The sequence below is a fragment of the Carya illinoinensis genome, chromosome 4 (genome assembly GCF_018687715.1).
Source record: "Carya illinoinensis cultivar Pawnee chromosome 4, C.illinoinensisPawnee_v1, whole genome shotgun sequence".
NCBI lineage: Eukaryota > Viridiplantae > Streptophyta > Magnoliopsida > Fagales > Juglandaceae > Carya > Carya illinoinensis.
Genome location: NC_056755.1, coordinates 8,291,780 through 8,433,961, shown reverse-complemented (window position 1 = coordinate 8,433,961; position 142,182 = coordinate 8,291,780). Strand labels below are relative to the sequence as shown.

The following is a 142,182-nucleotide window of genomic DNA, read 5'->3' as shown; positions in this document are numbered from 1 at the left end:
CATTGCTTTGCTTTAATTTTTTTAGTTGCATTAAAGATGGTAAATAAATCATGAGCTTGAAAGCCTATCAATTAGGATTTATAATGGGGCTTAGGATACTCCACCGTTTTTTTGGGTTGGAATAGTTTTTACAATTCGAAAAGAGATAATTACATACGATGTGGATTTTATTGTATTTAATATTGAAATTCAAATTATTTACATATGATATATAATATTTTAGAGTTTATAGACTCTATCTTATCTCTCCGATTTGTAGAAAGTATTTAAATTTAAAAATTTATAAAAATATTTGGACTATTTTACATCTTGTTTGAAGGGTTATTTTGAGTAAGCTTCAAGTTACAATGATATTGCTTCTAGTAGGGTAGACGTATCGTACCAAAGTTCTAAGACTTTCTCCAACTAATTCCACACCACACACTCGAAAACGACTCCCATTTCCTCACACTCACTCCCATCTTCCAAACTGCTGAAATTGTCACACGCACACCCATTTATCAGAATCAACAGTTGCAGGGAAACAAGCTTTGAATAATGTATTTTGTTCTATTTTTTTAATGCTTTTGTCTCTTTCTGGAGAGTCAAAATCTTTCTTGGCATCCTCCACCCCATCTCCCCTTTGGTTTCTGTCTATATAACAGCTATCTATAGGTTGTTTCATCTCCTCCTTGTTCACTACCCCTGTTTTCTGGTTTTCTTCCCAGGAAACCACCCAAAAGAGCATATTCTGGGAAAATGGGTTTGTTCGGGGAGGAAAAAGTTGTCTACAAGCCGGTGGAGGAGTTTGATGTTGGTCCTAAGAGTGATCATGTCTATGTCCGAGCCAATGTTAAAGGTTCTACTTCAAATCTCTAATCCTTGGATCGACCATCTTTCTTTAGTTTCTCACAGTTTCTTCCTTTCTTCCTCATCTCATCTATTTTCGCATGATTCTTAAAATAAATTTAGATTTTGGTTGATTTCCTAAGTTTATTCTATTCAAAAGCATAAATCTAAATAAAGATAAGCACATTTTATTGCTCATCCAATAAGGAGTTGCAGATGATCAAAGTCAAAACTACAGTTCTTTGATAGTGTTTCCCCTGTTTTACCAGTAATTATTGCCTTTGTTGAATTCCGGAGCCTGAATTGCACTGTAATTGAAGGCAGAGTTTGGCTTCCAAACTCAAAAGAACAGAAAGATGATGCTCTAAATTACCATATGTCCACATATATTCATAATTGCTGTTGAATTCTGATACTCTGTTTTGGTGCATAAGCTCCTAGAATGGCTGGACTTGTGGTGAAGATTTTCGTCTGGTTTCTTGAGTCAAGGATCTTCGGGACGTTGTTGCTGTTCATGTTGAAGAGAAACAATCTAATTCACAAGGTACTTGCTTTCTCTTTTACACTTTCCACCTTCAAGTTTTGATCTTCCTCTCCCTATCAAATCAAAATAATAGAGTGCATAAGTGGCTTTAAAAATATAAAAAAAATACTATTAAAATATTAATATTTTTTTTATATAAATCTATATGAATTAATTACATTTTAATCCCTCTAACTATCATTCAATTCACGATGTATCTCCAAAACTATTAGTTGCATTAAAATGAATCCTTTCTATCTATCATAAACATTAAATCGAACTAAAATATTATCTACGTATTTTTCACATACATCTCCTTTGATACAAAGACGAAACTACAATAAACGGAAAGATCCTTTATTAAATCCATTCTAAATTGATTATGCATTTATATCTGAACTGCCGGGATCGGCTTTTTTTCTTTTATATTTTGTTTTTCTTTTTCAAACAACTACAGAAATTTCCATTTTAATCGCCACGGGCCCACAACAAAAAGAGTTGCTTTCGGGCCCCTCCTACACGTGATGATTATTAGTAATACCCTTGTAGGTTTCGGGCTTGGTATGGGCCCAAAATTATTTGCTTTAAAATAAAACATAGAGTACACGTGGCAATACCTTAGAGAGATGTGGCCCTGTTTGTTAAAAGATAAGATAAAATAAAAAATTTATAAATAATAATAAAAATTTTATCAACAATAATAAAATAATTTAAGTTAAAATTTTTATAGAATTTTGAGAAATAAAAAAAGTTAAAAAGTTAAAAGAAATTTAGAATATAATTTTTTAATATAATTTTTATTTTAAGATTTAAAAAACATGAATTATTTTTTGTATTTTATTTGAAAATTTGAAAAATATGTAATAATTAGATGAAAAAGTTAAAAATTTGAAAATTTGAAATTAAAAAATTTTGTGTTTAAATGGTGATTGGATGATAAGATTTGATGAAATGAGATGATTTGAAAAGTTTGTAAAACAAAACTAAACCGAATTTTGAAGGTTATAATATTATCTTATTTGGCAATACAGTATTTTCAATTTTTTTTTTAAATTTTTTAATTTTTCTCATACTTTCATTTCTAACATTATTCAAAAGTGAAAAAGTTTTTACTTTTAATTATTAATTTTTCAATCTTATCATTACTTAAACTCAAAAAAGGAAAACACTACTCCTGCCGAGGATGGCCACCGACATTTTGTACCTTTTTATTTTTATTTTTGACGGTTAACTTCGCTTTTATTGAATTTGTGATTTTTTTTTAAATGTTTAGAGAGTTTTAAAAAAATACGTTTACAATATATTTGCACTCGTCGGTAAAACTTCTCGAGACCACCTCTCAGTGGTCCTAACTGTCCCTGAAAAAGAAAACACTACTCCTACTGATAATGGCTAATCAAACCATATTTGGATCAGACTTTGATTTCAAGATATCTATTTTAATAAATTATTTTGAAAAAACTAACAAAAAAATATTTTCACTTATTATTTAATAAGTAATACTACTATATTTTCTAATTTATACTATTCATTTTTGCCCCTTAACGTGGCACCACAATATTGTATGATGCGGCTTATTAAAATATATATATATATATTAAAAACAAATTGACGCCCTTAAACACAAAAGGTGAAAGACTAAAACTCTAGATTTTCTCTGCTTTTTTATGTTTGTATGTTTGATATTTTTTGATATGGCACGTACCATATCAAAGGGTAAAATGAGTAGTATAAATTAAGAGGTATAGTATCATTTATTTTATTTAATATCTAAGAATTTTGCAAATTTTGGTTAAACATCCCTATAAAGAGTGTACTTCTCCCAGATTATGGCCGTAAAATTTTGTATTGAAATGCTTAAAAAAAGTGTATTTCAACTTTTGCAGTTCATAACGAATGCAGAGCTAGGGGAGCCACCTCTCTATGTTCCCCTACATCCTTTTGAAGGTAATGCTCTTATCGTTCAGCTTTCGTTTTCATTTCAGCTCTAGTTTTTGGACCTTAACTGGGTTGGGATTCAAGTATAAAAGACAATGTACCACAAATTATGGCTTAAACTAACATTAGCTAGTTCTAATATTCAAAAACAGTTGATATAGTTTCACACTATAATGTTTTTTGCAATTTTATCACTGTGAATTTCATTTCATTAATTACAAATTTCTGGAAGTGGGAGAGGAACAACAAGGTCCACCTATTTTCCTCCATTTAGTTATTATTTCCATCAAACAAGATGTGTGTATGGCCAGTTGGGCTCACTACACAATGGATTGAGCTGATGTCTTGAGATTGACATTTATGTTTAAACATTTACACTTTTGATAGTAACTATAAATAGATTTTTTTTCTCTAGCAAACTAAGATTTTTTTGCTAATATCAGTTTATGATCGCAGATGTGAAAGAACAGGAAGTCAAATGCATAGATTCTGATTTATCTCCACCTGAAAAAGTTCAGCAGGCAATTAATTGTTTGCCTAATTCTTCGGGAAAAATACTAAATGGTTCAAAATCTTCTTTCCATCCCTGGACAATATTGGACTATTCAAGAGCCTATATATCTGGAGAAGTAACTCCTCGGATGGTATGCCAACTTTAGCTAATTGTTTTATGGTGTATGTTCTTCTTTCCCTACTCAAAATATGTACTCGTCAAGTTGAAATCCTGAAAATCAATTTTAAAATGCTTTTGTAAATTTGCTTATGCTTTTTGCATGTGTGCTTGTTGTAGCTACTGTATTCTGCTATACTCAATGGGCTTGACTTTTCCATTTGTACAGGTTGCAGAGAGATTTATAGCTGCTGTACATGAATCTTCTAATCCTCCACTGCAGATGTCATTCTTCATCAACTATAATGTTGATGATATCGTAAAGCAAGCAACTGAATCTACTCTTCGGTATAAACGAGGTGCTCATCCCTAACAGATTGAAAAAGGATTATAAGTCTTTCTAATGAATACACTAATCCTATCATTCTCATTATGATCTTCTCCAGGACAACAAATATCAGTTCTAGATGGAGTCCTGATTGCTATAAAGGATGAAATAGATTGTGCTCCATATCCTACAACAGGTAATGAAAACATTGACTAGATCAGTACTTTTTGGGTAAGACCAGGTCTATGTCTTTCAATCCAATCCTAATTTTCTTAAGCAGTCAATTTTTTTGTTCTCAAATAATGATAGCCTAAACTAATAGTTGGTTCTTCTAGGAGGAACAAAGTGGCTACACAAAGTAAGATCCTGTATAGATGATGCATGTTGTGTTAAGCGCCTCAGATTATGTGGTGCCATACTTGTTGGGAAAACCAATATGCATGAACTTGGGGCTGGAACAAGTGGCATAAATCCTCACTATGGGTAAGAACACTGGCTTTGGAGCTTTTTTTTAACAACTCTATAATTAGGGATTGATTCTATATATTTGGATCTTAGTCTCCATTTACTATTTTGCTTCATATGGAACCATAAAGATTGAATTCATAGGCCAACAATCCACCTTCCCCTTTTCAACTGAAGATTAAGATGATTTCTTTTCGGTATCATATTCCATAATCTATTCATTTCCAAATATTGATGCTGCAATGAATATGAAAAAGATGTCCACTTATGACTTCTGTAGGGCTACTAGAAATCCATATGATATCAACAAGATCTCTGGAGGTTCTTCTAGCGGATCTGCTGCAGTAGTGGCTGCAGGATTGTGCCCTGTTGCCCTCGGTGTTGATGGTGGAGGTAAACTAGTTCTATGCTGAGAAAACTTTCAAATAAATCTATAAGCAAAAATCTGTCATATTTGCTTAGCTGTTCGTTGTTTTATCTTGCAGAATTTTGCAAGAACTGTTCTAGAAAAAGCTTTTATGAAGTTGTTACTGTATAATATTATGAAATTATGCATATCATTTGTATAATATTAATTAACGGGAGGCTTCATCTTTATCAACGTCCAGGATCTGTGCGAATGCCTGCAGCTCTCTGTGGTGTTGTTGGCTTGAAACCAACTTTTGGGCGCATACCTCACTCTGGGTGAATATTCATTATCACACAATCTATCTTCTAGTAATAATTTTTTCTCCATATAATTTGGAAGGTATATGAGGATTTAAAGAATAACAAGCTGTTTTTCAGTGTTCTTCCACTGAACTGGACAGTTGGGATGGTTGGAATCTTAGCAGGCACGATTGAGGATGCGTTTATTGTGTCAGTGTTCCTTATTTAGTTGTTCTCTTGACTCTGGATTATCATTTTTCCCTCTTTTAGTTCCTCAAATGGATTTCATAGTATAATGGTCACCATTTTAATATTTACAGTTATGCAGCTATGAGTGGACAGCTTCCATGCGATCAATCCAACTGCTCTATACTTGTAAGAACTTGTTGCAATTGTTTGAAAACGAGTGTATTATTGTTAGAAATATATCTTCTTTTGTATTGGCTCTGACCTATTCTATGCGTTCATCCATACATGCATAAAATGCTTTCTTTCTACATAGAGGCAGACACACGCACACTAATCTGGAATAGATACAAATGGGACATCTAAACTTAAAGACATCTGATTGAGCTTCCATTTCCCAGATATTTGGGACAATGCGATGGCTATTTTCTTTCCTATTTTTTTAGCGATTAAAACTCTGACATTGAGGCAGTTCAAGTATGATTGGCCAACACACAAACACACACACACACACACACACACACACACAAGCTGTAGACAGCACTTCTAGATGCCATCTTTCCCATATGGGCTTTGCTATCTATGTTTTATCTAGAATGCTCTACGCCATTCCTCAAATTGTTAAATTATGGATAGTCTCACCAACAAATCTGATTCTTGGGCCTTTTCCTTTTTGGACAACCTTCCAGCCCAAATTGCATTTTCCTCTGCTGAACTCATCTAAGCCTATCGCTGACATCAAATTGGCAAAGTATGCAGAGGTTAGAAATCTTTTTCTCAACCTTACAATAAAACAATCAACAATACTAACTTCCAATAAACATCCATGCTTCATTAATTCATATCACATCATTGTCTTCTGATAATATTTCATTCAAACCACTAATTGGGTCAATTAGTGGTTTAATGATTGCAGTGATGAAATCAGAGTATCCTGTTCTCAATCTCTAGACAAGCTTAAGCAGCACTACGGTTGGAAGGTATTGGCAATCAAATGCTCCCTATCTTTGATTATTATCTATATGTTGGTATCTATATGTTGGTATAATATATTTTGCCAGAAATAGCTTTTGGTAGTAGTGCAAGAAAGTTGAAATTCATTTAGTCAATAAATTTTATTTAATTTGAAAATTATATTTCTGGTAAATTAATACTTTTTTCCTATAAAATTAGTAGTCTTTTAATTATCCTAGCATGTATCGTTTTTGTTTTCTCAAATTTTTTTATTTTTAGTTTTGTGATCAATGAATTTGTAGATGTTATTGGATTTTAAAAGTGAAAGTGCCTATCCATTATGACTATTAATGACTAGAGTAACTTTGGCACACTATATAAATAGTCTTGATCTATTTCCTTTTTCAAGTGAAATTTGTGAGGTTTCTCATTACTAATATCGAAATAAAGTAGAATAAGGGGATAGAAGATCAAGTAACTTTGGCACACTACATAATAATGACTAAGTTGTATGCTAACTTAGTCACATAAATTCTTTTTTATTTGATAAATTTAACTATTTCTGCACAATAGTCATTCCTTGCTCCTGCCATGCTCTGTCTGTAAGATTGTAGAGGTGACTATACCAGAGATAGAAGCAATGCGCCTGGCACATTACTCAACAATTGGATCTGAGTGCAGTACTGCCCTTAGTTCTCATCTAGAAAAGCTGTATGTTGTCTTCCAGGATTTCATTTTCTTCATCTTTATCTTTTAATAAAAAAACTAACATTATGAACTCATTACAGGAATCCTGCAGAATTAGGATGGGATGCAAGGGTAGCACTTAGCGTATATGGTTCTTTCAGCAGCAAGGAGTATATACAGGCACAAAAAATGAGGTAGTGTTTTTGCCTAGTTTTGATTGCTTAAATTGAAATATAACTACGAGGAAGGCTTAGGAGAGTTTATCATGTACTCTAAGTGAGAACCTTGTTTGGCTTCACACAAAATCAGCCCAAGTCAGCTTACTAATGGGATGCCAGATCACGAATCCATTTAATTTTCTAGCCTGCTTAACTTTTCTGATTCTCAAATCATCATCTCTACTTATAGATTATATCTGATGACGAAGATGTCATTTTGCAGTCTATATCCTGTCTCATATCTACTACGCATATACATTACCATCAAGCTTATTCATTTTTCAAATAAATGCCACAAGGGATGAAAATTAATTGGCCAAGCTTTCCAAATGCACATTAAAAGGCATACAGCTCATAGTAATCATGGAGTAGATTAGGGTTCCAATTCTTGCTATTTTCCAAGATCCTGAATCCAGATTGGCATGGTTTTCAGGCCTCTAAGTTATGGCTGAACTTTAGCCACTTTGGTTGACTCGTTTCAATTTGAAATTAAGCCACTTTCAAATTAAGAAGCTTTATGATTTAGGAAATAAAGAATAACCAGGTTCAAACGCTAGAGCGTATCATTAATGGTAGTCTTTACAAAAACTTCTATGTTTCGAGCACTGATGTCAAAGTTTCAAATGTAACTCCAGTTTAAAAGGCTACCAGGAGTTGTGACTCTAGCACATACTGTCAGAAAAATTCGTATATGCTTGAGATCATATTTAAAATTAACCTTCTGCTTGAATCTGGCATTAGATGATCATAGTTTGATTCGCTAATTTTCCAGCATTTTCATTTTGCTAAAAAAGCTTCCAGATGGTATTGTTTGCTCCTATTTAGGAAAAATTATACTTAAACAGATGATATTATATGTACGATTAGTGCAGATAAACATCTTTTTGGTTCATATGCTAATATCCTAGCATGTTAGGTAGTAACACTTATTTTTGGTTAATATGCTAATATCCTAGCATGTTTTCAATGCTCTTGGAATTGGTCTTATTCCATTCCAGTTTTCAAAAACTTTCCTTGGTCAAACAAATTTGATCAGCACGTTATAGTGTATACCATCTTAGAAAGCAGAAAAATGTAATAGAAAGTGCATCTAATTAAGCAGGAATGCTTTGAAACATTTTAGTTCATTATCTGCACTTCATAGGCATGAATCCACATGATTAGAGCTACAGAATTTATAGATTTGGTTCTAACATCATTCCCACTGTGACACTAGCCTGTTTGACCATCCACAGGAGCCGCCAGATGCAGATTCATATGAAAATATTTGCCCAGGCTGATGTCATTGTTTCACCAACGATAGGGTATTCTTTGCTGCTTAAGTCAGATCTCTTTCTTTATTTAAGTTACCTGTCCTCTAAAAATTTGAAGTTCCCTACCTGATTGCTTTTGTGCATTTTAAGCACTTGCCTTCAATTGAATCGAGATGTTGATCTAATCCCAGTATACGTGACTAAGATGATATTTGGAAGGAAAAAACAAAGAAACAAAAAGAAGACACTATATAGTTTGGTTTTCCCGTGTTCCTCCAGTAATATCTAATCGTTAATGTGTATAATCAATGGGACAGTGTTACTGCATACCCAATAAAGGATGATGCTCTAGAGACTGGTGAACTCGACTATGTAAACGGAGGTATTCAATGCCTAATAATTCTCAAATTTTTCCTTTCTGCCAAGGTTGTCCATTGGAGAGAAGCTTAATGCATGATTAACTTCATTATGAAAGACAAAAGAAGAAATTGAATTGATAAGTTTGCCCCTATTGCAGCTGCACTAGTTCGATTTTCGATAGCAGGGAATTTCTTAGGATTGCCGGCGGTGACTGTTCCGGTCTGATCTTATCATGCTTTTGATCTTTCATTCATATGTTACGGCATGCTATTCCTTTGTAGGAATCTTGATTAATTCTTTTTAACATAAATTTTCTTGATAGGTTGGATATGACAAACTGGGTTTGCCAATTGGCCTTCAGTTTATTGGGCGGCCATGGTCTGAACCAACATTAATCCACATAGCATCAGCTATGCAGGTAGATTAGAAGTTTTCTAATTTCTTTCTGTTTCTTTTCTATTTACTTCTTTCCTTTGTTTGTGAGGTTCAGATCATTTAGAAATTTGAATGACAACCGATCAAAGTATTTACATGCATGCTGCTAACGACTAACGTCTGGAGCTAATTTCATCACAGGCCCTCTGCAAGTCAAACTACAGAAAGCCAGAGGTTTTCTATAATCTTCTCAACAGGGATTAATGCACGAGGAACGTCCACAACATCACAGATGGTTACTGAAGTTTGCAAGTTTTCTTCCCTGGATATATTGCTTTTGAACTCGATAGTAGTATGTAAAATTATTCACAAAATTGACTGCTCGTTGGTGTATAAGGGCATCCAGGCAGGTTGAATAGCTTGCACTTGTATGACTTCTGAATGATTTGAATTTAATAAATATCTATGTATTGCTGTTCAGTTCCTTACTCTTGGACTAACAAAAGCTATTCTGTTGTCGATACGTGGAACTTCTGAATATTTTTTCTTCTCCTACCAGTCGGTCTAACCCTACATAAAATTACTTACAAATTGTCTCGTATATCTGACATAAAGGACATGTTCACTAGACATGGAAAGAAAAATCTTTTGGGTTTTCATGAGCATATTACCTTTTGAACAAAAATCACAGCTTTAAAGAGGCCTGCTAATAAGAAAAATTGCCCATCTATCATCTGTTGGGTGTTCACAACCAGTCAAGATATCACACCGTTCAAAAGCAGAGTCGAAAATTCGAAAATGCACATATTCTCTTCTTTGTTGCTTATATTCCTCTGTGCAGTAAGGATTTTCTGGTTTAAGAAATAAACAAAAATAGAAACTTTCGAAGAAGAGAGAATAAAAACAAAAGGGCTGAGTTTGAAAGGTCCTACCGGGAGTCGAACCCAGGTCGCTGGATTCAAAGTCCAGAGTGCTAACCACTACACCATAGAACCCTTCTTGTTGACTTCAGTTCGTTTTATTTTATTAACTTTTGACAGGTTGTTCAACATGCACTAGAAGTGGAAATCGAATCCATGACCTTTATAAAACACAGCTCTAGTCCCACTCTTGGGGAACCCAGGATGAGAACTCCATTTTCATTTCTTTAAAAATTTTAAAATTATAGCATTGCTAGTTAGAGGTCTAGGCAACTTAGGTGGTTGAAACTTGAAATTATAATTGTTTTTGAGAGGAGGGTGACCCAAAATTGCAATGGTCCTTACAACTCACAAGCACCACTCTTGGGCAAATTTTACAAGCCTAACCCAAGTTTCAAGACAAGGCTTTAGGGAACTATAGGATAGAGGATATATTATTAGAAGTATTTTTCTTATCAGAAGTGAAATTACATATAAATGTCATCTGTTCTGTTCACAAATTAGAAGAAATAAATTAAGAAATTAAAAAAAAAAACTATATATATCATGATTTGAGATGAATTGATTCGGGATTTTATTAAAACCAGATGCTTACCCTAATCCTAATATTCTCATCTAACTTGAGTTGGCACTTGACTTTTTCCATATTGCAACTTAAGATTTAAGTCCATAAACAGCTTTCAAGACTAAGATGTGAAATTTGAATTGACAACAAATTATCCACAAATTTCAATCGGTTGGGGCATTAACCAACAAGAAGTAGACGGCTCAACCACTGATTAAGTTGTGCTGTTCGTAATCGGAGTAAATTAAAAATCATGATTAAATAAAATAAATAAGAATGGAAAGTCAACCAATGGGGTGGTGGCGCAGTTGGCTAGCGCGTAGGTCTCATAGCTTTCTGAGTAATCCTGAGGTCGAGAGTTCGAGCCTCTCTCACCCCAGTTATATGTTTTCTTTGTTATTTTAACCTTGCAACGAACAAGTTTCTGAAGAGTAATCCTGAGGTCGAGAGTTCGAGCCTCTCTCACCCCAGTTATATGTTTTCTTTGTTATTTTAACCTTGCAATGAACAAGTTTCTGAACTAGTTCTAAGGTTCAGAAATATTGCCATTTCCCAACTTGCCAACCAAAGGCAATGCACATTAAGCTCCAATTTTCAATTTCCCCCTCTTCTCTTTTTCCTGGGTTGCAAATGGTAGGATTTGAACCGAGATCATTCACCATACATACATAAATTTGGACAGAAAAGGTTCATACATGCACAGGTAACTTGGTCAGCCACCAGAATCTATCATGCAGGACACCAGCCATTATTCACATTCATGCTAGTTTATGATCTGACTAACTGAAACCGAGAGCAGAAAGGCAGTCGAAAGCGATCGAACTTATGTATTATTATATCTCCCTCAAAAAATTTTGTTCCCCAATATGCAGCATCTGAGTGAATAAATCAGTTGATTCCCAAGCATTTTGCTGAAGTGTTGGTAATAAGAACAAATAAAGGCAGCTTTACAATGAAAAATTGAAGCCTGTCAGTTTTCTTACAATTTCCTATATCTTTCTCACTGATTTTCATTCCGACTCACACTCTTACTTCTAGGGAAAAACTTCCCAAAGCCATTTTGGGTCTTTTCGAAAGCAATGGTTGGGTTCAGTGAGAATGATGACTCCCTTTCGGTACCACCCTTTGAAAGTCTTGTACCATCACCCCTTTCACTAAATTGCAATTTCAGTGGTTCCCTACTATTTTTGAGACCCTGAGTTCCCTCACCAATGAGTTCCAGTGGCGTCTCAGAGTCAGTCAGGAAGTCTTCCAGTGTCGCAAGAGACTTCAACTGCTGGCCTAGCGATGCAATTGTTTTCTGGCACTCAGCAAATTTACTTGCTGCCACTGCAAGCTCCTCCTGTCAAAAACATCAAGACATCAAAACCAGTATATTGAAGAAAGCAGTTAACATTAAAAGATTAATTGTTTGTTACACCAACAAACAACTGCATTTAGCTGGACATGTCATCAGATGCAACTCTATCAGACATCTAAAAATCCAGATTTGATAGGGATCAATGCGCTCTCATAGCCCTAATTCATTGTAGTCGTCCCTTCAGATATGACTTTTGAAAACTTGTTTAATTATCTTTCAGAAGTACTTACTATCTCTGAAGGCACATTTGCAAGCAGCATCCTGCAAAGCCGACTCAACTAAAATGGGGCAGCAAATCAGCACTTTTCTAATTTACAAAGCATAATTGCTTTGATTTGGTTGGGGAGACATCTCAAATCTTCTAACAAAAAACTACTTACACTTTACTCTGCAGAAAGTAGCTTAGCAGAAAAGGCAAAGTTCATATTGGAAGTCAGAACTGAACTTGAAATTAACTGATAGTTCTGGAAGCAGGGCCATGCAAAGTCTACTAATTAAAATGAGTTGATCATTAACAGTCATACCAGATCTTAGAAAGTAATAACAGTTTCAATTAAATATTGCAAGGTAGCACATGCCATCTTTAAGGAATAGTTAGATTGCTCTTCAATCGAGATATAATCAAAGCTGCTGCTTGCACTTTCTTTCCCTTTAACAACTTGAGAGAGGTCATAACTAGCCATGTGAAGTCAGAGGTCATTCCAATCATGGACTATCAAATTTCATTCATGGACATTAGACAGCCAATGTGTCATTAACGTTAGTGGTCATGTTTCCCAAGAGGAAAATAACGGGATTTGCTGCATCTGAAGTATATGAAAATTGCAAACTTGGATTTGCTTAATTTCAGATATATCTTTTTATTATTCTTCATTCCAAATAAGGATATATTGTTTATCTTTTTCGTAGAAAACTGACCTGTTTTATCATCACTTCATCGCTATTGCTTGCCAGTCGCTGTAGCTCTGCTTCACGGTGGATCTCAGCTTCTCTTTTCGTTCTTAAAAATTCATCCTCCAATTTCTGATACTTGGCCACATTTTCAACAGACAAAGCATGCTCCTTCTCAACCTCCTCCTCTAATGAACCAACTTTAAAAAGCAAGGTTTTGACCTCAGCTTCAATGATTCTGAATTGTGACTCCGCCGTTTCCTGCTTTGTTTGGCTGGCCTTTACTTCTTGATCTGCAGCCCGCTTTAATTTGTCTAGAAGAGCTAACTGAGTCTGCAGCTCTACCAATTTCACCTCTGCTTCCTCTAGCTGACTCTGTGATGTCTCAAACTGCTTTTGGGATTCAGTTAAAGCCATCTTGAATTCCTCTTTTTCCTCCTCTAGCTTCTCCAACTTTTCCTCCAGTTCCGCAGTCCTGTGAATCATGGCCTCAAGTTCAGCTTTTATATGGATTTCACTAGCATTAGCTTGATCCAAAGCAGGCGCTGTCTCAAGGCAACAGATTCCGCTTTCTGTATCCGGCATTGCCACAAGCCTTTCCATTTCAAGAAAATCATCCATGAGATTGATTTCTACTGAAGGGACCATAAGGTTTCTTCTGACAACTTTCTCGTTCTTAAATGGATTAGGTTCTGAGATTAGAGTGGATACCCATGAGTCAGAACAGCTTGGTTCACATTCGTTAGGCTCCAAGCCACTAATTTTGCGCATATCAACTTCAACTGCCAGTAGCCTTTCCCCACAGTCTGACTGGCTATCTGCAAAAGATTCTACACAAACAGAGGAAGTAAGGGACTTGTGATCATTACCAGGGAAAGCTTTACGAGCCATGGCTTTTAGCCTGCGGCACTCAGCTTCAAGTTTAGCCACCTTCTTAATGCTCTCTAAATGTTGTTTGCTGGCTGTTTCAGCAGCTTGCGTGCTCAAGTCTCTCTCCATAATCCTGATTTCTATCTCCTCCAGTCGAGAAAGGAGCTCAAGTTTGAGGGCAGAATTCTCTTTTTTTGCAGCCTCAAGCTTTAGCTGAAAATCAGGATTTTCTGAGGCAGTAGTTGCAGATTTAGCAGCCTGAAGTTGTACCTGAAGTTCAACAAGCTGCCTCTCAAGCTCAGACTTTGTAGATTCCCATTCACGAGTTTTCTTTCCAACAATTTCAGTGATATTCAGCTCTTGTTCCTCTCTGGCCTGTCTAAGCTGCCTCACACATTCCTTCAGTGCTCCGTCAAGGTGATATGCACGATCTTCAAGTCCTAAGTTCTTCTTCTTGGCAGCCTCAAGTTGCTGCTTTAAAGCCAGTAATTCATTTTCAGACTTCTCCCAGCCTAGCATTTGAAAACATAATTTAAGAAACCAGTATGTTATGTTACGCACACTAATTTAACAAGAGAGATGGAATTGTAAATCAAGGCTAAGATAGACTTGGTACCTAAATTTGGACTAAGTTTTTTCTCATACCCAAAAGTGTCAAAACGCTTTTCTTTATTCTCTGAAAAACTTTAAAAGGTAACAATGTTGTCCTCCTGTCCATTGGTCAAGAATCACAGTGCACAGTGGCCAAAGGAGGGGCGATGTAGCACAATTATAATCTGACACGTATGAATGTCTGATGAACAGAATAACAACATTGCTGCCTTTTACGTTGCTACAGACAAAATTGGAACATTTAAAATTTCATGGATAGAAATCAAACCAGAGCCACATTCCAGAGATAAAGAGAGTATTTCAGTCCAAAACCTATGAGTGAAAACCTCTGATAAAGAGCATCTTAGAAACGCCCAAAAAAAGGGGAACAAAATTGACTCCCAAAACAGTATTAACCCCTAAAACAGATTCCCCACAATCTTGAACTTAGAATACCAATTTAAATAAAAATCTCATTCCTACAATTTTGTAGTCTAGGAAAATTTAACGTTATTACCACTTAAATATTCATAAAAACTTGATTGATATGATTTTATGAGAAAGACACGACGAAAATACTGTTTTGAAATAAACATAATAAAACGGCATCTAGAAGATCTCTTAGTATTTGAACATAAGGGAGAAATTACTTGTACAATACTCTCACACTTCCCTCAATATTGTCTAATGCAAACTCTGTCGGAAATCTAATTTTGGGCTTTTAGAAATGGTCTGACCCTAATTGTACATTTTCGCACAACAAGTTCAAATTTGTCCACCATAAAAAATTTGCTAACATGTTTAAGAGAAGTTTCATGAAAAATGGAGCCCAATAATGAAGACCTGAGACAGCTTCTTCTGCAACTTTGGCATGCTGCTTTACCAAGTCTTCTTTGGCGCTAATGTTTAGAAGAGCAGCAGATAATTTTTCCGTTAAGGTCTTCAGGCTATCATTAACTTCTTCATCATTGCTTGCAGCTATAGAAGTGACTTCAGGCGATTGAGTACTTTGGGTTGGATATGCCTTTCATGACAATTTAAATTAAAAAAGAAAATAAGATTTTCCCTTCCTTATCATTCAAAGACCAAACCAATCTAAAACATATAAAAGGAATTTAACAATGCAACAGTTCAAGATCACAAAGTTCATTATCTTTTAAAGAAAGAAAAATTGAATAAAGGATGCACACAACTCTGCAAATTTCATATAAATAAAATCTGGACCACTCAAAACTAACGAACTGTATATAATAGTTAAATGACTACTATTGTCAAAGAAAAAGAGAAAATAAAGGCACACTGGATTCAGATCACTTTCCTACCAACGGTGGGAGGAGGAGAACCTACATGTAATTTAGCCATCTATTCACCTCTGCTACCAGTGGCACTCCCAGAGCACTTTATTTGCACCATACCATGTGAATCAAGTGATCTACGAATTCTTTACTCCAACAGGTAAAACTGAAATTCGGGATCTCTATTCACTGTTCTCTTCTTGCAAATCAAATTGTTTCAGGAGGCCCATTGTTTCATGGTCTTGTATCTTTGTTAAGATTGGTTGAAGTAATTACAAAAGGAGGGACAAAAGATAATCGAAGTACTGAGGAAAGAAGACTTCACAGCGGAAGGAAGAAATAATGATTGAATTTAATATGAAGAATGACAAGAAAAAAAAAAATTAAACGACATCGAATGAGGATGATGAAAGAAGAAGTAAATACATGAAAAAATGGACCAAGAATACAGAAGGAATAACTTGCAGTTACAAAAGAAATCAATGAGGGAAAAAGTTACAACGTTCAGAAATCATCACAAAGGGAAGTTTATATGAACTAGGGAAGGGTCCAAATATAAAATGCATGCTAAAGATGTAGCCTGAATACCTGACTAATCTTGCCCATCTGCATAATTATTAAAAGATTTGTTATATTTTTCTTGCTTATGGGAACAAGGCCATCAAACTATATATATAGTAACAAATTAGAAGTCAGGGGACAAGATAGCTTGAGTTTTCCAATATTGTTTCCCTCCTTGCTTCTGTATGAAAATTCCTATTCCATGGGTATTACACTTGAAACCAGAAAAGGTACGGTAATGGGTTGATATGCCAACTAAGAACTTTTGTCGACAATGATGTTGTTTTCGAGTCCATGTCAAACAGTGCACTGAATATTATGAGAGCTAATCACATAGAACAGATTAATCAGAGAGAAATTCATTGCAGACTCGTAGATACTTGACCGACACCCCCCCCCCCCCCCAACAAAAACAAAAAAAAAACCAGAAAAAAAAAAGGTCTCCCAGCTGCTGATCACAGTTTTTCCTTGCCTTGGTTTGTACTTTAACTACTAAACAACCATGCAAATTGCTGGTTTAGGAAATATTTTTACTACATAAATTTGTATATTCTCAAGCAAGAGTAGGCTGCAGGTTATGATGAGTTCAAAAGGTTTCTTCATATCTAACTGGCTTCAGCTGGCCTCAGAAAGAGAAAAAGATGCAATCAATAAAGAGACAGGTGGGATCAATCGCCATTTACTGCTGAAGATTATTTGGGCCTAAGGAAAAAAGTCCCATGTGGCTCACAAGTTACATCAACTTTCCAGAGTTACTAATGAATTAGAAAAATGCAAAACGAAAAAACGAAAATTGAAAGAAAGTATAAAAGGAATGCCAATACCATCAAAAAAGCCTTTTTTGCACAGAAACCTCAATGAACTACTTTAATAGCAGTGAGGATTTGAAGAACGAAGTGGTTTCAGATTATGATATGATGGGACATTTGTATAAGAAGAAACCATGAAGCATTTGAACAGAAACTGTAGTCATTACCAAACAAGTGAAAGAGAGAGACTTAATTGGAAAATAAATGAGCACTTTCCATACAATGGACGGACTATAATCGTATAATCCAGTTCGACAAAAGCATAAGAACATCCCGATTGTCCATAAAACTCAGCAATCCAGTTCACCAAAAGCGATGGCATGGATGCATCCCCAACACAGTGCTAATATCACGTACCTGCTCATCAGAGAATCTTTCAGAATGAGAAGATATCGATCCTGAGCTCTCAATCTCTCCGGAACTCTTCTCTGAAGACTTTCTTCGCCATAGCCAGCTCCGCCGGTCCATTTTGAGTCCCAGCAAAGCAGCAACTCAGCAGCCTGTCACAAAGTCTTCATCTACAATTTCATAGAAACCACCAACCATAAGTTCCACATTCAGAAACGACACCACAACAAAAATATCAGTGCTAACTAAATCCGAATCTCTCTGCTTGAAATCTTAACGAAAACCGAAAAAATAAAATATAGGAACCTTCATATCATCCAAAACTACAAACACAGGCGTGTCTCGCAAGTGGGTTTGGTTAGCATGGGAAATTCACATCTTCCAAACATTGTAAGCAAAACAAAAGGAGCAAAGAGATGAATCTATAGTGTTCAACCAAAAAAGGTTGGAGATTCTGGTAAATATAAGCTTTGCTTACAATTCACTCCCCTATCCAATTCAACCTCCATAAAATTAACAAACTTAAACCTTTTTAAACCAATCCAGAAAAAAATGGGTATTTTGAATAGAAAAGCAAACTCTAAAATTGAATACAGAATGCATTTGAGATTTTATTTGAAGATTAATTATGACGATAATTACTTGAAACACAATATTCTAACAGACCGTCAATAGGCACCCACCGAGTTCTCTAAATTTTACTCCATACGATGTGTGCGTGCGAGCTTCTTTGCGAGCGTGACAGAGAGAAAAAGTGGGGAAGGACCACAGGGGACTATAAAATAGACAACACCAATATCAAAATATCCGAAAGAAAACTGAGAAACAGCAACTACCCACTTCAATATTGCTCAAAAATAGACTCCCATCAGAACCAAACGACAAAAAAAAAAAATTCCTCCACAAAAATCAGGCCTTGAGATCAGAGGGGATGGCAAAAGAAATATTAAAAAAAAAAAAAGAGTTGGAATGCAGAGAACAAGAAGAACGTGCAGAGATGAGGAATGTCATGTCAGAGGCCACGTATGAAATGAAGGAGCAGGAAATTTGGAGAACACTCGGACTGTCGGACATAACTCCGCATTTGTTTTTTAGCTTACTTCTTTTAGGTTACTCCTGTTACTCTGTAATTGTATCGTCATACAAAACAAGTCGAAGAAAGTGGAAGTATAGGGCCATTGCGAAGATGTAGTTAGGACAATGGCTGCGTAAAACTCTACAGCCCCTACTCTTTATAATTGCATTGGGCTTCTCTTTTACAGGCTCTTCCTGCCTTTTCAAACGGAGAATCCATTATTCCCGCCCATGAACATGGGACTTTGGCTGCTTCAGCAACTGTTTCTGTAACGTAGTCTCACTAGAGCTATATGAATAATAAAAAATATATGTCTGCATAAAATATCAAACTCTTACGTATTCTGGCCCCGACTTTATGTTCTTTTCTAATAATTGCATCTGCTAAAAGTCAAGAATGAATCTTAAATGAAATTTCATATTTTTGTAATTATTCAAAACGTTCCACTCAATATTTTGTTTGCATCGCTTTTAAAAAAAACCAATATTTTTACAGTCTACTCAATATATTATCGATATGGAAAATTATTGGGTCACTCTCAAATGTTCCTCTTCACGTTTTTTTTATTTATTTTTAATAGTTAATTAAGTAATTATTAGTGAATTTGTGAATTTTTCTTTTTTTTTTTAATGGCTAGAGGGTTTAAAACATGTTTGAAAGGACAAAAAAAAAAAACTGCAATTGCACTAGGGCCATATTTGGGGCACACATATGAGAGCCATCCTAGCATTGTCCTATAGTCCACTTGAAAAGCCATCCTTTATTATATATTAAGAAATACTCTAATTATAAAAAAATTTTATAAAATTAAATTCTCTAACTGTTATAATTTGATATAGTGCGACAAATTTTAAAATTATTTTTATTGTGACGTGAATATAAGATATCATATGAAGTCACGTTAGTTTATAAATTTATTTTAATGAAATTTCTATATATCAGCAGCATTTCTTTTATTTTTTATTCTTTTTATGTTATTTTAGAAGAAAGAATGTTGAATAAAAGTAAGATATTTTTTAAGGTGTTGGTTAGTGATATTGATGTAAAAATACACTCTAAATTTACATACTATAACATCAAGTAAAAATAGCCTCTAAATTTAAAGAGCTGGAACAATGGTCACATTCATTGATGATTTTACCAATGAGGTTATAAAATCAAAACTTTTCCTTTAAGGTATAGATAACTTGTTTGACTTCAATAATTATACCACCCACAGGATCTTCAACCTAATTATTTCTTCAATGAAGCCAATGATCTGATCGTATTATCTCTCGATACAACATACATGATATAGATATGCCAAGTTATTTACATTTTACACGTTACACATAATACAGCTAAGTCTCTTTTATTTGATGGAACTACATCTAGCCTCCATTACATTACTGCATAATTATTTTGAGTTCACTGTAAGAAAATGTTTATTCTTGTAAAAGAAAATGACTATTTACAATAAGAATAGACTTATTCTCGTTGTAAATAGTTATTTTTGTCATAAGTATTATAATTTTTTTAAATTTTTATACAAATATAATAAATAATTCAATTTTTTCTAAATTCAAAAATAGAACTAATATTAAAAAATTATAATATAATATTATTTTATTCAAGTTTAAATAAAAAAATTTTATCTCATTTTATTTAAATTGTATAATTATGCTAGACTTAGTGAGAAGATTTTTTTATGTATAAAAGTAAAAAATTAATTGTTACATTGATTTACGTGTTTTGTCGATCATAAAAAAGGACTTGAGATATCCTTAAAAGGCATGATTTTTTTAAAAAAGAAAATTTGGTAGGAGTCTAATCTGGTTTTGTTTTTATCTTGATTTCTTATGTGACATCTGACCAACACATCGAGTTTGTTGGGATGTGAAAGTTGATTAGCTTTTACTTTCTTACCACCCAAAACCAACTCCTTTTGTTTCCTCAATTGTAATGATAATGATGTCGGAAGCGTGTGTTTGGGTTTTTTTTTTTTTTCTCCTCATCGTTTGGAAAGAAAGAGTTTCTCAAGATTTTCTTACCCCATGTCTCAAACATTTTTACACAAATAAACTCAATCATGAAGACATCTTATCTCAATGTCTCTAACAAGCAAAAACTAAAGAACAATGACACCAATATAACATTTTTTTACAATTTCATTTTAAATAGAAGTTTATTATGTAAAATTTTAAATTTAAATAAAAGTTTTAGTATTCTAAATGATGTAATAATGGTACGTTAGCTATTGAATAATAATACACGTATAATCATTTTTACATTTTTTTATATAACCATGTTTTAAATTGAGAGTATTTTTGTAAAACGATGTCATTTTTATAACTTATTTTACAAAAATATCCTCATTTAAAACAGGGTCGTGTAAAATATTGTGAAAATAGTTGTTTGTATATAATTTTCTTTAGCTATCCCTAGTTTGGTACTAAAGATGTTTTGACGCCATTTTGTACCTAGCAGCTCAAAAGTGGGGGGTGTTAAAGATTAGGTTCCTAAGATGAGTTCAAAACAAAAATATCAATTTATACCTATTATTGGCCTTTTTTGCCTTAAAATAATTGCATTTTGCTAGCCTGCCAGGGTTCAAAATATGCATGCATTTGACCCTTACAACTAATCAGTAGATTGAAGGAATGCTGCAAATTGCTAAACAATGCAAAATCAATAGAAATAACCATGAAATCAATCATTAGATACAGCTGATATGTGTCTCAACTGTGAAAATTTCGCATGGAAGTTATTCATCATTACTCGGGATGAATGCATGTATAGAAAGATCTGATGTAACCGTGCAACAAATTCTTACCACCACCAAACCATAGAAAAGCCTCTTTGAGATTATCTAGGATCAGAAAATAGGGGAGATCCAACTCAAGCCTTACAACTCTCCATAACCGCACGAGCTTGAGTATAACAGAATGAGGACCTCTACAGATATTTTCGTCCAAGGCCACGAACTTTTGTATCAAAGTGCGATGATGTAATGCGAGAACCAGGCAAGTATAGGGGATTAAGAAGAGTCTGCAAAATTGCCAGACACCATATTAGCCAATAAACAATTTCTAATAGCCATTGATCTAGCATTACTAGCCATAAATATTGTAAGAGAATGCTGAAACATCAGAAACATCAATACTGTACAATATGATGAATTGAGAAACCAAAGACCTTTAAAAACTCTGATTGTCATTGATCAGTCTAGATTCAGCATGAAGCATGCATTAAAGCATAAAATGGTTTAAACTTGCATCTTCAATATAACCCTTTTAAAGAAGGGAATTGAGATAGAACACACAATCAAAATGGTTGTATACAGCATATATGTTGTTATTTCTGGTAGGTTATCTAATGGTGCTAACAGCATTCACCCAAAGTTATACTCTTCAGAACAAGTTGAATTGAAAAATAAAAATAAAAATAAGAGTGAAAAATAAAAAAACATAAGTGGATAAAGGGGAAAAAAAAACGTAAACCAACCCCATGGTGGTGAGACACACTTACAAATTGAACAGCAAAGCAGATAAAAGATTTATTTTAAGGTGTTTGCAAGAAAGATACCAATCAAGATTGACATTTTGCAATTTTTTGGTAGAAGTTACCCTTTCTCATTAAGTTTGGGGGTTTTACGTTTCTGTTTATATTAAGATACTCTTTGTTGGTTTTGAGCAATTATAAACTTCCTAATCTTCACTTATCAAATAAATAAACTTCCTAATCTTCAAAACAACATTAGCACGGAGCCACCAGAACAAGTACGCATTTTCCTACAAGAGCTTCCTGATTAAAAGAAGAAGCTCTACCAGTGGTGGCCTTTCCAAGCACAGGAAAGTGGGTAATTATCTGAATTTCACTACTGATCTACATACTGTAATTATTATTTTTTTTATAGGTACTGGTCTACATACTGTAATTATTATTATTATTTTTTATAGGTACTGATCTTCATACTGTAATTATGGAATGTGCAATAGCTGCATATCGTTGGGAGTTCATCTCATAGCATTCAAAGGCTTCATGAAAAGGACAAGAATAGCTGCTCAGCCAGATAACCATCATTGTTAAAGAGATCCATTCTACCGAAAGAACATGTAGCATGCTAATAGAACCAGTATGAGAGGAAAAAAATGAATTTAATAGAAGTTGAAACCCATAATTTACCTTAATATAAAGCTCATGAACCTCTTGGAAAAAGCTCTTAATTCCATCATCGCTACGAGAGTCGTGAAGCAGCATAAATCGTGTATGTAATATTGGTCAAAGAAAAATTCAAATTTCCACTCATATACAGCAGAAAATAAAAGACTTTTCACTCTCACAGCTCTGTAGCATGGTGAAACAAAATCACAGCAACACCAGTGATGGATTGGGTCTTGATGTGATAAAGAAGACAGACGGGTGTCAATTAGTTTTTCATGTCATTGTCAAGTTTTTAATAACTACCTTTCTTAAACAAGGCAAAAGTGGGTTAGATAATTGTACAAGGCCAACATAGTCCAGCTTCAACAGAATACACATACCGCAGACAACTAAGCAATGACCCGGGGGGTTTAACTTTGCTCAAAGTTAACATTATTTCGAGGGTGGTGACTGCCTTAACAATACATAATGCCAACATCAAATATATTAGATTATTTTCAATTAACTTTATATCATGACAAAAATAGAAAGAAAATATAAAGTTGTATGCCATCTATGAACTAGTCCACAAGTAGAGAGGATATGACCAGCTGTAACATATACCGAAACCACCAAATCATTAAATCTGTCGATTGCTTTTAAGAACCTGCATCAAGAACATGAGGACGGAGATTGTTAGGAGGTCCAATGAGTATAATGGAGCAAAGTATGCATGTTATTCGGGAACACATTGACATATAGATTATCTTGTGTAACATAACTCACATGGCACTTGTAGTCCATGCAAGGTCCTGAACAACATCCAAAGCTGCATGTAATACGAACTGATGCAGCTGAGCAGCATCTTCTCTCTGTTATGAGGTGATACAATGCCGATGTTAAATAGCTGGTAAAAAGACCATAACATACAAACATTTAATAAGTTCAAAAAAGATCAAAATAAAGACAAAAGAATCATGATAATTACATAAGGCAGCAAGGTAGGTAAGATAACTCTAGCATGAAAAATATATAACAAATTCAAATGCAAACTATCTTCAATCAAGATTACATTAATCCAAAAAATGCTTATAGCATTGGACAATGCTAGGGTGACTACTAAATGTGTCCACTAAATGTGCACACTAGTACAAATGAGTTTTTTTTTTTTTAATTTTTCTTTAATCATTTTTTAAACATCGTTAACCATTAAGAAAAAAATATATAAAAATATAAATGCACTAATAATCACTTCCTTAACCATTAAGAAAAAATTAAAAATTAAAAAAAGATGAGTGGGCACATTTGGTGAGCATATTTAGTAGTCATACTATCATTTTCCTATAGCATTATATTCTTTTTCCTTTTCCAGGTATCTGAGATGATGGAACAGAATTTAGATTCCACGTTGAGGTGAATTTTAAAAAGAATTCAAGCTAAAACAGAAAACTTTTTTTTTCCCAGGAAGTAATCAGCCTTCAAACTACGATTACTTTAGCAGTGCTTATAAGACTAAAGAAGAGAAAAACCTAAAAGTCACAAGAAACCATATGCCTTCCCAATTTGTGCCTTTCTCTTCATGGTAAGCCATAGACAACGTATACCAGAGAGATCGAGAGAATACATTTACAAGGCACGAAGAACTTATATTTAAAAACAAAAAAACAAAAGCGAGATACAAATATGAATGAAGAATGGCATACTTTAGCAGCTGATCCGAGTTCAGTTTCATATATAGGGATGTCATTTCTGCTCACAATGATAAAACAAGCCGTGGTTGCCATCGGTACCTGAAAATATCAATAGAACATCTAAGTTTTATTACCACGAATTATGTACTTGTGTCTAAAATTTCAATGGAGTCAGAGCATAACATCGTCTAAACTATGAGTCGACCACCACAAGAAAAGGACAATCAGCATAAAATTCAATGAAGTACAGCTTGGTGCATTATAACTAATACAAAAAACTGAGCATGACATCGTATCAGGATGCGAAACAGAGAGTAAAAAAAGTGGAGATGGAAATAAAAGAAGAAAACAAAATATGCGTGCAAATGGCTGCCATATATAATCCCCACGAATATAATATGTCTTGGGCATTTCTTCGAACAACATTCCATCACCTCCGATTCCTCCGCTTGAAAATGCATTTACTCGTCCCAAATCTACGAAGCATGGCCGGAGCAAACCCGAAGTGCCCCCAAATCCCAGATATCATCTCCAAAGATCGAATTTTTTAATCTCTCATGCTCAGATCTGATAATAAAGCAGGGGTAAGAGAGAGTGTACCTAATCCAAGGGCAGTTTGTGCCGAATGAAATGAACTCTTGCAGCTAATTCCTTGACGACGAAGACTGACCAAGAGAGAGCTCGACTATGGCGCTACGAAATTCTTTCGTTGGCTGGGCTTGGGCTCAATGGGATGATCACGTCGTTGAGGCCCATTGAGCAACAAATTAAATTGGTTAGTTGGTTACAACTTACAAGGTCCGAATTTCACAAAATAATCTCACATCTTAATTTCTTTTCTTAGATCCACCCGTACTTCACTTCAAAGTATTTTTTTTTTTTTAAATTGAACTATTTTTGAAAATTAAATCCATTAATATAAGTCGTGAAATGTACTTCCATTACGATTTTTAAAAAAATAATTTTATTTATCATCTCAACACAGCACACTAATGTTTTTAAAATCGTATCGTATTAGGCCAATATTTCAGCCTGTACCAGCCGGTACCAACCGATATTTCGGCCTCAATTTTTCTTTTTTTTAAACTACAAACTCATTTTTTGACCCCTAATTTAGACTAGACAATTTATAATTTTTATATATATGTATTTATGTATAATTTATTCATATATAGACTATTATTTTAGAATATAATTAATATATATTTATATATATAATTTTTTCATATATCGACTATCTCGAAACAGTATCGGTACCGAAATATTTCGTTCTAGTGTCTTGACCGGTATTAAGTTCTTACAGAAAGATCCTGATGAGGCCATAGAATACTTCAATGAGCTTGCTGAAAAAGCTCACACTTGAACTGGACCTAATGCTACTGAGAGCACAAATAGGTCACGACCTGCAGGAAACCTAAATAGTGGTGGAATTTACCATCTCGGGGAAAAAGATAACCTAAAGGCTAAGGTTGAAATGCTCACTAGGGAGCTAGAGGTGTTAAAGAATAAAGACTTAAAGTCAACACACGTGGCTAATTATGCAGAGTCTTTTGGACCATATTTTGTGTGTGGCGGGGTAGATCACCTTGTCCAAGAGTGTCCCACATTTGTTGAGATGAGAGGGATGTATGAGGAACAATGTAATGCCTTAGGTATGTACATGAAGCATGTTGCACCTTTCTCTAATACCTACAATCCTGGGTGGCGTAATCACCCCAATTTTAGTTGGAAATCTGAAAACCAGCCACCTGCACAGCCCCCTAGATCATATCCTGCACCATATCATGCACATTCATCTTCTAGAAGCCCCTTAGAAGATACTTTACATGCTTTTATTGAGGCACAGAGTAAAACTAATCAAAAGTTTGAATCTTTGATTATGCAGGTTGTCGAAGAAAACAAAAAGATAAAGAGTTATATATCCAAGATAATGAGCTCCTTGAGTGTGAATGAGCGTGGCAAGTTTCCTTCTCAATCTCAATCCGCACCCCAAGGTCATCATATGACACAAAAAATTTGAAAGAGGTCAATGCCATTATGACAAGAAGTGGTAAGTCCTTACACATCCAAACAACTGATAAATCAAAAGATGTTGAAGAGGAACAAAACAATAATAGTACCGAGTTGGTACTTCAACTGGACTCTTGATTACCTCGGCATCCTCAGGAAAGTCGGTACTATCATTGTTTTGTTCCTCTTCAACATCCTTTGATTTATCATTTGTTTGGATGTGTAAGGACTTACCACTTCTTGTCACAATGACATTGACCTCTTTCAAATTTTTTTGTGTCATATGATGACCTTGGGGTGCGGATTGAGTTTGAGAAAGAAACTTGCCACGCTTATTCACACTCAAGGAGCTGATTATCTTGGATATATGACTCTTTATTTCTTTATTTTTTTCGACAACCTGCATAATCAAAGATTCAAATTTTTGATTAGTTTTATTCTGTGCCTCAATAAAAGCATGTAAAGTATCTTCTAAGGGGCTCCTAGAAGATGAAGGTGCATGATATGGTGCATGATATGATCTAGGGGGCTGCACAAGTAGCTGGTTTTCAAATTTTCAACTAAAATTGAGGTAATTACGTCACCCAGGATTATAGGTATCAGAGAAATGTGCAACAGGCTTCATGTACATACCTAAGGCATTATATTGTTCTTCATACATCTCTCTCATCTCAACAAATGTGGGATACTCTTGGGCAAGGTGATCTACCCCGCCACTTACAAAATATGGTCCAAAATACTCTGCATAATTAGTCACGTGTGTTGGCTTTAAGTCTTTATTTTTTAACACATCTAGCTCCCTAGTGAGCATCTCAACCTTAGCCTTTAAGTTATCTTCTTCCCTGAGATGGTAAATGTTGAACCCAAAGTTTCAAGTTTCATGTGATTATAAATCTACACATGGAGTTTGATGATAACAAATGAATTCAAAGAATAAAAGAGTTTCAAGTTCAAGTTGTCCACACAATGGAGTCAAGCACATCAAAGAGCCAAGCATGAGCAAGAAGGAAATAAGTTCACATTAGAGTCATAGAATAATATTGTAAATCTCTTAAAATTTGAAATTAGGATTAATGTTCAAAATTAATATTTTATCATAAAGCATTAAAATACATTTTCTACATGTGCATGAATATTTTTGAAAATTAAATTTGAAAATTTTGAAAGATGATTGATTGTCATCTTTTACATGTGCATGCCTTGATTAAATGGTTGAACTTTGAAAATATTAAAGATGATTGATTGTCATTTTTCACATGTGCATGTTTTATTTGAATATTTTCAAAAGTGATTGATACTTTTTTAGACTTATACAAAAGGTAGATGATTTTGTTTGAAAAATTTGAAAAGTAAAGTGTGCTCCTTTTGTCATATACAAAAAGTAAAAGATTAGGTTTGAATTTTTTGAAAAAGAAAGTGTGCTCCTTTTGGCATATGGAAAAAGTAAAAGATTAGGTTTGAATTTTTTGAAAATGAAAGTGTGCTCCTTTTGTCATATGCCAAAAGTAAAAGATTACGTTTGATTTTTTTGAAAAAGTGAATGATGTTATCTTTGACATGTGAATCTTTTTAAATTTGAATATGAAATCTCATATGCCTATAAATAGATCATTTGAGAGCTTCACATTCATAACATCCAGAGCATACAACATTCATTCAAATCTTTCATTTTCTCTTCTCTAAGCATTGGGCTTTAATCCTTGTTCATTTTGAGAGATATAATTTGCGTTGTATTGTTCTTATTTCACTCATTGAGGAGTGTTTTCTGATAACCTACCCATTATCAGTTTTTGTATCAGAAAAATGGTGTGCATAACCCTTGTGCGTGTAGAAAGTATTTTACACGGGGAATAGTTAAATCACCACGTGTAAGGTGATTGCAAGTGTAGAGAGTGTTCTACACGGATCCTTTGTAGCGGTGTTGTTCAAAGGTGTAATAGGTTTCTATCTCCACATGAAGGAGGTTGAATAGTAAATTTGGGAATCATCAAGGAGTAGCTTGAGGCGAGAACGTAGGCAGTGGGGCCGAACCTCGTTAACATACTGAGTTTGCTTCTCTCTTACCTTTACTCTTTATATTTATTGTTATTTCATAGTTTGTTTATATTTTATATTATATATTTGATTTATAATTGTTATTTTTTTAATACAACTCAATTCAACCCCCCTCTTGTGTTAGTCATCTAGGCAACAATAAATTCCACCACCATTTAGGTTTCTTGCAGGTCGTGACCTATTTGTGCTCTCAGTAGCACTAGGTCCAGTCCAAGTGTGAGCTTTTTCAGCAAGCTCATTGAGGTATTCTATGGCCTCATCAGGATCTTTCTGTAAAAACTCATCATTACACATCATCTCCACAAATTGACGCTCTCTAGGTGTAAATTCCTTATAAAAATAGCTCACTAAGCGCCAATTCTCATACCCATGGTGATAACACATACTCATAGCTCCTTAAATCTCTTCCAAGACCGATACAAAATCTCACTGTCCTTTTGTACAAAGGTGGAGATTTACATTTTTAAAGCATTGGTCTTATATTGGGGAAAATATTTATTAAAGAAAACCTGAGTCATCTCATTCCATGACCCAATATATCGTGGTCTCAATGAGTATAGCCAACTCTTAGCTCTAACTTTCAATGAGAAAGGAAAGAATTTAAGTTTCACAATGTCATCAGTTGCATTTTGACTATGAAAAGTCTCAACTACTTCCTCAAACTCCCTAATGTACACATATGAATTTTCATTTTCCAAGCCATGAAAAGTAGAGAGTAACTGTATCATCCCTGTTTTAAAATCCAATTGGCAAATATTAGCTGGAAACATGATGCATGATGGTGTGGTTGTGCCTGTAAGGTGGAGGTAATCCTGAAGGGTCCTAGTGGGTTGATCTTCATGTTTACTCATTTTCTTAGAATTAGAAGAATTTTCAAATAAATGATCAGAAAAATTAAACTCAGACTCTAACATAGGTCTACAAGCAAACCGACCCAAAGCGTCTCTATACCTGTGCATGCAAGGTAGAGAAAAATGCAACACTAAAAAAAACTACAAAAAGAAATAGAAAATAAAATAAAGATGCAGCAAGCTAAAGGAGGGAACGAAGTTACCGCATTTACAAATTGTTGAAAAGAAAAACTATCTCACAATTCTTCTACCGTCTCTCCGGCAACGGCGCCAAAATTTGATTACGCCCAAAGAATAACACGGTAGTTGTAGCACAGTTTTGGGGTGTCAATTCCACAAAGAGACAAATTAAAAGAATAGCAAGATGAAAAAAGAAACTAAAGAAAAATATTAAATAAATAATAGAGAATAAAGATTAATTTTAAATGTAAATTAAAGTGAAGCAAAGTGATTAATAGAAAAAGTACTCAAATTTGACAAACAGTAGAGCGGCAGGAATCCCTTGCATAAATCCGGTATTTTAATTATTTTTAATTTATTGGATAATTCAATTAGGAACGCAATTTATGAAATTCTCAATCAGAATGTATAGATTTATAAACCAAAATTAAATCAAATTTAACTCTTTGAAAAAAAATTCATCACTTTTAAGATACGTAAATTACTACCCCTATTAAGAAAATTCAATGACGACAATATACTCAGGGAGCGATATTGTAGCAAACAACTAAATCAATATAGATAAATAATTGATCCAAACATAATCAAAGAACTAATCCATTCAATAGAAAAAGCATGACTGAATCCATAAACAGAATAAATTATATGATTATTCGGAAAAGAAAATATCAACGATGAATTGAGAATAATAAAACAAAAGAGTTTTAGCAATTGAAGATCAAATATATGAATTAAAAATAAATTAAAAATACCATCTAATGTGCAAGTTCATCCCTAATCCTACTTGAGAATTTAGTTACCCATAAATATAATGGACAACAAAAATATCCAGAAAAAACTGAAGCGAATGGTGGCCATGGAAGTGATTTTCTCCTCTTTTCAGATTTGCCTCTTGTGCCTCTTCCTCCTCTCCATTTCGTGCTAATGATATACTTATATAAGGTAGAAAAAAAAGCTCTAATGTCCTTTTAATTTTCACATAAAAAAATCGTCTAATTTTAAGATTTATCTTGGCAGCCACGTACACCCTTCAGAAGTTCGAATTTGGAAATTCTTATTATAGACAAAGTTATAACCCTTTAAGATAGCTTTCTAATGTATTAAAAATCACATCAATCCGATATATGAGTAAAAAGATACAGTCAAAAGACTAAAATATGTCCAGACTGTCTCCTAGCTAATTTCGGACTTAGACTTCTTGTAGTTTCATTTTGTGATTTTATTTCTTTTTCTTTTCTTCCAAATTGCTCTCAAACTCCATGAATGTTCTCCTTTGAATTTGACTGGGCTTGACTTGCTCTTTTATAAACTCTGAAATTAGACATAAAAAAACTGCTTAGGAGTATCCCAACGTAAATAGAAATTCAATTTAAGAATACACATTAATTCCTATGATTTCTATTTACATTTTAGTATTTTAGTCTAATAATAGAATATTTAGAGTGCACTTTCGCACATTCATTAGGTACGGTATTCAAAACATTGCACTACACACCACACTTATCTTTTTTTTTTCTTATAACAAGTATGTGGTGTACAGATAATAAGTAAAACAACTTAATTAGTTTAACAATAATAAAATAATTAAAATTAATAAATACAAAAAATAATTTAAAAATATGAAAAGTGTATGGTGTAAAATGATGAGAATAACCATCTCCTAAATAGATTTTAAACTCTTTGGTTCTATACTCCAACAACATTTATTCTATAGTCCAATAACATCTATTTCTTTCTTCATAGAGATGATGAGAGAACAAGTATCCATATACTCCATCCCTTGCACACCATGTCCACGTGCTCACCACTCTTGTATTTTCTCATCATCTTCCTGTATACGTGATTGGAGCTCTCTAAATATGTTTAAACGGTTCTCTAGTTTCACTCTCTAATAAACATCAAACGTGACACTTAACATCTCAATGCATCGATATCATAATTCTTTAGTCCATGACACGAGAGCTACTGATGACATAGACGTCACAAAATACATGGTGTGAATATGTAATAAAAGTAATATATGAAACTAAGAAAGAAGACAAAAGGTAAGCATCCACCAATGACAAGAAGTTTTGTTAAATTTTTATAGCCTAACATCTATTACTGGTTCAAAACTAAAAACATTTAATGAAGAAGAGATTAAAAAAATAATAATAAAAGAATTGTTGTAACTATAAAATGATTTTATGAAAATAAATTCATAGATTAATATGACCTCTGGAGAGGACATTATAATCGGAGAGATACAAATAGGTCTGGGCCATTAGTTAAGCCCACAGCCCACCTCGCTGTATGAGCTTAGATTGATTTTGGAGAATATGACCTATCTTTAATACTGATAGAATAACCATTTGAAAATAACATTAGATAAAAGCAATTATCATTTAAATTAAGTATGAGATAAGTTGCCTATCTCCAAATTTGAGTTTCAAATAGTTAATTAGTCCGTTATCACATAATAACAGAATATTTCATAGGCTCCATATAAAAGAAGAACCCAAGTATGTAAAGGGTGTTGATTAATTGGTATTCAATTGCGCTTATTCACGATGACTATTGACTTTGGCATTGGAGGAGTTACCACAAACCCCTAAACTATTCCATTCTTTGGTTGCATATGGTTATACATTGGTAGCCGTGATACACATCCATAACAATCTCATATGATACATTTAGCCAAAGTATTATAGAAAAAACCGAAAAAAGAAAAACGACAACCATATAAAACACCCGATCAAACAACTTTATAATAAGAAGATGATCTAACTCCCAACAAATGACAAGTTCTTTTTAAAATTTTTATAGCCCAACATCAATGATTGATTCAAATTTGAAAACAGTTCAAATATTGATTGATCACCGGAAGCAATTAATATAAACAATTTAGGTGTTGGAAAACACAAGACATGCACCAAGAAAAACGATACCAACTACTTCAAAGTCTTCGACTCTTCGTCAATTAAAGGCATAGAAAGATGGATGCATGGAATAAGCGAGGGGAGACGTAGAATAAATCTGGACAAAGACTTCGAAAGCTAGCGAACTTGAGCCACCATGACAGCTAGACCACCTGAGTAGCACCACTAGATGCCCGGTGGCCGGGCAATTTATCACCAGAATAATTAGGATTATGCCTGGAAGGATCATAATCGCCATCACCCCACAACGCGTACGCTTCCTCGCCATGAACGGCATCATCCCCTATCTGTAATTCTTCCTCCGACATGCGCAGAGGGGTCACCAAATTTATCACGTTGCAGATTATAGTGGTGACCACTAGGTTCCATCCAATGATGAATAAGCCACCCACGATCTGTTTGAGGACCTGCTTTCCTCCGGATCCTCCATAGACGCCTCCCCTGGAGCTTATGATGATGGGCAGAAAGAGCTTGCATAGCTGGGGCTCTGCAAAGATCCCGGTGAGGATTCCGCCGAGCAACCCAGCCACGGCATGGGTGTGGAAAACGCCGAGCGTGTCGTCAATATTCTGGAGAAGTTTCGACCTCTTGTGTACAATCATCATCGTGAACCATGGAACACTGCCTGACAAAATTCCCATGATTATTGCTGCCCATCCTTGAACAAGGCCTGAAATGCACGATGCATGTTAATCCAAAACTATTGCAAGCTCCCAAAAATAAATAAAAAATAAAAAATAAAAAATAAAAAAGAAATAAAAAAGAAAAAAGAAAACGAAAAACCCAGACAAAATCCCAACTTTCTAAGGAGTTCCGATGATGATAAGGAATCATAGAGGTACGTAATACTAATCATTATATAAGCTGTTATGTCACCTGCACCAGGTGTGATGCAAACGAGCCCGGTAATCATGCCCTGAACTGCTCCGATGACAGAGGGTTTATTGAAAAAGACAACGTCAAGCCCCGTCCAGACCAAGAGGCTGGTAGCGGCGCAAATGTTGGTGTTAAGGACGGCCATGGAGGAATCAATATTGGCTGCATAAGGATCTCCACCGTTGAACCCCGCCCATCCCATCCACAATAGCCCTGCTCCTGCCAACATTAACAATACGTTGTTTGGAGGAAATCTCTCTCTGTCTTTTCTTGATCTTGGTCCTACCTGCATTATCAAACGGCAAACTACCGCTCAGAATCTCAGATCATGATATTGACTTCCTCACACGGGTGTTCATACTAGCAAATACTACAATCCAAACCAGGAACACATATTTTTGTCATTTTTCTCCAAAATTAAAAAAATAGAAATTTTAGGGACCTTTTTTTGCTTTGTTTTAATCCACGATTATGGATGCCCCAAAAAAAAAAAGTTAAGCCCCATTTGTATAGTGGGTTGAGTTGAGATGAGATGTGATAGAAATTTAATTAAAATATTATTTTTTAATATTATTCTCATTTTGAGAATTTAAAAAATATGAATTGAGATTTGAAAAAGTTGAATGGTTAATTATATTTTATGTTAAAAGTTAAAAAAATTATAATAATTAAATGAGATGTATTTGATTAGGTTGAGTAACCAAAGGTTACTGAGTCTAACCCGATCTAAATGGCATAAGTACTCCTTTAATATAATATTCATCATATCAAATAAAAAATTATCTAAAAATTTCGAAATTAAAACAAGTGGGATTATTGAAGTACAAGGTGAACACTGCAAAGATCAGCTCTCATCCTAGAACCGTGCATCTAATTTTTTATTTTTATTTTTCGATGGAAGTGCATCTATTTTCTTAGAGAAGCTTTTCGAAATCAATATATATGATCTACAAAGATTCTACGTGCACAGAAGAAGAACCATGGCCTGGTTTATGAAGTAGAGATTCATGTTATGGTTATTGGATAACTGTAGTAGTAGGGAGACAAGTTCTTAAATGAAAAGAGGACCCTACTTACACAGAGCAAGCAAGCATTTATGTTTGGGAAAAGTCATAGTAGTACTGAAAAAAAGAACTGACTGACCCAGTAAGCAGCTGTGAATCCGGCAATTCCTGAAGAGAGATGGATGACATAACCACCGGAATAATCCATGACACCCCAATGAAACAAGAACCCTCCACCCCACAAGCTGAAGGCTCCAACAGTGTAAGAGAAAGTAAGCCAAAGTGGCACAAACATCATCCAAGCCTTAATGTTCATCCTGGCCAGCAGCGATCCCCCCAAAAGTATGATCGTGATCGCCGCAAAAACACACTGAAACCACACCATCGTTGCCATGGGGTAGTATGGCTGAATCATGGCCGTCTCCAGCTCGCCGTTATTGTAGTACTGCGTAGTTTCAGGCAGCGAAGCCCATTCGAGTAGAAACTTTTGTCCGAGAGCGGGGCCGGCTTTTCCCCAGAAGGGAAGGAGCTTGTGTCCGAAGGACATCTTGTATCCCCACGTTACCCAACAGATTATAACGGCAGCAAAAGCGTATAAAGCCATGAAAGCAGAATTCACGGCCCACTTCTTCTTGACAATGCTACCGTAGAGTATGACAAGCCCCGGCACGCTCTGCAGGCCGACGAGGGTCGCCGCTATCATCTGCCACCCGTTATCACCTTTGTTCAACCATGGTGGCACCGCCGAAGACGTGCCGGCCGTCTGGTATGCCACAGGCACCGGGTTTGGCGGAGGAGCAGCCATCTATCTTCAACTTCGCGTTGAAAGGACTGGATCGAGCTTGGGACTTTTATGTAATAATTTAAATGGAGGGAGGAAAATGGTGCAAGTCAAGAGGGGATTTTGTCGTATTGGCCAGCTTGATTCATAAAAACGACAACTGTAAGGGGGAGGAAAAAGGCAATATCCTAGGTCCTTCTCAAACGGGAATCTTACCTTAAAGGCTTAAGAAGTATTCTCGCACGGGGGAATCCTTGACCAATTGCGCGATTACAGCGTAAGTTTTTTTTTTTTTTAAATGAAAAACCTTAATTTCCGTTAATTTTTTTTATAATTCCAGGATCAAATTCAAACTTAATATTTTGAGATGAAATATAATAGTAAAAATAATAATAATAATTAATAATAAAATATTTATAAATAATAATAAAATAATACGAGGTTCGGTAGTAAACGAGAATACTCACTTACCAAACAGCAAACACAGCAATACTCTCACTTATGGACCAATGATGGTCCAATGTAGAATGTATAAGCTTGTAGGAGATAATCTTATTCTCATCAAAAATTTTGAAAATGGATATTTAGGTCTGGCTTTGTTATCTCATCTAATTTTATTATTATATATTTTTTAAAATTTTCACACAAAATATAATAAATAATTTAATTTTTTTAAATTATAAAATAAAATTAATATTAAAAAATTATATTTTAACAATATTTTATTTAAAAATTATCTCATCTAATTTCATTATTATATTTTTTTAAAATTTTTACACGAAATATAATAAATAATTTAATTTTTTAAAATTATAAAATAAAATTAATATTAAAAAATTATATTTTAATAATATTTTATTTAACTTTTAACAAAACATCTCATCTTATTTCATCTGAATTGTTATATATATACAACTTTATGCATAATATTATACATTGAGCAATACTACATATAGTCGTGGAATTGCAAACGTCGCGCAATTGCTTTGAAAAAGAGTGGGGTCTACGATTAAAAAGTTAGTTTTTTTTTCATGTGAGTCTCATATTAATTCATTTTTTTCAAAACGACTGCATGTCGCTTGCACAATCACGACTGCAAATATCATTTCTCTTATACATTTAGATATCTGTCCCATTTTATCAATTTTTTTAATTTGAATTTCAAATTTTAAAATTTTTACAATTTTAATAATCGACATGTCAATACATATAGTTATCTGCAATTATAAGTATAGATAACATTTTTCTTTAATTAAAAGAGGAAGTAAACTACCGCCATTTAAAGGAGATATTAGGATACTTTGACAACACATTGAAAATAATTTTGTAAGTATAGAAATTCATGAAAATGAATATTTAGTTAAAGGGCCAAGTAATTTATTTCCATTTAAAAGATATCCTATGATACAATAACAGCGCATTGCACAATAACGATCCGCATGTGTGAATGAATCTTGGTCCATTTTGGTTTCGTCTTATCTTATGTCATTATTATAATTTTTTTAAATTTTTACTCAAAATATAATAAATAATTTTTTTTAATTTGAAAATAAAAATAATATTAAAAAAATTAAATTATAACAATATTTCATTCAATTTTTAACTCTCATATTTTCTCATTTGTACAACCAAATGAGACCTTTGACGCAAAGAAAATTATAGAAATGAATGTTTAGTTAAAGTTCAAAGGTAATTAACTATTTAAAAGGTTATCCTTCATTATGGTGACAACATATGGTATCTTTAAAATGAAAATTTATATTTGTATTTATAATTTTTATTCACGTAACAATATGTGCTGACGTATCAGTTATTAATATACCGAATATTATGAAGTTTGAGATTCAAAATTTGAATTTTAAAAGAAAACTTAAAAAATAGATTTTGAACTTAAAATTATAAATAAAATTATAAGTAAATGTAGTACTACTGCTTTTAATAAGCAATGTTACTCAAAATTTATTTTACCATAATTCTCTTATCATCTCACTTTATGATATTAAATGATTGAAAATTATTTATTATATTTCACGCCTATTATTTAATGTCATATTAAATAATGTTGAGAAGATAAAAATGATGATGAGTAAATTTTTCTATTTTCAAATTATGATTGCTTTGGATTGTTGAGGAGACTTGATGACTACTTGAAGCAAGTCACACTCAAAGGATATTTAGTAAAATTACGATAATTAAATAATATAAGGCACAACTTGCTTTATAAAATTCAAGCAAATCATTCTAAATATATATATATTTGGAATTGGAAGAGGTTTGAACAGTAGAGATGATTTTCTTGGGTCGTTGTGCTATCATATTCTTCTTTCTTCTTCAGCATTTATAAAATAGAAAACAGTTCAAAAGTCTGTTTCCGTTGGTCTACTTCCTCTATAAAAGTACAACTCCTTCACGTTTCTCAAATGGAAGGACAGAATGATGCGATCGTCCACAGTAAAACGCCATGATCTGATCATTACAAGTGGCAGTGACGAGTGTTAAGTTTTCTTTCTTTCTTTACACTCAATGAAATTATATATTTTTAAATCAATGAAATTATATATTTTAAGTGACTTCCTATCTTAATCTTTTAAACACGATCCGAAGATTACATCATCTAAAAAACAATATTTTTCAAATCATAACGATTCGGAGTTTGATTAAATAAAAAAGGTATCAAAATGTTACTCCTACGAAAAGATTTTATAAAAATAAATTTATAAATTAACGTAATTTAATACGATATGTTGTATCTCATTTACAATCTAATTTATCATATTAAATTTCATCAGTTTGTAAATTTATTTTTATAAAATTTCTTTATAACTATAGTATTAATCTAAAAAAATAAATGATTGTCCATAGTGTTTTCATACCATTTTTTCCATTCAGAACTATAAAAGAAACAGCCAGCATTTACAGAAACTGGCAACAACAGTCATGTTATAAGCCGTTTAACAGTTTATTCTGATCTAATGCCCATCACAACAGCCTAACAGCAATCAACACTAAACAAAATATGGGGAATAAATCAAGCAATTGTTATTGTTTTCAATGCAATTTAAATAATTATGATTACATTTGGCTTACAAAGGACTGATTCATTCCTAAAGTCTGCACGCCAAGAAACAGACAAAGAAATTTAATGTAGCTTGCTAAAAGCCACAAGAGGTAAGAAGGAGAAATCACCGAGTAAGCTGGGGTACTGATACATAACTACTTCACAAGATGGCACTCAAAAGACTTCGTTTTGACATGCCAAAACAGGTAAAATGATTTCAAAAATTTCTGCCAAAAAATGACTACACTTAAAAGAAAAAAATGGGTCTGCACAAGCATATATGAATCTCGACCTAGACGGCTGGGAACTAATGCCAGATTCAAAATTGGTGTCCAAAGGACATTCTGTTAATATTGCTTGAGAATTGCACTGGAACAAGGATGATAATTCATACCGAATCAGAAGATGAGATGTATCAAAAGACTCAAAGTCCAAGCCCTGCCTTGAATGTTATATTACTTGAAATAGTCTGGCCGCAAAATTGTGATAAAACTGGGGGGTGATCCATCGTCATCCTTCTGCTTCCAGAGTTCCCCGTTGCCTCCAATGTACCATGATACTCTTGGAGATAATGGTGTATACAAATCTACATGTTTAGAACCGTCAGACATGAAAATAGTTATCCAGGAGAATTTTTTTAAACAATATAATCTAATAAAATTTAAATATAGCATAATTCAGAGCTTTCTTATAGAGACTTATGTTACAGCTCTAATCCAATGCTTTTGATGTGTAAAAAAGGCCATCACATTTTTTCTTGTAAGAACTCGAGTGTAAAATATTTTTGTTTGTAAAGCATTGTGCTTTTGGCAAAGCACATTCAAGCACTCAAAATTTGAAGTATCATTGTATTGCATGAAAGGGCTACTACAATCTCAAGGCTCAAACCCATCACGGCATGGTTTCCTCATTTGAATCTAGAACAAAAGAAGCTGCCTCATATACTTCCTCCACATTAGAATCAATGGTAGCAAAGAGGTTCAAGTCCCATGAAGAGCTTGTTAATCAGCCCAGAAAAAAAAGGCTCTTGGCTATTTAGACTGTTGATGGTAAGAAAATTCTAGAATATGACATTGTATAAACCTTGAAAAGGCATCTCCTACCTAATAAAGAGAGTTACATAGTGAAGTTGTGAACTCAATCCTACATGGATCCGTCAGTTGCAAATATAAGCAACTCAATTTCATAAAAACATGAGCATAAGTACTAAGGCGAGGATCTATTACATTCAATCACAATTTTTGTTTAAGTTCATTGGAGAAAGGGTAGACAGAACACCAATTAAATCCTGTTCATTATTCGAATAGCCAACAAAAGTTCAGATCCAATCTTATGCTAAAGAATTGGAATGCATTATAAATCTAGGTCTTTAGTAACCTATTAGGTCAACCCTACTCCAGTAGAGTGGTAGTTGTAGATTATTTCTCTTAAATGAATAAGAGGAACACAAGAAACCAATTTTTTTTCCTTTGTAGGTGGGTCCAATCTATTGCTCTTTCCTTGTGCCTGTTAGGCAAAAGGGCATTTGTTTACAGGCACAATGCTGGTAATTATGGTATATAAATAGACCGAGAAATTCCCAGGAGGCAGTAACTTCTAAATTGCAGCAGTTTCTACTCTTGCTAACAGTTAAGTGCACACGTTGTTACAAGTTCCAGACGCTCTATACCTGTTTTTTATTGCTGATTTTTTCCAAGACACTCTTTTAGAAGTTTCACCTTATTACAATCGTCTGATCACAACACATTCTTTGACAATAATCAAACAAACCAGTTCAAGATATATATAACACAGCAAAACTTCTGAAGGTTGTGCAAGGTTTGCCCACTGATATAGATAAGAGACATGCCTGTAATGATTGGTGGATCTGGCTCTCTTGTACTATGCAATATAACTGTCCCAGATAACACAGTTATGAACCCACAAAGCTCTGATGCTATGCTACTTGCACTTTGACCAGAATAGTCCTGAAAAGTATACAAAAGATAAAAGTTCAGAAAATAGTAGGTATATTGGGCACTCACTCCCCCTCTCTGTGGGCATTTCTGAATGAGGATACCTTAAACATTATTGCACTGGCAAGTATTGTAAAAGATGTGAACAAGGCATAATAGATTGGAGAAACAACTGCAGTGTTGAAAGTATCTAATGCCTGGAACAATGCCAGAGTCAGTAGATATAAGCATTTAATGCAACGTCACAACAAACACACAAGATTAAAAAATGTAATATAAAATAAAAAAAAATAATTGAAAGAATACCAGACATTAGATAAACTTCACAGGCATATTTGCACTCTAATTCCAGTAAAATTTCATGTAGCCTAAATTTAAACCATAAATTTTCGCTTCTAATTAACACAGCCATCCACTCAGCTAGATTAAATCCTCTCAGAGCCCTATTATGATATACTAGAATGAACCTCCTCGAAAGCTCTTTAACCAGAAAAGCCAGCATACATCCTCTTGGTAGTGTTTCACTGGGAAAGATTTTTGTCTATAAAAAAACGATTAGAGGCAAAAATGAAACCTCCCTTTCATAAAACAATACAAACCAATATATTAAGAACGTAAATGAATTTACACAACAGCACTAGAATTTTATTCAATGGGACCAAGGGTGTAGACTTGTTTTTTCTAATTTTTATGAGCCGCTGGAAATAATAAACCATTGGATTTGCATTGCCGGTTGTTCTAATCTTTTTTAGTAATGCTAAATATAATCACGGGATGTGCAAACACCGCACACTCTTTTTGAAAAAGAGTCGGGTCTATTATTAAAAAAATTAATTTTTTCTTGTGGATCCTAGATTTACTCACTCTTTTCAAAAGGAGTGTGTGGCGCTTGCGCACTCTATGACTGCAAATATTATTATTATTTTTTTAGTTGGCATGGGGTATCATTGCCATGTTGGACACAAAGTCTTACTTTAGATTGCTCACACCAAGAGAAGGATAGGAACAAAGAAATAAATCAGAAAATAATTATCTCTGAAAAGCTGAAATGGGAAGAAATGAAGGGCCTGCAGCTCTCTCTACATATGTGTGTGTGTGGTTATCTCCAAGCCCCCTCTTAGTTCAAGGACTAATAAACCAAGAAAACGAAGCTCATGAAGGGAGTTATACCAATAGTTGGCTGTTCTTGTCAAATAAACAAAATTTCCTGCACTCACTACCAAAATAGCGCACCAAACCAGATCTTACAGGAGGTGCCTAGCAACTTCAGTGTTCAATATAACCAATATAAAGCACAATAACTTCAATAAAAACAAAAAGATAAACAAACTGTTTTAAGTTCTCCAATCACACATATAGCATTTTGAGACATAATTGTGCAGAAATGACTTCTACTGACCATGTTTAGATAATTTAATTGGGTGACGATACAGGTAACTGCAACCGTCCCAAAAATCCATGTCTGAAAGTATTCAAGCTGGTTTGTCCCCTCTAATGTGAGTTTGATTGCAATGCCAATGGCTTTTATACTCATTACCTGCAAAAGCTAAAACTCAGTTACATATTCGAAACCACGAATGTCACTTTGAAGAATAGAATGATAGTTAGGGCACGTAGCCTGAACAAGAAAACAAAAAAGAAGTAATTTATTAGAGATCAGTAAGCTACAGAGCCAAAAATAACTCACTGTCAACGATCCGATTATGGAGCATATTCCTATATAAATCATTATATTGGTTTGGCCATAACGAGGTGCACTATGCAGGATCAGTACCAATGCTATAGCTACAGCAGATGCCGTATACAAAAGAAATGCTGGACATAAGAGCAAATCAGTCAGGAAATAAGCGGGAGAAAGACATTAGCATTCCATTTCAATATATATATGAGATGCACAATCAATTATTGACAAGAACCTTGCAGCATACCTGGTTGGGTTGCTAATGCCCAGATTTCTTCCACAGAATTAATAGATTGCTCTTCAGGTGCATGGAGTACAATCACTGTGGACCCCACTATACATAGAAGACACCCCAACATACCCATTTTCTGGAGTTTCTCCTTCAACAAGAAATGTGCTAAAACAGCGCTACATCATTTCCATGCACACACAGTTTCAATTTCATCAGAGATTATAAACTAAGATAGTTTGAAGGTCTGCAAAGAAATATTAAAGAAAATGCAACTAGCTAGAAATCAAATATACCTAACTATAATACTCAATGCACCAAGGGGCGTCACCATCACAGCAGGTGCAAATATGTACGCTACAAAATTTGCTATCTCCCCAACAATCACTGTAAGTTTTGCAAAAATATGATATCAACAATAGGCACATAAATCTTGCCCTGGAGACTAATAGACTAGGAAAGGAAAAAATCAACGGTCTAACTGACAACAAGAAAATGGAGAAGCAAGAAACGACAGAACGGGAATTTCTGAGCCCTCAATTCACAATTATGTCATAGGAGGTGAGCAAAACAAAAATATCGCCCAATTGAGCATCGTACAATTACTTGGCCCAATTGAGCAACCCAAAAAAGAATGACTTGATCGAACTTAGGTACCACTACTAGGCTAAATCGAGAAACCAAAGATGGTTAGCCAAATGCAGAAGCGGAAGAAAACAGTAGCTTACTTGTTATCATCCCGATCCACCATAAAGGCTCCAAAAGATAGCCATATCCTCCAACACCTAAGACGCCATAAAGCAAATCAAAGAAGGACCACTAACATAAAAAAAGGAAAAAGAAAAGAAAGAATACAAATTAGCGTGCGGGAGGTGAAAATGTGGGAGCTTACTAGCGCGAGGGCCGTTGACCCCGGCCCGGCGGAGACCCTTCTTCTTGATGATGAAGCTCGCTCCTATGAAGGCGCTCGAAACCACCGCCAGAACGAACCCTTTCAAAGTACTCGAGTACATCTAAATCAACCTATCTATATACAAATACGAGAATTATTCGCATGAACAATAGTATTGATGAGAAGACCGGTGCATAACAATCACTGCGACCGAACCAGAGGATTCAGAAACCCTAAGACTGCACAACCGGACCAGTTATGCTTGCAACAACATTGAATCTTCGAAAAGCTTGACGGCCCTTCTCTTTTCCCTGTTCTTTTTTTTTTTTTTTTCCTTTCAATTTTGCGCTGTTTGGGTCCCGGGAAAATAGAAAGAGAGCGCCGTTAAAAGTGGAGGTAAAAAAATCTGTAACCTGCCAGTCGTATCGACGCCAACTGTCCGTACCTCGTGCGTGCCAGGTGGGAAGTTAATTTGGAGATTCCCGCTTTTTTTTTTTTCTTTTTTTCCTTCTCTTTTCTTCATGGTTAAGAGAAAATTATTTAATATTAAGATATTATTATAAATTTTTTATTTTTTTAATATTTAAAAACATGAAAAAATGATGTAAAAAAAACTTAACGGAAACCCAGCGATACCTCTAGCAGTCCCTAATTAATTTTTTAGATGAATAAAATTTATCTTATTTTATTATTATAATTTTTAAAATTTTTTTATATAAAATATAATAAATAATTTAATTTTTTAAAATTTTAAAATAATAATAATATTTTATTTAATTTTTAATTTTCATCAAAAACTATTTCATCTCACTATCCAAACTATACTTAAATTAACATGATTCGATTTTATACGATATATTTTGATGTAAAATTAATTTTATTATAAAATATATTTAAGAGAAATTATATTTTTAGTTACGGAATGTGCAAACGTTACCACGTGAAAAATAACCAATTTTTTAATAATAAACGTTACTGCTTTTTAAAAAGATTATGCAGTATTTATGTATTTTATGATTATATATAATATTAATATGTATTTATGTACAGTATAAATTATGTCAATTTATAGATTGTTTTTTTATAAAATTTGTTTGTAGTTATAATACTTTTCTTTTATACTCAAATTATGAATTAATATTTTAAATACAAAAATATAAAGATACTATTGTTACAAAATGTTTATACAATCACCTAATAAAATATAAAGATATATTTTTATAATTTCTTTGAGTTAGGCTCTATTTGCTAACACAATTTTTTTTATAAATATTTTTACATATTCTCATATATTTCATCTTCAAATATCACTCATAAAAACTTTTTTTAATTTTTAATTTTTAATTTAATTATTATCTAATCATTACAATTTTTTTAAATTTATAACTAAAACATACAAAATTAGACTACTTTTTTAAATCTCAAAATGAAAATAATATTAAAAAAAACTTATTTGTGCATGTAACTAAAATAGATGGATAATTAAATAATAAATTTTAGTGTTTGCTTTTCGTTTTTAATTTAAACTAAAAAAGTTATAGTAATATTATTATTTGTCTTGTAATCCCAAAATGATAAAAGAGAGATTCTTGAGAATCTGCAACTTTAGACTCCATGAAATGAAGAATCAATCCCTTTTATTTTCCTCAGAAACAAACAGATCAAGTTAGAGGTGGGCGTATTAGTTAGAGCTCACTGGAAGCTTGTTTGACTTTACATGGTGGGTTTCTCTAACATGGGTGTTTTTTCTTTTCTTTTTTGCTAAGATCGAGAAATAAATTTGGTTGAATTCGGCTCGAGATGATAAGAAGCTGAACCAGAAGTTGGAAACTAACGTAAGATGGCCAAGAAATACAAAAAGATTATTTAAAAGGGAAATCTAGTTGCAAGTATAATCTTACTAATATATGTATTAATCTAATGTAATTGATTAAAAAGTAAATTTTATTAAAAATATTACTAATTTAAATTTTGAATATGAATGATTTAGTATTGGTACGCAAATTAGTACGCGACTTTGTTTGTATGTAGTAAAACTTTTATTTAAAATAAAAAATTTTATATACAATACTACTATTTCACTTTCATCATATTAAATAAGATATGACATATTTATTATAACTGAATGATCATTTATTACATATTTTTTTATTATTTAATGATGATAAATATGCTACATCTTATATAATAAAATAAAAATAAAATGAGAGTAATGAATAATATTATTTTTTAAAATATTAAAATTTTATATATAATTATTTTTATTTTATGTACTCTATTAATTTGATTAATTGTGTATTAATTATATCAGTAAAATATATTAAAAATAGTTATAACTTATTTATATAACATTACTCTTAAAATATTCTGTATGTGGAAGTACAGGAACAGGAAGGGTCCCACATTAGAATATGTCGAATTCTGAATCAGAAGCACATGTTGTCATGTGAAACTATGTAATGTGCGCCCCATATCGTATATTTTCTCTCAATGATGCTGCTTGTTTTCTGATTTTGTCACCAGGCGCTGGCTGGCTCTCTCTGAAGTCGGATCCCATCGGTGTCGTCACTAGTAGAGGGAGACCGAAGAGTCGAGGACCCAACTTTTCACACCAGAAGAAGGGTACACTACATCCCCGGTCTCTTTTTCTTTTGTATGTTCTGCTTTTTTTTTTTTTTTTTTTTTTTTTTCCCTGGGTGAACCAAACTTATGTGAATGGCGGTATCTATTTTTCAGGGAGTCGATAAAAATAATGGTAGTGGAGGAGAGATGGTGCGTGGTGACGGGAGGGAGAGGATTTGCTGCTCGGCATTTGGTGGAAAAGCTTATCGCCTACGATATGTTTTCCGTGCGAATTGCCGACTTGGGTCCCACGATTGACCTTGAACCAACCGAGGAGAAGGGCCCCCTCGGCGAAGCCTTACGCTCTGGACGCGCCGTGTATGTTCAGACCGATCTCCGAAAGAAGGCCCATGTGGTGAAAGGTCACAACTACCGTTGCTCTTCAACCGTTTGATAAAATTACAAGCTGAAAAAGTCTCTCTAAAGATCTTTCCCCCTTTTTAAACAGCATGTGAAGGAGCGGAGGTCGTATTCCACATGGCTGCGCCAAATTCATCGATTAACAATTATCAGCTGCATCATTCGGTGAATGTGGAAGGTACAGCGTGTTGGGTGTTGAGCTATATTGCTTTTGATTTGATTTCAGACTTTTTACAGTCTTTGTTTGTGGATGCACTTGCTTGTTTTATGTTTTGAATCAACTGTGGTCTGCAGGGACAAAAAATGTTATTGATGCTTGCACTGAGCTAAAAGTAAAGAGATTGATTTATACTAGCTCTCCTAGTGTGGTCTTTGATGGGATTCATGGGATTTTCAATGGGGATGAGTCATTGTCATATCCGGCTAAGGTACTGACTTCACGGAGTCTCAAGTTTATTATTTCTTGAGTGTGTGGTTTGTTATTGCTGCGTACTGCCAGTTATGAAGCAAAATTGCGAGCCAGAGTTTATTCTATTTTTATGTATTGTAACAGATTTTTTTCACTACTCCTTGTTTCTTCCTTTTCTTTGGCGTGGAGAGATGTAAGCTGAAGTAAATTTAGTTTTATTTTTATCACTTAAACTGTTGAGCAGCATCTTTGAATGGATACTTTTTTTTTTTTTTTTTCTGTGTGTGTTCATCATGCACAGGTAGTCACGTGTATCCTCAAATAATAATGTCCTTGTTACTGCTTAGCATGTGTAATCGATGCCCATGTTGTCTTCATAATGTTTCAGCACAACGACTCGTATTCAGCAACTAAAGCTGAAGGAGAGGCATTGGTAATCAAATCAAATGGGACTAATGGACTTTTAACATGCTGTATACGTCCTAGCAGCATTTTTGGCCCTGGAGATAAGTTGTTGGTTCCATCTTTAGTTGCTGCTGGAAGGGCGGGGAAATCTAAGGCAAGGATGTTTATTGCTCTGCATTATTTTGACTTTGTCTTCTTTTTATCTTCTAGTTATGAAAACGAACTCCATGTTTTGGATAGAGTTCAATAATCTGTTTCTGTATTATGATACACAAATGACATAAATTTGTATATTGTATCAATTTTTAAGGCTTAGATTTAGGTCAGTGTGGTCCATGATCTGGTTTTTATTGGGCTGGGATTTAACAATCAAGCTGAGGAAAGCATGTTCTTGTTTTCAAGGAATAAAGTCCATATATTTTTATGAAATGATTACCCATAAAAAAAAATATTTTATGAAATGACATTAATCTTTGGGACCATCAAATTTTAATTTCTCTTCGCTTTATTGAGCCCAACTGCCAAATGGGTGATGCCGAGAAGAGTACTTGACCTCCTAGCTTCTTGGAGAGGCATTAGGGGCAACTCTCAAATTGCATCCATATGGAAGATGATACCAATATGTCTATGGTGGTGCATTTGGAGGAAGAGGAATGCAAGAAGCTTTGAATACTTAAGAGCGGTCAATGGATGAGCTTAGAACCCTTTTTTTCAATACTTTACTCCATTGGTCGATTGTAATTGATTTTCATGGCATGACCTTTCATGAATTTCTTGTATCACTAAACTAGCATGCCTAGGCATTGCTCTTTTATGTCCTGTATACTTGGGCTTTTGCCAACTCTTTTGATCTATAAAAATTTGTTTACCAATAAAAAAAAATTGCCAAATACTATCTTTGTTGTATGAACATTTTATTAAGATTTGTGATAAGATGTATATGCATGCAAAATGCTTGTGGCAGTGCCTTTGTGAACCTAGTCCCATCACAGGTAGCTTCTGTCACAAGTTTCATGTTAAGGCTCTTGACTACTTGAAACATTGATTAGAAAGTTCTAATAATTTAGTATGGTCTCTGTTCTGATAGCATCCATTAGGGTCTAACCAGATAAAAGATGTGTGTTTGCACGGTCTCTGGGATTTCTCATAATCAAAAAGCATCAATCAGGGTCTACCACAAAATTCTTGTTAATCATATAAAATTGTGCCTGCTTTCGTGAATAAAAACTAATGTGATTTTTATTTGTTTCTTTTTCATATGTTCAGTTCATTATTGGTGATGGAAACAACATTTATGACTTTACTTATGTTGAAAATGTGGCACATGCCCATATATGTGCTGAGCGAGCTCTTGCATCGGAAGGGATGGTTGCAGAAAAAGCTGCAGGGCAGGTGCTTTTATTGTTGCAGTATCAGTATTCAAACAAGAATAACACACAAACACAATATATATAGAGAGAGAGATTGATTTTTCTAGAATCTCCGCCACCTTTCAAATCCAGTAGTCATTTGTGGAATATTTGGAAAAGGTTAAAGTCAGGGAGAGGTTCTCCTATAAAAAAAAAAACACTGATAAAAATGTGGACATCTCAAGCGAGGATATCATAAGTGGGTTTTGAATTTCTTTGCTCAACAAACATGGCTTTTGCAGGCATATTTTGTCACCAACATGGAACCTATAAAATTTTGGGAGTTTGTTTCTCTTATTTTGGAAGGGCTTGGCTATGAGGGGTATGTCATATCCTTGGTACTTTATTTATTTATTTATTTTCCCCGACTAGATGTATCCAGCACTCTGCATATTGATCTTTTTCTTCTTCTTTGATCTTCATCTTTTCTGGGGTCCACTTAGCCAGTTCTTTGTTAGTTATATTACATCTTTGAATATCTTCTTACTTGGGCTATGCCTCTTTCAATATTAATAAGATATCTTCTTTCTTATCAATAGGAAAAAATATATATTTCTCACTCATAAGCAACTCCATCATTAATCTAGGCATCATATTGAACCACCAATGGCATGGATGCCAATGAATACACTGTGCTTTTAAACCATGTTGTAGCATGTGGCACCAACCATGATTATAATTTTTCACATCAGAAAGCTTTTTGCTAAACTATGGTTCTCATTGTAGTCCATAGAAAGTAAACAACTTCCAATTTTTCCCTCTCCATGTGTACCTTCTTTTGCGGTTAATAAAAATGATCTTAATTATCAAAAAAGAAACTTCCAAGTTGTTCCTCAATTTAATTGAGCAGTTTTTTCCCTTTGCAAAGTAGTGAAGGAAATTATGGTGTAAGTTGTTGCCATACCATTTGGTATGTGGAAGGTTAGCATGACATATACTCAAATCAAGAATTATGGGAAATTTATAATGTTTTAAAGGCTCTTTTTTTTTTTTTTTTTCTTTTAATGAAGAAGAGTATCTCTCTCTCTCTCTCTCTACTCATACTACCTGTCCTCTATGCCACCAGCCCAAATTTGAGCACCAAGACCAGTGCCAAGTTCAAACCACCACCTCCATATCCTGTTGTAATTACAGCAGCCCCACCATCTTGGTACCTGCACCACCCTCATTGTTTGAAACCTTTCCATCCCCCTATTTCGTGCCTCCTGTCACTGTCACCACCGGTGAGTTTTGTGGTGCAGAAACCCTTCCATAATAAAACCCAGAGCTTTCTCTCCATTGTCCTCTTCCAGCTCCTATTTACCTATCCAAGCTGTCAAGTTCATAATCCACACAGAGGAACAACTATTCATTTCACTTTTATTTTAGGCAATACTGATCGTGTATGTCCAATATCTGACACAATCCTTACCGGGGAAAATATTCATTACTATTTGATAATTACTGAAAGACCCCACCTCAAAATCCAAAGAACCCACCTTATGATTGGTTCTAAACATGGGGATGTGAACTCCAGGACACTCACTGGGAATTTATGAGCATTTTGGGTTGGGATATGGTGGTGGTGGATTTGGTCATGCATCAGGGTACTGTTGACACAATACGCATAGCTTCATAACTTAGATTTTGTGGGAAAATCTAAGAAAACCTTGCTTCACACACTGCCACCACTTCCGTATCTCCTTTTTTTCATTAATTTATTATCTTATGAAAAAATTCTTTTTTTTTTTTGATAAGTTACTTATAATTTTTTTAATATTACTCATAGAAAATGTATTCTATTGTAAAAGGCATAGCATATAGTTATGTAACAGGTGATGCTTCTTCTCTTTTATTCTGAACCAATGTAGTTTGCAGGCCAAGAATAAAGATCCCTGCCTTTGTCATGATGCCAATTGCACATATGGTGGAGTGGACATATAGACTGTTTGGCCCATATGGGATGAAGGTTCCACAGTTGACACCTTCAAGAATAAGACTCCTATCTTGCAGCAGATCTTTTAATTGTTCAAAAGCAAAGGATCTACTTGGCTATGAACCCATCGTCTCCCTTCAGGTTATTTCCTAGTTTATTAAAAAGATAAAGAAGTTTCTCAAAAAGAAGAAAGGAAAAGAAGAACAGAAAATAATAAAAGAATAATAAAAAAAAAGAACAAAGAATCATTTGTTTTTTTTTTTTTTGTTTTTTTTTGTTTTTTTTTCCATATGGAATTATTTTCTTGATTGTTTTAGATTAGTTTCTTAGTGGATAGTTTATATGGTGTTCTGCTGAAGCCCCGAGTTAAAGGGCTAAGACCCCATGGTTCTTCTTTAAACTCAACTGCAAGGATTTGCCCTCATGGTATGTGGGCTGCTTCTACCGCTTGCTCTTAACCTTCTAAATGTTTGTAGTGGATGGTCAATGTACATATAAACTTAATGAATCCACCTGTTTATGTGTAGATTGTTGTGATTAGGTTTAATTTTTGCTCCGAGTCTTATGCATGTAATCTAGTTCTGACCTGGACAATGTTGAAAGGTCTAATCAAATCACCCATATAATCTTAGTTCAACTTTTGAATATTTAAGTTTACTTGTCACATTGGATTTTCTCTCTCTGTGCAGGATGGTATAAAGAGGACAATTGAGTCATACTCACACTTGAGGGCTGAGCATCTACACAAAAGAGGACCTTCGAGAGCTTCCGTATATCTTGGAAGTGGAAGGGGTATAATCATTTTTCATTCATGTCCCTGCTTTTAGTGTGTCTATCTGTACTGCATTCTCCTATGTAATACTCTGGACGTTTCCTTATAGTACCTGGCAGAGTGCAATCATTCAGGGCCTTGAAAAATCAAATGTGGATACCTCCTACACAGCCATAATCATAGAATTGCTCCCCCTTACACTTTTTTTGATAGGTAAATGAATAAAATATTATTAATAAGAATAGGCATAGCCCAAGTATACAAGAGGTATACAAGAGATAACACCTATCTAGGAGGAAGAAAGAGAAATAAGAAACTCATGAAAGTCTAGGCCATTAAAATCTACAGCTTTGGCCCAAAGAAAAAGAATTCTAACAAATAATAATTTGATCTCCTCCATAGAAAACTCTGTCTTCAGATGTCCTGTCATTTCGTTCCTTCCAAATAGTTTTAGCTTGAGAGTTGGTCCCCAAAGGAAACCCAAGATAATTCATAGGGAATGAAGAGACCTTACAGCCAAGAGTGTTAGCCAGTGATCATATATTATGAACATTGCCAATAGGGACTATTTCTGACTTGGATAAATTCACTTTCAACCCAGAGACTGCCTCAAAGCAAAGTAGGAGTGCTCTTAGCGCTTGAATTTGGTTTAGATCTGCCTTACAAAAAATAAGTGTATCATCCGCAAACAATAAATGGGATATATGGATATTACCTTGATGTGTATCACCAATCAAGAAACTAGTCAAGAAGCCATTGTTAACCATCGTTGACATCATTTTGCTAAGTGTCTCCATGACTATGACAAAGAGATCGAAGCGGGGACAAGAGATCCCCTTGCCTTAAGCCTCAGGAATTGCTAAAAAAGCCAATTGGACAGCCATTAATCAAAACTGAGAACCTCGCCGTCAATATGCACCATCTAATCCATGTACACTACCTCTCCCCAAAACCACATCTCTCCCGCAAGTACAACAAAAAGTCCCAGTTGACATGATCATAGAATTTCTCCATGTCTAACTTACACAAGAGACCCAGCTTACCTTTTTAATTTGACTATCAAGGCATTTGTTAGCTATAAGAAATGAATCCAGAATTTGTCTCCCCAGTACGAATGCATTTTGCAGTTTCATAATGATTCGCTCCAACACACTACTCAGTTGGTTTGCGAGGACCTTGGATATAATCTTATATACCCCATTCACAAGGCTAATGGGTCTATAATCCTTAACATCCAAAGCCCCATTCTTCTTGGGAATAAGTGCAATAAAAGTGGCGTTGAGGCTTTTCTCAAATTTCCCAAGCGAAAAGAATTCATGAAATACCTTCATTAGTTCCTCCTTCACCACTTCCCAGTAGGTTTGGAAGAAGCCCATAGAAATGCCATCTGGGCCCAGTGCTTGATCTATTACCATCTTTTTTACCACTTCATGAACCTTGGCCTCCTCAAATGCCTCTCCAACCAGGTGACATGTTGCTGAACAATGGACTCAAAAGCTGGCCCATCGATCTTCGGCCTCCACCCCTTAGGTTCGATAAATAACTGCTCAAAATAACTAGCCACATGATCCTGGATCACCGGGATCTCCGTAGGAAAAACTCCATCAATATTCAGCATCTCAATGGCATCAATTTGCCTATGAGAGTATGCCATTCTATGAAAGAATTTTGTACTACAATCACCTTCTTTCAGCCACAAAGCTTGTGATTTCTGCCGCCAAGAAATCTCCTCCAATTGGGTGACCCTTTCTAGTTCTGCGACCAATTCCGTCGTCCGAACAAGTTCTTCCGCTGAAGATGGTTGTCTCTCCTAAGCCCTTTCAAGCTCCTCCAGTAGTGACTTCTTGCGGTTACTTACATCACCAAAAGCCTGCACATTCCAAAGCTATAAATATTTTTTTAGAGCTTTCAACTTACTTGCAAGAATGAAACTAGGAGTGCCTTGGATTTGATAGGAGGACCATCATTGTCTAACCCATTCCACAAAACCTTCCGTCTTTAACCACAAATGCTCAAATTTAAAGTATCTTCTTCCTCCTTGAATTCCCCCACAATCTAACAAAATAGGGAAATTATCAGAACAAAGGCGAGGCAATCATTTTTGACATACCTCTGGGTCATTAATTTCTCATTCTAGGGAGACTAAAAACCTGTCCAATCTCGACCACGACTGATTATTGGACCATGTGAAGGTACCACCCATAAGAGGAAGATCCACCAAAGCCAGCTTAAAAATGCAGTCCGAAAAATTCACCATGGCTGATTGCTACCTGTTGTCTCATGATCTTTCACTTGGAAATTGCAAAACATTAAAATCCCCACCAATGCACCACGGCAAGCCCCACCAGCTGTGTAACGCAGCCAACTCCTCCCAAAGAAGGGTTCTACTGCTGTCTACTGTCGGCCCATATATACCAGCAAAAGCTCATCTAAAGTTATCCTCCTCATTTTGAAATGAAACAGCCACTATGTACTCCCCAATATACTCTTTTATTTTTGTCACCACTCTTTTATCCCACATGACTAGTACTCCACCTGATGCTCCATTCAAAGCTAGAAAGACCCAATCTACATAAGGACAACTCCACAAGCTTCTGACCATTCTTCATGAAATATATTCAATCTTGGTTTTCTTCAAACACAAAATATCCGCCTTCCACTCTCGAAGCAAGTTTTTTATCTGTTGTTAAGCCCTCAGACATTCCATGATAAAATCTTAGGTTTTACGGAGATAAAATCGACCCCCTCCCTCTTGGTCTTTCTTGACTTGAGCTGCTCTCATAATTGATAGACCACGTCAATCTCTTGAGCTCCCGCTGTTTTTTTGCACTAGATTTCTTGGTGTGGTTGTTTCCAACTTCAATGACAGTTAACAAAGCCATAAGTTGTTCTTCAAAACCTTTTACATTCGATGCCCACACAGTGTTGTATTTCTTGCACCTTATTCATTACCCAGTCCGAAACAGTGTTCTGCCAATGAGGTATAGACTTCAACCGAATCGGCTCCTCATCCATCTCTGTCCCTTCCTCTAGTTCCCACTTCGATGCCACCAAGAAACCTGCCTCCTCTTCAGTAGATGGAGACCTACAGTCCAGATCATTAATTTCGCATAGAGGATCTGTTGACTGTGATGTTTCCACAGTAACTTCCAGAACACCATCAACCATCACTGTTTCCACTTCCCCGCCCTTTGTGCCTTCCATTGGCTCATTCTGTCCACCCTCTGTAGGATAACAGTTAGCCAGCATGGCAGAAATTGAGGTATCCACCATAGGCTGACCCACCGGTGGAGATTCCCCCATGAGAACCAACCCCTCTTCCTCTCTGCTCTCCATCGGTATCTTCTGTCCACTCCTTGCAAAGAAAGATTCGGCTGTCGTGGTGGGTCCTTGAAAAAACGCATTTGTTGCCAAGGCTGTCCTTTCCAACGACATACTGGCCATCACCTCCACCGTCGATGGGTCCACTGTCTGCGAGGAGACCACCGACACCCTCGCCAGCACCGATGAAGGGTGCCCACTCGACGATGGGCCTACAATTGGTGGATCTTGTCTCCTCCAGACTGAGCCCACTAGTTGCTAATGGTTTGAGTGGCTCAAAGGGATCAGCCCAGGTCCTGGGCCTGAGCCCATTTTCTCCCTCGCTTTATCTTCTTATGGCCCCCCTTTGTAACGGCCCACTTGATGCAGCCCTCCTGCGTTGCCCATCTCTTGAAAGAGGCCAGAGTCATTCACACTAGGGCCCATTTCAATACCCCTTTTCTCCAAGCCCACCCCCACAGCACTATTCTCCTTGTCACGTTGAATTAAAAAGTCCACTCTATCCTGAAGGAAGCAGAGTTGGTCCTTCATGTCCAGAAGCGCAGAGAGTACGCTACCCTGTGCCAAGCTAACAACTGGCCTGCCATAGCTACCATTCCTTTGCACAGTGCCTGTCCCTCTGCTCCCCCTTACACTGCTGTAGCCAGCAACAATATTGATTAGGTGTCTGATTATCAGTGGCAGATTACCTTGTGAGCGTGATGTTAGATGTTTGGAATTATGCTATTAATATGAATATCTTAGGAACTTGTTCTTAGGATGATAAAACTCTATTAATGTTAATAATAACTTATGCACAAGTTAAGACTGGTAGGGCCATTTAACACATTGTGTATAGTGGGTGGATTCATTTGGAAATAAGATATCTTATCATTTTTTCCTAAGATATCTTATCATGTGCTTGGATACACCTGACTTGGACTGAATACAAAAAATTTGCATGTTGTAAGCTTGAGTGATTGAATGATGGAGGATGGTGAAGAGGAAATTTAAAAAGAAAAAATCAACTGCACTTTAGTGGTGATTTTTGGATGTTGGTGGCAAGCTTGAGCAGTTGGGGGCTGGCTGCTGGCAGCAAGCTTGAGTGGCTGGTGGAAATCTTGAGAACACTAGTGATCTCGGGGTGCCCCATCTCACTCTTTAGGCAATTGACAAGGAACCCATGTTATCTGGATTGACCAGAATACCACCTCCCGCATGGTATTTTTACGCACCTCTGTATGGAATATTGAAAGGTTCAATGGGATATCTTATTCAATACAATTGCTCAAACATTATATATTTTTCATTTTTATCCTGCAATCTAGCCACTCAACAATTAGTTTGTTTTTGTCCTGACATGACCTGTTTTAGCTATTTGGGTCTTCAGCTCCAATATGACCTAACTAAGCTATATATTTCTAAGGAATAGGTGTGCAAAAACTCTAATGCGACATATATATTTGTATGCACAAGCAGTAGTGTTAGGGTGCAGCATCCCCTTCCTTTTTTTTTTTTTATTAGTAAATAAGGATTTTATTGATAATAGGCGAAGCCAAGTACGGGATATATACAAGAGCCACACCTAGGCATGATTGTCTAAAGATACAAGAAAATCATGTACGTTCATGCCATTAAAGTCTATTACAATCGACCGATCGAATAAAGTGTGTAGAAAAAAGGTTTTAAGCTCATCAATTGTCCGTTCCCGATCCTCGACCTTTCCTCTCCATCCATATGCATGACCATAGATAGGTTGGTATCATCTTCCACATAGCTGCAATTTGAGAACTACCCCAGATTCCTTGCCAATTGGCCAAAAATTAAACAACCCTTTTTGGCATTACTCAAATGAGTCCTACTCTCGCAAAGATATCATTCCATAAATTCATGGCTACATCACGATACAATAATAGATGATCCACAGACTCACCACTTTTCTTACACATGTAGCACCAATCCAATACAATGAAGTGGCATTTCCTTAGATTATCTAAGGTGAGAATCTTCCGTAATGAAGTTGTCCATACAACAAAAGAAGCTTTTAAGGGGGTCTTAGTCTTCCTTATGTTCTTCCATGGGAATGTTCTTGTAGTGTTAGGGCGCAACATTCCCCTTCCATGAGCTAAACCCAAGAAGTTTTCCCTTTCAAATGGAGAAAAGTATTGCTGAGCGACAAGGACTGGGAATCACAAGCTTCAATATAGGAAGATTGCTATACTGCATCAATAATTTGTTATTCTCCTTTATTATACAGACATTTCTTTATAGCTTTGTGTTTTGCGGATCCATATCTAGCATATATGTATGTTGTGGGATGAGATTTTTCAAAGGGTTGATGTTGTGTGGTTTATGCCCTTGAGGGTGGTAGATTTGTTGAGTTGTTGAAGGAAGAAGCAAGGATGTCATCAAGTGGCAGCGGTGTGGAAGATGATCCTGCTGTGTATTATGTGGTGTATTTGGTTGGAAAGAAATGTGCGCTGCTTTGAAGACAAGGAACGCTCTGTGGCAGAATTGAAGAACTTTTTCCTACACACTTTATTGCTGTGGTTTTCCACTATTGTACTAAACAGGGACAATGTTCAGGATTTCCTGTCTTTAATTCATCGCGCATAGAACGTTCCTAGGTGTCTTATGTATACTTCCTATGTACGCGGGCTTTGCCTATTTTCTGATTAATAATATTTTTCTCTTACTTATCAAAAAAAGAAAAGAAAAGCTCCCTGGTTCTTTTTGTTTCTAGTGGAGCTTACCTTGTCAGACCCTTGCACATGTGGAGACATTTCAATGGAACATAAGGAAATTATTATGATTTGGGATTGTGTGAGTGTGTGCTCTTTGTTTCGTATTTATTGAACTTTTACCATGATAACATATAGCAGTTGACGCATTGCAATTAAATATGCAAGATACATTTATTCATCTGTATGCTTTGATGAAGTGATCTGGCTGCCACTATTTTTTGCAGTTGCTGACATGTTACTCTGGAGGGATAAAAGGCAGACACTTACTGCCTTATTACTATTGGTTGCAATTTACTACAACTTCATTGCATCTGGATTTATCCTCCTAAGCGGCCTTTCAAAGCTTCTTTTGGCAACCTCAATATTCTTGTTTATCCATGGCATTTTACCAGAAAAGATGTATGTCTGATTACTCTCTTCTTGGAATGTCAATATGTCAATTAACATGGAGCAGTGCTTTTAATTTGTTTCACTCATCGTTAGACCTTATTGAAACGTTCTGATTTTATTGGAGGCTGTCAGAAGCATCAAACTGATGGTATAAAATATATTGCTAACTATAAATGCATGTCTACCATGCCAGAATGGGATATACAGTGGAGAAAATACCCCCATCACGTTTTCATTTGTCTGAAAAGAAGTCAAGAATAGTTGCTTCATCAGTGGCGTCAACTTGGAATGCTGCTGTTAATATTTTAAAGTATCTTTCAATGGGAAAGGACTGGGTTCTGTTCCTTAAGGTATTTACTAGTCTTTGTATGTTTCCTTGCTTCTATGGCTCCAAGTTAGGCGGTGCTGAATACTCTCAGTACTTTTTGTTTTCGTGATAATTATTTTTAAAAAAAGGCTTCAACTTAAGTACACGAGGAATGGAAGAGGAGCTCTTTATATAGCTACAACTAAATTCTTAAAGGATTACTTATAAAAAAAAAACTAAATTCTTAAAGGTCTAAAAATAAAAAAATAAAAAAAGGAAAGAAAAAATAAAAAATAAAAGCAATCTGCTCAGCATACTTAGAGTAAAAGAAATGATCTGAGGCATAATAACTTCACATTGAGGGAGCATCTTCGTCCTTCGAAGCTCTCAAGGGAGCCTAGCTCCTCTAAATGGTCTTCCTTGGAAACCAACTCTGTCCCTGCTAATTTTTAACTGAAGAGTAACGCAAAACCTCTTCAGGGTCTATTTGCTTGTTTGTCGAAGTCCACTATTTTGTTTTAAAAGCAGACCTGAATTTGGCTTTAGTTAAATAGTTGATGGGTGATGATTAGGTGGTAGGATCCTTTCTTTCTTTTGTTTTTGTTCATGGACTCTTTACACGAATGCCACATTAAAAATCTCTGCTGTGCTTTTATGTGTACATATCATCCATGACAAGGCGCTATGAAAAGCCACCACATGTCAAATATGTGTATTGACAGTGCCACATTCCTGTGCCACCCTGTTAATGGCAGCTAATAGTATATATAATGGAAATTCCAAGTTTGGTTCCAATTTTTTTAGCACGTATTATTTGGTCCATTTCAGCAACTCCAATGGGGATTCTTGATGCATTTTACTGATTCTGTTCTTTGTTCTTGTAACATGATAGGTTGTTCTCTCTCTATTGCTTCTTAGCTTCCTTGGAACCATTTCACTTCAGAGCTTTTTTGTCATAGGTTTGCGCTCCCTCTCTCTCTCTCTCTCTCTCTCTCTCTCTCTCTCTCATGCATGCCGCTTTACTATAAATAACAAAATCCTTTAAAGGTATTGGCATTTAATTCAAGCTTGAAGCCATAGCAGTTCAGATGTTTTGAAACTTCTCACAGAACACGAGCTGGCTATGTTAATTTTGTTTATTACCAGTGAAAGGAAGCTGGTACAGAACTTGGATAAACTGTCTCTGCTGAACTCTGTTATGAATCTCAAAGAATCTATCATCTGATGATTCCTGCCCATGAAATATTTTAGCTGGGATTTCCTCTTGTACTTGGGAAATATTTTAGCTGACATATTTTGTGCAATTGAACACGAGTTTCATTCATGTCCTGTTCTAGAATTCGATTTTCATATTGGACTGGTTTTGAGACTATTCCATTCTCCAGCATCTTGTCTAAGGGGTTATATCCGCTGTGTCTTACTTTTGCAGGACTTCCAGTTGCCTTTATAGCCTTTTATGTGTATGAGAAAAAGGAGCAGGAAATCGATTCTTTGGTTCTGGGAACTCTTTCTCTCGGATGCAAGTTGAAGTCAGATGTTGTCAAGAAATTTGTTACTTCCAAGAAGAGTGATTGACTTCCGGTAGCCCAAATTTTTCTTCACTAAGAAGTGGTGGTATCATCTTTGATTTTATTGTTTGGAGTCATTTGTCTGATGTTTTGATTATTTGAAAAAGGGGCTAATGGGCATGTGGTTGCTGTTTGTATCTGAGTACGGTTTATGCCAGTCTTTGAGATTTTTTCTTTTTTGGAGTAGTTAAGGTATTCGATATGTCTGAGCACCCCATGATTCTAGTCTCCCTTTTTGGCGCTCTACCTACACTCTTCCCAATTGATCAACTCTTAACTGATTTGTTATGATTTTTTTAACTACATTGTATGTTCTTGCGCTGTAATGGACCATTTCCCTTTATTTCAGTGGAAAGTGATACATGAAGAAGAATTTTGGATTTATCTCCTACATGAAATATTCCATTCAAAACCTAAGAACTCTCTCTCTCTCTCTCTCTCTCTCTCTCTCTCTCTCTCTCTCTCTCTCTCCAGAACTTCTTACCGTCCTGTAAACAAATGATTGAAGACGAAATGAAAGTTTCCTTTTCAAAATTCTACACGTAATTAGGTCCTAAATCTAATATTTGTGTAAAATCTATGGTGTGGTAAATAGTGAATTCAAATAAGAAAAGAATAAAATTTTCAACTTAATTTTTTATTCTGATATCGCTCTATCAAATTGGTTGATGGCAAAAGAATTGTAAAATAGCAGTAAGAAGTGTATTATTATTATTATTATTATTTATAGTTAATGACAATGTCTGCCATGTCAACTGTATTACAAGGTGTTATACTGATTACTTCGGAATATTGTGAGTTATAGGACTCGATCGCATAAATAAGATATATATAGGCATGTATAAAATAACAAGCTGTATTCTGAATTTCTGGTCGTCTCGCTCGCCTGCATGCCCTTCTCAACTTATATGCATGCCCTATTGAAAATTTTAGAATTCCCACATAAGTAATTCCCCAAGAGATAAAAGAAACTGTTTTAAGTTCTCCAATCACATATATAGCATTTTGGGACATAATTGTGGAGAAATGACATCTACTGACCATGTTTAGATAATTTAATTGGGTGATGACCAAAAATCCATGTCTGAAACTATTCAAGCTGGTTTGTCCCCTCTAATGTGAGTTTGATTGCAAATTTGCAATGCCAATGGCTTTTATGCCCATAACCTGCAAAAGCTAAAACTCAGTTATATGTTGGAAACCATGAATATCACCTGGAAGAATAGAATGATAGTTAGAGCAGGTAGCATGAACAAGAAAAAAAAAAAGTAATTTATTAGAGATCAGTAAACTTTAGGGCCAAAAATAACTCACTGTCAACGATCCGATTATGGAGCACATTCCTATACAAATCATTATATTGGTTTGGCCATGGCGAGGTGCACCATGCAGGATCAGTGCCAATGCTATAGCTACAGCAGATGCCGTATGCAAAAGAAATGCTGGACATAAGAGCAAATCAGTCTGGAAATAAGCTGGAGAAAGACACTGGCATTCCATTTCAACAACCTTGCAGCATACCTGGTTGGGTTGCTAATAGCCTAATACCCAGATTTCTTCTACAGAATTAATAGCTTGCTCTTCCGGTGCAAGGACTATGGTGTACAATCACTGTGGACCCCACTATACCGTGAAGACACCCCAACATACCCATTTTCTGGAGTTTCTCCTTCAACAAGAAATGTGCTAAAACGGCGCTACATCATTTCGATGCACACATAGTTTCAATTTCATCAGAGATTATAAACTACGATAGTTTGAAGGTCTGCAAAGAAATATTAAAGAAAATGCAACTCGCTAGAAATGTGAAACTATGTAATGTGCGCTCCATATAGTATCTTTTATCTCCCTGATGCTGCTCATTTCCTGATTTTGTCACCTGGCGCGGCTGGCTCTCTCAGAAGTCGGATCCCATCGGTGTCGTCACTAGCTGCGGTAGTGTAGAGGGTACACTACATCCCCGGTCTCTTTTTCTTTTCTATGTTTTGCTTCTCTTTTCCTGGGTGAACCAAACTTATGTGAATGGCGGTATCTATTTTTCAGGACGTCGATAAAAATAATGGTAGTGGAGGAGAGATGGTGCGTGGTGACGGGAGGGAGAGGATTTGCTGCACGGCATTTGGTGGAAAAGCTCATCGCCTACGATATGTTTTCCGTCCGGATTGCCGACTTGGGCCCCACCATTGACCTTGAACCAACCGAGGAGAAGGGCCCCCTCGGCGAAGCCTTACGCTCTGGCCGCGCCGTGTATGTTCAGACCGATCTCCGAAACCAGGCCCATGAGGTGAAAGGTCACAACTACAGTTGCTCTTCAACCGTTAGATAAAATTACAAGCTGAAAAAGTCTCTCTAAAGATATTTTCCCCTTTTTAAACAGCATGCGAAGGAGCGGAGGTCGTATTCCACATGGCTGCGCCAAATTCATCGATTAACAATTATCATCTGCATCATTCGGTGAATGTGGAAGGTACAGCGTGTTGGGTGTTGAGCTATATTGCTTTTGATTTGCTTTCAGACTTTTTACAGTCTTTGTTTGTGGATGCACTTGCTTGTTTTATGTTTTGAATCAACTGTGGTCTGCAGGGACAAAAAATGTTATTGATGCTTGCATTGAGCTAAAAGTAAAGAGATTGATTTATACTAGCTCTCCTAGTGTTTTCTTTGATGGGATTCATGCGATTTTCAATGGGGATGAGTCATTGTCATATCCGGCTAAGGTACTGACTTCACTGAGTCTCAAGTTTACTATTTCTTGGGTGTGTAGTTTGTTTTTATTGTTGCCTACTGCCAGTTATGAAGCAAAATTGCGAGTCACAGTTTATTCTATTTTTTTGTATCGTAACAGACTTATAAAAAAAAAAAAAAATTTGTATTGTAACAGATTATTTTCACTTCTTGTTTCTTCCTTTTCTTTTTTTTGATAAATAAAAAATTTTTATTGATCAATGGCAAAGCCAGTATTACAACTCTAACGCCCTAACTAGGTAGGCACATTAGAGACAAGAAAATCATGCATGACCATGCCATTAAAATCCACAGCAATAGCCCAATTACAAAGAGTTCTAAAACATAAAAGTTTAAGCTCATCTACTGATCTTTCTTGGTCCTCAAATGTCCTCTCATTTCGCTCCTGCCACACACACTACATAATGCATAGAGGGATCATCTTCCAGATAGCTTTAATTGGTTTTCTGCCACTTATATTTAACCAGCTAGCCAACACCGCCTCCACAGTTTTAAGCATCACCCAAGCCATATCCAGTTGCGAGAATACCTCATTCCAAAGGACCCTTACCGTATCACAGTGTAGAAGGAGATGGTCTACCGACTCTACCCCTCTTCTGCACATGCAACACCAGTTTGCCATAATGATCCTCCTTTTCCTCAGATTCTCTGTAGTAAGTATCTTACCCAAGGATGCAGTCCAAACAAAGAATGATATTTTAGGAGGAGCTTTATTTCTCCAGATTTTTCTCCAGGGACAGAGAGAAGTGGGCTTCTGGGTGAGGGCCTTATAGAAAGAGCGAACTGAAAAATTACCTTTGTCTGTTAAAGACCACCACAACACATCCTCCTGCTGGCTATTGGGTCTTATGGAGTATATGAGGCTATAGAAATCTGCAAAAATGCTTAATTCTCAATCTTGTGCAGCCCTACTAAAATTAATATTCCAAAGAGTCTGGCCACCCTCTAACTCTATGATTTCTGCCACTGAAGCCTCCTTATCTCTAGCCAACTGGAACAGAGGAGGGTACAAGTCTTTCAAAGCCCTATTAGCACACCATACATCTCTCCAGAATTTGATTCTTGATCCCGTGCCCACACAAAGCTTTACATGTCGGTTAAAGACCCCTATCCTCTTCTTATATGTTTCCATAACCCCACTCCATAAGCTCCCCTTACTTCTCTAGTGCACCACTCCCCCTATAGACTACCATACTTCTTCTCAACCACCAATTTCCATAGAGAGTCATGTTCCTTGGCAAATCTCCACAGCCATTTGCCTAATAGCGCACGGTTGAACATCCTTAGGTTTCGAACCCCCAAGCCTCCCCCTGATATAGGACGACACACTTGCTCCCACTTAACCAAGTGGAATTTGGACTCCTACCCCAGGTCCCCTTGTAACGCCCCAATGGAAGGCCCAAACTACATGACCTATACTCCAAAAGGACTAGTCAATGATATAATTGGAGTCCCATTGGAACCTTGTAAAGAGCATGAACTTTTCCTTCCCAAGCAATGTGGGATCCCATATACCACCTACCCATATCCTTATCATATGGGGTATTACAATCTACCCCCCTTAAATTCCCAACGTCTTAGTCAGGCCTATCCGTTGTAGGTGGCACGGCTCAAGTCCCACATTTCTAGTCGGGATAAGCTCTGATACCATTCGTAATGCCTCAATGGAAGGCCCAAACCACATGGCCTATACTCCAAAAGGACTAGTCAATGATACAATTGGAGCCCCATTGGAACCTTATAAAGAGCATGAACTTTTCCTTCCCAAGCAATGTGGGATCCCATACACCACCTACCCATATCCTTATCATATGGGGTATTACACCTCCCATAAGAAATTTAGTTGGAGTTTCTCAATACGAACCGCCACACTTGCTGGTATTGGGAAAAGAGATAAAAAGTAGGTAGGTAAGTTAGAGAGAGTACTCTTTATCAATGTAGTCCTTCCACCTTTTGACAAGTACAACCTTTTCCACCCTGCCAATCTCCGCTCTATTTTTTCGATTACTGAATCCCAAACCGCGGATGCACTCGAGGCACTCTCTAAAGGAAGTCTCAAATAAGTCATAGGGAAATAAGATATCTTACACCCCATCGTTCTCGCTAGGAGGCGAATATTAGAAACTTCCCCAATTGGCTTCAACTCTGATTTTTCCAAATTCACCTTTAACCCAGAGACGGCCTCGAAGCAGAAGAGTAGAGTCTTTAAGACTTGCATCTGATTTTGCTCGGCTTCACATAGTATAAGTGTATCATCTACAAACAAGAGATGAGAAATGATAATAGTGTCCCTATCCGGGTTACCAATCGGGATCTGTTTTAAGAGTCCGTTTTCAACCAAAACCGAGAGCATCATACTTAGGGCCTCCATAATTATCATGAACGGTAAAGGTGACAATGGATCCCCTTGTTGCAATCCACGAGAACTCTGGAAGAAACCAACTGGAACTCCATTTATCAACACAGAATATTTTACCGTAGATATACACCAGTGTATCCACGCCCTCCACCATTTCCCAAAACCACATCTCCTTAGCAAATGTAGAAGGAAATCCCAGTTAACATGATCATAAGCCTTTTCCATGTCTAATTTATACATGATCCTTGACTTTCCGTCCTTCAACCTACTATCAAGGCAGTCATTGGCAATTAACACTGCATCCAAGATCTGTCTGCCTTTTACGAAGGCATTTTGAGATTTTGTAATAAGCTGCCCCATAACCTCACTCAGTCTATTTGCAAGTACTTTTTAAATTATCTTGTACAGCCCATTCACTAGACTAGTAGGCTGAAACTCCTTTAAATCCATAGCCCCCCACCTTCTTGGGTATCAATGCGAGAAAAGTGGTGTTTAGACTTTTCTCAAATTTTCCCGCCATGTAAAACTCCTGGAAAACCTTCATAAGGTCATCCTTTAATACATCCCAACAATAACAATCTTGAAAAAAGCCCATATAGAAACCATCCGGTCGTGGAGCTTTATCCCTGGCCATCTTACTCACTACCTTAAAAACCTCTAACTCCTTGAACTCCCTTTTCAACCGAGAGACATCATTTGACCCAATAGTGTTGAATTCCATCCCATTTAGGGGAGGCCGCCAACCCTCCTGCTCTGTCAGTAGTTTATCATAAAAATCGATTACATGATTGTGAAGTACCTACTTATCACTACACTCTGCACCGTCCACTATCAGCTTCTCAATATTGTTATTTCTCCTATGAGAATTTGCAATTTTGTGGAAGAAACTTGTGCTTCGATCTCCTTCCCACAACCATAGTGCCCTGGACTTTTGTCGCTAAGACATCTCTTCTAACAGAATCCATCTCTCAATCTCAGTGACCAACTCTGATCTCCTGTCTTGTTCTTCCTGAGTGAGTGGTTGTACCTCTTGCAGCCTCTCAATCTCCTGGAGTTCCAACAGTTTGGCTTTCCTGTTTACTTCTACGTTGCCAAAAGACTCTTAAGTTCCATTCTTTTAGATCTCTTTTTAGGGCTTTCAGTTTACCTGCAAAAATGAAACTAGGAGTACCTTGAAAATGATAAAAAGACCACCACTGTTTGACCTTCTCCACAAACCCTTCCGAGTTTAACCACATATTCTCAAATTTAAAAGATCGATGACCATTATGAACTCCTCCGCAGTCGATCAAAATAGGCCAATGGTTGGAACCAATACGGGGCAAGCGTTTTTGCCAGACATCCAGGAAATGGCTTTCCCATTTTGGAGATATTAAGAACCGATCCAGTCTAGACCATGACTAATTATTTGACCAAGTCGCAGTGCCCCCAGCAAGTGGCAAATCCACTAAGTTCACATCAAAAATAAACTCCGAGAATTCCTCCATGGCTGGTCTCAATCTTCTCGTACCCGAAACTTCACTCGGGAATCTTACCACGTTGAAATCTCCCCCTATACACCATGGAAGTCCCCACCAGGAGTTAATCCCTGCTAGTTCCTCCTACAAAAGTTTTCTTGCCGTATCTAGGTTGGGGCCATAAACACCTACAAAAGCCCATAAGAAATTATTGGAGACACACTTAAACGAGCATGCTACCGAATATTGCCCAATGCAATCCTCCACTTTCTCTACCACCCGTCTATCCCATATTACTACAACCCCTTCGGATGCCCCGTTTGATGCCAAGAATGACCAATGCACATGACTACCCCTCCATAAGCTCCTCACAATTTTCTTATCAATCAACTTCAACTTCGTCTCTTGTAAGCACACAATATCCGCCTTCCACTCCTGAAGCAGATTCTTAATCCGTAGCCGCTTATTTGACTCATTTAGCCCTTGAACGTTCCATGACACAATTTTAGGCTTCATTGAGGAACAAACAACCCCTTCCCTTTCACCCTTCCCCTACTAGCACTACTCTCCGTGTTCATCAACCAATTTAATCTTTTAAGCTCCCTATGCTTTTTTGAATCGCCTTTAGTTTTTTGATTGTGGCCCACTTCGATTGCTGTAAATAGAGCCATAAATTGTTCCTCATATCCTTCACATTCAATCCCCACTAGTTTTTGAATTTCCTTCACCTTATGGAAGACCCAATCTGAAATATTTGGTTGCGCTGGTAAACGAAAGTTCAACGGCACCGGTTCCTCCACCCTATTGATCTGCAAATCCAGAAATTCTCCTTCTGCTGGTAGGTCATCCAACCCTAATTGTCCACACACGTTAGGGAAGGTGAGTTCTTCCATCCCATCGTCCACTGAATGTTCTACCTCCTTTGAACCCTCCTCCTCTTCAACCACTACCTCCATTGGTGTGATAGAAGCCTCCACCGAGCCCAAAAATAGTGGATCTGAGCCTATCGGGATCCTTTGTCCTCCCTGCGCTGGAGAAGACCCATCCCGATGGAAGCTTGGGCTCTGTGTTAAGCACGGCGCCTCTATCTTCTCGCTCAGGGCCTTTGGGAACTCATTGGCGGTCTCCAGAACCACAGTCGGCATGTTCTGTGTCGTCGCCGTAACCTTATCCGCTGACGGCTGCCACGGTGATGTCTCTAGGTCTTCCGAGGCGTCGCAGGAAACCGGGTTGAAAAAACCCGGATTGATAGTGATCTGACCAGGGTTTGGGTCTTCAGAAAAGGATCTGGGCTGAGGAGGCCCAGGCCCGAAACAGGGCCCTCCACTCGTGGAGGCCTTGTTCCCGTGTATTGCAATTGGGCTATGGGGCCCCAAGCCCATCTCCTGGCCCGCAGCTTCCAGCCCCAAGAGAGGCCCGGCCTTATTTTTTTCATTAATCCCTTCAAATTGAAACGCCACCGTATCATTCCTTACTTTGTCATCCTCTCATCTGGGGCTCGACGTTCCCCCCTAACGACGTGACTTGCTCCACCGATGGGCCCCCTCTGCTTCAGTCCCGTCGTGAGAACCTCCTTGAAGGTTCTGGCCACCGTGTTTGTAGCCATTTCCACTATTTCTCTGCCCACCTCTGCCTGTTCCATACCCATTACCATTTAACTGAACCAACTCTATAGCCAGGTTTCTCACTTTCCTCCATCCCCATCCATCTTCACCTTCTGGAAAACAGAGCAACCGGGTTCTTCCTTCCTTTCCATATTCAGCAATCGACAAATAACGCCCACTCCTATTTGAGCATCGTTGAGCAACAAAACTGCGATAACCTTCTCTGATTACCGAATATACCTCCTTCTTTCCCCCCTTAAGGCAATCCTCCAACACTTTTACTAACCACAGGGTTGTATTTCTACCCACCAGAAGGTCATACCTCTCCTTCCATCCGTGTTTAGAGATTCGTATATTATTTCCTTCCTTTGTGAGGATAATCAACTTGGACTCAACAACTACTTCATGTGAGACTGCCATTGCACCATCAACGACATAACTTGTTCTAAATTGCTAAAATTGGGCCTCTGCAACATAGATTTTATACTCCAATGATTGTTAGCACGTAATATGATGCCACTAGAGCCATTGGGCCGTATATCAACATCAAGGTAAAAAGATGATGAAGAAATAAGTTCTTTTTGAAATGTATCCTGTTTCTTCCTTTTATTTGGCGTGGAGACACGTAAGCTGAAGTAAATTCAGTTTTATTTTTATCACCTAAAATGTTGAACAGCATCTTTCCTCGTATCCTTTTTTCTGTGTGTTCATCATGCACAGGTAGTCACGTGTATCCTCAAATAATAATTTCCTTGTTTCTGCTTAGCATGTGTAATTGATGCCCATGTTGTCTTCATAATGTTTCAGCACAACAACGCGTATTCAGCAACTAAAGCTGAAGGAGAGGCATTGGTAATCAAATCAAATGGGACTAATGGACTTTTAACATGTTGTATACGTCCTAGTGGCATTTTTGGCCCCGGAGATAAGTTGTTTGTTCCATCTTTAGTTGCTGCTGCAAGGGCGGGGAAATCTAAGGCAAGGATGTTTATTGCCCTGCATTATTTTGACTTTGTCTTCTTTTTATCTTCTAGTTATGAAAACAAACTCCATGTTTTGGATAGAGGTCAATAATCTGCTTCCGTATTATGATACAGGGATGACATAAATTTGTATATTGTATCAATTTTTGAGGCTTAGATTTCGGTCTGTGGTCCATGATCTGGTTTTTATTGGGCTGGGATTGAACAATTAAGCTGAGGAAAGCATGTTCTTGTTTTCAAGGAATAAAGTCCATAGATTTTTATGAAATGATTACCCATAAAAAAAAAATATATTTTATGAAATGACATTAATCTTTGGGACCATCAAATTTTGATTCCTGTTCACTCTATCGAGCCCAACTGCCAAATGGGTGATGCCAAGAAGGGTACGTGACCTCCTAGCTTCCTGGAGAGGCATTTGGGGCAACTCTCACATTGCATCCATATGGAAGATGATACCAATATGTCTATGGTGGTGTATTTGGAGGGAGAGGAATGCAAGAAGATTTGAAGACCAAGAGTGGTCAAGGGATGAGCTTAGAACCCTTTTTTTCAATACTTTACTCCATTGGTCGATTGTAATTGATATTCATGGCATGACCTTTCTTGTATTCCTTGTATCACTAAACTAACTCGTCTAGGCGTTGCTCTTTTATGTGTCCTGTATACTTGGGCTTTTGCCTACTCTTTTGATCAATAAAAATTTGTTTACCAATAAAAAAAAACTGCCAAATACTATCTTTGTTGTATGAACATTTTATTAAGATTTGTGATAAGATGTATATGCATGCAAAGCGCTTGTAGCAGTGCCTTCGTGTGCCTAGTTCCATCACAGGTAGCTTCTGTCACAAGTTTCATGTTAAGGCTCTTGACTACTTGAAACATTGATTAGAAAGTTCTAATAATTTAATATGGTCTCTGTTCTGATAGAATCCATTAGGGTCTAACCGGATAAAAGATGTGTTTGTATGGTCTCTGGGATTTCTCATAATCAAAAAGCGTCCATCTGGGTCTACCACAGAATTCTAGTTAATCATATAAAATTTTGCTTGTGGAGTGGTGAAGACCTGTAACACAGCAAAATGCTAATTTTCTTAAAATTTTGAGTGGTGCCTACTTTCTTGAATAAAAACTAATGTGATTTTTATTTGTTTCTTTTTCATATGTTCAGTTCATTATTGGTGATGGAAACAACATTTATGACTTTACTTATGTTGAAAATGTGGCACATGCCCATATATGTGCTGAGCGAGCTCTTGCATCAGAAGGGATGGTTGCAGAAAAAGCTGCAGGGCAGGTGCTTTTATTGTTGCAATATCAGTATTCAAACAAGAATAACACACACAGTTTGATTTTTCTAGATTCTCTGGCATCTTTCAAATCCAGTAGTCATTTGTGGAATATTTGGAAAAGGTTAAAGTCAGGGAGTGATTCTCCTAGAAATGTTCTCAAGCTAGGATATCATAAGTGGGTTTTGAATTTCTTTGCTCAACAAACATTGGTTTTTGCAGGCATATTTTGTCACCAACATGGAACCTATAAGATTTTGGGAGTTTGTTTCGCTTATTCAGGAAGGACTTGGCTATGAGGGGTATGTCTTATCCTTGGTACTTTTTTTCTTTTTTTTCCCAACTAGATGTATCCAGCTCTCTGCATATTGATCTTTTTCCTCTTCTTTAATCTTCATCTTTTTTAGGGTCCACTTAGCCAGTTCTTTGTTAGTTATATGACGTCTTTGAATATCTTCTTACTTGGGCTATGCCTTTTTTCTTTTTTAAATAAGTAAGAGAAAAATATTATTGATCTGAATGAAATAGACATAGCCTGTGTATACAGGAAATATACATAAGAACACCTAAATACATTCTAATAGTGATGAATTAAAGACAGGAAATCATGAACATTGTCCCTGTTTAGTACAATAGTGGAAAACCAAAGCATTAAAGTGTCGAAAAAAAAGTTCTTTGGCTCCGCCATTGTGTGTTCCTTGTCTTCAAAGCAACATGTGTTCATTTCCGACCAAATACACCACATGATACACAATGAGATCATCTTCTACACTGCTACCACTTGATGACAACCTTGCATCTTCCTCAAACAACCCAACAAATCCACTACCCTAGAAGGCATAACCCAAGCAACATCAACCCTGTGAAAGATCTCATCCCACAACTCCCTTGTTACCTCACAATGTAGTAAGAGGTGATCCACATATTCTCCATTCTTTTTACATAAATAACACCAATCCCTCATGATACAACTCCTCTTCCTCAGATTGTCTGTGGTCAAGATCTTCCCAAGAGCGGTGTTTCATACAAAGAAGGCGACTTTGGAAAGCACACGGGACCTCCAAATGTTTTTCCAAGAGAACGGTGGATGATCTTGTGTTGACAAAATTTGCTAGTACCCCTTAACAGTACATGTCTTGTGGTTATTAGACCTCCATTTCAATCGATTACACTGAGTCAAAGGAGTCCCCATGGAGTAAAGGAGATTGAAAAAATCTAAAACAATAGATAATTCCCAATCGTGAAAATCCCTATTAAAAAGAATATTCCATTGATGAGAATCATGAGAGAGTAGTCACATATCTGCCACTAAAGCCTCCCTATTAGCAGCAATGCGGTAGAGAACCGGAAAAGCTCTTTCCAAGGCATGCTCTCCGCACCACACGTCCCGCCAAAAACTGATTCGATTGCCCTCTCTGGCTACAAAATGAATATGTTTTTCAAAGCATGACCACTCCTTCCTTATAAACTTCCATAAACCCACACCATACCCCATTCTCACTTCGTTGGAGCACCAACCACCCCAAGCAACTCCATATCTAGCATCGATAACTTCATTCCACAATGATCCCCCCTCCAAGTGATATCTCTATAGCCATTTTCCCAGTAGAGCTTTATTAAAATTTCTCAAGTCACACACTCCTAACCCCCCATGTATCACTGGAGCACAGACTGTCTTCCAACTAATCAGGTGGAATGTCTTCTCCTCCCCCATGCCCCCTCAATAGAAATGCCTTAAAGAGTTTCTCAATCCTGTTCCCCACTCCTGCTAGCAAAGGAAACAAAGATAAAAAATAAGTGAGGAGGTTAGTAAGAGTGCTCTTAATAAGGGTGATATGACTCCCTTTTGATAAATACACCCGTTTCCAACCAGCCAACCTTTTCTCTATCTTCTCCACCACCCCATCCCATATAACTTTAGCTTTAAAAGTTGCTTCCAACGGGAGACCCAAATATTTCAAAGGCAAAGAGGACACCTTACAATCCAAGAGGCTCACTAAACTGAGTATATTTGGGACCGCAACCACAGGAACCATCTTGGGACTTGCCAAGATTCACTTTGAGCCTTGACACTGCTTCAAAGCATAGTAACAATGCACATAGAGTTTAGATCTGGCTATTATCTGCTTCACACAAAAGTAAAGTATTGTATGCAAATAAAAGGGGTGAGAGGATAATCGAGCCACTAGAACCATTACCCACTTGGAAACCAGATAAGAGCCCTCCACCAACAGCAGCTTGCACCATATGCCTAAGAGCCTCCATAACTATAACAAACAAAAGAGGAGATAGAGGATCTCCTTGGGAACTATAAAAAAAAAAACAGCAGGTGTACCATTTACTAGAATTGAAAACCGGGCGGTAGAAATACAATGACGCATCCAATTAATCCACCTATCACCAAAACCACGCCTCCTAAGCAGGTATAAGAGGAATTCCCAGTTCACATGACCATAGGCCTTCTCCATATCAAGCTTGCAAAGAATACCTGGTCCTCCCTCCTTCAATCTATGGTCCAAACACTCATTAGCAATAAGTACTGAGTCAAGAATTTGTCTCCCACGAATAAATGCATTTTGAGGCTTGAAAATAATATGTTCCAACACAGGACTTAACCGGTTGGCTAGAACCTTTGAAATAATCTTATAAACCCCACTAACCAAGCTTATAGGGCGAAAGTCCTCAATAATCGAAGCCACGTGTTTCTTGAGAATGAGAGCAATAAACTTCGCTTTAAGGGATTTTACAAACTTTTGAAAAAAGTGAAATTCCTGAAAGACTTGCATAACATCATCTTTTACAATATCCCAACAAGTTTGAAAGAAATCCATTGAAAAACCATCCGGACCCGGCGCTTTATCCTTAGCCATACCAGAGATGACCTTATAGATCTCATCTTCGTCAAAAGGGCTCTCCAAACATACACGCTTTGAGAGTCAATAAAACTAGATTTAAAAATTCATCTTATTTTCTTAGTCCCAAAAATAATAACCTTCAACATAAAATAAAATAATGAAGCTCACTAAATTTTTTAAAGAGAAATAAAACCATTTAAATAAATTGTCTTTAACATAAAATAAAACAATGAATATTAAATAATATTCTTAAAGAATTAAAATCATTTAAATAAAATGATCTTTCTAAAACTATATTATTTTTGGTGCTTCAAAATATAAAAAGCTCACTTTAAAATTGGGCTTGGTTCAATAACACTAAAAATACCCCATTTAAAATAATTTTTGGACATTTAAAATATTTCGAAGACTTTAAAACACTGGGCTTCACTTTAAAATCAACTGCTATATTTAAAACACGGTTTCAAGGTTTAAAAACACAACTTTGATATTTAAAACTCGTAGACGAGACTCGTGACCAATCGAGTGAAAAAGAAGCGGTTGGTCACAGTCCCGGGTGTCATTTGTAAGCTGGATATGGAGAAGGCGTATGACCATGTGAATTGAGATTTTCTTTGCTATATGATTGGGAGATGTGGTTTTGGGGGGAGGTGGTGTGCGTGAATTAGACATTGCGTCTCTACTGCTTGGTTTAAGTGTTAGTTAATGGAAATCCTTGTGGTTTTTTCCATAGCTCTTGTGGATTGAGATAGGGGCATCTGTTATCCCATTTCCTCTTCGTCATTATCATGGAAGCTTTGAGTCGTATGGTGGAGGCTATTGTAAGGGGGGTTTTCTTTCTGGATTTATGGTGGGAAATGTTAACAATGGTTATATTACACTTTCTCATCATCTTTTTGTAGATGATACTATTTTTTTTTTGTGATGCTGATCTTGGACAGATTCAAGCCTTAAGGGCTGTTTTACTATGTTTTGAAGCTGTCTTAGGCCTTAAGGTTAATATGGGTAAGTCAGAGAGGTGTGGAATATTAACTGTTTGGCGGAGTTTTTGGGCAATGCTCTACCTAGGAAATACCTTGGCCTTCCACTGGGGGCGTCTTTCAAGGCTAAGTCTATTTGGGATGGAGTATTTGAGAAGATTGAGAAAAGACTGGCAGGTTGGAAGAGGTTATACTTATCAAAAGGGGTAGAATCACTCTTATTAAAAGCACTCTTTCGAATGTCCCAACTTATTATCTTTCTTTATTTTCTTTGCCTGCAGGGGTGGAAAACCGAATTGAAAACTTATTTCGTACTTTTTTGTGGGGAGGAATGGGTGAGGAGACTAAAATCCATCTTGTTAATTGGAAAAGAGTTTGTTCTCCTATTTCAAATGGTGGCTTGGGGGGTTTGAAATTTGAGTGGTTTTAACAAGGCCTTGTTGGGGAAATGGTTTTGGAGGTCTCAATTGGAAGGGGAGTCGTGGAGGGAGATTATAGATCGGAAATATGGAATGGATTTGGTTTGGTCTTCTTTTTACAAGGTATTGACTATTCAGCACTGTTCTCCTTTTCCATGGAAGCGTATTTGGAGGTCTCATGTGCCTTCCAAAGTAGCATTTTTCATATGGACAGCATCATTGGAAACATTTTTATGATTGATAATTTGAGAAAGCGGGGTTCTGTTATTATGGAGTGGTGCTTCATGTGTAAGAAACATGGGGAATCCATGGATCATTTACTTTTGCATTGTGAGGTGGCAAGGCATTGTGGGATGGTGTGTTCAGTAGAGTAGGGCTGGTTTGGGGTGATGCCGATGAAAGTAGTGGATTTGCTTGTGTGCTGGATGGTTCCTTTGTGTCTCATGTGGTGTATTTGGTGGGAAAGAAATGAGCGATGCTTTAATAATGAGCGAACTATGGGGGAAATCTGGAGTTTCTTTGTATTTTCTTTATTGCAATGGTTTTCTGCTTTAGGACTTGATGGAGCTTCAGTTCATGATTTTCTGTTTTCTTTTTCCCCTTCTTAAAATGTATTTAGGTGTTTTCTTTTGTATACTTCCTGTATACATGGGCTTCACCTATTACATTTGTTGAATAAAATTTCTTTTTACTTATACGTATAAAAAAAAATTCTTTTTACTTATAAAAAAATATATTTATATTCTATAGTAAAAGGCATAGAATATAGTTATGTAACAGGTGACGCTCGGTCTCTTTTATTCTGAACCAATGTAGTTTGCAGGCCAAGAATAAAGATCCCTGCCTTTGTCGCGATGCCAATTGCACATATGGTGGAGTGGACATATAGGCTGTTGGCCCATATGGGATGAAGGTTCCGCAGTTGACACCTTCAAGAATAAGACTCCTATCTTGCAGCAGATCTTTTAATTGTTCAAAAGCAAAGGCTCTACTTGGCTATGAACCCATCGTCTCCCTTCAGGTTATTTCCTAGTTTATTAAAAAGATAAAGAAGTTTCTCAAAAAGAAGAAAGGAAAAGAAGAACAGAAAATAATAAAAGATTAATAAAGAAAGAACAAAGAATCATTTGTTTTTTTTTTTTTTTTCCATATGGAATTATTTTCTTGATTGTTTTAGATTAGTTGCTTAGCGGATAGTTTATATGGTGTTCTGCTGAAGTCCCCTGAGTTAAGGGGCTAAGACCCCATGGTTCTTCTTTAAACTCAAATTCAAGGATTTGCCCTCATGGTATGTGGGCTGCTTCTACCACATGCTCTTAACCTTCTAGTCAATTGTTGTGGATGATCAATGTAGATATAAACTTAATGAATCTACCTGTTTATGCTTAGATAGTTGTGATTAGGTTTAATTTTCTGCTCCGAGTCTTATGCATGTAATCTAGCTCTGAACTGGACAATGTTGAAAGGTCTAATCACCCATATAATCTTAGTTCAACTTTTGAATATTTGAGTGTACCTGTCACATTGGATTTTCTCTCTTTCTGCAGGATGGTATAAAGATGACAATTGAGTCATACTCACACTTGAGGGCTGAGCATCTACACAAAAGAGAAGGACCTTCAAGAGTTTCCGTTTATCTTGGAAGTGGAAGGGGTATCATCAATTTTCATTCATGTCACTGCTTTTAGTGTGTCTATCTGTACTGCATTCTCCTATGTAATACTCTGGACGTTTCCTTATGGTACCTGGCAGAGTGCAGTCATTCAGGGCCTTGAAAAATCAAATGTGGATACCTCCTACGCAGCCATAATCATAGAATTGCTCCCCCCTACACTGCCGTAGCCAACAACAATATCGATTAGGTGTCTGAGTATCAGTGGCAGATTACCTTGTAAGCGTGATGTTAGATGATTGGAATTATACTATTAATATGAATATCTTAGGAACTGGTTCTTAGAATGATAAAACTCTATTAATGTTAATAATAACTTGTGCACAAGTTAAGACTAGCAGGCCCATTTAACACATTGTGTATAGTGGGTTGGATTCGATTGGAAATGAGATATATTATCATGTATTCCTAAGATATCTTATAATGTGCTTGGATATACCTGACTTGGACTGAATACAAAAAAATTGCATGTTGTAAGCTTGAGTGATTGAATGATGGATGGTGAAGAGGAAATTTAAAAAGAAAAAACTGACTGCGTTTTAGTGATTTTTGAAAGTTGGTGGCAAGCTCGAGCAGTTGGTGGCTGGCCACTGGCAGCAAGCTTGAGCGGCTGGTGGAAATCTTGAGAACATTGGTGATCTCAGGATGCCCCATCTCACTCTTTAGGCAACTGACAAGGAACCCATGTTCTCTGGATTGACCGTAATACCACCTCGGTATTTTTATGCACTCTGTATGAAATATTGAAAGGTTCAATGGGATATCTTATTCGATACAATTGTTCAAACATTATATATCGTTCATTTTTATCCTGCAATCTAGCCACTCAACGATTAGTTCTTTGTTTTTGTCCTAACATGACCTAACTTAACTATTTGGGTCTCTAATATGACCTAACTAAGCTATATATTTCTAAGGTATAGGTGTGCAAACACTCTTATGCGACATAAGCACAAGCAGTAGTGTTAGGGCACAGCATTCCGCTTCCTTTTTTCTATCAGTAAATAAGGATTTTATTGATAATAGGCAAAGCCAAGTACACGGGAAATATACGAGAGCCACACCTAGGCATGACTTTATAAAGAAACGAGAAAATCATGTACGTTCACCCTACACGCTGCCACCCTTGGTCCGGCGAGTGGCATCTCACCTTCGGCATAGACAAGGTCGATGGGTCCTGGTGACCTCCCTGAGGGCTGTCCGATATTGTTTCTCCTTCCGGCAACCTAGGGTTTCACAAGGATAGTTATCGAGTAGTGGAATAGTGATCGTACCACCATCGGATTCAACAGCCGTCGACACAGAAAGGGTCAACTGTGACTAGTGAACCTTCTAGGAGTACTCTGGCGCCAGTAACTTCTTTGGCAATGGTGGAAACATTTTTTGTTGACTTTTTGCATTGAAATTTATATAGGTGTTTTTTCGGGGACTTTGTTTGATCGTGCTGCACTGTAGCTTCTGACTTGGGTCATCGTTTAATCAAGGTTATTGGTTGATCGTGCTGTACTGGAGTCGGGATACATTTGCGTTGGTCTATGGTAGTTCTTCTTCGGCGTCTGAGAGTCCTTTCAGTGGCTCTACCTTAGATTTGCAGTGGGCATAGAACTATTCTTTTCGTTAAGAGGATGAAATGGGAGCAGTAGGGTATCTCCGATTTGGGATTTGGGATCTATCGATGATGACGCGCGATGCGGATTTGTCTCAATTGGAAGCCGAGAGGTGGTTGAAAGTGAAATAAAAAACTTCCGTTTTTACAAAAGAGAGAGGTAATAGTTTTCGTATTTCTAAACGTAGCAAAATGATAGCTAAGTTCATGGGTCTAGGTGGGATGGCAGCTTTGTGGGTGGCTAAGGGGATTGAGGATGTTTAGAACTTAATTGTCATGAAGGTTTCTTCAGAGAGTTAAGGATGGATAATGGAGTTTTTATAATTCAACATCATGTTAACGCAAGGGGTAGCTTTCTACAACTCAGAATTCCGGAATGGAATGAGGAAAAGTTTGTTGGTTATTCCGGAGGGCGCAAATGGCTTTGGGTGGAGAGGCTTTCTGCAGTCCATTCAAAGTGTTACTGGGTCCAAAATCGCTATTTTGAAGCATGCAAATAGTGGGGAGTTTGTTGATGGAAAAACAGTGGGAACGCCTTCTTCATTCGAAGGTGTTTCATATGCTGAGGTGTTGAAGTCACTAGCGAGTAGTCCGGCTGAGTTCAGCTCAGCGGTAGAAGGAAAGAGGAAGGCACTTGTAGGAGACAAATGCCGTCAAGTGACACTGGGAGAAGTGGAGGGGGTCTTGTGGGATGTTAAAGCTTAATTGAAGGGAGTTATGGAGTATGTGAGAGATCTAATGATTAAAGTGGATAAGGGGCTGGGCCTAGTCGAGGGTTTTGGTGGTGGGTCAAGAATGGATTAGGGAGGGCGGGGGGTAGATCTTTCGGATTTGAAGGCCACAAGTGTGCCGGCAAAAGTTTCAACACAGTCATAGATAGGGTCGTTGGATGATGGCATCTTTGTCCATGCCAGTATCGCTATGCCTCCTGAGGGAGTAGTAGGGTTCATTTTTAGTTGAAGATAGGGGTCCCTCCAAGGTCTTGTGTACTTTGGAAGAAAACATTCGAGCCTCTTTTAGAATATGCAAATGGGGTAATAGAAGGTTGTGTTTCCTCTACCTATTCTATGTCTCCTGAGGGAGTAGTAGGTGATGGACTACATACATGCATTGTTGATGGAGAGGAGGAACCAATAATGGTGACAGAAACAGTGGACAACAACCATATAGCCGCTGAGCAACCATTTGGTAGGAATGAAATTATCGGTTTATCGTTGGTGCCTTGTGTGGAGGAAGGTTTAGAGTTGGGTATTGTGTCTGAGGATAATGTCGTTCCCCTGGTTTCTCTTCCTCCAGTAAACGATATAGTGGGTTCTCCATCGGATTGGGTTTTGAATAAAATTAACAGGTGTTAGCAAATCCTGGGGCTTTCACATGGAGAATATGAAGACCAATTTAAAGCAATACTCACTACGATCAAGGCGAGCCACGTGCTTGAAATCAAATCACATTTCAAGAAAAGCAGGGAGTTAAAGCATCTTTCATGGGCAATCGACCATGATGCTTTGTGTTTTGGGGGGGGGGGGGGGGGGGGGGGGGGGGGGGGGGGTAACTCAAGTTGAGGGAAGACTAAAGGGAGGGCATTGTGAAGAGGATTTTTGGGCATTCTTGTAGTGGGATTTTCGGGTAGATGATTAGTTTAACAGGAAAACAAGGGGCTGGGGTTGGGGAGGTGTGTTCCATTCAAATTTGGGCTTGGTGTATTTTGGGTAGTTTTCATTGGCTTTTTGGGTCATTAGGGGCTTTTTAGTATGGGCTAGGTGTTTTCTTATATACGTCTAGTGTACTCGGTTACTCGTATTGATATTTATAATAATAATAAAAAATATTACTCATAAAAAAAAAAATGTCTATTACAATCAACCAATAGAATAAAGTGTGTAGAAAAGAAGTTTTAAGCTCATCCATTGTCCGTTCACGATCCTCAAAGCTCCGACCGTTCCTCTCCATCCATATGCACCACCATAGATAGGCTGGTATCATCTTCCACATAGCTGCAATTTGAGAATTACCCCGGATTCCTTGCCAACTAGCCAAAAATTCAACAACCCTTCTTGGCAACCCAAATGAGTCCTACTCTCGCAAAGATATCATTCCGTAAACTCATGGCTACATCACAATACAATAATAGATGGTCCATAGACTCACCACTTTTCTTACACATGTAGCATCAATCCAATAAAATGAAATGGAATTTCCTTAGATTATCTAAGGTGAGAATCTTCCCTAATGAAGCTGTCCATACAAAAAAAGAAGCTTCTAAGGGGGCCTTAATCTTCCATATGTTCTTCCATGGGAATGTTCTTGTATGTTAGGGCGCAGCATTCCCCTACCATGAGCTAAACCTAAGAAGTTTTCCCTTTCAAATGGAGAGAAGTATTGCTGAGCGACAAGGACTGGGAATCACAAACTTCAATATAGGAATATTGCTGTACTGCATCAATAATTTGTTATTCTCCTTTATTATAGACATTTCTCTATAGCTTTGTATTTTGCGGATCCATATCTAGCACATATGCATGTTGAAAAGCTCCCTGATTCTTTTTGTTTCTAGTGGAGCTTACTTTGTCAGACCCTGGCTCATGTGGAGACATTTCAATGGAACTAAGGATATTATTATGATTTGGGATTGTGTGAGTGTGTGTGTGTGCTCTTTGTTTGGTATTTATTGAACTTTTACCAGGATAACATATAGCAGTTGACACATTGCAGTTAAATATGCGAGATACATTTATTCATCTGTATGCATTGATGAAGTGATCCAGCTGCCACTATTTTTTGCAGTTGCTGACATGCTACTCTGGAGGGATAAAAGGCAGACAATTACTGCTTTATTACTATTGGTTGCAATTTACTACAACTTCATTGCATCTGGATTTATCCTCCTAAGCGGCATTTCAAAGCTTCTTTTGGCAACCTCAATATTCTTGTTTATCCATGGCGTTTTACCAGAAAAGATGTATGTCTGCTTACTCTCTTCTTGGCATGTCAATATGTCAATTAACATGGAGCAGTGCTGTTAATGTGTTTCACTCACCTTAGACCTTATTGAAACGTTCTGATTTTATGGGAGGCTGTCAGAAGCATCAAATTGATGGTATAAATTGTATTGCTAACTATACATGCATGTCTGCTATGCCAGAATGGGATATACAGTTGAGAAAATACCCCCATCACGTTTTCATTTGTCAGAAAAGAAGTTGAGAAGAGTTGCTTCGTCGGTGGCGTCAACTTGGAATGCTGCTGTTAATGTTTTAAAGTATCTTTCGATGGGAAAGGACTGGGTACTGTTTCTTAAGGTATTTACTAGTCTTCGTATGTTTTATTGCTTCTATGGCTCCAAGTTATGCGGTGCTGAATACTTCTCAGTACTTTTTGTTTTTGTGATAATTATTTTTTAAAAAAGGCTTCAACTTAAGTACACGAGGAATGGAAGAGGAGCTCTTTACATTGCTACAACTAAATTTTTTAAGGTCCAAAAATAAAACAATAAAAAAAGGAAAGAAAAAAGAAAAGTAATCTGCTCAGCATACTTAAAAGAGTAAAAGAAATAATCTGAAGCATAAAAACTTCACGTTTTAGGGGCATCTTCGAAGCTCGCAAGGGAGCCTTGCTCCTCTAAATGGTCTTCCTGGGAAACCAACTCTGTCCCTGTTAATTTTTAACTGAAGAGTAATGCAAAACCTCTTCAGGGTCTATTTGCTTGTTTGTCGAAGTCCACTATTTTGTTTTAAAAGCTCACCTGAATTTAGATCTAGTTAAATAGTTGATGGGTGATGGTGGTACATTATACTCTATGGATCCTTTCTTTCTTTTGTTTTTGTTCATGGACTCTTTATATGAATGCCACGTTAAAAATCTGTGCCATGCTTTTATGTGTCCATATCATCCATGACAAGGCACTACGAAAAGCCACCACTAGTCAAATATGTTTATTGACAGTGCCACATTATACTCTATGGATCATTTCTTTCTTTTGTTTTTGTTCATGGACTCTTTATACGAATGCCACGTTAAAAATCTGTGCCGTGCTTTTATGTGTACATATCATCCATGACAAGGCACTACGAAAAGCCACCACAAGTCAAGTATGTGTATTGAAAGTGCCACATTCCTGTGCCACCCTGTTAATGGTAGCTAATGGTATATATAATGGAAATTCCAAGTTTGGTTCCAATTTTTTTAGCACGTATTATTTGGTCCATTTCAGCAACTCTAATGGGGATTCTTGATGCATTTTACTGAATATGTTCTTTGCTCATGTAACATGATAGGTTGTTCTTTCTCTATTGCTTCTTAGCTTCCTTGGAACCATTTCACTTCAGAGCCTTTTTGTCATAGGTTTGCTCTCTCCGCTTTACTATAAACAAAATCCTTTAAAGGTTTTGGCATTTAATTTGAGCTTGAAGCCATAGCAGTTCAGATGTTTTGAAACTTCTCACAAAACACAAGCTAGCTATGTTAGTTTTGTTTAGTACCAGTAAAAGGAAGCTCGTACAGAACTTGGATAAACTGTCTCAGCTGAACACTGTTATGAATCTCAAAGAATCTATCATCTGATGATTCCTGCCCATGAAATATTTTAGCTGGGATTTCCTCTTGTACTCGGGAAATATTTTAGCTGACATATTTTGTGCAATTGAACACGAGCTTCATTCATGTCCTGTTCTAGAATTCCATTTTCATATTGGACTGGTTTTGAGACTATTCCATTCTCCAGCGTCTTGTCTAAGGGGTTATATACGCTCTGTCTTAATTTTGTAGGACTTCCAGTTGCCTTTATAGCCTTTTATGTGTATGAGAAAAAGGCGCAGGAATCGATTCTTTGGTTCTGGGAACTCTTTCTCTCGGATGCAAGTTGAAGTCGGATGTTGTCAAGAAATTTGTTACTTCCAAGAAAAGTGATTGACTTCCGTTAGCCCAAATTTTTCTTCACTAAGAAGTGGTGGTATCATCTTTGATTTTATTGTTTGGAGTCATTTGTCTGATGTTTTGATTATTTGAAAAAGGGGCTCATGGGCATGTGGCTGCTGTTTGTATCTGAGGACGGTTTATCCCAGTCTTTGAGATTTTTTTTTTTTCCTCTTTTTTGGAGTAGATAAGGTATTAGATAAGGTAAGAAGTGTATTATTATTATTATTTATAGTTAATGACAATGTCTGCCATGTCAATTGTATTACAAGGATGTTATACCAATAATTACTTTGGAATATTGTGAATTATAGGACTCGCATAAATAAGCTGATATAGGCATGTATAAAATATCAAGCTTGTATTCTTTTCTGGTCGTCTCGCTGGCCTGTATGCCCTTCTCAACTTATATGCGTGCCCTATTGAAAATTTTAGAATTCCCACAGATTGATTTACGACAACCTGTGCATATTAAGTTAGAATCTGTACTCTTAAGAGATATTTCCAGCTTTCAACACAAGTAATTCCCCATATTACCGGGGAATTAAATAATTGTTTTATTGCCAAATTCATATATTGCATTATTACCATGCAGTACTACCTCAGAAACACATGAAGTAGCTAGCTAGATATCTTAAGCTTATACTTCTGAGACAGTTCGTAGACTGAACAAATCCAACTAGACTAGAAAATCCGATCCAGTTCTATTTATATATATATATATATATATATATATATATATATATTTATATATTGTTACCCATGATATAAAATCAGACGCGTAGGTTCATAAGGAAGCTCAATTACAAGGAAGCATGACAAGGATTTGTTTCCTCCTTTGAAAGGTTGTGCATAAAGGGATCATAGCATCAATACAAGTATGCTTGGTATATATATATATATTGAGACCATCGTATTAAAGGAAGTTTACAAACCGATTACATTACTTAATTAATATGATATGTCTAATTTATTTTATAATAAAAATAACTTTACAATCTAATATATCATATTCAGCCATGTCTTTTGTTAATTTTGAGGCTTTCAAATTTTATAACATCTTTTTGTAGATTATATGATAGCTGTCTAAATAATCTTTGAAATACCAGCTAGCTGCAGTACTAGTACAAGAAAAGAATATGAAAAATGGAAGCCATGAAGAAAAAAATTTATTCATCATCCTTTCATCATCTCATGACGTGATATTATATGATAGGTTTACAAGTGAAATATAATAAAAATTTTCCAATCATCTAATGCCGCATCATGATATGGTGATAATTGAAATGATGAGTAGCATTATTCAACCATAAATGGGTGTTGTGAGCTTAAAGCACTAGGAGTAGGCCATCAGAATGAAATCTTTATAAGGTTAGTGGCGAAGGCATTGACTTCTTGGGAGGGATACATCTCAAATGGTTTGATGCTGTAATTGGTCCCGATGGATGATGAGGTATTAAAGGATCTGAAAAAGAGGTAAATTAGGAGAAACAACTTGATCATCAGTTGGATTAGATTCTATATATCACCAAAGTCTTACATACACGTACAATGACCTCACAACTGTAGTCATATCAAAAACAGCATCTTCATCGTATTCTTTGCTTCTTTTCCTTTATGTGAGGTCAAAATCTATCAGATTATAAGGAATAAAAAGTCAAAGAAATTACTCAAAAGGAAAATCATGAGGTCTGAGAGGCCATAGATCAATACATGAGGATATATAGGATAAAGAGAAAAGAAACATGCACGTACGTCATGACAGGAACCACAAGCCAAGCTAGACATGTCTGAGAGCTTTGCGTTATAAATGTTAATGGAGGTCTTAACCGTAGTTAATTATTATCAGTAGTACTGGACTTCGTTGAAACAGATCGGGCTTGACCAAGTTTGGTAAACAATCGATTTAACAGCTTAAGTAGATCATATTGATTATCAAAGTCGTTTTTGCATGGAATATCAAGCTAAATTTCTGTGCGCGGGACTTCTACAAATTATTTTGGTGCTCGGGATGCTTGATCATTAGTGCATTTTTTTGTGAAAATGTGAAAAAATTCATAGGCCTACCTCTCTCATAAAATCGGTTCAACAAGAGAGAGTTGCTCATTACTTATAGACATGCCCAAGACTTTTTCTACATACAATATAAGATTTATTCCTCAATACCTTCACATGTAGGCCAGTATTTTTTCTGATCCTTGTCACGGGGTAATTTATTTTGAGCCTCCATTCGTCTTGTGTCAGGCTCTAATATTACGGATGCTTGATCATTAGTGCTTTTTTGGTGAAAATGTGAAGAAATTCATGGGCCTAACTCTCTCATAAAATCGGTTCAACAAGAGAGGGTTGCTCATTGCTTATAAACATACCCAAAACTTTCTCTACAGACAATATAAGAATATTTATTGCTCAACACCTTTACCTGTAGGCTAGTATTTTAATTTTCCTGGTCCTTGTCACGGGGTAATTTGTTTGAGCCCCCATTCGTCTTGTGTCAGGCTCTAATACTATGAAGAAATTCATGGATCTAACTCTCTTATAAAACCGGTTCAACAAGAGAGAGTTACTTATTGCTTAAAAATATGTCCAAGACCTTATCCACAGGCAATGTGAGATTTATTTTTTTAACAAAATGGAATAGCTATATATACCTACACATGCACGTACAATTTAACATGAAATGTAGAACTGTAAGGCCCTAAAATGTGATCACCTTGACTTTTGCTGAGGTTTCGTAATAAGTAATAGGGGACAAATCATTGATAGGACACAATTAACTTCATGAAAATATCAATTTAATTAAAAGAAAGTTAAGCTGTATTGATGATATCTGACCAAATAAGTGTCTAGGAGAAGAGAATTTACAAAAGCATTTTACTGGTACTGCTGCCCAAATGACATGATTAAATAGACTTTAATTCCATTTACAGAAACAGTAACTCAACTTGATACTTAGAGCTAATTTGTGGGTTAAGAAGCGATTAATCTACATAACTAGGGCTTGCCCTCAGAATAGTATATTTAAATATCACTTCATCTATAAATACCATTTGCATATCAAAGAAGCAAAGCTGAAGCATTAACTATCAGGATCATTAAACGATGAAAAGCATTTATTCATTTCAGTTGGTAAGCTCTCAGCATCTATGAGGAAGAAGGTTGTAATATGCAGGTCTAGTGTCCGCTATCAGGGCTGTCTATACTTGCAGTCAATTAATGTACCAATTGACATTGTTGAAGAGCTATGCATACATATTATACATAAAGTATAATAAGATAAATAAGTCTACAATTTATTAGAAAAAGGTACCAGCAACTATTGTAATAAACTATTTCTGGAATGATGTATCACAGTGAGTAAAATCCTGTGTAGTCCAAAAAGATTGAGTTGTATATACCATATAGAACTCAATTACACACATAATTATTAATATTCTGTTAATAATTATGTGGTTATAACAAACTATGATAGAAAAAGCTATTTGATAGTGTCAACACAGGATTGTGTAATGTGCACATTTATAGCTGAATCTACATATGAACTTCAAAGACTCATGTTCCAGTCAACGTCTTATAGTTGAAATGTTTCACATATAAAATATATAATTGACAAAAGCTGCAGTTGCCTTTCTCATTTGGGTTTATTTAAGCACGAGGGAAAGCATAAAAGCGATTTTACCTAGTTAGGTCAATCTGCTTGGCAACCTAATTGTTTAGCTACTGGATACATTGATGTCGGACCTAACTAGGGGTCTGCTTCAGTGCTTATATCCATTGAATTAAGGAAAAGCTTTACGTATATATATAACCATCCATATATGCGGTGACCTAACTAAAGTCCATTTATTAACAACGTTAAAAGTGTAAATAAACATAGCCATATCTCAAAAGTATGGTTGAGAACGACCAATAAGAAGAGCATGCCTTGATCAAGATAACCAACTACACTATATTAGGACATGACATGAGCAACTAATTTAAGAACACCCATTTAAGGACACAAATGATAAGTAATAAATTCACACTGTTTTTTTTTCCTGCACTGCTAATATGCATATTAATGGAACTCTATTTTTCATATGTTGTGGATAACTAACTATATATCATGGCCAGTTCATATATAATAATATGTAGATAGATAGGGATGAGAGATAGTAAGAGGGGATGGAATTGTGACAAATATATATGTATAGATAGCTAGCTAGCTTCAGGTGGTAGATTAGGCAGATGACTGGCCTGAGTATACATATAACGTGCCAAAGAAACCAATGTACTGTACTGTAGGTTAGTACAGTACACCCAATTCTTGTTAAAAGATATAAAAATGTTTATATGTTGCTTTCAGCTAGAATGACATGGCCTTCCATAACCTAGTAGGGGTGGGGAGAAATACATATTATAATATTATAAGTACTATGTTTCTGTCAATCCCTAATAATACTAACCTTTTGAAGTGAAAGTTGAAAAAGCCATGGTTTAGGGTAATCTTCCATATCAACATGACATCCTTTACTAATCCCATAACAGTTTCTAGCTAGTGTATGAGCAGCCCCATTAGAATATATATTCTTAGCTGACTTAACATACCAAGTATCAAAAGAAGAGAGGTGTTGTTTTACATCGAAGCTAATCAACCCTGCACTAATCTACAACAATAGTTTATTTTAACCAACACTCTTGACAACTTGGAGGGACTGCAGAGTATATCCAAATTGTCTTATACCAACTTCAGAACCAAAGAAAACTGCATTTAAAGCAAATCCCACTAATTGTGATTATAATGGAATGATGAGTCTAGAAAAGCTTTGCACATAAAACAATGTGACATTCGACTTTATTGAACTTCCAACAATAAGGGCAATCTTCGCTTCATGGTACTAGCCAATGAAGATTTAGTTTCTTAAAGATGCCTAAGCCCATCTCCTAAATTCTAACATATAATCATTGATTCTTAGAATTTAGGAGTTAAAGAAACCAATTAAAAAAAGAACTCTTCAAGTGGAATTTGACCATTAGAAGTGCACCTTCAGATCAACAATCTGGTGCATTGGGAATACTAGTTGGGATCCAGTTTGAACTAATTTCAGCTTTACTACATCTTGAGAACAAACACTAAAAACCAATTCCACCTTCCAAGTACATATATATTAGTGGAAAAAAATTCTGCCAAAGTGTGGACTTAACCCATTACCTAGCTAACAGCACTTTGAACACTGTCTGTTAAGGGTTGATGCAACCATACACAACTCTAGGGTCTAATATTTAAATTGACTATTCCCAATCTTTATGACCATGTGTGTAGTCCATGACAATTCTATATATATGAGTATTCAGATATATATATATATTATGTTATCCAACATGAAATCCTCAAAGCAAAAATACACTTTTTGAGTACATTTTGACACTCCATTAAAGCAAATCTTCAACCCATGGAGGCTTATGTATCCAGCTATACTAGATTATTGAGATGAATCTTTGATATAAGGTTGTGGGAAATTATTTAAAACTTGAGACCAAGTTTCTTCTGAGAAAAGGAAGAGCAATATTTGGCGCCTCTAGCCAAAATACCTGTAATTTGCATTTGCATGTAGACTAAGCTATATTGAGTAGCTGGGCATGTATGCATGCATGTCTGTTAGACAGAAATATATATGTGGATTCAGACCCATGTGTGCGAAGAACCAAAAACCAGCTAGCTTATCATGAGCCAGCTGGTTAGATACTGGTAAATGTGTGCGTATGTGACACCCTAACTATATTTATGCTTCGGACCCTAGGTACTTTAAGCAAAATTATAACAATGAGATTGTGTATACTTGGGAAACAAGAGCAATAACATAGTCAATGCATATATATAGGTTTGGGGCTGCTCACGAAACGTCATCTTCTTGCTTGGTGTTATTAAATTCTTCACTCATGTTCTCTCTTAGTTTTTTTTTTTTTTCCATTACAAAAAATGAAAAATAAAAACTAAGTTTTATTCATTGAAGACTAAAATGATGAATAATCCTGAGTTATTCAATACTGTTTATAAATTCCTTAGGAACTAATTAGCATGCTGAATTAATGGCATTTTAAGGAACATAATTTTAATAATCCTATGCTGAAATTGCCAGATCTTGTACAGGAGTTGTGTGCAACAGAGTTCTAGCATGCCAACATAAATAAAAAACAAAGTGAGAAATCAGAGGTAGTGAATCAATTCAGAACTCCTCTGTCTAAATAGCAGGCATATGCAGAAAATCCCTCTCCAGATTTGGGGCATTCGAAGCATCAAAGAATTACACAATATTTGTGACAACCATATCATAAGAGTTTCCCGCAAATATGTAACAATCATATAATAGTCTAACAAATGGTACACAATCTAATACCAATAGAGAGAGAAGACGGAGGGAGAAGAGAGAGAGGCTTATTGTGTATATCAATTGAGAGAGAGAGGGGACGCACCCACTAATTTCTGCCTGCATAGGTGCTTCTGGAGGCCAGGGCATGAAGACGGATTTATGCGGTTGCGGCGGTGAGGTTGCGAGGTGGGGTAAGTCCTATGCTCCCTGCGAATTCGTTGCCGTCTATAGGGAGAGAGCCATGGTGATTATCGCGAGGTGGGGTGGGGGGATGGTTGGGGAAGAAAGGAAAGGGGTGGGGAAGAAAAGAAAGAAAGAGAAGAGGGGTCTCGCGGGGATTAGGCCTGGGTTCTATTATTTTTTACAAATATAACCGGCCACTTCCAGTCGTGGAAAAAACTTCAAGTCTCGTGGCAAATAATACACTACCGATCGATACATGTAAGTGCTTACTCACGTACTTTTGCGAGTAAGTCCTTTTCATGGCAAATACATAAATTTTCTACGTGAAAGGATATAACCCATGAGGACCAAGTTTTAATTTTAGTTTTTTTCCCTACTAATATAAACTGGTGGCAAAAAATATATTTGTTTGTGATAAAAATTCTTTTTCCCACTAAATTATTCCAACCGAACTAATTTCACGATAAAAAGCATGTTTCCTTCCCATAGATGATTTTGGAGACAATTAGTGGATTTTTGCCACCAGCTTGTGTCATGGAGAAAGAATTCGTGGGGAAAACCAGAATTTGTTGTAGTGGATCAACTTCAGCTAAATCCAAGATCAGTACCACTAAAAGGGTGACAACCATTATACAAGCATTTATTTGCTGAATTTCTTTAGGCCATTCATTCCCTGAAGGGTACTCGACTAAATTAGGAAGCATCCTGGAAAGGAATCATCAAGTTGCAAAGCTGGAATTCGTCCAAAGAAAGATGGAATCTTAGATATATAGAAATGTGCAAAGCTGGCAAAATCAATAAGAGAGATTCATATGGGGGGAGGGATCTGATTCTAGTCTCTGTTAATCTTTTTGAAGGCTATAAATAGAGACTTCGAAAATGTGTTACTGGCATCATTGATCTGATCAATGGAGTATGAAATCGAGAGGAAGAGAGGTCTTACATGTAGATAAGAGAGTTTTTGTTTGGTAGCCAAGGATGACTTGCCTCGCACATCCTAATCTTGAGGACAATTTTCAAATTATATATGCATGTGTATATATATTCACATGCACGATCCTTAAATTAGGGTTCGGGCAGGCAAGTCAACTTGGCTAGGCTGACAGTCTCTTGTCTCTCATGCTGGGCCTTCTTTTCTTCCAATTAAGAAAAATGCTTGTTGGGGGTACTACTGCATGCCATAAACTCTCTACGAAATGAATGCAAATTAATATGATCATCGAGGTACGTACGTATAAAATAGCTCCATCCAATTCTCACTTTCTTTTTTCTTTTAAATTGCATGCTCACAGGCATGGATTACTACTCCGATCCCCTCTTCTTTGTGAAAATGAAAAAAAATCAACCTTAAAGGCAGATACTGATCATGTCTTGATCAGTATTCACCAGTACTCATGTATATATATACAAACATAAAGAAATCCAGTACTATTAATTGTTTGTTTCATACATATTATATTTGCAAGGTTCTATAAACAATATATATACATAAAGATGATCCCTGCACATGTCTTGATCTCTTCACTTGTTCATCCGATTGATCTAATTATTAGAATTCTCTTAGCCATGCAAATTATTTAAGTAATATATATCTAGATTTAACATCCTATGATCATGAAGGCTGGCCCTCTCCAAATATGATTATACCATAACCTACTCCTTTAACTAGTACTGCAGTACTACTGCTGTCTACTGAGTGCATGGCACATTGCTATGAGCAACTAGTTTGATGCTCTTATATATTCCAAATAGAACTTGGTAGTTATATGTCCGTGTGACGAGTTCATGATGACATTGTCGTGAGAAATAAAATGGAAAACAGAAGCAAGATTGTATATTTTGATGAAATATTTGTAGTGGGGTAGATTTTTTTATAAACATCTAGCAAGCTCAGTTATATATCAAACCCTTCAACAATTTATTCATGTAAATTAACGTTGTCAATTCTTCATTTGTTCATCAACAATTTATTCATGTGTTCTTATCGCAGATCCATTTGAAGAAGCCAGTTTTCTAGACAGATATCTGAAAATGAGATAAATACTTTGTCAATGTTCAACATTTTATTCTCTTAAAGATGGGAGGAGTTAATTCAGATGGTTATCATGTTTACCTGATAAGATGAAGATGCCCTAATTAATTTCAAAATGCCCCATCGATCCCTCCCTCGGTGATTACCCAATAAGACTAAACTAAAAGCTACATATCTTTTTCTAAACTATTCCTCAGATTTAAAGCTATTAGCTCAACAAAAAATAAAAAATAAAAGGAGAAAATTCTCCAACCAGCCTATAGGGCGCCGCCTTATACCTTGTTGCAATATCCTCGGCCACCCTTTCACTGCTTCACCCACATATTGATCACCAATGTCTTTCTCAAATCTCACTTCATCCTGAGCTCTTTTCAGCTTGTTAATTTGCTTTTTCAAAATGTTTTTGGAGCAATGACCGTCGACTGAAGTTCACTGGCCCTTCAAAACTTCACGGCCAAAGTTTGCCAGAACTGCATGTGTTGCCAATGCAGCACACGAGTTCCGGCACTGCTTGTTCGAAGTGTCTTGGGGAGTCGATTGCACATCTTTCGGAATGTTGTGGGGAGAGTGCAGGAGGCCAGGAGCTAGGGTTTGTAGTTGGACTCGTGAGGTGAGATATATATGAGAACCACCAATTTTTCGATGCCTAGATGGAGTTGGAACCATCTGGGATCGCATTGGAAAATGAACTCTCCTATGTACATCTAACATTCTCCAATAGTAAATGTCGTGTTTTGTGAGAATCTGTTACTTTCTGCTTTTGTATCCCGTGCATAGTGTTTCAAGTTTCATCTGAGCTGGTGCACCATTGAAATAAAGTTCAGTTGTTCCTTTGTTGTACTTGAGAACAAAAACGCACATGGTTGAGTTTGATTTTTATAAGCAGTGCTGGAAATATTAATGATGTATACTGAATGACACTGTCCCGACCAATTTTCTGTAAGGAAATATATATCTTCCGTGGTTTGGACCAGTACCAACTACTTTTCTGATCATTGTTCTTTGCCTATTCGGTCTACCTTTGAAACTCATGATTTCAATAATCTCCAAAGAGAAAAATAGAAAAATCAGAACTCATAAAAAAAAAAAAAAAATGAAAAATATATAAAGGATAGGGAGGGCAATTATCAGGTGAAGGACAGGCATATCACTCCAAGAGAAGGTGGATGGAGGGGACACTACTTTGCCCCCTCATTGCTAAGTTGGCTCTCAAAATCAATTGTTCAAAAGTTGCAAGACCTGTCATTCTCTTTGGCAAGACAATTTGAGATTACAGAAACACCAAAAATAATGTTAGAACCAGGAGATGATCAAGTCTTTCATTTTCTGTTCTGTGCATTAGGAGTTTGGAAACCAAGTTTTTATGCTCAGCCATCGTTTTGTCAATTACAGTGAATCGAAAAACTGCTCAAATTTTAATGCATATTTACATACACAAAATAAATTTCGAAAAAAAAAAAACTGAAATATAAAAGTCTGCATACATCAAAAAATAAGGTTCCATCCGAGGATCATGTGTAACGACATCGAGGTACATATCCACTGAGTAAACGCTACCCAGTACGGTGCTTTAATTCTAGAAGAGCCAATGTTTCTTTCTGGCTACCCTGGTGGGAACATCTGTAAATAGATCCAGTAAAGAATCAGTCTTATTTGTGACACTATAACATTGAGACAGCAAAGCTAGTACATGATAGTTTTGTTTCTCACCTCCACTTCCGTATAATGAATTGTAGTGCACTTCACTCCAAAAGCTCAGCCAGAGTTCTAGAAACATAAACGGTCAGTCATAACTAAGATATAATAAAATATAAACCTTACAAAAGTAAGCAACAGTTAGATGAAGGCAAGGCATCATCCATTATACGATTGAATTAATATATTGCATGAATAAATTAGGAGGGATTAGAACTCCCTAATGAACTTCTTGATGTAAAAAGATAGTTATAATGTTATGCTCACACTACTCAAAACTACTGGTCACTGAACTGCATTGTGTTGTGAGCAATGAAAAATATTGGTCCATAAATAATTGAATAAAAGTTCATCTTGTCATTAGACAAAAACTGAAAATCTTCTTATGTTCTCTTCCAATGGCCCCAATTTAGATCAATGATATTGTCACTGCCACGATGCATAAGTTACTAATCATTCAATTGTTGGTGACACCAAAACCACCTTACTGCTTTGCAAGGGGTCTAAGCTCTAAAAACAATGTCCCTCAAACCGTGATGAGATTAATATGTGATAACAATGTCCCTCAAACTGTGATGTGATGAGATTAGTCTGCCCTGTATAACATTACTTCTCTAGATTACTACCATGAGATTCATGGATAATTAAAGCAATGCATTAATAATTAGGATTTTCACCAACAGCAAAAGAACATTTTTTTTAATAACCAACAGAAAAAATATTACAGTGACATAACTGCCACAACGTAATTCTGGCAGTCTGGTCTCCAAAACAAATAATAACGACTTCATACTAAGTCAACTTATAGTAACTGAGCAATAAAGGGATTCATTTTGTTTAAGTCCGCTTCTCTACTCCCTCAATTAAGTTTAGGTTGCTGTTTTGTGAGGCATCTTTTTTTCTTTTTCTGTAAAAATAGATATTATAACGTTTGTGGAGCATCTATTGAGTTTTGAATTTTTACATTAAAAAAGTTCATTCGCTTAAACATCTCCGTGAAATAATGATGAGTTAATTTACAAAAGGACTACACAAAGTAAGAAGCCGATAATATTGAGCCAGCAAAAATAGCTCATACTGTCAACAATACAAGAAATAATAACAGCTAGGAAGAAATGAATTGTAGCTGAAAATAAGCATAGGAAATTCAAAAGAAATCTGGTTATATATTTACCTCTAGTGGGATTCTGGTCTTTGGGGAGGATTTCGATATAACAAGTGTCTCGGAAAGATGTCAGTAAAGAGATTTTGGCACCAAACTAGAGAAAATTCCATGAAAAGTCAGAATCCAGTCCTCCCAAAAGTTATTGAATAGCTTTTTAGAAGTGACAGAAACAAAACCAATAGGAAAAAACTAAACGTGTAATAATACAGATAAAACCATGTAACATGAGAGATGAACTTCAAACAACAGAGTAATAGAACATGAGAAGAACAAGGAAGAATAATGTTAACCACCACCTCAAATATTATCAGCCATCATCTCTAAATCACTAGCAATAAAGCTTGTGGAGAAATTAGGTAAAAGTTGTTCAGCAAAGGACTCATGCTAACTAGATGTGCCCCATTTTTCCTGGTCAATGCAATCCTGAGATTTTTCAAGATTGGGTTCACATTTGAGAAAGTCATTTCCATTGGTGTGAAGTTCAAAGCATATACTTTGCAAAGGCAAACTTGAAACGGACATCCAGGGTTTGGGAGATTAAGAGAACTTTAAACATACAATTCAGAGTAATTGGATCATGGGAAGAGACGAAGCAATCTATAAGCCAAAAAGTTGTTCCTCCTGGCATCTTAAGGTTGTTGGTCTAACACAATAGCATTTGTGTCAAGGAATGCACTGGCCAGTTCTATAATTTGGTAACTTGACCAGGTTGCAGATAGCCTTTGGATTGGCTACTTGTCAACCAGATACCATGGTTTCCAATTGATATCGCCTACCAAATTCAGGAGGATTTGAAGGGAGAATCTTTCCGAACGTCACCTTCAACTAGTTATCATGCAGGTTTGGAATGATTCTGGTTTTTCAGGTAATGGACCTGTCAGTTCTTCCACTACAAGGAAACGAAAATTTGAATCCTAAGATGTCAATCCTTGCAGTTGTTTCACAAGGATGACTCATTATATGAAAAAGTGGGACACAAATGGAAACTCCCCCATAATTCTACAGACATCAATTCTCTTCAGGACATCTGAATATTCATCAATAATTTGAGTTCGTGGTTCTCGATACACACAGCAGGCTATAGACATGCAGATCGGAAAACTCCTATGAGTTAGGTGTTGTCGTTATTGAGAACACAATGCATCTTTGGTGAAGTCATGCATGACACACCTAACGAGAACAAGGACGCTATAGTCCCTAGTTCCATTTTGAAAACATCATCTCAGGGGGTAATAACCTGATGGGTTTTCCAACTAAAACTCCTAGTCAGCTTCATGGTAACACAATTTTTGCAAGAGAAAGCTACCTTCAGTATCATATTTAATATAAGTTTTCTCTTCTTCTTTTTTCTGCTCTTTGAGTGAGACAAGAGAGCATACATACTATTTTCCCCTAAAAGTAAAACAACTCCCAATTGTTTCATCTTTAGCATGGTACAAGAATAACTGAACAAGAAATAACTGAACAAAAAAAGTAGTGCAATACATTTTTTCCTAAGGTCTCAAGAGATGAGTGGGAAAACAGATAGATAAATATTAAACTTACTCGATCAGCAGCTGCTTGTAGAGTTATGTGATCTCCCCATTCACCTGATCTAGTAGAATACAAAGATATAGACATTGAATTAGTGTTTACTTTAAGTGATGTAAAATTATCCCTGATTTTGCAAGAAAATCAACAGGAATCACAGCTTACTTTTTCATCTTCTTTAGGTAGCTTTTGTACTCCATTGGGACATAACCTTCATATAATTTTCTGTAATGCTTTAGCTGGGAAGAAAATGGGGAGAGAAGTTCCATCAGAATTTACTTCCATCTCATAACATTCAACAAGTATTCTGAACATTTTTTTTTTTTTTATTGGCACCAGGTGTTCAAGAATAGTGTCCCGACCAATCCTGAGGGTGTACAGGCCCTCAGCAAGGAGCTTCCCGCAAGTGCACCTCGGGTAATTCAATGGGAAAATCCCCCAATCTGATGGCCCCTAGAGATTGTTTGCACCCAAGGGGATTTGAACCTTAGAACTGGGGGGAGCATACCCCAAGCCCAAGGCCTTTACCACTTAAGCCAACCCCTAGGGGTTAAGTATTCTGAACATTCATATCACATATTAAACATTCAGGACATGAAAGGGGATTTGTGGGTTCGTATGAATCCAGTTTTCAGAGCCTATAAAATCAACCCCCAACACAACCACCTCTTGAAAGTTATATATCCTAATATTCCTGCTCAACACCAGACCTTGACCCTCCAGTAGAATCCAACCGATTTTGGTCAGGTTTGGTTCAAGTCTATCAGCAAGGTCTGAAGCTCGGGTAAAATATCCCCATTTCATTAGCCCAGCCTTGCAGGCTGTTTGGATGCTCCTGCATCGATCTCCCTAACTTTCACATTTGCAAAACTCATGCTGATTGTATCATATCCAAAAACCAAAAGAATCCCAGGACAACATCACCCGCCTCTCAACAAATTGATAGTCTCCCTAATACCACCATATATTCCAAAGAACATGAAGCCCCAAATGTCAATGATTGCCAACCATCTAAAAAATAAGCATAGGAGCCATTAATGGATTGAATATTTCCCCATGGAATTCTGACCCTCCAAGAAATCTATCTATGATGTTTACAATATTCATTTATTTTATTAGCTAGAGAAGTAGAGAAGTGAATGCACCAGTGAAGTTTTCTGTTCCATACCTGCTTGATGATGTGCTTTCTTACATGCTTGTGATAGTCTGGATTGCGAAACAACTGGTCTGCTAAAGCTCGAAACTGTCCAGTATTTTTGAACAAATATTTTACTGAATATTTCAAGTTGAAACTAACACCCAAGAAAGGGGAAAGCATGAGTTGATACAAAAGAAATCAACCAAACTTATTGAACCTGGCAATTTCCGTCACCCTCCATCTGCAGTTCAGCTAACCCATATGTGACCAACCTATGAAAACCAATTCATTTTTTTTTATCAGTAAATAAGAATTTTATTAAACCACATCACATGCACATGTAAGTTGGTCCAGAAACTCAATTACAAATGTCCCTGAGTATAAACATTGCTAAGGTGCTCTATGAGCTACATGTTTTATTATTTGCTTTGATGATATCCCTAATAAGAAGCTAACCAAGAAGTGTGATAAAGGAAAACAAAATTCATGCCACTGAAAATGCATAAGAAACTAGAAACTTGCACAAAAGTGTCAATCAAGAGAAAGCTAATGAAAAGGTAACCAAAACAAAGATGCACACTCAAGGTCCTAGATCTCCAAATTGTCCAAGGCACTAGGCACCACAAAGGTACCAGCCCAAGTGGAGCACGATGCCAAGATGCAGTAGCAGTTGATAGTGCCTTTTTCTTAAGAATACAACTGTATTCATCAGCATCATCATCAATTTACAGTACAAGGACTTTACCCTGTCACATGTTTATTGCGAAGAAAGAAACAACACAACATGTTCAGGTTTAGTAGAAGGTAGAATTTGAGCCTAAAAAGATAAGAAAATCCAAAGAAGAAGATGGAAGGCTTCCTTCTTACATAAAATGAAGGGGCAAACTCAGAAACAACCTTAGCGAGCATTGAGCTCACCTTTGACACAACGGTACTTGTAATAAGTTTCCGACTTAAAAAATTAAATAAGTTAAGCTCACAATACATGCTAAGCACTGGAATTAAAAATAATAATAATAATAATAATCTCACATGCCAAGTTATGGTAAGTAATGAACTTTTCTTTTCACTAAGTTATAGAAAAAAATTGCATCAAGTTCATAATAGAGTCAAACCTTTCAGACAGCCGCTCATGGTCCAAGGTTGCATCATTTACATCAGGAATCTCCCCATTAACCCGGGGAGTATGCTGCCAACACAGTCCTCGTCAATAAGTGCTAAGATAGCCAGGTACTTTAGTCAAGTTAATAAAGAAGGCATACATACATATATACTTATTAATATATATATGTATACACACACTTTTTAGAACTCTTTGTAGTTGGGCTATTGCTGTGGATTTTAATGGCATGGCCCTTCATGATTTTTTGCCTCTAAAGTGCCTACCTAGTTAGGGCATCAGAGTTGTGTACTGGCTTAGCCATTCTTTGATCAATATAATTTATTTATTTATAAAATATATATATATATATATATACACACACAGTTATGAATACTTCACCAATTCCAAAACTTTCAAGGACATCGCAAAAATTCTGGAAAATGTTCGTTATGACTTTTAAGGAAGTTTGACAGACTTGAATATGCCCTGAGAGTTCCCCCAGATTACTTGATACACGGTTTTGGCAGGTGGGATCACATATCCAAGGTCACACCCCAAGGGTGGGTCTGAAGAGCCCGGCCTTGAAATCTCACGTCATCAAAAACAGATGATATAAAGTTACCCCAAAGTCAGCAAGATAATTTCTAAGTAAAAGAATCTCAATCAGCACATTATTTTGCTTCTGCATTGAAGGGAAACACTCTAATTGGCCAAGGAAAAATTTAGTACTTTTTCATCATGAAGATCTAAACTAAGTTACAACTATAGGTCCCAAATGGTATGTAATTAAGGTTAGACAGAATGAAATGCATGACAGCAGCACCACATGAGATGAACATACAAAGTTAGGTTTACCAGTCAAAGTCACCTAAGTCTCACATAAGAATAAGAGCACGGAAGCCCAAGCGTTCAGACTTGTGTATATACCATTGGCCTGGTAATTTTAGACCTGAGTACAGGTCTTTGTCGTATTCTTTATTGTAAACAACTGCGAGGAAACGAGTAACAGAAAAAGGAAATTGCTACAATAGAGAATACGTCATAAGAACTCTACAGAAAACTACCACCCATATATCTAGTATACAACGCTTTGGTTTCTTTTATGAAGCCTGTTTTCCTAGTTCCTCCCTCCTCTCTTTCATCCTCTTATTCTTTTTCCGTCTTCAATTTTTCTGCAGTCTCTCTTTTGTATGCGGTTTTAAATAGTACCAGCCAATCACACCATCAAAACCTCCCCAACTAACCTAACCCTTGGTCTGTAGTCAATAAGCAGCCTCACAAAACTGTACAACATAGTCTAACAATTTGTAATTATAACTAAAAACTACAAACATAAAAGCACATGCACATCCATGCATGTGTGAGCTGTATGGGTGTACACATGAGTAGATGTAGCTATTTTGTGTGCCAATTTGCATAAAACCTTATTCTCTGTCCTCAATAAAACTCCAAGTTTTGATCCAAATTAAAACCAACAACTTCAGCAGTAGCTTAAACAGTTGACCTTCTGACAATGTGCTTTGTGAAAGAATATCGCCCACACTTAAATATTTTCATAGTCAGCAAACAGTGATTACAGAGTACCATATATATACTTCAAAAATTGCTGTAAACTTACCTATAGACGGCCAATTTAAATCGAATATGTGGTTCCAAACAGTGTTAAATCAAGAAGGCATTTGCATAGTCTTCTCATTAAGCATTTACATTGAAGAAAGCAAGCAACTTCAATGCTCGATGATAACAATAAAACCCCCAAAATTCCTTAATACTAGAAGGATTTATAAGAGAAACAAAACAACATATCGATATAGTGAGGAGCATACAGGGATGGAATCCAAATGGGAGAGCCTCTTCCCAAGCCGGCCATCCCGTTTTGATTGTTCTTCCTCTGCTAAGATGCTTGCAATGGTTTGGTCATCCTCTGTATCCTGGATGCTGCTGTTCAAACTGGAGCTTGAGCTTGCACTTGCGATGTTGTTGCTTCCATACATACTACCTCAACTGAAACCGATAGCTAACACCAGACTACAAAAAATGCCAAAATAAAATAATTTGACGGATTAAATTGATGTATGGGAGTACCCCATATGTACATATTTACATGCATATTAACAAAAGCTTATTATTAATCCATATATACATATACACAAATAACCATAGGAACTTTAACAAACAAGTATGCACTATACGCACAGACATCAACCATCAACCCAGAATCCCAGATCCTTCATCTAAACGAATAAGAAATACCCATCCGCTAAAACCAAAGAGAGTTACAGGACATGGAACCCAAAATCTATCACTGTTTCTTCGTCCGGAATTCTCTATTCTAGTTGCTGATAGTTCATGCGAGAGAAAAGAAAACTTAACAGATACATCCAGTGCAAGAACTTAAATTTCTATTCGATTGTTATGAATTCTTCAACTTAGGCTCAAACCTTAATCTTATCATCTTTTCCCTCTCAATTCTCACCGACCAAACAGAATATAACCACGATTAAAAGCAATTTGGCAGAGAAGAAGAGACTGGGAATTAATCAAGAAACCAAAACAAAAGTAAAAATACGAACTCAAATAAAGAATTAAAGAATACCCAGAATTTAAAGTAGTGGAGAGACAATCAACGAATAGCAAGAACAAAATATTCTTTAAACCTTGTGCTGTAAGCTATGCCTTATAGTATCATTTATATCAGTTTAGCATCCATCACAAAAATATTACCGCCAATCACCCAAGTTTCCGTTCTTTCATCTTTTCTTTGGTTTCGTGAGCTAGCAAACACGGGTATAACAAACTTCCACGAAATGGAATTAGAAACAATGCACGGGATAATATGCTAAAATTGTAAAACAAAAATCGTATAATATCCCATAACAGATGAACAGAAATTGTTAGTTACCGGGATGTGAAATAGAGAGGAAGAACGCAAACAAATAAGGCGTCACACTTCGTTTTTTTCTGTTCTTTTGTCCCTTTTTTCTATGGAGGCAGGCGTTGAAGTTTTTCTAACCTTGAATGATGATAGTTATGGCTAACGCTCCAAGCCTTGGAGTCTTGAACTAGACGTCATTCTCTCTCTTCCCTCAGACAAGAAACTTCCACACGCGCATCCGTGCAAGGGACTCTATGAAGTCGTGTCCGCGTCGGCTTATCTCTCAACAAAAATGATATGTATTAAATTAATTTATTATAAATAATCATTAATTTATTTCTAATTCTATTTTGGTGAGCTAACGTAAATAAAATATTTCTACTTGAATCATTCATTTTTCTCATAAATTATGTTAAAATCTAGATTTTATTAGTCAAAGTACATCTTTTATTATATTGTTTTTTAATCACTGATTTTTACAATCAACAACTTTTGATATGATTCAAGAATACAATATGAATTTAATAAGAAGGTAGTTGAAGGAGAAAAGATTTTACTTTTTAATAATACTATGTATAGTTATAGAGTACGTAAATATCACGTAATTATTTTGAAAAAATAAGATATACGATTAAAAAATTAATTTTTTTTCATATCTGTCCAGTATTAATTTATTTTTTTCAAAAAGACTGCATAGTACTTACACAATCCACGATTTCAAATATAATTTTTCTTTACTTTTGAATTTTGTTACACATCATAAATCATATTTTAAATTAATTAAATTATTTTACTTATCATCTATATATCACATATTTGTTAAGAGAAAAAATAATGATGAAAAAATATAACATATAGTGTATAAAAATTACGAATAGAATTTTTCTTTACTATTATCTGGTAAATTAAATGGATCAAATTAAAATTAACTTGGATATAATTCGAACTCAATTTAATACAACTCATGACACCCGACACGTGACATTCAAAGCTAATAATTTTTCTCTTGACTTGCATGCCCAACACGAATTCAAATAAATGATTTGTATAAATTTTAAATAGACAAATTACATATAAATTTATATAAAAAACAAAAAAAAGAAGACTAAAAAAGGTATAAAAAACATATTCTTTATTAGTAAAGCTACTTTTTTACAAATAATTTGAATAAGACTTGTGTGATGACCCGCTTTTGAGTGTATTTTCGTTGAAATAATTGTTTTTATTTTAATTAATATATTAGTTTAATTATTTTAATTTAATTACGTTTTAAAATTAGTTTTTAATTTATTTGACGTTGTGTTTTATTTCTTTTAGTTGTTTTGTGGTTTTTAATCTCTTTTTGGTGGTTTAGTTGTGTTTTCCGGAATGAGGATTGGACCTCATCTCTTCCCTACATCTCTTTTCCTTTTTCTCTTCTTTTTCCTTTTTCTTTTTTTTCTTTTTCCTTTTTTCTTTTTCCTTTCTTTTCTTTTTTCTTTCTTTTCTTTTTTTTCTTTTTCCTCTTCCCGCTCGAGCCCCCCCGGCCTCTCTCTCTCTTCTCTCTCCTCACCCACGGCCGGAACCTTCTTCAGCCCAGACCGCCGTCGTCCGGCCACAGTTTGGCTCACCACCGGTCTCGTTCGAACCCCCTCCCTCCGGCGCACCTTCCCACCAAATATCTCCCCCTGCCGGCCGGCCGTTTGGCCGGAAAAGCTCATCAAAGCCCGTACGGTTTTCAGCTCGATCCGCCGTCGTCGCTCCACCTCCGGCCACCATTTCTTCACCACTTCATCACCGGTCCCTTGCCGTCCTAACCCACCCATTTCCGGCCTCCAACGACCACCGGAACAGCTCCTACGAACTAGCTTTCCTTTTTGGGAAATCCGGCCTATTTCCGGCGATTCCGCCGCCACCCACGGCCAACTACCACTTCCAATAGCTTCACAATCATCCCTAAACCATTCCCTATCAATTTCGTGTCCTAGTTTGTCCCCGTTCAAAAGTGGGTTTTTCACAACCCACGGCCACAGTGAATTTCACTATGACGTTGCTTTTCCGGCGCCGTTTGCAACGCCGCATGTTTTCTAAAATTGCCATATAGCGCTGTAAGTATTTTCCAAACCCTATTTTCAGATTTAAATATATATTTCTCTTTCAATAATTTAATTTGCTGGTTGGTTGATTCCGGCCTGAGTCCGAGGAGTTCGGGGGTCGGATGGATGGAGGACGGAGTTGCTTGATTTATTGTTTTATGATTGGTTGTCTGTTTTGTGCGTTGATAATTGCATTTGCATGGGGCATGCACGTGTATTTTATTTTATTTGAGAAATCCTGTTTTGCTGGCGTGAATGGATTTTCGGGTGCGTGTGTCTCACGAGCCCAAGCCGAGATGGGTTATTATCTCGGTGGAGCTCCTCTGGTCATTCGGGAGTGGATAATACTGAGTGACGTCCCCTGAGTTGTCGCTGGGCGACGACGGGAGCGAGGCTAGAGGATGGCCCGGCCAGGTACGCGCGGGGCGCGAGTCTGGGCATCGCTCTACTCACCGACTCCGTGGCCTTTCGCTGGCGAGGGCTAGAGGATGGCCTGGCCAGGTACGCGCGGGGCGCGAGTCTGGGCATCGCTCGTTAGGTGTCACATGCGCGGTCCTTACCTGCGATGTGGCACATAGCCAGGGTGTGCGGATGATCCCTAGGGGAGATCATGGTGCATGCATAACCGGTTTGTTTTTATGATTTTCGGATGCGGGCCATTTTCTGGGAAAATGACGAGTTTTGGTTTTGAGGCTTTTGATCCATTTTCTGGGAAAATTGTGGTTTGGGCCATTATCTGGGATAATGGCGAGACGTGGTTTTTTAAGAATATGTTTTTATTGGGCCAAATGGGTTTTTGGCGTGCGTGGTAAAAATGTGGTTTTGCGGGGCATGTGCATTGGTTTTTCTTGCATCCATGTTGTTTGAGTTCTATGTATTTTTATCTGGTGGTGTTTGGGTTTACTTACCTGCGGTACCATTTTTGGTTCCGTAGCTTTTGGTGCAGAGTTCGAGGAGGAGGAGGAGGAGGCTGAGCCCGAGGATGCGGCTCCGCCGGGTTGCTGATGCTATGTTTTATATTTGTTTAAAACTGTATTTGTGTTTTTGTAATATTTTATCTATGTACGTTTTAAACAGCTTGTATTACGTTGAGAACAATTCTGGTACTTAGTTATGACTTTCGTCATCCGCTGCGTGTTCTTCCGTGCACATTTGTTGCTTCTGCACACACTTGGCACCGTCGATGGGATGGTGACCCGGGTTGTCACCATCCGGACGTCTCGATTTTCCCATGTTCGGGCGTGGGGATTTGGAGGCGTCACAGGTGGTATCAGAGCGGTTTGGCTCTGGGTAAAACCACATGTCCCGTAGGCAGTACCAGAATGCTTTTTAAAGTTGTGTTTTAAAAATTATGTTAAGTACAGTTGTTTTATTTGTTTTATTTGTTGGAGCTTGTTTGTTTGTTTGTATTTATTTGGTTATGTTTTTGCAAGCTGGGTTCTTTTGTTTCTTGCTGTGGGGTGTGGTTTTGTTTTTGTTGGTTTTATGATGGTTTTATTTGTTTTCTTAAAGGAGGGTCAAGAGTGGTGTTGTGGTAGGAATATGGGGAGACCAAGGAAAAATACTCAGGAGCCACGGGACAATATCTCCAGGGATGACTCCCTAGCCGAAGCAATACGGCAGATGACGGAATTTATGCAGCAGAGTGCGAGGTCTCAACAGACAGGGCCTTGGCCACCACAAGGACCTTGGCCACAACAACGGGGTCCTTGGCCACCATCAGGTGGACCTTATCCACCGTCAAGAGAGCCTTGTCCGCAACAAGGAGGGTTTTGGCCACAACCAGGAGGTCCTTGGCCATATCAGGGAGGGCCTTGGATGTATCCAGGAGGGTCCAGTAGCATGGTGCAAGCCGGATGCACCTATGAGCGCTTCCTGGCGCATAGGACTCCACACTTCACTGGAAATGAGGATCCACTTCAGGCTGGAAAATGGATCAAAGATCTGGAGAAAACTTTTGAGGTGTGTGGATGCACTGAGGCACAACAAGTACTCTACGCCAGCTATCTCTTGCAAGGTACCGCTTCTGATTGGTGGGATACCAAGAGGGTGCTGCTGGAATCTGAACTGGGATCTTTCGCTGCGGTGACCTGGCAGCGTTTCAAGAAGGAGTTCAATGACCGCTTCTTTCCTACATCGGTAAGGAAGCAAAAGGCAAGAGAGTTCTCCAATCTGGTCCAAGGGGGCGCGACAGTGGAACAATACGCTCGGAGGTTCATCGAACTTGAGCGATTTACTCCTCACCTTATCGCCACAGAGGAGATGCGAGCTGATCATTTTCAGGAGGGATTGCGCCCTGATATACGCCGTATGGTGGTCAGCCATCGGATATCCACTTTTCAGGAATTAGTGGATGTGGCCACCCTGGTGGAACGAGAAAACAATCTAAGTATGGGCTCCCCTCCAGGGCATAAGAGGCGTAGTTTTTCTGGTGAAGGAAGCAGCTCGGGTTCGCCTCAGAAATTTGTTCAGCGGACCGGGACTCGACCGCAAGCATCCTTAAGTGTTCGCATGGGAGGACTTGTGCCTGTATGCGGAGTCTGTAATAGAGCCCATGTGGGTGAGTGCCCTTCTGGTGGGGCTCGATGTTATAATTGTGGCCAGCAGGATCACTTTGCCCGAGAATGTCCAATAGGAGCTCAAGGAAGCCGTGGAGGTAGACACGGTGGAAGGACAAACCCGAGACAAACAGTGCAAGCCCGGGTTTATGCTGTCACACCCGGAGAGGTGGATGACGAGGCACCAGCGACCCATGATGCTGGAGTAATCACAGGTATGGATCAATATAATTTTAAGTTGGATTTATTTCTTTTGGTGTTTTTGGTTTATTCTTTGCTTTTTGGATTTCATGGGTTGTGTGTTTGGTTCAGGAAGAGTCCGTTTGTATGAGTTTTATGCTTGTACTTTGTTTGATTCCGGTGCTTCGCAATCGTTTGTGTCTTCCACGTTTGCTCGAGTGTGTAATTTGGTCACGGAGCCGTTGCCGAAGTCTATGGTAGTGGCTCTACCCGATGGTGAGATGGTGTGGTGTTCCAAGGTTGCTTTGGGATGCCCGTTAAATTTTGAGGGAAGGTTCTTGGATGCTGATTTGGTGGTGTTCAAGCTGTTGGGCTTTGACATCATCCTCGGGATGGATTGGCTATATCGATATTCTGCGAGTATTAATTGCAGAAGTCGGATAATTAGCTTTCAGCTTCCAGATGGTGATTGTCTGGAATTTGCGGGGAGTAGATTAAAAGAAAAGCCAATGATTATATCGACGATTCAGGCAAGACGAGAGATTGCATGGGGAGCGGATGCATTCTTGGTGCAGATGGTGTCCACGCCGTCTGAGAAGAAGTCCTTGGCAGACATTCCAGTTGTGGAAGAATTCCCCAATGTGTTTGTGGATGACTTGCCCGGACTACCCCCTGTTCGGGAGATGGAGTTTGTTATAGATTTGGAACCTGGAGCGGCTCCTGTGCATAAAGCTCCTTATCGTATGGCACCGGCTGAATTGAAAGAGTTGAAGACTCAGTTGCAAGAACTGGTAGAGAATGGATTTATTCAGCCTAGTACGTCGCCGTGGGGTGCACCAGTTTTATTTGTTAAAAAGAAAGATGGAACCCTCCGTATGTGCATTGATTATCGGGAATAGAACAAGGTGACCATCAAAAATAAATATCCTCTCCCGCGGATTGATGATTTGTTTGACCAGCTTCAAGGAGCAGCCGTGTTCTCTAAGATTGATCTGAGGTCGGGATACTACCAGCTGAGAATCAGATACCAGGATGTGCCTAAAACTGCTTTCAGGTCGAGGTATGGGCATTATGAATTCAAGGTGATGCCGTTTGGGTTAGCTAATGCCCCTGCAGCGTTCATGGATTTAATGAATCGAGTGTTTCGACCTTATCTGGATTCCTTTGTGGTAGTATTTATTGATGATATACTGATTTATTCCCAAGATGTTGAAGAGCATGTGTATCATCTTAGTCTGGTACTTGAGAGATTGAGAGAACACCAGCTATACGCCAAGCTCAGCAAGTGTGAATTCTGGTTGGAAGAATTTAAATTTCTTGGGCACGTAATTTCCCGGGGCGGAGTGGCAGTTGATCCTAGTAAGGTAGAATCCATTTTGTCATGGCAGCGCCCGACTACAGTGCGCGAGGTCAGGAGTTTCTTGGGGCTCGCCGGGTACTACCGAAGATTTGTAGAGGGTTTTGCTCGCCTATCCGGACCTCTCATAGCTTTGACTCGGAAGAATACAGAATTTGTTTGGTCAGAGAAATGTGAGAGAAGCTTCCAGGAATTAAAGAACAGGTTGACGACGGCACCAGTGTTAGCACTCCCAGAACCGCATAAGCCATTCGTAGTCTTCAGTGATGCGTCTAAGTTCGGTTTGGGTTGTGTCCTTATGCAGGAAGGACGGGTTGTAGCCTATGCATCTCGTCAGCTAAAGGACCATGAGAAGAATTATCCGACGCACGATCTAGAATTGGCTGCGATTGTTTTTTCCCTTAAGATCTGGCGGCACTTCTTGTATGGGGAAGCTTGCGAGGTATTTACTGATCATAAGAGTTTGAAGCATTTGTTTTCCCAGAAAAATCTGAATATGAGGCAGAGGCGATGGCTGAAGCTAATCAGTGACTATCAATGTGAGATCAAGTACCATCCGGGGAAGGCTAATATAGTTGCTAATGCTTTGAGCCGGAAGTCACATTTGGAAGATGAAGCCGAGCCGTCAGAATTGGAATCGTTGCTTTGTGGGATGAGAAGGCTCCTTATAGAGAGTTCGCAGCAAGTAGAGATTTTGTCTTCAGTTCTTGATATTCGGGTAACTGATTTTGAAGAATTGAAAGCTCTCCAAAGAAAGGATCCGAAGCTGCTGAACATCAGGAAAAGAGTCCGAAAATCTCGAGGGCCGTTGCATTATAGCATGGATAATGATGGGATACTTCGGTTCCGAGATCGCAGAGTGGTCCCAAAGAACTCCGATTTCAAAGAACGGATCATGGCGGAAGCTCATGCGGCCCCGTATTCAGTTCATCCCGGCAGTACAAAGATGTATCGAGATTTGAAGAAAAATTACTGGTGGGATGGAATGAAGAAAGACGTTGCCTTATATGTGGAGAAATGCCACACGTGCCGTCAGGTAAAGGCCGAGCATCAGAGACCTGCAGGTATGCTCCAACCCCTCCCTATTCCTGAGTGGAAATGGGATGATATCACGATGGACTTCGTAGTGGGTTTGCCGAGAACGCCTAGTGGGAAGAATTCTGTTTGGGTGATTGTGGACCGGTTAACGAAGAGTGCTCATTTTCTACCTGTTAATAACACCGACTCTTTGGGTAAGTTGACCCGTTTGTATGTCAAAGAGATAGTGCGGCTACACGGCGTACCAAAGAGTATAGTGTCGGATCGAGACCCGAGGTTTACGTCGCAGTTCTGGAAGAGTTTGCAGGCAGCTTTGGGTACTAAGTTGAAGTTCAGTACAGCTTATCACCCGCAGACAGACGGCCAGTCAGAGCGCACCATTCAAACCCTGGAAGACATGTTGCGAGCATGTGTCCTGGAATTCCAAGGAAGTTGGGAAAACCATTTGCCGCTCATCGAGTTTGCATACAATAACAGCTTCCATGCGACCATTCAGATGGCTCCCTATGAAGCTCTTTATGGGAGAAAGTGTAGGTCGCCCTTGTGTTAGGATGAAGTTGGGGAGAGTAGGGTAATTGGACCCGAAATAATTCAAGAGATGCAAAACCAAGTCCGGATCATCAGAGATAAAATGGCGGCAGCTCAGAGTCGCCAGAAGAGTTACGCTGATACCAGGAGGAGAGAGTTGTCGTTTGAAGTTGGTGATTGGGTTTACCTTAAAGTCTCTCCCATGAGAGGTGTTAAGCGTTTTGGTAAGAAGAGGAAGCTAGATCCGAGGTACGTCGGCCCTTTTCAGATTCTGGAGAGAGTAGGGTCCGTCGCCTATAGAGTTGCTTTGCCAGATTATTTTGGGGATGTTCATGATGTCTTCCACGTATCATCCCTGAAGAAGAGCTTTGGACAGCAAGAACCATGCTTCGTCGACCTAGCGGGTATTCAGTTGCAACCGGATCTCACTTATGAAGTTGTTCCGTCGCAGATCATGGATTGGAAGGAGCAACAGTTAAGGTCCAAGACGATACCTTTAGTTAAAGTGGCTTGGGGAGATCCGTTAGCTCAAGACTTCTCTTGGGAGCGAGCAGCGGACATGAGGGAGCAGTACCCGTATTTGTTCGAATAAGGAAGGTATGTGTCTTAATCTTGATCACAGTTGGTTTATGTGCTTTCTTGTGGCTTGCTTTAAGTTGGTGGTTGATCTGAAATTTCGAGGATGAAATTGTTTTTAAGGAGGGCAGGATGTGATGACCCGCTTTTGAGTGTATTTTCGCTGAAATAATTGTTTTTATTTTAATTAATATATTAGTTTAATTATTTTAATTTAATTACGTTTTAAAATTGGTTTTTAATTTATTTGATGTTGTGTTTTATTTCTTTTAGTTGTTTTGTGGTTTTTAATCTCTTTTTGGTGGTTTAGTTGTGTTTCCCGGGATGAGTTATTATCTCGGTGGAGCTCCTTTGGTCATTCGGGAGTGGATAATACTGAGTGACGTCCCCTGAGTTGTCGCTGGGCGACGACGGGAGCGGGGCTAGAGGATGGCCCGGCCAGGTACGCGCGGGGCGCGAGTCTGGGCATCGCTCTACTCACCGACTCCGTGGCCCTTCGCTGGCGAGAGCTAGAGGATGGCCTGGCCAGGTACGCGCGGGGTGCGAGTCTGGGCATCGCTCGTTAGGTGTCACATGCGCGCTCCTTACCTGCGGTGTGGCACATAGCCAGGGTGTGCGGATGATCCCTAGGGGAGATCATGGTGCATGCATAACCGGTTTGTTTTTATGGTTTTCAGATGCGGGTCATTTTCTGGGAAAATGGCGAGTTTTGGTTTTGAGGCTTTTGATCCATTTTCTGGGAAAATGGTGGTTTGGGCCATTATCTGGGATAATGGCGAGGCGTGGTTTTTTAAGAATATGTTTTTATTGGGCCAAATGGGTTTTTGGCGTGCGTGGTAAAAATGTGGTTTTGCGGGGCATGTGCATTGGTTTTTCTTGCATCCATGTTGTTTGAGTTCTATGTGTTTTTATCTGGTGGTGTTTGGGTTTACTTACCTGCGGTACCATTTTTGGTTCCGTAGCTTTTGGTGCAGAGTTCGAGGAGGAGGAGGAGGAGGCTGAACCCGAGGATGCGGCTCCGCCGGGTTGCTGATGCTATGTTTTATATTTGTTTAAAACTGTATTTGTGTTTTTGTAATATTTTATATATGTACGTTTTAAACAGCTTGTATTACGTTGAGAACAATTCTGGTACTTAGTTATGACTTTCGTCATCCGCTGCGTGTTCTTCCGTGCACATTTGTTGCTTCTGCACACACTTGGCACCGTCGATGGGATGGTGACCCGGGTTGTCACCATCCGGACGTTTCGATTTTCCCGTGTTCAGGTGTGGAGATTTGGGGGCGTGACAACTTGTCTATAATTTAAAACTTGTACTTAATATTACTCACGAATCCAACACCAAAATAATAAGTCAAAATTGATAAGGAATTTGCATTTTTTATTATTACTTCAAGAGTGCCAAATAATAGCCAAAGGCCTGTCACTACAACATATTGGGGTTTTTGTCATGAGTTTTTTTTTTTTTTTCGAGACATAATATCGTGGGAAAAAAGTGATATTTTGCCACTAAAATTATTAGAGAGAATAAACAGAGACATTTTCCTATTAGATTATCGTGATCAATAATATTTGATGACAAAAGATTTTTTCTTATCATGTTCGTAATTTTTGTAACCAACTTATTTTTTGGATGATACATATGGGCAACATGTGGCCTGATTGTCCTTATTCCAGCCTACAAAATGAAGATTTGGAATTCAAAACCTCTCTCTCCATATGTTATTAAAAAAAAATAAAAAAAAAGTAAGTGACTAAGAATAAAACATGAAAATGATGAATAAAAAATAAGGGAGATTAAACGGATCAATTAAAATTGGTTCATATTTCACTCAAATGATCTAATTTATTTGGATGGTTAAACTCAGCTCGACAAATGATCTAAGTACCATTCCCTCGATTTATTTTTTCTATTTTCTCGATGATTTTTTTATTTTTAATGATATGAAAATAGCGTTTAATTATAAGTTGAATTAGTACGTACGTACGTCCTCTTTTATTAATAACAAACAAAAAAAAAAGGACGAGGTGATGGATTTTAGCTTTAAAGAGTAATTTTCTCTTTATAATAATAAAAAAGAAAAGGAATAAAAATAAATAAAAGTCATGGATATAATTATCACAAAGGCCAGCTGTCGCATACGTGCATGCTAATTAAAAATAATAATAATAGGCTGGATATAAGAATTGCTGAGAAAAGTTATGATATATGTATATGTTGTGAGAAAATTTAGTACGCCACCCGTTGTTGACCGCTTCGTTTGACCGGCCACTTAGTGAATTTTATTTTTTTATTTTTTATTTAATAATTAAATAAGTAATTTTTAGTGTATTAATATATTTTTTATTTTTTAAAATATTTAAAAATGATAAAAAATTGTGAATAAAAAAAAGAATAAAAATAAAAAATGAATTTTACTCTAGCGGTCAGTTACAGCAGTAAGCTACAAGCGGCATACTTACCCGACTCATATGTTATATATCGTGAAAGTTTATATGCCATCTGACAAATTCTAGAAAAAAAAAAAAGGTTAATAATCATTTGAAAAAATTTATATTCTAACATTAATATTTTATTTAATTGTTAACTTTAATTTCATCTTATATTATTCCATATGTGTAAACAAATGAGCTCACATAAAAAATAAATGAAGGGGATTTTCTAGAAGTAAAATCGTTTGCGCAAACGTCCCGGAGAGGCCGCCGGCAACCTCTCTCAAACAACTGAAGCCATGCAGCCGAAATTTTCAAAACGGCCATGGTTATGGCCGGTCTGTTCAGCGATTAATTTGTGGAATATTGGAATATATCACGCAACTGTATTAATTTAATTTATATATAAAACGGCCATATAGTTATGGCATGTTTAATTTGGTTAGAGCTTATAACCAAGTTAAAAAGGATATACGTGCATGCATGGGCGGGCGGCTCAGTTGGGTGCATGCATATTGTTATATATTCCCTTTACATGAGGGGCGATACCCATCGATCCAGCTCCCAGAATAGTTAGCAGTACTGAACAAGTCAGCAGGCTTGGCTTTTTCAGTTGGGTTTTGATGTTATGTTAGGTAGATTTTCTCGCAGAATCTTCCTCATTCCTCTCTCCATCTCCCCGATAATTTTATCTTTCCCGGCTGGACACAACCGAACGTACGTTATGCCAAACAGTTGGGTATGTACCGGTCAGGATTTCTGATATTCTTTAAAACATCCATGCCATGATCTCTTTCTGATCAATATCTCTTCCATCGCTTCCTATCGGCCTTCTTCTTCCTCATCATTTTTTTTTTTTTTTTTTATCTCTTTTGATCTGATCTCACGACCAAAGTGCTGCAGCTAGCTAGCTAACCAGGAATCCCACTCATAGATCATCATTGCCAGTACCTTCTCTCCAGATCAATCATGTCTTAGTCTATTTGTTTGATCTTGATCTAGCTAGCTAGCCTTTGATCTTGACTAAGAGTAATGTTACATATTCCTGATCCGGATCGATATAAAGATTGCGTATATGCTTTTGCAGAAAGCAATTAGATGGCAATTGAAGTTGAGATAATCTCCAAGGAGAAAATAAAGCCATCATCTCCAACACCAGATCACAGAAGAAACTTCAAGCTCTCATTCTTAGACCAATTTGCACCGCCCTTTTATACATCGACTATTTTTTTCTACCATTTTAACTATCCAGGCCAGAAGTACTTCAATCCGTTAGAAAGATCTTCTTGGCTCAAAAGGTCTCTAGCTGAAACCTTAACTCGCTTTTATCCCTTGGCTGGAGAACTTATCGATGAAGATGCCTACGTTGATTGTAACGATGAGGGCGTCAACTATATTCAAGCAAGAGTCGCATGCAAGCTATCTCAAGTGGTAGATAAAACTGATGGTAAGGCATTGCTCCCATTGCTCCCATTTGATCCCTACAAGGATTGCACAGGGCCCGGAGAGACAGTTCTCCTAGCAATCCAATACAGTATCTTTGAATGCGGTGGAGTTGCAATCGGCGTGATCGATTCACACAAGATCGCCGACGGAACATCGCTTGCTGCACTGATTAATGCATGGGCCAGCACGTCCCGAGGAGCTAATCATGAAGTTACAAATCCCAGTTTTGATGCAGCCATCCATTTTCCTCAGACAGTTTTGCCGGGGTGGTTCAGGAGGGTGCCACCAATGGAACAAGAAAGGTTATCGTCCAAAAAATTTGTATTCAACAAATCCAGCATTGATGCTCTAAGAAAAGAAGCCTCCGTTGCGTTTGGTACAGACGAAAGGGGTCCGTCACGGGTGGAGGCTGTTTCAGCATTCATATGGTGGCGTTTAATGACGATAGCTCGGTCCAAACCAGGAGGCAAAGCAAAGCAATATGGAGTACGTCACGCCGTGAACTTGCGCCCAAGGATGGTTCCAAGACTTTCGGAGCACTCCTTTGGGAATGTTTGGAATATTGCGATCACAGCAGTACCGCCGACGGAGGTTGAGAAAGATTACCCTTCTTTGACGAGACAGATCAGGAATTCTATCAGCCAAGTCAACGCGGAATTCGTGAAGCATCTACAAGACGCAAATGCATTCTTGGAGACCACGAGAATGGAATTGATGGAGATGTTCAAGTTTGAGACAGAATTCTTCAACTTCACCAGTTGGTGCAGCTTTCCGGTCTACGATATAGATTTTGGGTGGGGGAAGCCGACTTGGGTGGCTTGTCCGATCAGGCCCTTTAAGAATGTGATTCTGATGATGAGTAGCAGAGATGGTGAAGGAATTGAAATGTGGGTAAACCTTGAGGAGGAACAGATGGCCATGTTTGAACGTGACCAGAAGTTGCTCCAATTTGTTGTGTCATCAGGAGCTACAGATCATCGTCGAAATATCTTCTCTTGTCTGAAAAGCTATATTTCTAACTCCGGGTGGAAGAATTTTGTTAATGTCTCAAAATGTTGACGATAAGCATGACCTGCCTTCTCTCAACGTAGTGAAAAAGGAATAGATCATAGAGATAAAGCTAGCCTAAAGCTTGCAAGTCTTGAACAAATCATTTTATAAAAAAGTATGTCTAAAGGAATAATTTTTTTTTTTTTTTTTTATATATTTTCACGTTGGAATCTACTTTTTGGATAAAAATTTGCGTGACGTTTGTATCTATAATATTAGGATACTGCTACAGGAACCGATGTTCCTCGCTACAAATTCAACCGACCAGTCCACTTCAAACCTTTTATTTTTCTTGGCTTTTCTTTTATTCATTTTTTAACATCTTTAAATATTTTATTTATTATAAAAAATACATAAATTTAATAATATTCACTTACTTAATCACTAAGAAAAAAAATGAAAAAAAAATCGATCAATTGTCAGTACACTATTGGTTCACTAAACAGCTTGCTTAGGAGTGTAAAAAAATTTGAAAAACCGGAAAACCGGCTCGGACCAAACTGGACCGGACCGATTGTGTCGGTTTTGGACCAGTTCGGTCCGGAACCGGTTTCCATAAATGAAAAACTGGCCGGAACTAGTCCGATTTCGATTCCAGTTAGTTTTGGACTAGACTAGACCGGTACTATTTATATATTAATATTATATATAATATATTTTATATTATATATAATTTTTAATCACATAAAAAATAATCACATATATACTAATACTAATATTCTAATATAGATTATAGTTATACTTATACCAATATAGTTACACTAAATCATCAAAACTAATACTAATATATAGCTATTCTAATAGTCTAATATTAATACTGCTATAATGTCTAATATATTATATAGCTATAACTTATACTAATATATATATATATACTAATACTAATCGCCTAATATAGGATTATAGCAGATTTTTTTTTTTACACTAGATTTCTTATTTTAGTTTTTGTTTTATAACAGTTTTTTATATAGTAGAATTTTTTTTATATAACGGATTTTTTTTATAAAACAAATTTTTTATATCATAATTTTTTTACATAGCAGATTTTTTTTTTATAAAGCAGATTTTTGATAGTAGAATTTTTTTATATAGAAGATTTTTTTTGTAAAACAGATTTTTGTAAATGTTAATAGATTTTTAATAAAACAGAATTTTTTAAATCAGTTTTTTTTTTTAAACAAAATTTTTATGACAAATTTGTATTTTATTAAAACCGAAAAACCGGACCAAATCGGATCGGAAACCTGTAAAACTGGAATACTGGTTTAAGAGGAAAATCGGTGTGTAATTAGTTTTGAAAAATATAAAACCGGTACCTACCGGTTCGGTCCTAGATTTTGTCCAAAACCGGACCGAACCGGACCGATTACACCCCTAGGCCTACTTCATATTTATTTCTCAAACTTGAAACTCTCAAATTCATATATATTACAATTTGAAATAATCTTTTTCTACCATCTTATCCATCTTTTTAAATGATTACTAAAGATACAAAATAATCTCATAAAAGGATCCCAGATACTGATGTGGCAGTATGCCACGTCTCTCTTTTTTCTCTCTTTCTCCCCCCTCCATGTGTCTCATTGATGTCGCAGCTGAAACCTCTCACTAACATTGCCACCAAATCTTTCTCGCCCCTCATCGACATTGTTGCCACACCTTCCTCGACCCTTACTGACACTGTCTGGCTTACACTGTAGCCCAGTCATCCTCCTCGCCTCTGCATCCGTCACTAATGTTAGAATGTCGTCATCGCTACCCCTCATTGGTAGGTACAATCTCTCTCTCTCTCTCTTGGTTGGGCTGAGGGGTGGGGAGGGATTGGGAAAGGGAAAGGGAAAGGGGGAAGAGGGGAGAGGGGGGAGAAAGAAAGGAAAAAAAAAAAAAAAGGAAGAGGGAGGAGACACAACGTAGTGTGTGGGATGCTTTTATGAGATTATTGTGTATGTATAATGTTTTTTTTTTTTTTAATGAGAGAGAGAGAGAAGCTAATAGCCAAAGCCACGACCTGCATCTCGAACTATTTTGAGTTGTAATAATATAATGTGGTGTTCAAATTTGAACAAACATTAGCCATTGTTAACTATTTAGTGAATGTTTGTAAACATTTTTCATCTTATCATATCTTATCTTTTTTTTTTTTCAAACTTTATTTAAATACAAATATTTTCAAACTAATCATTGCAAAATTTTTAAACTAATCATTACAATTTTTTTAAATTTTTATATAAAAAATAAAAAATAATTTAACTTTTTCAAATTAAAAAAAAAATAATATAAAAAATAATATTCTAATAATATTTTAACTCTATAATATTTTTAATTCAACTTCTATTTTCTTTTTTCTCAAAATTTAAGAAATACTTATTTCAAACTATCTCATTACTATTAACAAACTATCTTATTATTATTTACAAAATTCTCATCTCATCTCATTCCTTAAGCACCCTCTTAGTATTTACTAATGACTTGTAGCTTTGATATTTTTTTTAATTTATTTTAATTTCTTTTTCTACGATATTAAATGTGAGACTCAATAACCAATTCATTATGTTCAATAAAACCATCAAAGGCAGTGTCAAGTACTCTAGGACCTAAATAATGGGCCGTCTATAACTCGTTAATTTGGAAATTAGAAACTCATGAAACCACATCCTAAAATGTAGGGGTATAATTTATTTTATTTGGTCTGGTTTTGGATAAAATTTATGATTAAATTGGTATATATTAGTTTTACATTTTTTAAAACTGATTACGCACCTATTATTACCATTCTAAACCGGTAGTACGATTTTACCAATTTCTAATCCGGTTCGATCCGATTTTTCTGTTGTAATATACAATATTATATATTATATAATATATATGATATAGTATATTATAATATATAATACTATAGTGATGATATATTGTAGTATATTATAATATATATTAGAATTGTATTATAGACTATAGTAATATAAGATTTTAAATTTTAATATTATATTAATTAGTAATTTATCATATAATATAAAAATATTTTATATATAATTATATATTATATATAAAAATGATATAAAATACAAAAAATTAAAATATATATATGAACCGGTCTAATTTAAAAAAAAAAAAAGAAAAATCAGAATTAGACAGATTTTAACCCATTTTAAGAAAAATAAAACTGGTACCAGACCGAACCAAACTTGGGGACCAGTCCAGTCCAGTTTACCAATTTACCAATTTTTTTTTTTTTTTAACACTCCTATTGATATTAATAAAATTGGAATTCCGTTAAAAAAATATTGCTAATTTATTAGAATGTGTAATGTCTCGGCTTATATATGCTTTGTCTGTCTGGTCTCCTTTAATTGTTAGAACAAGCAAAAATCAATGTAAAGGTCCCTTCTATCGACACGTCTAGATATGGAATTTTGTAAAACCCAAACATGCAAATAAAATTTATCAACGAATTGCATTATATATACACAACGATTATTTACAATGAATTATTTATAATGAAAATGACTATAATTTGCAACATAAATGACTAATTTTGATAACTTATTGAGAGTATACAAGAAAAGAAAAAATTATTTTTATTATGAGTAATGCTAGATAAAGTCGTTTAATACATAAGCGTTGTACAATTATTTTGAAAAAGAGTAGAATTTATTATTAAAAAATTATTTTTTTCACTTGAGTCCTGTAATTACTCATTTTTTTCAAAGCTCGTTTGTTTTATAACTATTCTCAACTCATCTCATCTACAAATTTTTACATAAAATAAAATAAAGAAATTCAATTTTTTTTTAAATTCAAAAACAAAAATAAAATTAAAAAATATATTCTAATAATATTTTATTCAACTTTTAACTTTTATGTCAACTCAACTCATCTTATCTTATATTATTTGCGAAAACAAATTAGGCATTTTCAAAGTACTATTTGAGTCTCTCTTTTAACTTTTGATCAACAGATTTTGCTATCACATATGAATGATAGTATAAAGAGTACTGCTATATTTATAAATTGATGTGATTTCATTTGATTTATTATATTTACTTTATAATAAAAATAATTTTATAATCTGACGAACCATATCAAGTCATATCGATTTATAAGATTATTTTTATGTAATTTTTTTATGGTTAGAGTATATATACCCATAATAATACATCATCTCGCAACCCTTTCCAAACCTTTATAAAGGTCAAACTTATTTATACCATTAAAAAAATTAATAGAAATGCAAAAATTAGAAAACAAAAATAATTGTTTTGACCACATAACAAGGAATAAAAAATTATTGCAGAAATTTAATTGTATGATAGATCTTCTAAATTTTATTCTAAGATAGATAGTGAATTGGATCCGAAAATAATTAGATGTTTAATATTATTTAAAAAATTCATTTATACCATTATGTTTAATAAGAACAGATGTACAAAATAATTTATTTTTATATTTTTTTCGAGAATTATTACATATATAAAAAAATAAACTGATTTGAGTTCATGAATTAGTGATAACAGCAGTTTCTTTTTTTTTTTTTTCTTTTTTTTTTTTTTAAATAATGGCAAAGCCAGAAATAAGGCCCAGTTCGTGTCCAGCCCACTATGTAAGAACCCTAATCCCTTGAGCGACCAAGAGCTAAAGCTTTCATTATATAATGTGTCATTTTCTCGATCTCTAGGGTTTTACATCGCGGGGGGCGTGAAAGAGTCTGCGAAACTGCGAGAACAGCTTGTTCAGGGAAAATGGTGAAATTCCTAAAGCCAAATAAGGCGGTGGTCCTCCTCCAAGGCAGGTATGCCGGCCGCAAGGCTGTCATCGTTAGGGCCTTCGATGACGGCACCCGGGACCGCCCCTACGGCCACTGTTTGGTCGCCGGGATCAACAAGTACCCCAGCAAGGTCATTCGCAAGGACTCGTCCAAGAAGACGGCGAAGAAGTCACGCGTCAAGGCCTTCGTCAAGCTTGTCAACTACCAGCATCTGATGCCCACGCGCTACACCCTCGACGTGGATCTCAAGGACATCGTCTCCGTCGAGTCCCTCCAGTCCAGGGACAAGAAGGTCACGGCTGCCAAGGAAACCAAGAAGAGGCTTGAGGAGCGCTTCAAGTCTGGGAAGAATAGGTGGTTCTTTACCAAGCTCAGGTTCTGAATTGGATCGATATCGTTTAGTGTGTTTTGGGGGAGCTGGGTCCGTTTCTATTTGGTCGTATTTCATGTTAGTTTGTTATCTGTTTATTAAGAAGACAGCTGTTTCGTCAAGTATCTTAGTAGTTATCTTAAGAATGATTTTGGGTTTAATTTGATTTGTTCTGAACCGCTTTGAACATGTTTGGATGAGATATTCGACTGATTCTTCTCTCAACGCCGAGATTATACAATTTTATTACTTCTAGCTTACTTGATTCGTTTCGAAGTCTTTTGCTATTATTTTTGCTGGTTTTGTAGTGGGCGTTTCATGATCTGCGAAATGTCTATTTGATTCTTGTTGATTAGTGAGATTTTGCATATTATGTTTTTGTGGGGATTGGTTTGATTTGGTTTTTTCTGGACTTTTTTTTTGTTTTTAAAATTTTTTTTTATCCATATTGAAAATTGATATGCTTGATTTCTGTGTATAATGATTCTCCGGGTGTTGGTCTTATTGATTGTTTGACGAGTATTGTATGGATCCTCACTTCTCGTGTATAGTTTGGACTTGGATCTGCTGTTGATTACGTTTGTGTTTTGATTTCTAGTTATGCTTGATTTGGTTCGAAAGGTGTGCATATTAGCTGATGAATTTTTGATAATGTGGATATCTTCATGTTAGATACTTTTCGGTTGATTAAATGATGCTTCTTTGGATATTTAGATTAATGAAAAAGAAGCACGTCAAATGATATTACTGGGAGTTAAGCTTCTACAGAAGCTTTATTATTTCACTAGCGATTGTTTTGCTTGGTTGCTCTAGGTTTGTTCATGTATATCCGATTTTATTATCGCTTTCTGCATATAAATGTACTTATTAAGCAGGGGGCGTAAGTGATAAGTTTGTTTCTGGGTCTGCCATGTTTCATTGCATTCAGGATACAATGTTCTTCATGGATGTGAACGTCCTTGAAAGTGTTTGATTAATTTAGTTCCTAATATGTTCATGTATTTTTATTTAGAGAAATATTTTAGCCACAAAATGATTATACAAAAATAAAAGCACAAAGTGACTTAGCTTGATATGTTATGTCAGATTGAAAGATATTTTTATCGTGAAGTAAAATATAACAGATCACATGAAGTTACTTTAGTTAGTGTGAGTTTAATTTTTTTTTAATTCTTTGTCTGTAGCACTTCGCACTTTTCTTTTATCTATGTTGGGAACATTTAGTAGGTTAATTGAGCGATAGTGAAGATTGTTGTTTATATCTATTTTAGCCTTGAATTATTCTGCATGGTTTTGTAATTTGTAGTTTCTCATTAAACCCTTTTATTTTTTTCCATTCACTGGAGGGAAGACAATATGGTTTGGTTTCGGATTGTGACATTGTTCTTTGGAAAAATATAGTTGCAAGTACAACTGTGTACTAATCTGTGTACCAATATGATGTAATTGGTCAAAAAGTAGATTTTATTAAAAATAGTGTTAATTTAAATTTTAAGTATGAATAAATCAGTATTGGTACACAGATTAGTACGTGACCATGCTTGTATATAACAAAAACTCTTGTTCTTTTCTTGGCTGATGTGGGTGTGCTTTAAGTTCAACTGGGTGGTCTATAGATTCTATGAGCGAGGCAAGAATTTTTATGTTCTTGCAACAGAGTTTTAACATGTGCATCAGAATCTGCGTCACAAATCTCTGTTTTTGGCTCAACAATCATGTCTTTGCAGTTGATACCGAAAGTAGTAGAATGGGAATCGATCAATTTGGTCATTTTGATGATGGGTTGCTTGAGAAGTTGGGTTCTCGAGATTTCTCGTTTATTTTCACAAAATTTCCTATTTTATTTAATCATTATAACTTTTATAAATTTTTATATAAAATAAAATAAATAATTTAAAATTTTTAATTTTCAATTTTCAAATTTCAATATAGAAATAATATTAAAATAATATATTTTAATAAAACAATATTACATACAGTTGTGGAATTACAAACGCCGCATAATTATTTTGAAAAAAAGTGGGTTTATGATTAAAAAGTTAATTTTTTTTTTTTCATGTGAGTTTTATATTAATTTATTTTTTTCAAAATGACTGCACGCTGTTTATATAATCACGACTGCAAATATCATTTTTCATTTTAATAATATGATATTCAACTTTTAATTTTAATTTTAATTCATCTCTAAAATCAAATGAGGCCTTATTTATCGGGATTGGCATTTCCAAAAGGATTACATGTAGGTTTGTAGAACTAAAAACTAATGGAAAAGTCTATACGCAACCGCAAGATATCCTCGTTGCGGCCTCGGGCGTACGTGGCATGAAAAGAAAACTCGTTTTCTTTTTGTTCAAAATCTCTCTCTATTCTCTCGTTCCTCTCCTATAATTTTTTATCCGTTGCTTGTCGCAACACACCTACCTCGCTGTCCAGCCTCACGTCAACCACCGAGAGCTTGCCAACTTTCCAGCAGCCTCCACGTTTTCATTCCTCAGCCGCAGGCGAAGCCAACGCCACCATCACGCACGGAAGCTGACGCCATGGACCACCGTCTGGAATCAACCATCCACCATTGATCTTCATGCCAACTGCTCCTCCACGGAAAGACAGAACATGACCAATTAACTCTGTTTTTACTGGTAAAAAGCAGAGCAACTTTTACGTTAAGTCACTTCTCGGCAAGCTGCCCATTCTCCTCTTGCTGTAATGGCGGAGGCTTTCCACCTTCCTTTTTAGTGTTATCCATTACCCTGACCTTTTAGCTTCTCCCTCTTTCTCTGTATCTGGCAGCGGGCTGCCTCCGTTTATATTTTATACCCCCCTTCCAAGCTTCGTTCATGTTTCCTCTTCAAGTTTTATAATGTTTAGCTATTAACTAATAACTCTTAAAACAAAAGGAAAAATAGGGAGAAAACTCGAATACCAAGGAGTTCCATGTGTTCTTCGCATCGTAACAATAACATTTCGCTTGCAGAATCTGGGAGTCTTTAGCTGATAATCGCCATCAGGTGTGCTTCTTCTCTGATCTTCTTAATGTTTTAAAGATCCAGGGAGACTTTTTTTAGTGGGTTTATGACAATAGAAAAAAAAAAAAAAAAAAAAGGAAAATAATGAGAAAGGGTTTCTGCAAAGTTCATCTCTCCCAAGATATATATCATTTCACTCTGCAAAGTTTCTTTTCCCTCCTTCCGCAGTTTGTTTCTTCTTTTAAGGTTTTTTTTTTTTTTTTAATAATATTATGAGCTGACTGGCAATTGCCACGTCAGCCACGAGGCCGCGGCGGGGACATGGGACGGTTGTCCCTAGCAGCTCTGAAAACTAATTAACGTTTGGAAAACTAAAAAAAAAACACACTTTTGACAAATGGAAAATAACAGACTCTATAGAACTGTTTGTTGTATATATTTACAATTTTAAGTTCAGAGTCACTCTTAGGTTATATTGAATAATTTGCTAAAAATGAAGGTAGGCTCCAATGTATGTATTATGTGTACAGTGTACTATACCTTGTGATGATGGGCCTTCCAGACCAAAATCTTATATATATTTTGGGCTATAAACACAATGGGTCCTTAGAGCCCGCTACTGGAAAATGGGCCAAGCTGACCCCACCACAAAGAAAAAAGAATAAAAAGTAACGCTGCTAGAGATTTCTTTTTATGGATTTTGTTACGTACAAATAAAATTATTTATTAATCTACGTATTAATATTGATTCATTTATATTTAAATTTTAAATTAATATTAATTTTAATAAAATTTATTTTTAATTAATTACATTAGATTAGTGTTACAGATTTTCTTGTAATTACAGATTTATTCATTTATAGTTGTAACTAGATTTTCTTTTTAATTACATTGCTTGCTTTTGATAAAGACAAAGCTCCCAAAGAAACCAACAAACTAACTACCGCCAAACGACACCCCTAAATCCTAATGCGGAGTATTTTGACGACCATTAAGCCCCCGCCCTCTTCCTTTCCTTTTATGCTAAAAAGTGAAATCTCTCTCTCTCTCTCTCTCTCTCTCCTTTTATTTCTTCTGCACATCCCTCCCGACTCTCTTCCATTATTACTTCTTTCTCGCCAGTCCCCTCCAAAATAACAGAAGCTATTCACAAAGCATTCTTCCCCACCCCTCCACTGCAAACTCATCTCTCTCCCGCTCTCTCTCTCTCTCTATCTGTCTCACACACACACACCTTTTCCATTCCATCGATCATGCTTCAGAGCTTGGTTCCGCAATCCCCAATGTCTAACCCTACTACTTCCTCTCCCATGAATACCAAGCTTATCTACGGCGACGACTTCTCCCTGGACGAGGCCACCACCAAGCGTATAACTTTCTCCCATGACGCCTCGTTATCTGTCGACGCGACTGATCAACTAGACGACAGCGAGTCTACCGGCCTTAGACTCCTTGGTCTCCTCCTACAGTGCGCCGAGTGCGTTGGCATGGATAAACTCGACGATGCCTTCGACCTTCTCCCCGAGATCGCCGACCTATCCTCTCCCTACGGCTCTTCTCCGCAACGAGTCGCAGCTTACTTCTCCCATGCACTTCAGGCACGCGTCATCACCTCCTACCTCGGCACCTACTCTCCGCTCACCTCCAATGACCTGAATCTCATTCAGTCCCGGAGAATCTTCTCCGCCCTCCAATCATACAATTCCATCAGCCCCTCGGTCAAATTCTCTCACTTCACGGCCAACCAAGCCATCTTCCAAGCGTTGGACGGCGAAGACCGCTTCCACATCATCGATCTCGATATAATGCAGGGCCTCCAATGGCCTGGATTGTTCCACATCCTCGCCTCCCGGAACAAGAAGATTCGATCAATGCGAGTCACCGGGTTCGGATCCTCCTCTGAGTTGCTGGACTCGACCGGCAAGAGACTCGGGGACTTCGCCACCTCGCTGGGGCTCCCCTTCGAGTTCCATCCGTTGGTGGGAAAAATCGGAAACCTGAAAGACGTGAGTCGACTCGGGGTGAGGCCGAGCGAGGCCATAGTGGTGCACTGGATGCACCATTGCCTGTACGACATAACGGGGAGCGATTTGGGGACACTGAGATTGTTGACTTTGTTGAGACCCAAACTGATCACGATCGTCGAACAGGATCTGAGCCACGGTGGCGGCTTTTTATCTAGGTTCGTGGAGGCTTTGCATTACTACAGCGCGTTATTCGACGCGCTCGGGGACGGATTGGGTGGGGACAACGTAGAGAGGCACATGGTGGAGCAGCAGTTGTTTGGGTGCGAGATTAGGAACATCCTGGCCGTTGGTGGACCCAAGAGAACAGGAGAGGACAAGGTAGATAGGTGGGGTGTGGAGTTGAGCCGGGTTGGGTTTTATCCCGTCTCGCTTGGGGGAAACCCGGCAGCCCAAGCTAGCTTACTGCTTGGGATGTTTCCATGGAAAGGTTATACTTTGGTGGAGGAGAATGGTTGTTTGAAGCTGGGGTGGAAAGATCTGTCTTTACTCACCGCCTCGGCGTGGCAACTGTCCGATTGAATTAGTTTGATCAAATTAGATGATATGGCAAAGCGAATGTGACAAGGATATCATTCCCCTTCTGAATGGAGGTTTTGAAGGTGATAAGGACCAAGTGAAAGCAGTTTTTGTTCACTCGGTTGTATTTCTTTTGAAGTGAAAACCATTTATCTAAAATTGTTCTTGTTGACTTGTTGTAGTTTGGGAGAAGGGAAAAGCTTAGGGAGAAAAGGGATCCTTTCTATTTGGAGGTAACTAAGGGGATTAAGTGCTACATTGAAGTGGAAATCATTAAACTTTTAGTTGAAGGTGGTCATTCATTAATGTAGCTCAAGGGATTATGGGTGCACTATATTTTATTGATGTGGATTTTCCCTTTGTTGCACAGCTAACCCTGGTAGCACGGGGATGTAGTTCATCTGGATGATATATAGCATTATCAACATGGTATATTGTGGAGAGCCTAACCAAAAGTTAAAAACAGATTAGATGACTACAACCTAGATTGGATGACTCAGCTGATCATGCAAGACATTAGGCACTTGGTGAGTAATTTAAAGAGTTGGCAGCTAAGAAAAATACATCGAGATTTGAATCGATGCGCGTATTGTTTCACAATGGGCAGCATCAAATTAATCTTTAGAAACATACCCTTAATTTCTACCCCTCCTTATTTATTAGACTTTCATAGTGGGAATGACTCCTATATATTCCTATTAGACTGCACCGTCGTCTTGGTGACTTTCCCTGTTTTTATTTCTGCATGGTTTCTCTTTAATAGAAGTAGACTTTGTTATAATATATATATATATGTATATGTATATGTGTGTGTATATGACAGTCCATAAAGCAATTAAATTGCATAAAGGAGTGAATTCCCCAAATGGGATGAAAACGTGAAAGACCTGCTTGTGATGTGAGATTGCCTTCTCCTTTCTCATCATACGTCCCAACTTTTAGCTTTCAAGTCAAACTGAGGGCATCCAATGCGCGTGTACAGGGGACAAAGATCATGTTTTCTTAAAAGTAGAATCTATTGGGCATAATGCAACCATAATTAAATCGGTGTCCAGTATGCCTGTGCCTTTGAGGGAAACACCAAGTTAATAAGAAGGTCCTTTGTATTCTTACACTTCAACTATAAAAAAAGATTATATAAAAATAATTTTATAAAATAATATAAGTTCATATAATTTATAGATCTACTTAATAATAAAATTAATTTTATAATTTAATAAATCACATGAAATTACTATATTTATAAAATTATTTTTATAAAATTTTTTTGTGATTAAAATATTTCTCATTCTGATATAAATTAATTTAATTAATCAAAATGAGAGAGATAAACATGAATCTTACACAATTATTACTCATTTATTAATACTTCAAATATTTTAAAGATAATAATAAATATGGTAGAACTCTCATATATTATCCTCTCTGACTTGAAAGGATGAGAGAATTCTCGACTTAGAATTTATATGCATGAAAGTTGGCGTTAATGAATAAATTAGGAGGACAAGACCTTTATGAGAGTTATGATATCCTTTCACAAGGATAGAAGCCTGCAATATGGTAATGATGACATCCAAAGATTCTCTTTTCCAACTGTGTCGACTCTAGAGCTCGAGCTTCTGTGTCGGAAGAAGAACTGCTTTCATTTACTATTTTCTCAATGGTGGAGGTTAACTTCTTTGACCGGGAGTGTTTTGAAGGTGTTTTGTACGTATAGGAAGACTTCTCGGATAGCTAGGAGGGGTACTAAAGGACCTGCAAACATATAAATATAGAAGGTAGTTAGGAGACCTTTCGTTCGATACTTAAGTTAGTTTCCTTTTTAAGAAGTGTTTATCTTACTTTAAGATTTTGTGAGTTTGATCATAGTTCGATTAGGCTTTTATACTAGGTAGTTTAAAGTTTTGCTGCTTTCATTTCAAAGAACTGTCTCATCGCACCTCATGCTTTATATATGTGAATCCATTAGGAGGTGTGATATCCTAAAAGAAAAAATTACTACGGTATTTGGGTGTGATACCCTAGTAGTCTTGGTTGTCTATTGTCATTCACTCATTATTGAACCTGAGTATGTTTGATTTCAGGCTCCCATCCTCTCGTTGTTTAACAGTCAAAAGATAAGTTGTAAGCCGCCGCCTCTTCTAATTGGCCAAAACTGTGTGAGGAAGAGACGTGATAAGTCTTCAAAGTGGCGCACAAAGTTTGGCGCCAATGATGTGAACCAAGCTCAAGCTGCACCTTTCAAGGTCAAAGAGAATGCTCGGCAAGCAACCTCCCTTTGGAACCCATGCAAGGTCATATGGGTTCTAAAAATATCCAAATGCTCTAATAGGCCCTAAGACCCATCATACAAGTCCATCTGCGGAACTCTAAATTTCGGAGGTAATGGCACTGTCGTCACATTGGCACTGTATGGTAGGCCAAAGGTGGCGAGCATCTGATCCACAGAAGAGGATGTTTCCACTCTCATGGCCATCTCCTGATACTTATTTTGCAACTCTTGAAGTTCTTACAACATCATTTTCCTGTCTCTTTCTTCATTTTCCACCATCATCCTACTTGACTCCTCCTCCTGATTGCATGACTTGGCTTCGCTACTTCAGTTGACTGAAGGGGGCCTTCTTGCAAAGTTTTGTTCTCTTTCTTAAGTGTCTCCACTTACATCATTAATCTTTTCATCAAGTCCTCATTCTCTACTTGCGATGCGTCCATTTTAACTTAAGAAACCCACCAAGCCCCAGTTATTGCAAATACCTCCGGCATACAAAGCATACATTTTTATGAGATATCCCACAGAGTGCCAAGGAGAATCAAGAATCGGTTTTTGTTCACCATTCTTTTGAGGTATACTTTGGTCTCTATGTGTTACATGCGAATTTACATCTATATATACAGCCCTAATGCATATGCATGTATTTAAATGTATATGGAAAAAAAATAAAAAATAAAAACAGTTGGTTCTTGAGCTAGTGTCCGAAGAAGCTAATCTACTCTTGTTGGTTCAAAGAATTTGTCATCTATGAGCACAAGCTTTTAGAGTTGCATACCTCTACCCAATCAACCCTTAATTTGTTGTTCAGAAAATAAAAATGAGATGGGCTTGTTGCCTTGAGGGATATGAAACTCGTGTTTTGTTTCTTTCTTCTTGATCTTTTCTTTAGACTGTTCAAAATAAAAGTGGTATCTTGAATCACGATGGAAATTATTTTGAGTAGTGCCTTACAACTTTACGCATAATATTAAACATTTTGAGTATTCATTCCATTTTATTAGTTTTTTTTTTTCTTAATTCAAATTTTGAACTTTGAACTTCAAAATTTTTACCATTTTAATAACTGACACGTTGGCACGTATAGTATTTCGATTGATGCAATCCAAGAGGAAGAGGATGCCAAATCGTGATCAGTCTTTCAACTGTTCATTTTGTCTAATGCTCGAGTAATACAAGAACTTAGTACAGAGACAATACTTTTCGACACATTGAAAAGCCTAATGAATTGGGGAAGTTGACACAAATTAAGGAAAAATCTTTTATAAAATAGAACTATCATGTAAACAAGAAAAAGAAAAGGAAAGGAAATCTAACTTAGAGAGAGAGAGAGAGAGTCTAACTTCTTTCTAGAAACCTTCCCTAAAAATCGATCTAGGGGAGGGTTCCCTCCTTCCTCTTTCCTTCCTCCCTTCTCCCTTCTCCCACTTGCATATGTTTATTTTTTTGTCCATGTGTTTTAGGTGTTCTTTGTTCAAAGCATGGAAGAAGTTGATCTATTGTTTTCCGAAGTCCAATGGTCGAAATGCGCTCCATAGTAGGTTTCCCAAGGTGCCGATCTACAAGAAGGTCGAAGATTTGAGTCAAAAGAAGCGGCACGTGAGCCACACCCGTGGGTCAAAGCTCACGCATGACATCCACGCACTAGTGTTTATGCTGCCGCCACACGCAACGTTTTTGGAGCTAGCGACTTCGTCTTCTTTAGACTTGACTACCTACCGTGCTACTATGGTGGCACATGTCCCTCACGTGCCACGTGCCACCTTCGCCGCTTTATTTGATATTTTGTTTTCCTCCAAAGTTGAAAATGCAAATCTACAACTTCTCAAGCTATAATTCATTATTTTTCTATATATATTTAATTTCTGTTATGATTGGATAATAATAATAAAAAAAAAACACTTGTCTCTTAAATTATATCCATAGAGTGTGTCATCTACTCTATCTTAGATAGAATATGAGATTATGTGCACTCTGTCTTAGATAGAGTAATGCTGCCTCTCAAACTTTTGGTCTATAAGAGTTATAGTATGGACAAGACTATGTCAGTCACAAAAAAATTTATATACTGATGAGTTATTATCAATTGTAGTTGGCTTATTTTTTGTATGTCTGATTAAAGTTATAATGTCCTGTTTATAGTGAATGAAGTTCATTTTAAATTTAATTAAAAAAAAAAGGGAAACGAAATCCACCTGAAAAGTGTACCCGTGAATACGAAAACTCAGCCCATGATGGCAGACATGTCCCTGTAAGCATAGAACAAACCCTATTTCACAAATAAAACAACTTACTGAATGTAGCTTTCAAATCCACTGTAAAGTAGCACTGTAGCACATGTTTGATTGGAAAGAATGTGGTAAACAGTAGCATATATTGATTTTGATCATGCAAAAGAAAAAAAAAAAGGAATGGCTACCCGAGATCTTGAAGTCAATGTTTTCATCTTTCCATTTATGACTTAGAAAGAATACCTTTTTTTAGGCCCTAACAACAACAAACATTGTGCAGAAAAGAAAATGATTAAAATTATGCCAAAGTTTTCTCGGATAGTATAATGACCAACCACTCTTGGGTTTGAAAATAAACTTTCGAATGGTAATTGGGAGTTTTGCTTTCCATTTTTTACTGTTCAAAGTAGAAATAACAGTGAATAAAGGGCCTTGCCTTGTAAAAATAAAGTATGCCCCATGAATCAGCCATGATCTTCCCCATAATATTTTTCATGGAAAACAGTATATATTGGACCTATGAGTAACGCTAGGAGCCGGACGGGTGAGAATGGTAAATTTACACCATTTAATAAACACATGACAGTTTTAGTTTTTTGAAAAAATTTAGATGTAAAAACAACAGTATATTAATATGTGCACCAATCTAATGTGATTGGTTAAAAAGTAAATTTTATTAAAAATAATATTAATTTAAATTTTGAATATGAGATAATCATTATTAATATGCAGATTAGTACACGATTTTACTTATATATAACAAAACTCTAGTTTTATAATAAATGAAAAATAGATTTGTTTGTAGGGAAAGAAATCATGTACCCTCCATACCCTTCCCTCTCTCTCCCTCTCTCTCTCTCTCTCTGAGCCTTCATGGGACACTTCCAACTCGTCGCCACTATCCCATTCTGTCAACACTTCATAGGACACTTCCAACTTATCAAGGAAGCTAAATAGAGCTGCCTTCATTGGTATATCCATATTCCAATTTAACATCATCTAGCGGCATCTTGAAAAATGGTTGGTCTGCTAGCTCTGTCTCGACCACCATGTATTAATTTTGGGGCCCGACGTCGACCAAGAAGCTGTAACTAGTTTTTTTTTTTTTTTTTTGTTTCTTTATTTTTTGGGCAATCTGTCTTTGTTTTTCACTTAATTTCTTACATTCTGTCCTTAGATTTGCTCTATTAATGAGTTTTTGGTGTGGTGAGAATGAGAGAAACCAAGTGTTTTTGAGAGATGTATCGGACGAGGAGAGGAGAGAGAGGTTCCGGACGAGGGGACGAAGGGAAAGGAGAGAGAGTTGCAAATGAAGTGAGATGTGTCGAGAGAGAGCTTCGGGGGAGAAGAGAGAAACGGGAGAATTCGGGAAAATGAAGGAGGAATTAGCGAGAATGGGCTCGCACCCACCGCAAGTTCCATGAGTTTATTATGTGTTTGTAATTTGATTGGAGGGTGTAAAAGTAAAAAGAATAATGTTACGTACAGTTATTTTTATGTATTTTTTGTGCACTCCATTAATGTGATTGACTGCATTAATTTTTTTTAATATACAACCAATCACATCAATGAAGTGTAAAAGAGCACGTAAAAGTCACTGTACATAGAATTTTTAAAAGTAGAAATAACACCTGACCAATTTGAAGGTTTTGCTTAAACTATTAAGAGTTTTGCATTTTGCACTTTAGACCAATGTTTTGAATACCGTACCGGATGTCGTACCGGTCAAGCCACTGAAACGAAATATTTCGGTACTCGTACCGTTTCAGGATAGTCGATATATAAATAATTTATATATATAAATATATATAAATTATATTTTAAAATAATAGTTTATATATGAATAAATTATACATAAATACATATGTATATATAAATTATAAATAGTCTGGTCTGAATTGGAAATCAAAAAATAAGATTACTATTTAAAAAAAAGAAAGAAAGATAAAAGGCCGAAATACCGGCCAATATAGGCCGAATCTAGGCCGGTATAGCCGGTACCGATCGGTACGACCTGTATTTCAGCCAGTACAAAACAACTACCATACTTATACTGAACCAGTGATAGGAATGGAATGTACTGGCCGGTACGGTACCAAAAACAATCCTTTAAACTACCAAAATTTGATACTTTGCATTACTTTGAATGAAAAATAGTTTGATGTGGCACAATTTTGAAGGGATCTTAATAAAGAGAGCAATGTATTAGTTTCAATAGTTTATGGTGAAAATGCAAAACTCTTTTTCCCTTTCCATGAATCCTATCTCCGGTATCTGCACCAGCGCCTTGGAGAGGGGGAGTAGCCAGCTTCAAGGGACAGCTTATAAGCTTTTACCATCAACTGAAACCTCCAAATATTCTGAAGTGATTAGTCTATTTGACAGTATTTTGTCGTTTTTATAAGCTCACCCTCCAACCCTTAACTTATGGGGAGAAGGATATTAAGTTTTTTCCAAAGACTGATTGGCATTTGAGAGATACTTCAAAGAACACAAGATTGGAAAAGCTTCCAACCCATTAACAAATTAAATAAAAACTTGAATAATACATGAGCTATAATTTTGCTTTGCATGTGGCCAAAGGATAAAAATGAAAACAAATTCCCTGACCAGCCTCAAGAACTAAGTTTCAAAGCATACAAAGAAAGCCTTTGAATCTGTTGTGCATTATTTGTCTCGAAGTTAAAAAGAAAAAGGAAAAACATTAACAAAAATAGAAAAAGAAGAATATCAAAACCAAAAATCCACACTACCCAAGCTAATATCGTTTCCCAAGAATTATGCCGAGGATCACAGAGACCAGAGCTACTCCCAAGATGAACTTATAGCTCGAGAGAGGAGAAACCACAGCAGTTTGAGTGTGGGTCTCTGAAGCAGATGAGGTTTGAGCAACAGGTGCTTCTGACTTTTTCTTGCTCTTCCTTTTTGATGGAGTGGAAACGGTTGATCCAATGTCCCGGGATTTGACCTCCATCCCTTCCTTGTGTTCAGTTGGACTGCTAACATCTCCCTGCAACATAATTTACATATCAGCAACTCTTAGGTACTGCAATCATTTGTTGTTCACCTGAAATGTTACAGGGCGCAGCTAGAGTGGATGTTCTTCCACTTTGACAAATTGAAGAAACAGATAGCACAGTTGGGTGTATGGTCATAAATTCTAAATTTTAACATTAAATCTATAACTTTTGAGCACAAGGTGATCTTGGAAATAAAAATAAATAGTAAAGGAAGCCACCAAAAAGTAAAGGTGGAAAGCGAAATTGGTGGAACAAAGAGGATTTCCTGCTGTTGATGATGATAGGTTACGTTTTCATAAGTGGCTAATTAGAGAGCTTTCAACCTTGACTGTGTTCTTTTCCATAATTACTACAATTCATTCATCTTTGATACAACCAACAAGAATTTAGGTTAGAAGAATTGCTAATAGATTTCATTATTAAATACATGACTTTGCTATGATACAGAATTTGTTTTCAATCTCAATTGGCCTGAAGAGAGAGATTTAATCCAACTTGGGTCTGTGACACTGTGTAAGGACTTCCTTAGTCCAACTTATATAGATACTAGGGTTTTTTAGTGGGTACAACGAAATGGCAAGTGGAATGGAAATAACCTTTCGTGACAGTTTATCATCAGCCTGCTGCAATTTCTGCTCAAGCTCTTTGACTTGCTTCTCTAGTAGCATGATTTCTCTGTTCTTTGCTTCAAGCCCTTCAAGAGAATGCTCCAGTGCTGCTTCTCTTTTCAAATCCTTTTGAGAGTTCTTTTCTTTCTGGTGGGAAGTTCAAACCAGGAGACTTTCAAGAACAATCATTTTTAAAATCCTTCGATTGAATCTCCATATAAAAATCTCCAAACAGAGAATCGTGATGCAGGCCATAAAAATATTAAAAGATCTACACAAGTAAATTCAAGTACAAATATGTCTTGAACTATGACTACTGCCTAACCTGTTCGGCATGGGTGTTCTGAGCAAGTTGTAATTCTTTTTGAAGTTCTAACACCTTTACATGTAATAAATCTCTATCCTGGACTTTATGAGCATGATCCTCTAATTTTGAAATTAATTCTGCCTCTTTTCCAGCCGCAGCCAACTGAATGCTTTGAACCTACAGCCATCATGTTAGTCAGAAATTACCCAAACGTTCATCAGAGGTTTAACTGAAAAAGAGAAACGGACAAACTGAAGCTGAAGAGCTTATTCTCAAGATTCCTGATCGTTGCAATAGTTGAGAGACTGGAATACCTCTTGTTTCAGTTGATCTTCAGATTTCATTAACTGTTCCTCAAGTTCCTTAAGCCGAGTCTGCAAAACAGGTTTCTCATCAATCTCAGCCTTGAGATTTTCAATCTCAGATTTTAAAGCATCTTCTTTTGCATTCTGTTCCTTCAACTTTTCTTCAAGCTGCAATATCACAGACTCAAGTTCCTTCTTGGAATTTTGATGCGTTTCACTAAGATGATTGTTCTCTTCCATAATTGAAGATATCTATGGTAACAAAATATGCTTAGGACATCATGGGACAAAAAAATATCATAGCACTTTTTACCAAGATATCTAATGAACTTTGCTCCAAACCTGAGATTGTAGTTTCTGCCCTTCAGAAGCAAGCTGATGTGTCAAAACTTCTATGGCCTTCTTTGAAGAGTTAAGCTGTTCAACCGTTTCGTCCTTCTCTGCAAGAGCTGCCAGTAGTTTTGCCTGTAAATTGCTCAGTTTGGACTCATATGCAGCCACTTCCTCTGTAAGCTTCATATTTGCCACAGCCAGTCCTCCAGTCTCTTTTTCTAAGTCCCTTGATTTGATCTGCAGTTCCTCAACAATGCTTTCCAGATGCTTTAACTTAGAGAGAGTCTGTTCCAGCTCAATGTTTCGAGCTTCAGCAATCGTAGATGATTCTTGAGCCTGTTCTTTATACAATTCTATCTGGGTTTCTAGAGCATTCAGTTTCACACTCAAGTCCTTTGCTTCTGAATCTCTGTGACTGAATCTGTGAATGGCTTCTTGTAACTGTCTTTCTGCTTCCGCAATGCGCACCTCAGCTGCAGAATGTAGTTCCAAGGCTCTTGAGTGCTGGCCTGTTAACTCTGAGACAGTGTTCTTATGAGAAAAAAGTTGTTGGGTGGTGGCTTCCTTCTCGGAAAGAGCAGAATTAACCAATTCCTGAAGTTCATCAATCTTACTTTTGAGCTGAACATTGGTCTCAACTAACAGCTCATTCTCTGAGAGAGACTGAGAAGCTCTATTTTCAGCATTTGAAATCTGTTCTCTGAGTTCTTCATTTATGTTTTCTAAAGAAGCCAATGTCAATAAAGTCTGATCCAATTCTGCCTTCAAAGATACAGTTTTCCCTGCTGCCTGCGCTACCTGCTCTTCGTAAATCTTTACTTGGTCTTCATGAATCCTCAGTTTCTCAAGCAAAGATTTTGCCTCAGAATCCCTGTTGTTGAAGTTTTCTATAGCTTCCTGAAGTCTACCCTCAGAATCCCTTGATAGGGAATCATGTAACAACTCAAGCTCTGTGTTTCTTGCAGTAGTTTGCTCTATCAATCTTCCATGTTGCTCAAGTTGCTCCTCTGCATATTTAAGCTTCTCCATTACCTCACTCTCTCTCACCCCTGAAGCCTTAAGACCAATTTCAATGCTTTCCAACTTCTGTAGTGTCAGATTCAATTCATTTCTCAAGACTTCCGATAGATTTTCTGCTTCAGCAAGCTTCTTGCCAGAACTGATCGAGGCATCTTCTAGCCTTTTCTTCTCATTTGTTGCTGTATTCAAGGACTCTATCAGCTCTCTTTCCTTTTCGTGAGCCGTTTGAAGTGAAATTTCAAGACTTGACACTCTGGCTTCGAATGCTTTGAGTTCTGATGCGAGTTGAGCTACCTTGTGAGATTGTTTCTCGGAATCTGCTTCTACATCCCCACATTTAATTTCTAATGTGCTGATCTGTTCTTCAAGTTCCTGAATTCTATACTTCTCTGTTTCGAGTAACAACTCTAGCTCACTCGCCCTTTTACTGGCATCCTCCACTTTGGAATGAGATAGTTGGATCAAGTCTTCTAGCTCAAGGCTGCGCTGATGGTTCATACTGGCTCGATCCTCATGTTCAGTGCATTTCCCCACAGCAATCTTCAATTCCTCCACAAGCTCTGAATTCCGTAATGAGGACTGATCTAGAGCTGATTCCAGCAGAGTAATTTTTTCTTGGTATTCCAGCATTTGGACATTCAGCTGCACTTTTTCTTCCTCAGCCACTCTCAATGTAGCATTAAGTTCAGATATTTTGTCAGAAACTTCTTTAATTTCTCTCTCAGTATCACTGCTTTTTAGTTCCAGAAAATTTAGCTGTTGCTCAAGCTCCACATTCTTCTGCTCTGCTGCTATACATCGTGTCTCAAGCTCTCTTAGTTGCGATTTTGCCTCTTCTGCTGCTGCATTTGAAGCCTGGATTATATCCTCGAGCTCAAGATTCTTTTGAGTTGTTGTCGTTGCTGCAACTCCAGTTTCATTATGAAGCTCTTCCAGAGACCTCAACTTTTGTTCAAGCGCTGAATTGTTGGACAAAGCTTGAGACAAAAGAGAATCTGTTTGATTGAAATTCTCATCTGAGAGCCTCAATTTCTCCTCGAGATTGCTGTGCAATTCCTCCAATTGCTTTGCCTTACTAGCCATTTCTGCCACAGCTACTTTGAGAGCTTCTTTTTCTTCGAGCACTTTGGCCAGTTCGTCTTGTACAGCTGAAACTTGTGCTTCCTGGGTTTTCAATGCAGTCTCAACCAATTCCCTCGAGTTTGTTTCGTCCTGATGCCTCAACTTGATTTCTACCAGTTCAGAAACCTTTAATTGAAGATCTTCTTTGGTTGAGGCTAGATGATTTTCAAGTGACAAGACATGTTCCTTCACCTGAGATTCTGAAGCCTTCCTCGAGTCCAGGTCCTGGGTCAGTTCATTTATAAGATCTTCTCTTGAAGAAAGTCTCTGCTCTATGTCCAGCAGTTGGGATTTTGAAAGCGTCAATTCCTCTTGGACGGCAGAAAGCTCTGCTGCAGTTGTCTTAAGTGCTTCTTCAACCTTCTGATTTTCAGCAATCTTGTCATACAAGCCCTTAAGCTCTTCTTGTAGGGAAGCCATCTGATCTTCCATTTCTTTTGCAGTCAGTTTTGTCACTTCAAGTAATCTCTCAAACTCCAAGGCCCTCTTTGTCTCAGATTCAGCATGGGATCCACTTTGTTTGTGTAGATCCTCAAACTTTTGTGTCTCACCTGCAGAACATTGCAGATCATCCTCTAATTCCTGCATCCTCTTTCTTGAGCTTTCAAGCTCAAGGCTGAGACCATCAAGTGCTTCTTTCACTTCAATCAGCTCCTTGCTCTTTGCCTCTTGAGCTTGCAGTTCCTCCTGCAAAATGTTTATCCGTGTACTGTGTTTTTCCTCTGCTTCTACAATATGCTGTTGCATTTTGTTGTGGCTGAGTTCAAGCTCTCCATACTTCTTTTCTCTGCCAACCAGCTTCTCCTTTGTCAGAGAGACCTCTTCCTTCAGCTGAGAGTTCTCAGATTCAGAATGCTTAAATGCTCCAGCTATTCTTTCCAATTCAAACTCAAGTTCTCGTATTTTCTCTTGTGCTTCTAGTAATTCTCTGCTTGGATTGCTTGAGCTTCTCTCAATGACAGATACTGTTACATCTGTGTGCGAAGCATCTTTCACATCTTTAGATTCCTTCTCAACTTTTATAAACTCTCCATCGGTTTCTTCCTCTTCTCTTTTTCCTTCTTTTCCTAATACAGGCAGCTCTCCATTTGTTACCTGTTACAAGATCATTGAAGTCCACATCAAGTACAAAGCAATCTACATAATGCATCTACTATTGGCATAATTGATTTCACACAAAAAATCATACTGTTCGTTTCTAATACAATCAAGCATTTGGAATTTTACCAAGTCATCTCCTTTCAATCAGTATAATTTCAGATTGCGGCTGCAATTGTAAATTATACTAGCTCCAGTAGCAGGTTAAATTTTCGCTTTCAAATGATCAGCTAACGAGCTAGAATAATTTTAACTTCTAAATTTCCCATAGACCCATAACCCTTGATTTTATACATGCATAGAGACACTTCTCTTTTGTCAGCACATTATAACAATAAGTTGACATTATAATGAAAGTCACATTAGTATAGTTTGGTGAAAATGTAGGAAAGGAAGCACAAATTTATATATAAGAAGATTGACAGATGTTAGAACATTCGGAAGTTAGCTTATTTGATAGGATGTATAACAGGGGAAAAGATAATTCACAGATCCAATAATAGAGATGCCGTGCATCCCATGCTCATGTCACCTATGATCAAAGGTATGAAACACAGACATTCATTCTCTACACGGACTTCCATGATGCGTAAACAAGTAAGCAGATTTTTCTGTGAATTTCTTGAAGTTGTTTGCATTGAGAGATGGTGGCATCCAATTTACTTGCATAACACCCTTCCAGTAGGTACCATACAGTGAATAATTTCATTGTATTAATATCAGTTGTCTTTCATGGTTTGTTTCAATAAATCTATTTCATTCAGCGTGAGCTCACAAGTAGAAACTGTACAGTCAGCAAATATAAGATTGTGTTTGTGGTTACCTTGATGGGATCGGCATTACTCACAACATCCTCAGCAGCCTTCATCACCGGAACTTCTGAACTCACTAGTGTTTCCTCTTCCATGTCAAAACCAAGATGCAGCTAATACACTTGCTTGTCTGTTATTTTCAAAAATTCAGCATTACACAAATATACAATAAGAAAACAACATATGAGGAATGCATGTATGTGTTGAGATAAATAATAAAATCTACCTCTTCCCATTAACTTAAGGTTTTGGGACACGTGGTGATTTCACATAGTATCAGAGCGAAGTCCTGAGTTCGAACGTTGACTCTACACTTTATCCTATTTAATTAAATATTCCACGTGTTGAGCCAGCCATTGAGAGAGAGTCCAGCCCACCCATGAGGAAGAGTGTAAAGATTTTATTAATCAGCTTAAATTTTTTAGACAAGTAGTGATTTCATAGTATGCTCACTTAAATATACTATTTTCTAGACAAGAAAGCAAAATTAAAAGTCGAAAGAATGGCTGCATTTGTTGTCACCTCCAAGTTAGTTAAATGAAAAAATGCTCACCGGTTTCACATTTTAAATTCATTCAGAGGAGACATATCAAATAAAAGCACTTGATCCGAAGGAAAAAAGAAAAAGAATCACAAAATGTTTAAACGTCTTACAGCAACCTTAGTATACTACACTGTTTGAGATTCAACCCTGGCATTTGATCCAAACATTGACTTATATTGTTATTTTTTATTTTTTGAAAAGAAAAAATAAAAAAGAGCAAAACTTTTAGATGTCAGGTGAAATTGTCAAAAAAAATAAAAGCACAGCTGTTGAAAAGTTGTAGTGCCCTACCTGTCATTCATAAGTCAGAAGTGATAGATCCACATATACATTTTGCAAAAATAAATTTATAAACTGACAAGGCTTGACGTAATGTGCCAGATCTATTTTACAATAAATTTTTTTTTAAAATTTAACGTATGACGACATTAAGACACGTCTATTTATAAATTTTATTTTTATAAGATTACTTTTCGAATCAATCATTTTTTTTTTCTAACAGTGAATAATAATGAGAGCTAAAGATGTGTCCCTTATAACTATAGACAACCTACAATCAAGTGAGAACTTCAATTCAAGGTTGTATCTGGACCGTTCGTTGTATCTGGGACCCACCATTAGGGGGGAGTTCGGTCCGGTTCGGTTCGGTCCGGGGAGGTTTTGTGGACCGGACCGAACCTATTCGGTCCAGGGTTTTCTCACCCTGGACCGGACCGAACTCCCTCAGGACCGGTTCGGTCCGGTCCTATTCGGTCCGGTCCGGTCCGGTCGGTCCATTCGGTCCAAGGTTGACTTTTTTTTTTTTTTTTTTTTTTTTTTTTTTTTTTTTTTTATCTAATGACATTTTTTTTAATACTTATGTAATTATATTGTAATATATTTAATATATATATAGTATACTATTATATATATATATATATTAGTAATATGCTAATACTATTAGTCTATTAGTAATAATACTATAACTAATAACTATATGTAATAATAACTATACTATAACTAATAACTATATGTAATAATAGTTATAGTGATAACTATATATGTAACTATATGTAATACTAATAACTAATACTATTAGTCTATTAGTACTAATAACTATACTAGTATTAATAACTATACTAGTACTAATACTATAACTAATAACTATATGTAATGATAGTAATACTATATGTAATACTATATTAAATAATAGTAATACTCTTATTACTAATACTCTATGTAGTTATAGTGATTTAATACATATTATAACTATAGTCTATATTAGACTATTAATATTTTTTTATACCATATATAATTATATAATTAATTATATACAACTATTTTATAAATAATATATATAAATATATTTTTTTTTAATTTCTATTCGGTCCGGTTCGGTCCGGTCCGGGGTGAAAAGCTCCCGGACCGGGACCGGACCGAATCCTCTCGGTCCCTTAAAAATTGGACCGGACCGGACCGGTCCCAATTCGGTCCGGTCCGGTTCGGTCCAAACAGTGCCGGTCCGGTCGGTTTTGCCGGTCCGGACCGGCCGATACTCACCCCTACCCACCATATGCTAGCATTCCAAGATGGATATGTTATAATTCTAAATCAAAGCTTCCAACAACAATGACACTAAAGGTAAAAGACATGGCGGGTGGGAGCCACTACCAAGGTAATCTTAGCACCTCCATCTACTCTTTTGACTCTTTTCAATCCTTGAAATCAGATCTGGACAGATATATAGTCTATAGCCTCTATTACATGATAGTTATATTTTATTATTAAAAATAATTTTAAAAAATGATAATTAATAATTACGGAGCTAATTCAGATATAAATTAGAGGTTCCATCCTATATATTCATATTTTTTTAATATTTAATGATTATTATTTTAATTTAATACGTCATAAAGACACTCTAGAAAACGAGAGAATACCGTCAACCGGAAAATGACCATCCCATCTTCTGACACATCGAAAAAGTGAAAATATTTCACTTTGACCTTTAACAGTTCTGAGGAGTGAGGGAGAAAAAAAAGCTTTGAGTAAAATATTAATTATAATTAATTAAATATTTCAGTAAACAGCTCTCAAGTCCTAATGTTTGCATCCACCAACCCCAGAAACGCAGTTGAAAAAAGGGAAAACTAAATAATTATTTAAAGTCCAGAATCCAGATCTCTCTTCCTTCTTTTATGAGAGAAACTGATCGGAAATATATAAGCAGATGTCAGGCGAAATGATCATGATCATAGTGATCATATCAGATCAAACAAAACAGAAGATCAAAGCACACATGCAATAAAGGGTCAAACTACATCAGATTCTTAGGAAAAAGACATTACCGAAGATTCATGATCAGCATCAAAGATCAGAGGTTTACAGTCTTTACCAAAAGAATCGAACGAGAATCACAACACAAACAATCTAATCTTTTTTTGTTTTTCTATTCAAGAAACCGATAAAGAACATAGATAACGCAGTGACAAAGCCTGTATTGAATCTTGATCATTCTTCAAACATGATAATTATAAAAAGACGAGTTAGAAACAGAAGATAGATAAGGGATGAGAGAGGCCGCTTGCCTGAGAAAGTTGGGGAGAACTTTTGCTTTTTTCAGCAAAATGCTTTTCTTTGTTTTCTTAAAAACTAACAAAGATAGAGTTGCAGGAGAAGCTGATGACGAAGCTGATTGAGGATCATCAATGGCGGAAGGGGAGGAAAGAAATCTGTTGACAGAGAAGAGAGAGATTCTTGGTATATAAGTCGAAGGAGTAGGTGTCTACTTTTTATGTGCGCTGTGGGACAGCACGTGGGGGGCCCTTTACCATTTGGTCCGAACGCTGCCGCTTTTGTAGTGTCATGTTTAATTTGGATAGCAAAGTAATTTTAATTCCCTCGTTTAATTATTATAATTTTTTTAAATTTTAAATAAAATATAATAAAAAATTTAAAATTTTCAAATTTCAAAATTGAAGAATTGAAAGTACCTAACTCGGCAGCCAATCCTATTCTACTTACTAGTTACTGCTCCAATTGGATATCATTCTTGAAATGAAAGCGTAATCAACCAAACCAATTTTAAATTAAAAATAATATTTTATTTAATTTTTAATTTTTAATTTATTTTATCTCATATACACTCATTATCTAAATCAGGCTTTAGAATACAGGTCTTTTACGAATCCGCAACTGTAACAGGAGCACACTTGCACACCATACGTGGCATCTTTTAAATTTTTTTTTTTTTCAAAAAAAAATTTAAAACGTGCGTTTGACAGATGGGGTCCTACGGTTTAGTTCTTCTACGGATCTGCGAAAACCCTCATTTGTCACCCGCGTGATAGCTTCCTCTGCCCAGCACCACCAGCAACGCCGTCTCTCCGCACCAGAAATATCGAGCACAGTACTTCGTCTACACACAGCTGCCGGTCCTTGGGAAACCAAATAACAAAGCAGACGATCAGTTTTTTGAATATGCGAAAACCCCCCTCCGACTCCCCTCCTTCTTCTCCAGTCGATACCGGCCCTGGTGGCCCACACATTCTACACTCAAACTTCAATACGTTTCTAATATCGTAAAATGTTTCGCTTAAAAGGCCAAAAAAAAAAACCGACAATTCTTGGTTCGTCTTCTTCATCGTCGTGCAACCCTCCCAAAAGAAACACACACATTAACGGTGCTTTTTCTCAGTTACATGTAAACTTAAACTCCTAATATTTCTTTGTTGAACCTTTCGACCCATGAGATTCTTCTTCTTAATAACCAACTGCTTGACCTCCGAATTCTGTAAAGAAAAAAAATCTAATTATTTATATTTCGGTCACTATTTTTTTTCTCCCTTTTGTTTTTCTTAAATTGATTAGCCGATTTCATTTCGAACTCAATAGAGAGGTTCTTTTCGAACTCAAATCGAGCACAATACTAATGAGGGAGGGAAAGGAAAGTAGGGGTCAATTTAGTCATTATATAGCTGACACGTAGGGTGTGCCTCCTGCTACTCCCAAACAGGGACTGCTCCCAATATTTATTCTTTAGAATATACGAGTCTGGTGTATTCCCTTTTAAGAAATTGTATTGATTTGAGATTTACATAAAATAAAAAATAAAAAATTATTTTTTTCAATAATTGATCTATTTTATTTTTTCCAAAGAGAGTGTATGGAGCATTACTCTGGTAAATTCTATAACTCCATTATGTTTAACATCTAAGTAAATTGTGCCTTATGTTTAATTTTGTAGTAACAATGGTTTGTAGGATTAATTATTATAGGATAGACCGAAGTAAAAACAAGAAAATCTGCCCAAATCCTCGTACAATTATTTGAGATTATTGGGTGCCTGTGCCTCTTTTTGGGAGTCATTTGCTGGACATTTTAATCCAACAGCAAGCAAAACAATGTTAAGTTCGATGGTGCTGAAATCAACAAAACATGCTCACATGATGAGAGTAGAAAAAGATGTAAACGATTAGCAAGGTGGCAATGATCGGCACAAACCACTAATTCAGGTAATGTTGGGCCTTTTGCTTTCTTT

At 36.6% G+C, this 142,182-nt stretch overlaps 11 protein-coding genes, 2 long non-coding RNA genes, 2 other non-coding genes and 1 pseudogene across 31 annotated transcripts; 8 read left to right on the top strand and 8 right to left on the bottom strand.

The window, feature by feature from the left end:
• Window positions 1-382: 382 nt before the first annotated feature.
• Window positions 383-9,861, top strand: LOC122307111 (fatty acid amide hydrolase-like). Of its 3 annotated transcripts, XM_043119756.1 has the most exons (21): window positions 384-539; window positions 708-838; window positions 1,263-1,372; window positions 3,238-3,298; window positions 3,746-3,933; window positions 4,129-4,258; window positions 4,346-4,423; window positions 4,563-4,710; window positions 4,973-5,085; window positions 5,301-5,376; window positions 5,479-5,550; window positions 5,661-5,715; window positions 6,216-6,287; window positions 6,426-6,506; window positions 7,088-7,191; window positions 7,269-7,361; window positions 8,621-8,689; window positions 8,956-9,020; window positions 9,156-9,217; window positions 9,321-9,416; window positions 9,575-9,861. In XM_043119756.1, coding segments are annotated over exons 1-21 (1,869 nt in total). In that variant the 5' UTR covers window positions 384-537; the 3' UTR covers window positions 9,638-9,861. The 3 variants fall into 3 exon arrangements, with proteins under 3 accessions (XP_042975692.1, XP_042975690.1, XP_042975691.1); XM_043119757.1 differs by lacking the exon at window positions 384-539 and having other exon boundaries at window positions 563-838; XM_043119758.1 differs by lacking the exons at window positions 8,956-9,020; window positions 9,156-9,217 and having other exon boundaries at window positions 383-539.
• Window positions 9,862-10,296: 435 nt separating this feature from the next.
• TRNAQ-UUG lies at window positions 10,297-10,368 on the bottom strand. The gene has a single exon. It is a non-coding gene; the product is annotated as a tRNA-Gln (tRNA).
• Window positions 10,369-11,151: 783 nt separating this feature from the next.
• Window positions 11,152-11,237, top strand: TRNAM-CAU. The gene is given in 2 exon segments: window positions 11,152-11,189; window positions 11,202-11,237. It is a non-coding gene; the product is annotated as a tRNA-Met (tRNA).
• A 423-nt stretch (window positions 11,238-11,660) lies between these two features.
• Window positions 11,661-18,659, bottom strand: LOC122307110 (filament-like plant protein). Of its 5 annotated transcripts, none has more exons than XM_043119753.1 (5): window positions 18,226-18,659; window positions 17,593-17,753; window positions 15,414-15,594; window positions 13,137-14,491; window positions 11,661-12,200 (listed from the first exon to the last, which is right to left on the bottom strand). In XM_043119753.1, the coding sequence occupies exons 2-5, from the start codon at window positions 17,701-17,703 to the stop codon at window positions 11,859-11,861; spliced, it is 1,989 nt and encodes a 662-aa protein (XP_042975687.1). In that variant the 5' UTR covers window positions 17,704-17,753; window positions 18,226-18,659; the 3' UTR covers window positions 11,661-11,858. The 5 variants fall into 5 exon arrangements, with proteins under 5 accessions (XP_042975687.1, XP_042975686.1, XP_042975685.1 ...); XM_043119752.1 differs by having other exon boundaries at window positions 18,267-18,659; XM_043119751.1 differs by lacking the exon at window positions 18,226-18,659 and adding an exon at window positions 17,890-18,212.
• A 2,670-nt stretch (window positions 18,660-21,329) lies between these two features.
• LOC122306689 (trafficking protein particle complex subunit 2-like) lies at window positions 21,330-25,208 on the bottom strand. Of its 2 annotated transcripts, none has more exons than XM_043119155.1 (6): window positions 25,072-25,208; window positions 24,484-24,570; window positions 23,567-23,652; window positions 23,386-23,447; window positions 22,823-22,908; window positions 21,330-21,685 (listed from the first exon to the last, which is right to left on the bottom strand). In XM_043119155.1, exons 2-6 carry the CDS (start codon window positions 24,562-24,564, stop codon window positions 21,593-21,595), a joined length of 408 nt encoding a protein of 135 aa, XP_042975089.1. In that variant the 5' UTR covers window positions 24,565-24,570; window positions 25,072-25,208; the 3' UTR covers window positions 21,330-21,592. The 2 variants fall into 2 exon arrangements, with proteins under 2 accessions (XP_042975089.1, XP_042975088.1); XM_043119154.1 differs by lacking the exon at window positions 25,072-25,208 and adding an exon at window positions 24,906-25,065.
• A 7,122-nt stretch (window positions 25,209-32,330) lies between these two features.
• Window positions 32,331-35,284, bottom strand: LOC122306627 (ammonium transporter 3 member 1-like). The gene is made up of 3 exons (XM_043119066.1): window positions 34,505-35,284; window positions 33,362-33,647; window positions 32,331-33,155 (listed from the first exon to the last, which is right to left on the bottom strand). The coding sequence occupies exons 1-3, from the start codon at window positions 35,168-35,170 to the stop codon at window positions 32,629-32,631; spliced, it is 1,479 nt and encodes a 492-aa protein (XP_042975000.1). The 5' UTR covers window positions 35,171-35,284; the 3' UTR covers window positions 32,331-32,628.
• Window positions 35,285-38,163: 2,879 nt separating this feature from the next.
• LOC122307108 (probable magnesium transporter NIPA6) lies at window positions 38,164-43,334 on the bottom strand. Its single transcript, XM_043119748.1, has 9 exons — window positions 42,962-43,334; window positions 42,798-42,854; window positions 42,366-42,456; window positions 42,088-42,248; window positions 41,847-41,974; window positions 41,559-41,696; window positions 40,264-40,356; window positions 40,054-40,171; window positions 38,164-38,790 (listed from the first exon to the last, which is right to left on the bottom strand). Exons 1-9 carry the CDS (start codon window positions 43,080-43,082, stop codon window positions 38,660-38,662), a joined length of 1,038 nt encoding a protein of 345 aa, XP_042975682.1. The 5' UTR covers window positions 43,083-43,334; the 3' UTR covers window positions 38,164-38,659.
• A 2,074-nt stretch (window positions 43,335-45,408) lies between these two features.
• On the top strand, window positions 45,409-59,553 carry LOC122307107 (3beta-hydroxysteroid-dehydrogenase/decarboxylase-like). 2 transcript variants are annotated; one of them, XM_043119747.1, is made up of 13 exons: window positions 45,413-45,583; window positions 45,698-45,945; window positions 46,032-46,121; window positions 46,238-46,371; window positions 46,741-46,911; window positions 48,024-48,149; window positions 48,409-48,488; window positions 50,024-50,222; window positions 50,771-50,873; window positions 57,122-57,296; window positions 57,481-57,637; window positions 58,487-58,553; window positions 59,024-59,553. In XM_043119747.1, the coding sequence occupies exons 2-13, from the start codon at window positions 45,714-45,716 to the stop codon at window positions 59,167-59,169; spliced, it is 1,680 nt and encodes a 559-aa protein (XP_042975681.1). In that variant the 5' UTR covers window positions 45,413-45,583; window positions 45,698-45,713; the 3' UTR covers window positions 59,170-59,553. The 2 variants fall into 2 exon arrangements, 1 of the variants encoding a protein (XP_042975681.1); XR_006241634.1 differs by lacking the exons at window positions 58,487-58,553; window positions 59,024-59,553 and adding an exon at window positions 56,897-56,976 and having other exon boundaries at window positions 45,409-45,583; window positions 57,481-57,528.
• Window positions 59,554-59,954: 401 nt separating this feature from the next.
• On the bottom strand, window positions 59,955-60,603 carry LOC122307109. The gene is made up of 3 exons (XR_006241635.1): window positions 60,477-60,603; window positions 60,204-60,329; window positions 59,955-60,079 (listed from the first exon to the last, which is right to left on the bottom strand). It is a non-coding gene; the product is annotated as an uncharacterized LOC122307109 (long non-coding RNA).
• A 41-nt stretch (window positions 60,604-60,644) lies between these two features.
• Window positions 60,645-82,410, top strand: LOC122307106 (annotated as a pseudogene).
• Window positions 82,411-89,420: 7,010 nt separating this feature from the next.
• Window positions 89,421-91,447, top strand: LOC122307523. The gene is made up of 2 exons (XR_006241769.1): window positions 89,421-89,799; window positions 90,566-91,447. It is a non-coding gene; the product is annotated as an uncharacterized LOC122307523 (long non-coding RNA).
• Window positions 91,448-91,914: 467 nt separating this feature from the next.
• On the bottom strand, window positions 91,915-100,389 carry LOC122307521 (OVARIAN TUMOR DOMAIN-containing deubiquitinating enzyme 11-like). Of its 5 annotated transcripts, none has more exons than XM_043120441.1 (10): window positions 100,251-100,389; window positions 99,064-99,265; window positions 97,251-97,324; window positions 96,353-96,407; window positions 96,166-96,240; window positions 95,163-95,236; window positions 95,013-95,061; window positions 93,477-93,561; window positions 92,318-92,374; window positions 91,915-92,227 (listed from the first exon to the last, which is right to left on the bottom strand). In XM_043120441.1, exons 2-10 carry the CDS (start codon window positions 99,229-99,231, stop codon window positions 92,184-92,186), a joined length of 681 nt encoding a protein of 226 aa, XP_042976375.1. In that variant the 5' UTR covers window positions 99,232-99,265; window positions 100,251-100,389; the 3' UTR covers window positions 91,915-92,183. The 5 variants fall into 5 exon arrangements, with proteins under 5 accessions (XP_042976375.1, XP_042976373.1, XP_042976376.1 ...); XM_043120439.1 differs by having other exon boundaries at window positions 100,140-100,298; XM_043120442.1 differs by lacking the exon at window positions 100,251-100,389 and adding an exon at window positions 99,895-100,124.
• A 10,962-nt stretch (window positions 100,390-111,351) lies between these two features.
• On the top strand, window positions 111,352-113,479 carry LOC122308073 (stemmadenine O-acetyltransferase-like). Its single transcript, XM_043121235.1, has one exon. The coding sequence runs from the start codon at window positions 111,956-111,958 to the stop codon at window positions 113,360-113,362; it is 1,407 nt and encodes a 468-aa protein (XP_042977169.1). The 5' UTR covers window positions 111,352-111,955; the 3' UTR covers window positions 113,363-113,479.
• A 4,526-nt stretch (window positions 113,480-118,005) lies between these two features.
• Window positions 118,006-118,745, top strand: LOC122308522 (60S ribosomal protein L27). Its single transcript, XM_043121887.1, has one exon. The coding sequence runs from the start codon at window positions 118,090-118,092 to the stop codon at window positions 118,495-118,497; it is 408 nt and encodes a 135-aa protein (XP_042977821.1). The 5' UTR covers window positions 118,006-118,089; the 3' UTR covers window positions 118,498-118,745.
• A 3,736-nt stretch (window positions 118,746-122,481) lies between these two features.
• Window positions 122,482-124,573, top strand: LOC122307026 (scarecrow-like protein 23). Its single transcript, XM_043119629.1, has one exon. The coding sequence runs from the start codon at window positions 122,705-122,707 to the stop codon at window positions 123,995-123,997; it is 1,293 nt and encodes a 430-aa protein (XP_042975563.1). The 5' UTR covers window positions 122,482-122,704; the 3' UTR covers window positions 123,998-124,573.
• Window positions 124,574-130,976: 6,403 nt separating this feature from the next.
• LOC122307105 (golgin subfamily B member 1-like) lies at window positions 130,977-140,411 on the bottom strand. 5 transcript variants are annotated; one of them, XM_043119741.1, is made up of 7 exons: window positions 140,231-140,411; window positions 137,131-137,249; window positions 133,077-136,304; window positions 132,744-132,986; window positions 132,448-132,606; window positions 132,111-132,269; window positions 130,977-131,504 (listed from the first exon to the last, which is right to left on the bottom strand). In XM_043119741.1, the coding sequence occupies exons 2-7, from the start codon at window positions 137,212-137,214 to the stop codon at window positions 131,253-131,255; spliced, it is 4,125 nt and encodes a 1,374-aa protein (XP_042975675.1). In that variant the 5' UTR covers window positions 137,215-137,249; window positions 140,231-140,411; the 3' UTR covers window positions 130,977-131,252. The 5 variants fall into 5 exon arrangements, with proteins under 5 accessions (XP_042975675.1, XP_042975679.1, XP_042975680.1 ...); XM_043119745.1 differs by having other exon boundaries at window positions 132,744-132,902; XM_043119746.1 differs by having other exon boundaries at window positions 132,744-132,803.
• Window positions 140,412-142,182: the final 1,771 nt, after the last annotated feature.

Excerpts from the sequence above, each read along its gene's own strand:
- LOC122308522 (XM_043121887.1), top strand. The coding sequence starts at position 118,090 with ATGGTGAAATTCCTAAAGCCAAATAAGGCGGTGGTCCTCCTCCAAGGC.
- LOC122306689 (XM_043119154.1), bottom strand. The coding sequence starts at position 24,932 with ATGCATTTTCAAGCGGAGGAATCGGAG. Across the intron at positions 23,448-23,566 it reads GCATGGACTACAAGTGCCAT|GTTCTTAAAAGCAATCGACA; the intron begins GTGAGTTATGTT and ends TTCTTGATGCAG. Across the intron at positions 21,686-22,822 it reads TTCATGAGCTTTATATTAAG|ACTCTTCTTAATCCCCTATA; the intron begins GTAAATTATGGG and ends GCAATTTTGCAG.
- LOC122307111 (XM_043119756.1), top strand. Across the intron at positions 4,711-4,972 it reads GGCATAAATCCTCACTATGG|GGCTACTAGAAATCCATATG; the intron begins GTAAGAACACTG and ends TGACTTCTGTAG. Across the intron at positions 7,192-7,268 it reads AGTTCTCATCTAGAAAAGCT|GAATCCTGCAGAATTAGGAT; the intron begins GTATGTTGTCTT and ends AACTCATTACAG.
- LOC122307107 (XM_043119747.1), top strand. The coding sequence starts at position 45,714 with ATGGTAGTGGAGGAGAGATGGTGCGTGGTGACGGGAGGGAGAGGATTT. Across the intron at positions 48,150-48,408 it reads CAGAAAAAGCTGCAGGGCAG|GCATATTTTGTCACCAACAT; the intron begins GTGCTTTTATTG and ends TGGCTTTTGCAG. Across the intron at positions 58,554-59,023 it reads TCAGAGCTTTTTTGTCATAG|GACTTCCAGTTGCCTTTATA; the intron begins GTTTGCGCTCCC and ends TTACTTTTGCAG.
- LOC122307521 (XM_043120441.1), bottom strand. The coding sequence starts at position 99,231 with ATGTATGGAAGCAACAACATCGCAAGTGCAAGCTCAAGCTCCAGTTTG. Across the intron at positions 96,241-96,352 it reads AGGGTGACGGAAATTGCCAG|TTTCGAGCTTTAGCAGACCA; the intron begins GTTCAATAAGTT and ends AATACTGGACAG. Across the intron at positions 95,237-96,165 it reads GAAAGCACATCATCAAGCAG|CTAAAGCATTACAGAAAATT; the intron begins GTATGGAACAGA and ends TTTTCTTCCCAG.
- LOC122308073 (XM_043121235.1), top strand. The coding sequence starts at position 111,956 with ATGGCAATTGAAGTTGAGATAATCTCCAAGGAGAAAATAAAGCCATCA.
- LOC122307108 (XM_043119748.1), bottom strand. The coding sequence starts at position 43,082 with ATGTACTCGAGTACTTTGAAAGGGTTCGTTCTGGCGGTGGTTTCGAGC. Across the intron at positions 42,249-42,365 it reads GCATTGAGTATTATAGTTAG|CGCTGTTTTAGCACATTTCT; the intron begins GTATATTTGATT and ends GAAATGATGTAG. Across the intron at positions 38,791-40,053 it reads AGATCCACCAATCATTACAG|ATTTGTATACACCATTATCT; the intron begins GCATGTCTCTTA and ends CTAAACATGTAG.
- LOC122306627 (XM_043119066.1), bottom strand. The coding sequence starts at position 35,170 with ATGGCTGCTCCTCCGCCAAACCCGGTGCCTGTGGCATACCAGACGGCC. Across the intron at positions 33,648-34,504 it reads GATTCACAGCTGCTTACTGG|GTAGGACCAAGATCAAGAAA; the intron begins GTCAGTCAGTTC and ends TTGATAATGCAG. Across the intron at positions 33,156-33,361 it reads TTGCATCACACCTGGTGCAG|GCCTTGTTCAAGGATGGGCA; the intron begins GTGACATAACAG and ends CGTGCATTTCAG.
- LOC122307105 (XM_043119741.1), bottom strand. The coding sequence starts at position 137,214 with ATGGAAGAGGAAACACTAGTGAGTTCAGAAGTTCCGGTGATGAAGGCT. Across the intron at positions 136,305-137,130 it reads GTAATGCCGATCCCATCAAG|GTAACAAATGGAGAGCTGCC; the intron begins GTAACCACAAAC and ends ATCTTGTAACAG. Across the intron at positions 132,607-132,743 it reads AAGATCAACTGAAACAAGAG|GTTCAAAGCATTCAGTTGGC; the intron begins GTATTCCAGTCT and ends TGATGGCTGTAG.
- LOC122307026 (XM_043119629.1), top strand. The coding sequence starts at position 122,705 with ATGCTTCAGAGCTTGGTTCCGCAATCCCCAATGTCTAACCCTACTACT.
- LOC122307110 (XM_043119753.1), bottom strand. The coding sequence starts at position 17,703 with ATGGACCGGCGGAGCTGGCTATGGCGAAGAAAGTCTTCAGAGAAGAGT. Across the intron at positions 15,595-17,592 it reads AAAGATTCTCTGATGAGCAG|GCATATCCAACCCAAAGTAC; the intron begins GTACGTGATATT and ends TTGTCATGAAAG. Across the intron at positions 12,201-13,136 it reads ATGAAGTGATGATAAAACAG|GAGGAGCTTGCAGTGGCAGC; the intron begins GTCAGTTTTCTA and ends TGTTTTTGACAG.